This window comes from Lycorma delicatula, chromosome 7, assembly GCF_047948215.1.
Source record: "Lycorma delicatula isolate Av1 chromosome 7, ASM4794821v1, whole genome shotgun sequence".
NCBI classification, from domain to species: domain Eukaryota; kingdom Metazoa; phylum Arthropoda; class Insecta; order Hemiptera; family Fulgoridae; genus Lycorma; species Lycorma delicatula.
In genome coordinates, this window is record NC_134461.1 from 15,291,899 (window position 1) to 15,423,914 (window position 132,016).

General features: G+C 31.9%; 2 protein-coding genes across 2 annotated transcripts; both read left to right on the forward strand.

Moving 5' to 3' along the window:
- Positions 1 to 4,518: 4,518 nt before the first annotated feature.
- car (vacuolar protein sorting-associated protein 33A) lies at positions 4,519 to 54,124 on the forward strand. The gene is made up of 12 exons (XM_075371020.1): positions 4,519 to 4,771; positions 13,325 to 13,518; positions 21,252 to 21,333; positions 27,254 to 27,358; positions 32,057 to 32,354; positions 36,357 to 36,474; positions 36,646 to 36,806; positions 38,813 to 38,967; positions 41,101 to 41,253; positions 44,707 to 44,947; positions 45,832 to 45,954; positions 53,581 to 54,124. The coding sequence occupies exons 1-12, from the start codon at positions 4,670 to 4,672 to the stop codon at positions 53,679 to 53,681; spliced, it is 1,833 nt and encodes a 610-aa protein (XP_075227135.1). The 5' UTR covers positions 4,519 to 4,669; the 3' UTR covers positions 53,682 to 54,124.
- Positions 54,125 to 59,347: 5,223 nt separating this feature from the next.
- Positions 59,348 to 107,805, forward strand: Cog2 (conserved oligomeric Golgi complex subunit 2). Its single transcript, XM_075370875.1, has 13 exons — positions 59,348 to 59,708; positions 62,829 to 63,056; positions 68,120 to 68,371; positions 71,072 to 71,171; positions 75,728 to 75,932; positions 83,557 to 83,677; positions 85,000 to 85,139; positions 88,462 to 88,617; positions 91,221 to 91,287; positions 96,052 to 96,196; positions 102,640 to 102,913; positions 105,122 to 105,305; positions 107,537 to 107,805. The coding sequence occupies exons 1-13, from the start codon at positions 59,634 to 59,636 to the stop codon at positions 107,618 to 107,620; spliced, it is 2,031 nt and encodes a 676-aa protein (XP_075226990.1). The 5' UTR covers positions 59,348 to 59,633; the 3' UTR covers positions 107,621 to 107,805.
- The last annotated feature ends 24,211 nt before the right edge of the window (positions 107,806 to 132,016 follow it).

Genomic DNA, 132,016 nt, shown 5'->3' on the forward strand with positions numbered 1-132,016 from the left:
TATAAGTGGAGGAAATGTATTTTCAAAAACATTACATGCCATAGCTCTGTATGACGTAAGAAGTTGATTAACAATAGTGTGGTAATTGTCGGATTTTTGTTTGCCGAGAAGATTTTTGTAAACGTCTTTTAATTAAGCACAAGCAGCACTTTCTACATTATTTAACATTGAGTTAAATACATCATCTTTGACCAACAAATATTCTTACTCTAATCTTCCCTTTACTTACATTCGGAAGTTTCTGCCTGATGTACAAAAATCCGGGACTATCCTTCTTCATTGCTTTTACAAAATTTTTCATTAGTCCTAGCTTGATTGAGAGGGAGTAAAAATATTTTTTTGGGTTCAACTAAGGAATTCATGAGTCCTTAGTTTAAAAAAATATTCATAATATTTTTTCCATTTGGAGTTAAGTTGTCTCATTTCTTCCACTCTTTCGTAACATAATGTTTATCCTTAGCTTGGCTGTCCCATTCACAAAGAAAACACATTTTTTACTTAGCATAGCCTAACAAAATAGCTATATCTTTCAAATCACCATATATGTTCCAGCTATGTTTTTATAATTTATTTTTTCAAGAACGTCTTTCATCACATTGTATGTCTCTTTCAAATTAATACCATAAGCAATTGGTATCGAAGGATATTTGTTACCGTTGTGTAGTTGAACCACTTATAAACTATAGTTGAATGAATGTATGAAAAGGCGCAAATCCTCAGGTTTATGAACTTGCCCAAAGTGCAACAAAAGCTCATCAATTGTGTAATAAACCAAATTATTTTCATCAATAAAGTACTGAAAAAGTCCTTTTTGTCCTCTTCAAAAGCCTGAAATTTTTGTATTTTTATTAAGTAAATAACAACATTGCAGTCTTGATCCTAACCGTTCAGCTTTATTTTTTGACAAATTTAAATCCCTAACCAGGCCATTTAATTCACCTTGTGATATAAGATGTGGCTTATTGGAAGATAATTCAAAATCAAAATCATTGTTTTCTTCAGTACTGCCTGATTCTTACTCGCTGCTTTCGAACATACATTCACAGGTGGCTCAGGAACAGGAATAATTTCACTGTGAGGTACAGGCCTGATTGCAGATTGCAATGAAGGATATTTTACAGTATGTTAAGATTTTTTAGAAATTCCAAACACATTTGTTAAACAAAAGTAACAATTGGTTACACGATACTTTGGTTCATGTCAAACCATAGGTACACCAAATGGCAAAGCCTTCTGTGTACTTTCAGCCATCCTCTTAAATATACAGAACAATTAATGCATACTATATGAGGAGCACACGTTTTATCCTGATTACCAATTGTACAGTGAAAGTACAAATGATATGCCTTTTTAATTAAAGCTGTAATGTTTTTTCTATTCAATTTCATGGTAAACTCATCACATACATAACATAAGGCATCCACATCATTTACACAATTTTGAGGTATTATGACACTGTACTGTTAACAAACTTATGACAGCAATAAGACTGAACAAAGTTAATTAATTCCTAAATCCAATGCTTAATACAAACAACACAGCTATGTTTTCAGCTACTTGTTTTGATCCGCACAGATGTTATTAATCTCGTCCATGAAGGCTCACTCTTCAGTATTAGATATGATGTCATAATATCTGACTATGATATAATTTAATTTTTTCTATATTATTGTTTATTTATTGCATACAAATTATGTTAACAAAGTTAAACAATAAAAAATGAGCTAATAAAATACAATATAGGAGCTTAAAATGCTAACTATACACTGAAAAAAGAAAAAATCCTTTACTTAAAATTAAAAAATTTTTCAAAATGGTGGGTGATAGAAAGACAGTTTATATTCGTTTTCGGCATGAAAAACATATTAAAAACATGTATCACACGTTAGGAAACAAAAATTATGTTTATCAGTATAATATTTGAGAGAGTATTTAATGCCAAATTTTTTTTTTATTTTAGATAGATTTTTTTTTTAATTTTATTTCAGTCAATCAGTTTCCATAACTTTTTTTGATATACAGTACCAGATCTTTGTCTTTTGTAATGTCTTTGTCAATTTACGGTTTCTATGTGGAAATTATTAGGAGGAAATTCCTAAATGAAATTTGAATGAACTGAAATTAAAAAAAAATCCTTTATAAGCATACAATTAATAAGATATTAAAATTTGTTTGGTTATGCCATAAAAGTTCTAATATGAAACAAATATATATAATATGATACAAAATAATTATCTTAGCCCATACACAATGAATGGTTTATTTGAAACAAATTTACACTTTATAGTACTAATATGATGGATGATCTAGAAAGTAAGGTTAATTTGAATAACAGTATGTTATACTTCCTGGAATTCCCAAAGAAGAATTAAAAAGCAATTCTGAAAATTCTTTTGCTACAAATAATAATATTATTCGGAGATAATGTTGAAGAATTATGTTCTACATAAAAAACTATAAATATGTCATAAAATGGAAAACATACAAGAATTTTTTTTGAACACCTTTTCACAGTCTCTGACCTCATTTATGTAAGTCATAGTACCTTGTAATAAATTTAACTAGACTTGTTCAGAATTACAAGATTTCAGTTCCTTTTTCGAAAACTACACTCATATGAAATTATTTTAAGGAAAACTGTTGTGGAATCTGTTGTAGAAAACTGAGAAAGGTGGGGATAATCTACTGAAATATTATGAACTCCCTACTTTTCTTTTTATAAAATACTTTAATGTGTAGTTAAGGTTTACTCATGTAAGAAATATCATATGTTAAGGTTTACTATATAAAAGAAATAATATGAACAAATTTTGGCTAATAAATTGAATTCTATTTGTTTATTTATCATAGTTAGTATTAACCTAATTTTACACTCTAATGTTATTTATCTAAATCATTTCTCTAAAGAAGACTGAAGATGATATGAAGGCTCAGATATTACAAAAATAGTGCAAAAATTTTCAGAAATATTGTTAAAAAAACAAACTTATTTTCTTATTGGACTAGTAATCTTTTGTTAGTAATAAGGAAATTGATATAAATCAGTTGATCACCATGGCAGATTGGTAGCATCTCAGGCTTTCATCTGGATGTCCTGGGTTCAAATCCCAGTCAGGCTTTTTTATATACACAAATTTCCATTTACATACGCCATACACAAGCTTCAAGCTTATGTAATGATAAAAAAAATAAAAAAACATTGTGGTACAATTATTTGTAGTATGAGACTGTAAAAAACAAACTGTACTGTTCCGATATCAGAAAAACAGTAGAATAAATGCCACATAGTCTAGTCCACACTAATAAATCATGATATTTTAGAGGTAAGAAATAAGATGAAATTACCAGTGTTTTCAGGAAATGAAATGAAAAAAGATCATGAGACTTACTACCAGAAGCTACTACTACTACTACTTTCATAATTACTTTATGAAAGTAATTATAAAATGCTGTTCATGAATGCAAGCAAACTTTTATTCTGAAGAAAATATTAGTAGGTAAGAGTGTGAAATGGAGTTCTAAGGTAAATGTGAAGCATAGGTGAGTACTGAACTTAAAGCATTTCTAGAGAATGGTTGAGGAGAAAAATAAAATGTAAAAACAAACGCAACTAACAGAACTTTTAAACACCTTATATGAAAAAATAAACTTAATTTTTAACAAACATTGATAATCCATAAAAAGTTTTGTTTGTTATAAAAAGACTAAATTTTTAAAGTTATCCTTTATACAGTTCCATTCTGACAATCAAGAAACTAGAAGAATTAGTTAACATTCTAACGCTGGATTCATTAATATTGTCTAAAACATCAACCACTTGAATAGTTTACATTCAAACCGTTAATTCTGTTTATACGTAAAACATAACGTATCGGTTAAAATTACGGAACAATCCAGCTGAGCGCAAGTGTGGCACCCTAGTTCTACCAAACCGGGTTGGTTCAAATCCTGGTAAAGGCAGTTACTTGGGTTTGGATACTAAATCATGGATACCGGTGTTCTTTGGTGGTTGGGTTTCAATTAACCACATATCTCGGGAACGGTCGACCTGAGACTACACCTCATTTACATACATTATCCTCTTAAGTAATACCTTACGGTGGTTCCGGAGACTAAACAGATAAAGGGAGAGGGTTCACCCTAGTTTCCTGAAAAAATTGCTTATTCTAGTTTTAGAAGCGTACAGTACAGAACATAATAGTTTGGTTAATAAAAGTTTGGCTATGGTTGTTTTGAAACACAGGTAACGGCGGTGATACTATTAATTTTTTCTGTGATTGGAGGGTCCTTCACTATATAAAAGAAATAATATGAACAAATTTTGGCTAATAAATTGAATTCTATTTGTTTATTTATCATAGTTAGTATTAACCTAATTTTACACTCGAATGTTATTTATCTAAATCATTTCTCTAAAGAAGACTTAATTTTTGGACCTTTAATTTACATTTAATTGTTTTTCAAATATCTCTCGCTAAAGAATTTGTCTTTGCTACGTTGGCTAAATGGCCGGCTGAAGCCGTCAAAATCAGCTGCTGAGAGGATGTTTCAGTTTACTGATTACGTTGAGGTTAGTGGGAGTGTTGTGATTAGTAGTACGTTAACAATAATGCAAAGTAACTTTTAAAGTTAACTTTTCACTTGTGTATTGTATTTACATATTACAACCATGACCAATCATCTCGCCGGGGGTAAAGTTAATATAAGTCAATTGCAAGAAGTTGCAAGAAATGATTTGTTGAAACTTATTGAACAGTGCGATGGTACAAAGGTGAGTCAAATAAATAAATATGTTGACTGATCATAAAGATGTCAATTTAAAAATTAAAATTATCAGCCTTCATTTGTATTCTTTTACAGCGTAGTAGCGTAACATGATAGAACACCTTCAACTTCATCTATTACAATAAAATAGTATAATTATACTATTAACACAGTATTTACATAAAATAATTAAAGATTTGTAAATTTTTCTTCTTTATTATGTATTTAGTTATACAAATTATATTTGTTGATATATATGTATGTGTATTATAATACATGTTTTAATTTCTGTGCTGATTTTTAATTCCTGATAATAACAAAGGTTGTTTCTTATTTTAACATTGTTTAAACATTGCTGTGAGGATCATAAAGACGAAGTAGTAGTATAATTAAATTTTTCGTTTGTTTCCTTATTGCAGGGATTTCATTACATCTTATGTTTCCTTACAGTTGATAAATTAAGATATTTTATTGATTTCTCTTACTTTTATTACCAGTAGAAATGATTGATTATATAACCATGAAATTTATTGAGTCTATTTGTATTACAGTTCTATAGACATTAACTTTTAGATATTGATATGGTTAATATTAAATTGCACACCTTTCCTGACTGTAGACTCCTTTCTGGAGCTTTGGCTCATGCAAGAACCTGGCTTGTAGAACATACAATTGACTGTATGACTCTTATTTATCTGTGTGTGTACACGACTAGTTTCTGGTAACATAGATGGCAGTTAATCCACAGTGATGTGGACTTGAAATTATGTCGGTAGATTGAAGTGTGAACTGGTGCTCAGAAATGACCCTATAGTTTAGGGCTTATTCTTTCATAACTAGGATACATTCTTACTCTGTCCATATTATGTTGTATATCAATTCATCAGACTTGGGCTCCCTACCACATAGAAATGGTCCCAGGCAGGTCAGGTAACAGTTGTTCATTTGTCTTTGAGTAACCTTGTTTGACTTGGCTGGCTCATGATCTCTTGTGGAAGGCAGCTGTCAACAAGGAGGCTGACATAATATTGACATCCGAGCCAAATGGAGGGGTGGTCAGGGGCCGAGGCTGGTTGGTAGATCTCAGAGAGGATGCGAAGCTCAACGACTTGTCGGACAGGTATGCGCTATCTGACCAGCGGATGGGATTTGGCAGGATTTGTTTGCACTAAGGTGGGGAGATCCTCGTGTACTGTTGCTGCTACTTCTACCCCTACTCGTGGGATGACTTCACAGCGTTTCTGGATGCATTGGGAGAGGATGTTTGGTAGATGGGCCTACCTGCCCTGCTGATCGGCGACTTCAACGCCAAGCACGCTGGGGTGGGTGGAGGTGTCACGGATAAGTGAGAGGAGGCTCTTTCAGAGCTCACCTCCTCGCTCAATCTAGTCAGCCTCAATGATGACACCCCCACCTTCTGGAAAGGAGAACGAGGGACGGTCCATGACCACGCATACGCTTTAGAAACAGTGACTCCACTTGTACAGGAGTGCGTAGTGTTGGCAGATGACTTAGGGAGCGACCACAAGGGATTGTGGGTAGAATTGAGTGGCCCACTTCCAGCCAGAAAGCAAGGGACGTGGTGCATTGACAGAGTACATCTTAAGGAGCTGAATGGAAGGCTCACGATAGTCTTCAACGAGGATCGCAGGTGGGAACCTGAGGAGCTAGATGTAGCAGTCCAGGAGGCCTTGAACTTCAAGAAGAAGGTTTATTGGTAGACCGCTGAAGTAAGGGCGGAGTGCAACGGACACGTCGCCGTCTACAGAGGAGTAGGGCGCTGGAGAGAAATGACAGAGGAGCTGACCCAACAGCTCCGAGATTCTAGGAAAAACCTGAGGCGAGAGATTTGGAAGGCAAAGAGTGAGTCGTGGAAGCGTCTCCTTGACCAGCTGTAAGAAGATTCTTGGGGACAAGGTTATGAGCTTGTCACCAAAAAGCTGGGAAGGAGACTGCCAGTCATCCCAGGAGAGCAGATCGACAGAATAGTGGAATCACTCTTTCCCAGACTACCGGCCGTCGAGTGGCAACAACGCCAATTGAAGAGCCAAGGCGAATCTCGCTTCAGGAGCTGGAGGGGGCAGCAGCAGCACTCAATCCCAAGAAAAGTCTGGGACTGGTTAGAATTCCAGGGGAGGTGGCCAAGATGGTGGTGGGGACATTCGCGTGGACAGTGCTGGACTGTTTTAACCAGGCCTTCACGAGGGGTGCTTTCCCATCATGCTGGAAGAAGGCACGCTTGATACTTCTACCCAAGTCGGGGAGGAATCCAGACCAACCAGGATCCTTCCGTCCAGTGTGCTTACTCAGTACACTGGGGAGGATGTATGAGCGTGTCTTGGAAAGGCAGCTCTCGGCAGAGGTATAGGAGCAAGGGGGCCTCTGCCCTCGTCAATTTAGATTCCGGAAGGGCATGTCAGCGGTCCACGCAATTCGTGAGGTGATGTACTCTGTCGACGCCGCAGCAAATGGATCAAGAGCGATTCTGGCCCTGATACTGTTGGATGTCCGGAACGCCGTCAACAGCCTGCCATGGGAAGTCATAAGACGTTGAGGACGAAAGGAGTCAAAACTTCAAGCGATCATTAGTAACTACTTAAGTGACAGGGAAGTCTGCACGTTCACGGATACTGGCGTGCGGGGGTCCCACAAGGCTCTGTGCTGGGCCCTCTCTTGTGGAACATCACATATGATGGAGTTTTTTGCCAGGCTTATCCGGAGGGGGTTGAAGTCTTCGGATTCGCCGACGACCTGCCCCTTCTGATCAAAGGAAGTGATGAGAGGCAGGTGGAGGCCAAGGGAAACATTGCCTTGGCAATGGTGCACCAATGGATGGTGACTCATGGTCTGCAAATAGCATCAGAAAAGTCGGAGGCGCTGGTACTTGGAGGTTGACGCCAACTAAGTGATAATGCACTTCACCATCGATGGCGCAGAGATAAGCCAAGACTCGAGGGCCAAATATCTCGGGGTCTGGATGGACAAGCACCGTTCATTCGGACTTCATGTAGAGGAAGCAACAACAGCTGAGGGCTATCTCGAGGCTGATGGCGAACACGGTAGTGTTCGCCAAAGAGAATGCAAAGGCGCAGATGATGGCCATCTGGCAGCAACTGTGGGAGGCAAGCCAGGTAGGACTGTGGACTGTGGGACTGTGCGTCTGATTCTAGACGTGAGTGCTTGGGTGGTGCATAAGCATGGGATGTAAACATGGTGAAGTTGGATACTGCCTCACTCAACTACTTTCGGGCCATGGGGACTTTGATAGTTATCTTTATTGCTTCAAGAGGAGGAGAATGGCAGGTTGCAGGTACTGTGCGACAGCTGACACAGCTGAACACACCTGGTTCGACTGTGTCAGGTGGGAGAATGAGAGACATCAGATTCTGGTGGCTGTAACACCAGATAACGTTGTCAAACATATGCTCCAGAGTGAGAATGGATGGATGGAGGGAGTAGAATGAGTGGCTCGTGTTGTATTAACAGCGAAGAGAGAGAAGGAACTCCCTTGATGTGCACACGGCCCTCGGTGTCATCAGAGGCATCGAAATGTGTTTTAATGTACTTTGTTAGGTTAGGAATTTATGATTGTATTATGTGTCTTTGCTCATGTTGTTGGAATATGCTATGCTGGATATACCGATGGACACAGAGTGGGGGGATATTGTGTGCGGTGCTCTACCACTGACGCCGAGGGAGACATGGCGCAACAAGTAATGAGGGGTCATGGGAATTTGTGGGGGATCGAGGACAGGTATAAGTCCATCTTGATGCATGTAGGGGCCAGGGAGGCAGCTTCTATGCCTAGGGTGCTCAGTCCTACTCGCGCGCAAGAGTGGGTGGGTCGGAGCTACCCGATGCTGACATGGGGGACCCTCAAGGTGTGCATGGGGGTATGGGTAACTGTGAAGGGCGTGTGAAATGCGTGTCTGGATCAGGTATAATAGGGACAGGAAGGGTAGCTGTCCTGTGGAGAAACATTCTGATTACCGGAAGAGGTGATCAGAATGTGAATGAAGAGGCACGGGAGATCCCAATGGAATGTCCGAGTTCGGATGAGCTAGGGAGGGCAGACTGCGCTGCCATGAAACCCTGAGACGACTATGTTAAGCTTTTTAGCGTGGGCTGGTCGTCTTGGGGGAGTTTTTTTAAAAAAGAATCTTGTTTGACTTGCTAACCACCTCGAGCTGGATGACCACACAATAATATGTAGGGTTGGGCGTGTTCTCAAAACTTGTGTTAAGTCCCAGACCAGGTCTATTCCCCCCACACAAAAGCTGTTTATGTTGGAGAAACCTCAGTGAATGCAGATATTCTGATTCATTCATCTCTGAAGTGGACATGATGAAGTTGGATTTGCAGTTGCAACAATTTGAATGAAGTGTACTGAGCCTTTTTGCATATTGGTGTGTCCCATCAGATTGGTCTAGTGGTACACTTGTCATTGCAAATCAGCTGATTTTGAAGTTGAGAGTTCTAAGGTTCAAATTGTAGTAAAGGCTTTTATATGGATTTGAATACCAGATCGTGGATATTGGTGTTCTTTGGTGATTGGGTTTCAATTAAACTTACATCTCAGGAAGAATGGTTGACCTGAGACTGTACAAGATTCTACTTCATTTACATTTATACATGTCATCTCCATTCATCCTTGAAGTAATACCTTACGGGTTCCAGAGGTTAAAACAGAAAAAGAAGAAGGGCCTTCAGTAGCATTAGGTAACCTACGACTGTAGTACATGTTATATATAACTAGTTTAGTATTTCCATGACTATAAGTTATCTTCTAAATGCCATCAGAGATAGGTGTGGTGTATGTCTCATTCCAGATATTGTTCTGCTGCAGTCCTATGGCACTTCTAAAGGTATTAACCTATATTTTTCTTAGGAAAGAAAGTCATTACAAAACTTTTTGATTTTAATTATCAAAGTTTAATCTCAGTATTATGTAAATTGGCATCTAAATGAAAAAAAAAATTATAAAACAAGATGTTTATAAAAACTATTTCAAGAATTCAGGGTTCAGTCCCCCTCACTGAAATAAAGAAAAAAATTTTGTATCAACATTTTTTCAGAAACGCTTAATTTATTGATTATCTCCCATTTTGTTTTTTAACATAAAAAGTGATTTCACAGGAATGGTTAATCGTATTTAGCTGAAATTTCATACATTGCTTATGTACCTAGAGGTTTACTTGTTATACGAGTAAGTGTGATCCTGATCTCTCAATCTATTTCAAAATTGTGGCCATGTAAACATTTTAATTATTATCTTTGTATCCACTGGTTTATTTAAATGTTATGTTATTACAAAAAATGTTTAGTGTTTTATGAAAAGAAAATGACACCTTATTTATTCAAATCTTTTCATTAGTAACAAAATGAGGCAAAAGTTCTTAAAGTGATTAAAAAATCAGTTTTCATATCTTCCTGAATAAAATTGAATAGCTTGTCACGATCTCAACTGGAATAGTTTTATTAATGTTATTATGTAATAAATTGAATAATTTAATAATATTGAAAATATTGCAATAAAATAAAATATTATTGAAATCATTAAAATATTATAATAAATAATATTAACGGTGAAAAATAATTTACAATAAAATTGTTGTAATTAACAAGTCATTTTTGTAAATGTTAATAAAAATTAATAACTAGTTTTTTCTTTTTCTACTGACCAAGTGAATACATTGATCTGTGCTGTAGGAATTAATTAATTACTTTTTTTATCATTATCTTACACTAACTTAGAAATGGCTGATATGTATTTACAGTAATGTATGGTCTCATATGTTGCAACACTCTTGAGGCAAGGCGGCTGTATTAGAACCACTCTCCCAATTGAATGTTACTTACAACCCAATTTCTTCATCCATTCACAGATGGCTCAGACACAGGAAGCTTAAAACCTGAAAAAACGTGGTAAATCAGGATGACTGTGTTCAATATGTACGTCTAAATTTAAGGAGGGTGTGTTAGATGAAATATCTAACCATTATGAAAAAATACTAGAAAGCTGACCTTGGAGTTCAATGTTAATAATGTAATGTTTCAATTCCTGTTTAGACGATGGAGATCCTGTCAATCCGGAAAGCAGGTGAGGCGATGGAAATAAAGGTCAAAGAGGAGAAATGTAAGGCAGGAGAATTCAAAAATGTCCTGGCATGTAGAATAAAGGAGGGAACTGTCCAGACTAGGACAAGGATGGTGACCCTCTGTGTTAGAGATCTGGAAGGGGGACATAGAGAAGCAGGAAGTAATTGGCGGACTTGGTGAAGCAGTGAAACTGGCCTTGCACAAAACACAACAGTAATTGTCAAAACACAATTGACAGTAAGGTCAATACTGAGAAGCCAGAATGGCGACATGTAGACTCTCAGCTTCTATGGCCACAGTGATAGCCCAAAGAGGAAGGGTTAAAATTGGTGTGTCTTGTAGGGCTGATTTAGTGGATGACCTTCTGAAATGTCTTAGGTGTTTTGAGGTGGGGTACACAGCTAGAAACTGTGATTGTAATGCTTGGTCGATGTCCTGGGGGTCTGCCAGGACAGACAATAGAGGTAGACTCCTGATAGAAATCAATGCTCAACTTAACATGGCGGCTAGAATACAGGACTGGCGGGTTTGGGGTGGGTATACCGCTAGCGACCACTGGGCCATAACCATGACGGTAGCCGAAAGGGGATATGGTGGAGATGATACATCTGCTTTGTTAGGCTGGAGTGTTAAAGACAGGGACTTGATTGCCTTTGTCGAGAGCCTGAATTTTAAGATGGTACTTGAGGCACGTAACACTGAGAACAAAGCCGATTGTTTAGCTGACTTGTTGGTGAGTGCGTGTGAGAGGCAGCTCCCTAGAAATGTATCAGGAGAGGCCGGCTGCCAGTATACTGGTGGACGGTCGAAATCGGGATAGTACTTATCGGCTAGGCAGGCGTCTATGAGGAAGCACTTCAGTTCAGCTAGGTTAATATACATGGCTGTACACAAGGCAAAGAAGAAAGAACTATCTAGTATGATTAAAGCTAGGAAGAGAAATGTTGGAAGTGCTTACGCCAAACAATAGAGGAGGACCCCTGAGGGAAACCATACAGTTTGTTAGTCAAGAAGTGCTGAAAGCAAGGTCCCCAGTTACCTGCGATGCCTCAGAGGTTGCAAGAATAATCGAGGAGCTTTTTCCTATTGGAGATGTTGCACTGAAGCATGATGAGATGGATGTGGGGACAATACCAATGTTCGCAGTGGAGGAAATTAAGGCAGCTGCGCAGCGAGTTCCCTTGGAGAAGGCACCTGGTCGTGACTGCCCTCCAAATGCAGTTGTTAAAGTGACAATTGTAGCTGACTATATTTTTATATACTATATTTTTATATATATATATTTTTAGGTATATACAATGCATGTTTGAGCGAGGGCATTTTTCCTGTGAGGTGTAGGCACAAAATGCCTTCCTTTCAATCTGTTCTTCACCCAAGGGAATAGTGTGGTCACATTGAGGGCAGTCAGGACTGTAGGGTGCTTTAATAATTTTGTTCCATTATTGGACAATTACTTCAAGCAAATTTTGGAATGGTATGCCTGGACCATTATTCTGGTGAAGAAACCATGTGTCCATCCTTGGGTTTGGACGCAGCTTCTTGAGTGCTTTGACAACTTTTGGCAGGCATTTCGTGTTATATTCTTCCCTGTTACTACTTTTGAGTTTCCAACACAACTCATTCCAAAACATCTCTCACACTAAAAAAAAATGGCCACTATTCTCTTCTTAAGTGAAATGGTTTTTTAAACAGCCATGGGAGGTCTCTCATCTTCGAATACCTATACTTTGTTCAGAGCCTTAGTCGAGACATCACAATAGCATAGCCAGGTTTTTCATCACTTGTCGCATATGTCTCAAGCATTTTTCATACTGCAGCTATGTTTCCTTTAGACACAGACAAAGACGGTCGACCTGACCTTGTAGTGCTCTTAAGTCCAAAATTTTCTCTTTCAAACTTTCGCTACCACCTAAATATTGATGACGATCCTCTCTAAGCAAAGGAATCATTTCCTCTGAACACTGATCAACACACCCACATGCAAAATTGCCCAGTGGCAAATTTTCTGGCCTTTTCAACTGATTACATTCTTTTTAGTTTGACTTGAACTTTTTCATTCATATTTGTTATGCATTAAGTTATTTTCTTGTATGGGTATATAAACTATATTTATTACATTCTACTAGTGTAAGAATTTCTGCACATTTTTCACATTAGTGAATCAGTAAATCAGTTGAACTTCGGCTATTAAGTTCAATTGCATTTGTTTGAAAATAATGAAAGAGCTGAATTGATTGTCCTTTAAGGGAAATTTAACACAGTTTTGTTTTTTGTTTAAAATCAGATTATATTTAGAAGCAAAATGCTAAATTGTAAAAATTGCTGTTGAATTAGTAGTTTCTTAGCTACATAGCTCTGATGAAGTTGTGTTCACAGTTAATTATTATATAAAGTTGTAATCGGAAATTATTATGTTTATGTGATTTTAATTAGATTAATTTTTTGTTTAAAAAAATTCTAGGCAATTGTTTGGGATGAATCATTAGCAGGTCCTGTTGGTTTAGTGGCAAAATACAGTGTTCTCAAGGATCATGATGTTATTAAAATGTTTCCTTTACGAAATGGAAGACTTCCAAGTATAACTGTTAAAAATATTATATTTATAACAAGGCCTCATTTAAATTTGATGGATATGATTGCTGATAATGTCCATGGGTCAGTATTTATATTCTTGTATATTTGAAATTTGAAGCATAATATTTGTTATTATTATTATTATCTTTTAGTTATTAATTGTTAGGGAAGAAGGTATTGTATTAATAATCATCAGTATTGTAGTAATAATTTTTTACATTGACTTTTAGATATTTTTTTTTTTTTTTTATTTAGTTTTGTTAAACTAATTTATAACAATTCTGATAAATTCCGTAGGTATATGATAAATTCAATAAATTTGTCAGCAGTTTGGAACTAATAGTTCACTTTGTAATGCTCTAAACAAAATTTAGGATTTAACATGTATTCAATTTCATATTAAATTTTGAGTAGATATTGTGTGAATCCATTTTATGTGGAAATAATGCCAAATTTAGAAAATTAATTCCATTTTATAAAAAGAATTTATTTATATTTGTGTCAAATAATGAGTAATATAGCTTCACAATGAATTTTGAAGCTTGGACTATGGTGGCTAGTATGGTGCCTGTTATCCAAACTGAAAACATTCAGTTTAGTTTTCACTTGCAGAAGCCAATTGCTTTGTTGTGAATACAACTTATTATTTTATGTTGCTGGATGGTATTGTGGATTACTTTTAAATATTATCTAATTCTATTGTTTATGATTTATAAATGATTAAGTATTTTGCCATAAAAAGAAATGTTATGGTGCATTTATAAATGTTATAAAAATGAAAGCTTATTCTCAACAAGTATTACAGTTATGTCATCAAAAAATGCTAAATAATAAATTTACTAACATTATAATTGTCTCACATATATAAATGTAGTTTATAATCAATCTATCATGATTTTATTTATTGTAGAAATAAACATAGACAAGCCAAGTATTATAACTAAAAAAAAAATGAGTTCCACCTTTCTTAGACTCATATCAAGAAACAACACAGTATTGTTTGCTGTGCACTCATAGTTTTCAAATACAGTCAGATCAATGTATAAATAATTAATTACCTACAAGCCTACGTTATTGAATCCAATTAACTAGGTGTCTAGTATTTATTGGTCCTGTAAGAGCAAATTCTGTTAATTTTTATTTGAATTTTGTTTTAGAAAAGTAATCACATTTTATTATAGATTGTGTATATATCATTTTTTATAATTATGAGTAAATTTAAATCCACTGTAAAAAACAAAAAAAACTAAAATAGCAGGCCCAAGAAATAATAAATAGTGTACATGAGTTTATGAAATAAGAAGGTGATCGATTTTCAAAGTCAAAAATAGAAGATAAACACCTGATTCACATTAAAAAAATGTGAAGAAAGAACAGCAGCTGCGTGTTGGATGTCGTGATTCCAAGTCCAAATAGTGAGAAAGAGAAAAAGCAGTCACTAGAAAAATTAGCCAAAAATCTTTTGGAGACTTCTTTCTCTATTCCAATAAAATACTAACCTCTTGAAATACCTATAATGGGGCTAGGTGACTTAGACAAGTGTATGATGAGAGACTCAAAAATTTCATTTTGACAAAAATTAAAAAGTGTTTTGTGATAAAGTTAAGGAAATAGAAGCTGAATTATGTGACAAGAATATATTGTGGACAATACTAGGAAATCATCACTTATTTATTTACAAGAAGATAGTGAAAGTGACAGTGATGATTCTGATGACAGTAACCTCAGAAATTCTAATATTTCTTGTAAGTGGATGGTGTTTACCCTTTTTAATTAAAGTAGTCTTATTTTGTTCTAAGGTGTTCACCCTTTTTAATTAAAATATCATATTTTATTCTAACATTTAAAATTAGTTTTTGCTGTAATTTCCAATTTCATTATTTAGTGTATTTAATCATTATCTTCCATTAACTTTTGAATATCTGTTTGAAAATAAAATGGGACACCAGCACTTAATAAAGGTAATATATTTTGATTTGCTTGTTATGTGTTAGCCTACTATTGTACAATTACCAGCTTTATATAAGCACTTCTGTAACTCTTGTCATGTTTTCCATTTTGAAAAATGCCTAATAACATAATTTTTTCTCAGAGAATGGTAAGATATTGATTCAAGATTTTTCAGTGAGCCAAGTATATTTGACATAACTGATACATTATGTATACTTAAATCAGATTACATTTAAAAATTTAATAATCAGAATATTAGCTGTACATTAAAGTGATTAAAATTTCAAAATATTGTTTTCTGTGGTCCAATGGTAACACCACAATACATCTTACAAAGACTGATTCATTCACTGTTAGGAAACTAAGCAAATATTATGCTAAAAGGATAGTAGAATGATTTGAATTGCCATGGCAGCAAGCATTAAGATTGGTTATGCCGCCGTTAAATTATTTACTATAAATAAAGATTTTTGTAGAAATGGAATATTAAACCATTTTACCCCTTGTTTTAGGAATGGATTCTAAATAAATCTGGTTACATAAGTTGATTACTTGGGAGCAAAATAAGAAGAAAATAAATCTAGTTTGTTTTGACATATTACTACTTTATCAATTTTGTTTCAGAATAAAATCATTTGCTGGCGTAACATTGTTTTTTATTACATCCATTTATATTGGTATGATTTAGCTCATTTATAGATTCTAATTCTTTAATTACTCATATTTGTTACCTCTTATTAATTCTGTGAACTGTGTTAAATTACAGTTTCAGTCTTCAGACAGTTATGTCTATTTTGCTTTTTTTAGTTATCTTATTAAGTTAATATCTCAATATTTTTGAAGCATTAACTTTGGTATAAGCACTGTTTAGTAATGCTTTATTTCATCAGATTTTATCAAATTTATTTTTCTCTGAGATTAGAAGACAGATTATATTTATTCATCATATGTCTCACTAAATTTCTGTCATTGGATTGGAACCTTTTATGAAAATCTGAAGTATAATATTATTACTAAAATTGTATATCTACATATTGTGCTCTTTTGGTGATCAGAAATGCACATTGAATGCCTTTATTATTGTTATTGTTTCCAGCTTCTTGTTTATTGATGTTTCATGTCTTGTCTAACCCTTAAGACCAATGACTCCATGCTCATATGTGTTTAGTAGTTCTTGCTTGTGGTAATTCTAAATATCATCTGTTTATTTACTTAATAAAACATCAACCTCATATTGTATTATAACTTCTTGATCTTGATAAATTTTGCAGTATATGAAACTCCAAAGTCAGATCAGGATTTAAACTCAGAACGCAAAGGTTCTGCTCTGCCATGATTGACAATTATATACATATTTGTATGTACAATGCAATCAGTCATTTATTTATGTTTGTTCTTGAGAAAGGAAATGGTCATCACTATGTAACATGGGACTTAATACACACCTTTTAAGTGCTTCTTAGACAGTATGCAACAGCTGATAGTAACATTGGTGAGTATGTAACCTGCCTTTGAGCTGATACTTTTATATATATGAGGGTGAATCAAATTTAAATGGTATTTTTGTAATTCTCTGCAGAAAGCAGTTCCAAGCTAGATGGTAGAGTGCAGGGGTCAAGGTTCGATGTATTAGAGGGGGGGAACCAGCTTGGTTAGCTCCTCCGCTTGTTTTGTTGTCTGTTGCACAGTGTATAATCCTAAAGTTTTTAACTAATGAACGCATTAAACCCGCGGAAATTTTAACTCGTTTAAAGGTAAGATTTGGGGATGCTACACTACCCAGAAGTGAGTGTATATGTGAGCCAGACAATTTAAGGGCGGGTGAGAAAGTGTAGAAAACAAAAGTCTTGACCAACTCCCAAGGTCAAGTCTCTTAGCTGAAAACATTCGTACTGTTTGAGAACTAATAGAAGGTGATCGCTGGTACGCTGTTGAAGAAATGGGTATTGGTGTCAGAAGTGGGTATCAGCTATAGGAGTGCTCAATACATTATCACTGATCATCTTGGCTTTAGAAAAATTAGTGCTCAATGGGTACCAAGGTTGTTGGCCAAAAATCAAAAACAGATCAGGTTGGAGATCTGAGAGAGACTTCTGAATCGATTTTGCCAAGAAGGGGACAATTTTTTGAGGTGCATCATCACATGTGTTGAGATATGGGTCTATCATTACACTCCAAGGTCAAAAATGGCAAGTAAGGAGTGACAAAAAAGAATCAGGGCTGCCCAGTGAAGGCCAAAACCCATCTGTATGCTGGAAAAGTTCTTGCAACAATTTTTTTTGACTCAAGGGGAGTTACTCATTGATTTTTTCCACAGTCAACGAATGGTGAATGCGGCTTACTATTGCCAGTTGCTACAGTCAACAAAAACTGCCTACCGAAGACGGGGTGTACCCAAGAGATATCCTTCTCCATGACAACATCAGACTGCACACCCCGATTTTGACAAGGGATAAATTAGAAAACATTCACTGGGAAACCCTTGACCACCTCCCTACAGTCCAGATTTGGCCTCATTTAACAGGTTTTTATTTGTGCCCTTGAAAAAATCGCTTGGAACAATACGAAAACAATGAAGATGTTGAGGAGCATATGCTTAATTGGTTAATGACATCCTCAAACCTTTTATGGACAAGGAGTATTCAAGCTTCCAAATCATTGGAAAAGGTGTGTAGATCATGCAGCAGACTATGTAGAGAAATATGAAGGTATGAATTGTGTTATTATTAATCAATAAATTATAAAAAAAATACTGTTATTTGATTCATCCTTGTGCATATATATTATATATACACACACACACACACAAACACACTCACAAGATGTATTATAAAGTTTTCAACTAGCTACTACAGTCAACAAAAGCCGCCTATCAAAACAAAATATGCCTACCGTCATAACCTATTCTATTTCTGAAAGTAATGGAAAAAGTTCATATGCTCTTTTTTTGAGTTATGGCTAGTGAAAGATTTTGCATGGATTTCAGCTACCCTGGTGAAATGAGATTATACTGTAATTTTTAGGATGTTAATTAAGGGGCAGAATTAGCAGTTTCCTATGGTTTTGACCTCAAAATTCTTTAAAACAGATACAAAAAATGTATCTGCTGTAGTTAACAGCAAAATAAAAGAAATATGGGGTGAAAACCAATAAATTTGGGTAAAAAACCCTGTCTTTTATGTTTGATGTACAATAACTTTGATGAATGGATAGTTAACATATATCACCTAAACAAAACTTGTAGAGAATTTGTGATTGGAGATTGGTAAGTTGAATACAACAAAGAACAGTTAGAAAAATTCAGATTTTATTTGGGAACAGTACATTACTACATTTGTCAGAAAAGTGCTTATTTAAAGTAAACAAAAACCAAATTCGCTTTTGGTGATGTGAAAATTTTGTAAAAATAAAATTTACTGTTAAAAAATTGCTATAAAAAAATTAAAAATTACACAACTATTGTAAAATAGAAATAAATAAAAATTACTTTGATAATAATTTTTTTATTAATGAGAGAAATATAATAGATTATATTATTTGAAAAATTATTTCAGAATTTGCAATAAAGTAACAACAGTTGATCAACAATGCACAATACTGCATTAGTGATAAATCATTTTGTAAAATACATTAAGTATATTGGGAATGTGCTGTTTATCAATAGAATTTCAGAAATAAATTTGAATTTAAATGTGAATTTTAGTCTGAACGTGATTTATTTATTATTTATGATTTAAATATAAATTATTATTATTTATTTACGTGATTTATCTATTTTTATTCCACCAATGCAGAACTGCAAGCGAAGCAGACTGTCTCCAGCATGTAGATGAACTGGCTGTTTATGATAAGAATAAAATTTGACAATTCTGTGAGTATTTTTTGTTTTCTGATGACAGCTGCTGCAGTAGAATATGAAATACTTTTATGAATCGCAGGATTCCAGATCTCAAAACAATCAGCACAACTTTTCACAATCTTTGGGAAACTGTTTCAATATATAGTATTCGTACTAGCTATTACAATCTGCCCAACACGATGCTGTTATTGATTGTTATGAACCATCTCACCTGAAGACCGTTAACACGGTAGATTTTAAAGCGAAGTTGGACTGTATGTTCATAGGTAATGAATGAAAACAATGCCTTGTTGCTTGTTGAAAATGGTTTAATGAATTGTCGTCTTGACATTTTGATAACATATGATTGAACTTGAAGCATATAACATAACTCATATAATAAAACTGAATAACGTATGACTTAATAACATATAAGTATAAGACTAATATAAGCATTCATCCGAACATGTCCATCAGGACTGAATGTGCAACACGACCGCTCTGGGTCAGATTCAAGCGCCGAATGAGTAGAAGGTCGCTACATCATAATGACCACTCCTTGCTCCTTAGTATTATGACGTAGGACATCGCGTGATCAGATCGCCTGACCAAGCTTGTCGCCCTAGCCCTCGCTAGGTAGCAGCACCTGATGTCACAAGTGGAATGGAACATTGATGAAATTATTATTGATGTAGTTCAGCGCAGTCTAGGCATCAGTACATGATGTCTTTCTAAGCGAATTGGAGTTTTGTATTCAGTGGTTGGAGAAAAACAAGTTTTATCCTTATAAATGAGTTCAACATCTACACCTAGGAGACATTCTGTTTTGCTTGGAGTTCTGCAAATGGTGGAATACAAATAGATAACTCTACAAGTATATTTTGTTTACTGACAAATTTCACTTGAGATTGCAACAACTTATACAATGAGGATACATGGGCAGAAATAAATCCTCATGAAACTGTGGAAGGCAATTTTCAACATTGATTTAGTGTCATTGTATGGTGCGGTCTTCTTCACAAACAGCTGTTTGGACCATTCATATTACCTGGCCGCTTAAATTTGAGGTCTACTTGTGCTTTTGTCTAGACGAATTGTCGCAGCTGCTTGAAGATGTTCCTCTAGCCCTGAGATGTAAAGTATACTTGCAGCACAGTAGCGTGCCTCCCCACTTCTCTTGTGCCTTTTCCATTCACTTAAATTATCATTTCCCTGAGAAATGGATCACTTATGGAGGTCCACATTCCTAGCCTTCAAGATCACCTGATGTAACCACCTTTAGATTTTTGTGTCTGGAAATGGATGAAAAATATTGTGTAGAAAACAAAAATACATTTTCATGAAGAATTAATTGTTCACATTATTGATGCGGCTGAGCAACTTAAGAACAACTCTGAAGAACTAAAAAGACCAACAAAAGCAGTACCGAAGCATGTCAAGAAATGTGTTGTAAATTACGGGTTCATTTTTGAACATTTATTATAAACTGATAAAATTCAGATTTTTCTAACCTTTCTTTGTTTTATTTAACTTATATTACGCTATTTTTTCAAAATTAAATTCTCCTTGAGTTTCATTTAAAATTTTTATCTGTTTATTACCCATTTAAAAGGTTATTGTATGTCAAACATAAAAATTAGGAATTTTACCCAATTTATTGATTTTAACCTGAGATTTCCCAGAAACTATGGCAGATATGGTTGTGGGACCTATTTTATTTGATTTTCAGGCAAAAAAGCATTAGAACTTGCTAATTCTGTGTCTTAATTATTGTTCTAAAAATTACAGTAAGACCAGGGAAGCTGAAAAATTCACCAGGGTAGCTGAAATCGAAGCGATATATTTTATTAACTATTACTCGCAAACAAAGCATTTTAGGACATATGTTTATATAAACTTTTTCCATTACTTTCATGAATTGAATAGCTTATAAAAGTCCTGGGAGAACTTCATAATACACTCTATTTTAAATTTTTATATATGTGCCTTGCCTTATTTCTTTTATATTATTTATTTTGTATTTCAGTGAAGAAAGAAGTGGTAAGCGAAAAGAGTTTCATCTTTTCTTTATTCCAAGGAAAAGCTTACTATGTGAAAAACGGCTTAAGGTATAGTAGTTTTTCAAAAACTGGAAACTATAGTTTGTCTTTTCTTGTTTAAAAATAAATAAAAGTTTATTTTTTAAATTAAGTTTATGGTTTAGCTAAACTAATAGAGGCAAATTTGGTATTTGGAAGTAGACTGTCATATCTTATTATCACTTTAAAAATGATATCTAAATAGCCTGTTAATCTTAATTTTTTTTAACTCTTAAGCAACAGTAAGTGTATGGCCAGTTGTATAAATGCCAAAGCATTCAAGGAAATTGCATGGAATAGTGTTTTGTATTTTGCATTTTGACACACATTGTATAGTTTTTTAGTTTGCAACAATAAAAATAGTTATTAGGGAAAATTAAAAATAGTAGGTATTTATTGTTAACCTAGCAGTGATTTAATGAATTTTTTGAAGATTTCTTTAAAATATTAGATTTTGTACTCTTTAATCTAAGATCATAATGATTAATGGTTGTGGGAGGGGGGATTTACCATTGGTATCTCGAAACTGAATGAAATAAACTGTAAAATAGACTGACTACCCAACTTGTAGCTTTGGTCTACAGATTCTGTTAGATTTCACCACCAGAATAACTAACTACTCCATAATAGAAATTTATAATGTAATTACCAATACCAATCCCAATCCAGATTATTTGTGGTCTTATTACATGCATATCAAACCATGATGTTCAACTTATCTCCACAAAGAATTGAAGAATGAGCAGCATAACCTATCTGTATAAAAGATATTAAGAAGAATAACTTTAATTTCGGAAAAAGTTAAAAATATAACTTGAATTTTAGCCTACCTAAAATTAATGCTTAGTGTAATAGAAATTATAGAATTAGGAAAAAATTAAACAGTTATACTGAACTGTGTAAAAAAATCAATGAATTAACATTTACAGAATTAAAAGACAGTGTAAATTTGAGAAACAAAAACTACTAATATGAGGTCTATGAGGAATATCAGGTCTGTATATAAATTAATGAGACTGGTTCAGAAAAACTTTTTATTTAGAATCCAGTTATATGTGGACTCTATCACCTTTGAAATAGTTCCCTTTGGAAGCCACACAATGCTTCAAATGGTTTTCTTATTCTTCATAGCAGTGTTGGAATTCAGAAACCAGAATATCCTTCAGATGGTCGGTTACATTTTTTTCTATGTTTTCTACTGTTTCAAAATGGTGTCCTTTGAGGTGTTTTTTTAAAGTCGGTAACAGGAAAAAGTTGCAGGGACTCAAGTCAGGTGAATGAGGTGGTTGAGGAAGTACAGGAATGTTTTTCTTTGCCAAAAACTCATTAATTCAGAGTGCAGTGTGAAAGGTGCATTGTCATGATGCAGCATCCAGTTGTCTTTGATGGCTGATCGCACAGGGGGAACTCTTTTCTGCAGTCTTTCAAGAATTTCTTGGTAAACATATTGATTTACAGTCTGTCCTGTAGGCAAAAACTCCTTATGGACAATGCCATTAATAACGAAGAAACAAATTAGCATGGTTTTAATTTTTGATTTGCTCATTTTCCCTTTTTTGGGAGTTAGTGAGTTTGAAGTATGCTACTCCTTGCTCTGGCATTTTGTTTCTGGGTCGTACTCAAATATCCAAGATTTATCACCAGTAGTAACATTTTTTTAGAAAATCAGGATCAGTTTCAATTCATCCTAGATTGCTGCACACGACCCTGTTGTTTTTTTGTTCAACAATGAGGTTTTTTGGGGCCAATTTTGCACAAACTTTTTCATGTCCAATTTGTTTGTCAAAATTTGATGGATGTGGTACAGTTCAAATTCAGTTGTTCTGCAATCATTCTGACTGTTAATCGCCAGTTGTACTGTATCAAGTCTCTGATTCGCCCAACATTGTCGTCACTTTTTAATGTTAATGATCTTCCAAAGTGTGGATTGTCTGCAACTGATTCCCGGCCATATGAAAATGTTTTAAACCACCTAAAAACTTGGGCTTGTCACACAGTATCATCTCCATATGCCCTTTTCAATTTTGAAAAAGTTTCAGTAGCATTCTCCCAGAGTTTAACACAAAACTTGATTGTACAACATTGCTATTAGTATCTCTGATTTTTGTAACGCACAACAAAAACTTGCTTATTGCTATCTCTCCGGATGCCAAATTTTTAGGTTAATTTTTTATAACCACCTTGGTTGGGTCAAGGACGTAATAGAATTAAAATAAAATGTTTCAAACTTTTAGGTATGATGCTAGTCCTTGGCAACACTGATTGAGGAGCCAATTGGTCATGTTTGATATGTTTTTATTATTCCTTAGTTCGTTCCTGTTTAGATTATGGTTGTGTCACCTACTCTTCAGCTCGTCATGCCGTGCTTAAAATGCTGGATGCTGTACATCGTGGTTTCTTTCGGCTTGCCATAGGTGCATTTAGATCAAACCCTGTTGCAAGCTTGCTTGTTGACTGTGGTGAGCCATCATTTTGGGATAGACAGGACCAGCTTTTAGCTTCTTATTTTGCCCATCTCAAAGGACAGCCAAATCACCTGGCTTTTAACTCAGTTCTTGGGAATCCTAATTTACAAAGATGAGGACCATCTATTTTCTACTGCACCTGTAGGTGTTCATACCCGATGTCTACTGCAGTTTATAAATGTTGACATATATTTTTTCAATATATCTGTGCTCATATCCTCCGTGGGTAATAAACCTTATAAATTTTGTCTGACCTTACGATATACAATAAAGGATCAACACCTCTTACTGTCTTCCAGAAAATGTTTCACTATATTCTCTCCAAAAAAAACCCAGATGCAGTAGTATACACTGATGGATTGAAACAGAACAATACCATTGGTTGCAATTTGTTGTCAATGATAGAACTTATATGTTTGGTCTACCTGGTAATATTAGTGTGTTTACTGCTGAACTATATGCCCTTAGTACCTAAGATCTAGAAACCTAAGTAACCTAGAACCTAAGTACCTAGAACCCTAAGTACTGAAATATATTTGTAGCAACAAGTACAATACACTCCAAGCTTTAGAAGATTTTTACTTTGGACATCCTTTGGTCTCTGAAATCTATAATGCAATTTCTGAGTTGAATGATCGTAACTCACGAGTGAGTTTCTGTTGGATTCCTAGCAAAATGGGAATTCCAGGTAATGAATGTACAGATTCTGCTGCTGATGACATTTAATCAACCTCCTTTCACTACTTGTGTTGCTGCTTCTGAATTTATTAGTTGTACAAAACAGTCTCTTCAAGAAAAGTGGCAAGGTGACTGGATGGCTACCGTTGATAATAAACTCTGGCACATTAAAGATTCTGTGTTGTCATTGGACTCCTGCTCATGCAGAAAAACTCATTGTGAGGAAGTGGTTCTCTATCAGTTGCGGTTAGGACATATCAGAGTCACACACGAGTACCTCATGTCAGCAGGACACGCATCACTATACATATGATGCAACTATCACTTATCTGTGCGCCACATACTTGTGGATTTCATATGTTATGCGGCATTGCATCATAAATTTAAATTACACAGAAACCTTTGTAAAATTCTTTTGTAAAATTCTACAACCAATTGTTGCTATTTTTACAAAGTGTTAATTTTTTACTCAAAATTTAAAATTGTGATTATTTTTATGTTCTCGTGTTGAAGAATTATCTTTGTTTGTTTTGATTTTTATTTTTTTACTCAGTATCGAAAAAGGGACCTTTTTCACTCTTCTCTCACTTTATTGATGTTTCATTTAAAGTTTTTATTTACATTTTATTTATTTATTTTTTTTAAGTTTTAAATTTTATCTTGTTAAGTTTCCACTGTGATATTAGTTATGAATTTTTTTAATGATATTAGTTTTAAATTTTATTTCACTTTTAATATTTTAGTTTTTAACCTAGTTTTACTTTTTATGTTGATTATAGTTTAATTTATTCTTTCTGTTATTCGGGATGGGGCCCTTTACACCTCTCTCAGACTTTGTTAAATTCTATTTATTATTAGTTAAATTTTAGTTTTTAGCTGTGATATTAATTGTAAGTTTTTTGTTTTAATTTTTTAAACTAGTTTTAGTTTTTTATAAAAACACATTTTTTACTGGGTGATGATAACACAAAAGTGTTTTTCGCCCTCCAAAAAAAAACAAAAACTTGTTTCACGAAAAGTTTGTTTACATCTCATATGGCAACAATAGACTAAAAATATTAATACCTAATATAAATCAGCTGTTCATATAACTATATGTTTACTAGTAACTTTACAGTGTTGCCACTTTGGCTGCCAAAAAAAAAACTAGTCACATTTCTTTGTTTACAGACCTCATATGTATAATTTTCTTATTTAAAAATTAATTAAAGAAATAAATAAATCCTTTCTGCAATTAATGCAGGGAAAATTTTGAGATTGTTAAAAAATGATTAAAGTAATGGTTGTTTTTAAGGTAGGTGATAGAAATGATAAAAATAATTATAGACAAACTTATTAATTTACTCTCTAAGATGTTGGTTTATTAATTCATGGACAAATTGTTAAATATTTAACGATTATGTTCTTGGAAAAAATCACTGTGGCTTTAGAAATCCAAATTGGTTTAGAATTACAATAATATAACTGGTAGAAGCAATGTTATAGATCATCTGATAACAGCTTATCATCTGGTCAACACCTAGGAACAGGGTGTTTTCTTGACTTATCCAAGGCCTTTGATTGGTAACTATAGTGCTATTGTGTGAGAAAACCTTTAGTCAGGTTGACTCAGAGAATAGGCTTTAGGGTGAAACTTTTTTTATGACAGGTAGGCAGCAGTATGTTGCAGTTCAACAAGAAGTCAGTAAAATTGTAATTGAGGTGGCGTCATAGGTTAGGATAATCAAATACAGAGTCTCTCAGCCTGTTGTGGGACCATTATTGTTTTTTATACGTACAAAATTTAAGCAAGGAGTGTGTAATTTGTAAAAATATAATTAACTGTGCGTAACTTACTTAATTTTGATGATAATCAAAAAAAAAAATATAAAGAAATTTAATTTAAATTTCAGTTAATAAAAATAACTTATACTATTAATTGCCTAACTATTAACTTGCACTGAAAATTCAAATAATATTTGAAATAAAGTTGCCAGATATCTTAATCAAAATAAATAACTTTTCAATAAAGTGTTAATGAAAGGTTTATTTACAAAATAGAAAAATTATACTTACATATTTATTATTACAAGAAGGTTGCAGTTAAGAGTCCCTGGGAAGACTTACCTTACTCTTTTTATTATAGCCATGTGTCAAACCCTATAATTTTTTTTTGAAGAGGATATAATAATAAGCTGGAATGATTGTTTTATTGCATAAACAGATATTATGTTATATCTTCCACTTATAATTAATTTCAAATTTAAATCAGCGACTAATTAAGATAACAGAATTCATTTTGGTCCATGTCAAGTGCCATAAAATGAGCCCAACTGAATTCTATCACCTAAGTCAGATAAGAGTTTTGAGGGAACATACACATTTCCACACTCTTAAAAATACACTTAAACCACCATATCTCAACAGCTAGTTAAGATACAGAATTTGTTTGGATCTTAAAACACTCATCATATCAAGACCCATCAGCTGACTTTGATCACTCAATTTTTAAAACATTTTGAGGGAACATTAATTAAATTAACCAGGAGTGCATTTTTAAGAGTAAGAAAATGTGGATGTTTCCTCAAAACCTTCAGCAGAATTGGGTGACAGAAGTCTGTGTGAAAGTAAAAAGATTTCTGTTCTCATGTTTTGATAAAAATGTTAAAGTGAATCTGAAATCTAAGTTATTGCACAACTAGTGTTGTCTGGAAGGAAGTCTTATGAGCCACAAAGTAAATTATTTATTATAATTTAAATTAATTTATTTATTGATGCTGCAAAGCAGCGCTGGTCCTGTAGTATTTTATTAATTTATTTGATTCTAGAGTAAAGGAGTTTTTGGAAATTTCACATTTGTAGAGGAACTTCCTTGTGATTTGTTTCCATTTGATAATGATCTAATATCAATGGAATTGGATTCAGCATTTAAGGTATAATTTTTTACTTAATTAAATAACATATCAGTGACATCTTTTATTTGTTTGTAAAACTAATACTAGAATATACTTTCTTCTTTAACTAATGAATATTTTGATTTAATTCTATAAATTTTTTAAAGTTCTAAAAACAAATGTAACTTAAAAAAGAAATCATAATTTCTCGATTGATTTAATGAAATGTAATAGTATTGATACTCCGATTAGTTATTCTTGTATTTTACAGAAATGTAATTATTCTTCCTTAATTTTTTGTAATGAAGAAAATTTAATGTGAGTTTGTGTAGTAGTAAATTTTTATTTTTATTAATTTTTTTAAATAGCATTATTTGTAATGCTCATTAACCAATAATAAATGCAGTTGCCTATTCTATTTATTATTGATTTTACCATCAGACCTATTGAAAAAAGATTTAGGGTAACATCAGTACCTTTATTGTACAATATAAAACTAGAAATAAATATAAGGTAAAAATACAGTACACAACCATAAAAAATAAAACCTTAAGACGTTATAGTACAATATATTGGTTGAGCAACTTAATACCAAACTAAGCTGGCTCGAACTTGCAGTTATTTGAGGTCACCTTTAATACTGCTACTGCAAGGATCGCTATTGGTTGTGTATGTTATTACTTTCATCTATTTGTTATAAACAGTTCGTGCTTCAGTGCAGTATAGTTTCATTCTTTGCAGTTATGTGGTTCTAAAATATTGGAAGGACAGGTAGAAAGAAAAAATTATGCAGTTAGGCAATGTTTGGGATTTATCCCATACATCATATATTGAAACGAAATGACCAGCACTAGATAGGGAATCTTAGAGAGCTGCATCAAACCAGTCAAATGACTGAAGACAAAAAAAAAACAACAAATATTAGCAGAAACGTTTCTGAATGCCAGTATCCCAGCAAAGAGTAGAATTCATGATTTGGTTAAAAAATAGCATATATTGGGTTGGTTTCAAATGCAAACTGAAATAGGCAATCTTCTGTTAGGGCTTCAGAGGCCATAGATGATTTTCAAAGAAGAATTTTGCTGGTCCAAAAAATCTATAAAGTGTTGCAACAAAATGGTGTAAAATACACATGATGCTATAAGAGGGTTCATGTTTTAAATTCGAAACCATGTCATATAACAACTTAAGGGACCAGACAAACCAAGAGCCTTAACTACTACTGGCTTCTCTAAAACATTGTCGATGGACATATAGCTGTATGTTATATCATACATGGCCTGGTTTCATTTATCTGCACATGTTAATTTGCACAACATAAAATATTGGATGATTAGAAATCGTTACTGGATATTTGAGCTTACACTTCACCATGAGAAAGTTGGTAATGGTATGCTGTTTATGATAATTGTACAGTAGGATCGATACTGTACCGTACAATATAATTTTCAATGAATTTTATGCTTAATATTAGATAATTTAAATTTAATATTATCAGACTATTAAGACATAGGAATGTCAAAAATCAATAACAAAAATCAACTGCGTAAAATCACATTAATTTATAATAGAATACATACCTTTGTGTGAAAATAATAGACGAACTGAAGAGTTTTAAACAGGTAATTTAACAAATATATATATATATATATTTTGAAATAATTGATTGGTTGGCATTTATTATTGTATATTTTTCAATAAGTAAATTTTATCTTTTCAAGATCCATTTATCATTAATATAATAATAACAGTCAGACACATTTAATGTTAACCTAATGACCTGGAAACATTTTACAGAGTTTTAAAGTATGTTTATTTTATTATTGTTCAAAAATAAATTTATGTTATGTATTGTCATTTAAGAATCGATAACAAATTTATACCATTAGGTTATTTTAATGTTATTAATGAATTTATATTCCTAATGAAATAAAATATTTTGAAAAGATTATGTTATGAAAAATTATATATTGTAATAGACTGATTGTCAGTTATATGAAGTATACAGAGGAGTCCAAAAGAATATACTCGCTACTTGTAATTAAATAATATCTAAACAAGAAGACTTACTCTCGCTAATCTAATGTGAAGTGTAGTGTAAGGTATTAAATTTGTCATGGTAGGTGGAGCTGACAACCATGCATGTGTTTGTGGTGTAACGAGCCAGTGCAGCAGAAGACAGTTGAGTAGCAACAATGGCTGAGGTTCACTTATCATTTGTTGAACGCAAAGCTCTAATGAAGTGGTACTGGAAGTACGAGAACATTCACAAGGTACTATGGCAGTGGCAGAGAGAGTTTGGAACAAGAAAAGATCAGGCTGACCACGAAGAGCTACAAGTCCGGCGTCCACTGCTGTGTTGTTGCAACATTTCACCTGATCACCCCAAAAATCAGTGAACTAGAGAGCGTGCAAAAGCGGGGTGAGCCTGAAGAATGCAAGTATAAGATGCATTATGAAGAATATAGAGTGGAAAGTTTACATTCCAAGATTGCTACATGCGATGAATGAGGACAACCCAGATCAAAGGATGGAGTACTGTTAATGGTTTCAGCACACGGTTGGTGCAGGATGAGGAATTTGCAGGGACGTTTGTGTGAACTGACGAGGCGTAGTTCAAACTTAATGGTAATGTGAACCGTCACAGTTGTGTTTACTGGGCTCCTGAAAATCCTCACGCTCATGTGGACAGGGCATGAATCTACTGGGGGTTGCTGTATGGTTTGGTCTATCACCGTGTGGTTTGATTGGTCCCTTCTTAACTGGTGAGACGTATCTTGATATGATTTGGAAAAAGATTTTGCCTGCCATCCAAAACGTGTATGGTGATGAACTTTTTGACATGCAACAAGGCCCTGCCTCACTACCATTGAGATGTCAGTTTGTACCTCAACAAAACTCTACCCGAACAGTGGGTGGGTTGAAGAGGTGCTACTTGAGTTTCCACCTTGGTCTCCTGATTTGACTTCTATATCTTGCTTCTAAACCAGCAAAACAAACTACGTGAAAAAATCGTAGAGTCATGTGCTTGCTGCCATTAAACCAGATACACTAACAGCCATAGTTCGGCATCATGGGTGTTGTATAGAAGCTTCTGGTGGTTATTTTGAACACATACCATAACCCTCTCTCATGCCAAAAATTGTCACGTCAAGTGAAATTTGTCACAAGATGTGGAGTAGCAAACAGTGAGTACATTATTTTGGTTTCCTCTGTATTATTTAAATAACATTAGAAAGCATGTCATTCAAATTTAGATGTGGATGAATTTAAATAAAAATTGAATAAAAGTTTATATGTTGAAAATAAATAAAATACAGTGAATGTTTTAATGTGACTGGATGAAATTATGGCTGTTTTATGTACATAGTCAAGCTAGCATAGAAGGTGTACATATCAGACAACAAGATATATCTCTCTGTGATAAGAATCCCAATCTGTACAACTGTGCAAACCTGTACATATGCATAAGCAATTTAAAAATGAAGTTCAAGTTGATAGTCTTTATCAATTTGTACACTAAAAAACTTTTATACTATTGTTTACGATAAAAACAAATGAAGGGAAAGAGTAAAATGAAATTATATGCTTTTATGTGCAGCATTGTTTTTTTTTTTTTAAATTAAGATTTATTATAATCTGATTTCTAGTAGCTGCATTGTCATTATTGGTATTCAACTACTGTAAACCATCCTGCAGCTTCTCATTCAGCACCGTTAAATTTCTATTTTGGTACACTCATCCATTGATTTTTAATTGAGTGGAATCAAATCATCATAGTGGAAAAGACATCATACAACAAAATTTTCCTTTAATAGCAAAAACTGTCATCACTAAAAAGACATAATTTTCGGTCAACATTAAAAACCTTTTTTGTCCCAGCACATCATCACCTTTTTGACACATCATTGTCATGTGTCCCTCATTATCAAATTAACTAAATCTGGATGTCTTATACACAACTAACTGATCCAGTTTGTCTCTATTTGACTTTGCCATAATTATCCTCTTTTATTGTCTTTTAAGACTATTTTGAATTTCTATGACCCATTTAATTTTCAGCTTCCTCCTATGAATCTATCTACATTACTTTTTCATTGAAAAAAAGATCACATTTAGAAAAAATTGTGTATTGTCCTTTATATAATTTTTTTTTTCACACAGTACAACATCCAACACCAAAGAACAACATACAACTTCTTACATCATCCAACAGAAATTTATAAAACATATAATGAATTTTTATTTAAGTGGTTACAATTACCTTGAAAGGAATCTAAAGAGGTAACAACAAAGTTCATATATCTGCATGTGGTATGTTCTGCTTACCTTGCAGATAAAGCTAATTTTTCCATATTCTTAGTAGAAAACTAGTCTTTCAGGCAATTATTGAGACAGTAAAAGGTATTTAACAAAGCTCTATTTATTTGCACATAAATTGTGTTTGGTAGTTGAAAAAAAATTATGACTCATTTTAAGAATGTAGATTTTTTAAGTGGTTAAAACTACTTCAATTTTAAAGGATATTTAACAATGCCCTCATTAATCTACACATAGTATGTTACTTAACTGTGGTCACTAATCTTCTGTACTTAAGCGTCCAGGAATTATACTACTTGAAAAAGAATACCACTATGTAATGCATTCCACTGTAAATGATTTTAAAGTATTTACTATGTTAAACATTTTAAAAATAAAAACTTAAGTGATGTACTGTATTTATTAATTTTTTTTAAGGAATATTATCTTGAAAATGACCCAACTTGTTTATATCAAGTGGCGCAAGCTATCATGCTCCTTCAAGATTTGTATGGCATTATACCTAGAGTATCTGGGAAAGGAACAACTGCTCAGATTGTGTGGGATCTTATGCGTAAATTATCTGCTGAACCTAGACCTCGAGCACCATTAAATAATTCCGTTTCACAAATTGATCATTTGCTGCTTATTGATAGAGCTGTTGATTTACTTTCTCCTCTGGCTACACAGCTTACATATGAAGGATTAATTGATGAAATATTTGAAATAAATAATAGTAAGAAAATTTTTATATCGTAATTATATTAAGTTGATGAAATATTTTCTTGTACTTATATTAATTCATTCGGTTTATGTGTTGTTAATATTTAATTCTATTTAACTTTGTTATACGTATATTGAATGATTTAGTATTTAATAATGAAAGCTATAAGTTTATAAAGAAGTGTTTGTAAAATATTTGTGGTGTATGAATAATATTAAATAAAAATTTCTTCCGTTTCTTTTGTACTCTATGAATAATTTTTGATTAATAACATGAGATTTACTGCTGCACAAAATTGAATAATTTTCAAACCGAATGGAATGCAGATCAAATATATCATTTGACTGCACAGTAATTTGGTTTTATAACTGTTGTAAGATGTTGATCGTTGAAACGAATGGCATTTGCTACACCACTGAGTAAAAAACTGCCTCATAATTTTAATTAGATTTTCATAGACGCTTCTTCTATTTATTTAGAAAGTAAGTCATGTTAAGTATATTATTTTATAATAAAATATTAAAATATCATCATCAGGTTTTAGTTTCGGTTATATGTAACCTTGGGCTTGCTAGTTTTCATACATCAAAATTCTAAAGTAGTTTTTTTGTTGAAAGATGAATTAATGAAGAATTATTAAAGTATTTTGCCTATCATTTACATATAGTGGTCCTTATATTTGTTTTTGTAAGCTGTTCATTACAGCATACTTTTTCCTTCTGTTAATTAATATTTTTATTCTGATTACTGCAATTTAGAACCATATTTTACCTGTGTTATAGCCTTTACTTAATGATACCTTTGAATAATATAATAATTATATGTGTAATGTATTTATGGTAATGAATGTAAACTTATCAGAGATTGAAGTGTTTGTGCAACCAAAATAGTAGCGTTAGGGCATATTTTAAGAGCACGAGGTTGATCTCCTTAATCCTTACGAATAAATTAATGTCAAATGAAAAATCTCAGAATCTCCTGAAGGAAATATACTGTCATTACATTAAGTAATAAAATTCTTGGTAACAACCCATAAAATTCTTGATCAATCTATAGTAATTGTGAAAGGGATTTTACCATTAAAATGATATTAAAATATGTTAATTAAAACTAATATTAAATAAAATAATTTTGAATTTTTGTTTATAATCAGATTACAATAATAAATAATAACATTAACTACCAAAACAGAACAATAAAGTAACTTTTTATTACTTTACACAGGAACACTTTTGAGGAAACCTTCTTCATCAGGAGTGTATTTAACTTAAAATATACATAAAACTATTGTACTCTTTTATGAATAACTAGCTGTACCTACCACGCTTCGCTGTGGCACATTGTGGTTGCATGGATCAGAAATGAGAAACAAAACAAAGCATACGTTTCATAGAAGTTTACTTTTGCAATACTTGTGGATATACAATATTTTTTTATTTTTCCACTGTCTGCGTAGATATAAAGGCTATCTGGTTTGCCGACTCGGGAACACGCACATACAGTTGTCCATGTGAGAAGCAATCCGCATCTAAATCTAAACCACACAATTCTAAAGATTGACCTTGAGCTTTATTGATTGTGATTGCAAATGCCAATCGAATTGGGAATTGCAATCTTTTAAATTGAAATGGTGTATCGGTCGGGATCATGGGTATTCGAGGAATGAGGACATCTTCACCTTTGAAAGGCCCCGTTAAAATCGTTGCTTCCACTACGTCATTCATCAATTTCTTAACTGCAAGTCGTGTGCCATTGCAGAGTTTTGGGTGATTAATATTCTGGAACAGGATAATTGGCACACCTATTTTCAATTTTAATATGTGTGGTGGCATCCCTGGCAGATCAAGTGAGTTTAAAAATTCCGTTGGCTAATTAACTACTTCATCTGCTTCCACAACGGTGTCTATTGACTTATATGTAATTTCCTCACTTTGAATGCTGGATTGAATAACATTATTAAGTTGATAGACATCTTTAATCTTTGCGGCAAGGATAGCTCGTTCACTAAGCCAATCGTAATTTCTATGATTCATTTGAATATCAGAAAATACTTTTTTGATCAGTTCTTTTTTCAATGTTACTAAATTACAAAAATTATTAGGAAATGATATTCGTCTATATGTCTCATCGAGTGGCAGCTGCCCGTTTCCAATGTCCAGTAACTGTCGTGAGAATACCTCAGCTGATGGCTCATTCTGCAACTGGACACGCATATTCGTAGTCAACTGCAATGTACGTACGTGTCGCCACAGTGTTGAATATTTCAGGCAACCATTTATTTCGTCTGGTGGTGTCGATTGAGAAATTACAGGCAATGTTTGCCTAAAATCTCCTGCGAGTAATATCAAAGCATTCCCGAATGGTTGAACGTTGCCACACAAATCTCGTAACGATCGATCAAGTGCGTTAAGCGATTTTTTATGTACCATCGTGCATTCATTCCAAACAATGAGTTTACATTTTTGTAATACTTTTCCCATACAGGATGCTTTGGAAATATTGCACATGGGAGTCTCGATGATTTGCATGTTTAATGGCAACTTCAGAGCTGAATGCGCAGTCCTTCCACCTGGTAACAATGTCGCAGCTATTCCAGACGAAGCAAGAGCTTCGTCTGGCTAATGTCTATGTCATTTTTTGATCGAACCATTGCTAGAATCAATCTAATGAGGAATTTTTTCCCAGTTCCTCCTGGCGCATCCAAGAAGAAGGTCCCCCCAACTCCGTCATTTATCATTTGCATTATGCGATCATAAATGCCTTTCAGTTCACGCGTTAATTTAGGAATGTTTGATTGGACATATGACTGAAGATCACCAATGTTGTAACTCTGTTCACTGCGTAAATCCACATCAAATGAAACAATCGTAGCTCGGGTGGGTGCTGGCATTCCCAATTGACTAAGAACTTTATTTGCATTAGCTAAGCACTTGTCTTCAATATTTATCAATGCTTCGTTACAAATGTCTTCTGTAAATTCAGACAAAAGTGAATATTTAACCTAAAAAAGGATTTTTTGGTCATTATGTAGGGATATTATTTTCTGTGTATTTGGTTATTTTGACTTTTTTTGTTTGCATAGTCTTAATTCTATCTGGGTTATAAGAAAGTTAGGTGTTTTAATTTATTTACTGTAAGTCATCCTTCTTGGTGGCTTTTCTTTTTGTTTTGGTGTTTTTTTTTTTTTTAATAAAATACAGATGTTTTAGCTGTTAAATATAATTCAAAGAAATTTGTTACTTAATCACTTGTGATTTTGTTTACATTGGCAACGGTCATACGGGCTCTTTGTGATTGGTCGTTGTGTTTGACAGCGGCCATCTTGTATTGATCTGATTGGTTTTCCTTTGTTTACATTTCCAAATTAAAAATGTACAAATTAAAAATAGATAGATAGATTTATTAAAAATAGATGAAAACAATCTTTGATGCGGGGTTATATATCGTGCTAAAATTTGAGTTCAATCGGTGCAGAACATTTTGAGTTTTTGAAGCGTACACAAACGAACTTAACATTTTTATATATATAGATGAAATAAAGTGTACTGTCATGTAACTAAGACTGCCAGCTTCGAAGGTGTGAGTGGTAGCATCTCAGCCTTCCACACAGAGGTCCTGGGTTTGAATCCCAGTCAGGCATGGCATTTTTATATGCTATAAATTTCCATTTAGGCTAAATGATTACAGCAGTCGATGTCCGCACATCTCACTAAAAAAAATCTGCTCCAGTCATTTTAAAGAGCAGTGAAGGTTTCATTCAGATATTCCAGTATATAGTTTTTGTTATCAGTGATGCTGACCATCATCATCATTGATTGAAAACATCATTGATGTTTTAATGATCAATGACGTAAATAAATAAATATGTACAATTGCACATACAAGGTCATAAAAGAAAAATGTATAAAACACATTAAACATCAGATACACTCTAAAAGAAATTCTTGTATGTTATATTTGGGAAATACATTTTTATTTATTTATTGTTTATTTTCATGATTGTTTTTTTTTCAGCCACTGTTCATTTACCAGCTGAAAAATTTAGCCATTCAGATGATGAACCTAATGAAATAGTTTCTAATAAGAAAAGAGTTATTCTTAATTCTTCTGATGAACTTTTTGCTGAAATCAGGTAAAATATATTTTTTTTTATTTATAAAATTGTTTTGTGCCTTAAATCCAAACTAGCCGAATCCTCCCTAGATCTGGTTGATTTCCTGAACTAGCATTTACTTAAATAGATTGCTACGGTTAATGCTAAATTATAATGTAACTAAATATTTTTATTTTTTTTTTTTTATAGAGATAAAAATTTCAATGGAGTTGGTCCTGCATTAAGTCGTAAAGCTAAAACTATTTCATCTGAATTTGAAGAAAGACATGGAGATAAAACTGTGCAAGAAATGAAACAGTTTGTTGCTAGACTTCCTTATATGCTTGCTACAAAAAAGTCACTTGCAACCCGTTAGTATGAGTTTTATTTAATCTTTTGTATAAGTAGTTAATCTTTAGTTACTTTTTTTTCTTTTTAATATTTAATATTTTATTTAGTAGTTCATGATTCCATATTTGTTTCATATTTAAAATGTGCCAATCATTTACTTGGCAAAAGAGAGATTTGCTGAAGGGATTTAGAGATCCGCCTGGGTTTTTCCTGTTTTTTTTTGTTTGTTTTTGTTGTGTTGGTTTGTTGATTGTTAAGTTATTGTTATTTTTATGTAGTTATCTTACTGTTTTGATTTATTTTATGTTATTGTTTCATTAATGTTATGTTATTTACTGTTATCTTTTGTCCGTTGTGTGTCAAACTCAATTAACCTATTCCGGATAGGTAGTTTCAGTTCTTTCCCCTGTTAGTTTTTTAGTCTTGTTTAAGACTTGAGATGTGTTTTGTTAGAGTTCTTAGTTAGTAGTACACTGATGTGAATGTTACTTGTGGCATTCACATTGGTGGCATCCTGGCTGAGGTTAAGACTGGAAGATGTCATAACCAAGGTATTGAAAATGACCTCTGGTAAACTCCATAAGGGCTAGGTATGGAGGGGATGGCTTAGTGACCGTAATCATCACATGGGGGTGTCTTCCCCTACGGGATCAGAATGATTAATAAGTATTCATTATTTTCTGTTCTGTGCATCTTTTGGTTTCAATTTATTTTGTAAATCTTAATTATTGCTTTTGTACTCTAATATGTGTTTTTCCTTAGGTTTATCCTCTACTTTTTATACTCTTACTAAATTGACCATTTTCTGAGTAAAAATGAAATATACAAAGTAAAAATATGGATCAGTAAGAAAATTGATTGCATAAGATAACTAAGTATAGGTAAAGTACTAGGTAATATATGGAGATATACTGATTTGTTATAAAGAAAGAAAAATTATAGCTAAAACATTAAGCCAGTGATTCCCAAACTGTGCGCCGTGACATCCCATGCAGCCACAGCCTCTTCACAGGAGCACCGCAAAATAGTGTAAAAGCTTCATAATTAATTGAACCAAGACATTTATAATTATTAATTTAATGTTAATAAAGTAAAAAAAATAATGAAGATACATGAGTTTTATTTATTTTTATCTCTTACTTACGGGTAGTCATACTTTTATTTAGGGTAGGGCGCCATGGAAAAATTTTAATTCAAAAAAGGCACTGCAACTCGGAAAGGGCACTGCGACTCGGAAAAGTTTGGAAACTACTGCTTTAAGCAACTAATGAGTGTATTTCAGAGTAGCATATTGTCAGGCCTGATTTTCTTTGGAACATGAAATGCTATATCAATCAAAATTTTGTCAAGATTTGGTTTTGCCTCCTAACCAGCATTTGTTGTTAGGTTCTTAATGTCTTTATTTCATAGCATGGCAAACTGGGGTTTTACACTGTCTCATATTATTTAATGTGTTGGTCACCTCAAGAAGCTAGGATACAACTGAGATTTCAGTTAAAATTTCTGGATTATGCAACTTTCTCACTGTAATCTGTAATAATAATTTAATTTAATATGTAAGTTTATACCAGATTCTCATATGAATCAAGCAAAGCATTATTTTGAGGTGATTCTTGAAACATTGCATTGACTTCATTGTTGGTAATGAATGTAATGATATTTGATAATTTGTAATTTGCAGTATTGTAAAATTTATCCATATGCATATTTCTAATGAATTTGTATTATATTTGATGCATGTTATTTGTTCTCAGAGATGATGATCATTGCCATAACTTTGCCACATTAATAAAGATATTTATCCACTTTAGGCCATTAGTTTTTAAAACAAGTACCCTGATAGATTTGTGGTACACTGCAGATTATGAAATTATTTATAAAAGTTTTCATGTAATATTGATAAAACAAACATAGTGATATAGTTTTATTTCTACCTGTATCGGTTAATAAGTGATAAATAAATAAATAATGTACTTTTGATTATAGTTCAAGTAATTGTACTGTTGGTTTTTCCAAATGCTTTCAGATACAACAATTGCTGAATTGATAAAAGAAGTTACCGATTCAGAAAAGTTCATGTCTTCCCTTCAAACTGAACAAGATTTAATGCTTGGAATTGATACTGATAAAATTCATCCTTATATTGAAGATTGTATCGCACATCAAGATCCTTTAATTAAGGTACATGTGCATATATATTTTTTTCATCATCCATTTTATGAATCTTGATTTATCTTTTTCACCATAACTATACATCATTATACGAGGGTAAATCAATTATAAATGAGATTTTTGTTCCTGAGCATCTACGATTGGTAGGACTAGGCCCGAATTCTAGAACGCATGGGTGGGGTCATTAGGAATGGTAAGAGCCAACCATTCCACACTCCCAACCAATTTGTTAGTAACGCTCATTATGTCAACAAGTCCATTATAGCAACAGGTGTATCTCTCCACTGCGCAATGCATAATTATAAAATTTCTTGCTCATGAAGGAGTTCGAGCGATGGAAATTTTCCGGAGATTGACTGCACAGTTTGGGGACCAAGCATTGTCAAAGACTCATGTGTTTGCTTGGCTTAAAGAGTTCAAGGAAGGATGAGAACGAGTGAAAAATCAGGAACCCGATCGCCGTCCTCAGACCGATTACAGATAAAAACATTCACACAGTTCGAGACATTCTTGAAGACGATCAGTGGGTAAGAGTATCCAAAATTGCAGAACAGGTTGGAATAGGTTATGGGAGCTGTCAAATGATTATTACAAATGACCTATAGTATTGTAAAGTGTGTGCTAGATGGGTCCTTCACCTTTTGATTGCAGATCAGAAGTTGAGATGTTTGGAGATCTGTCAGAGGGTTACAGTAAGGTTTGTGAAAGAAGGAAGCATTTTTGAGTCAGATCGTCACCTGCGACGAAATGTGGGTCCATCACTAAGCTCCCCAGTTGAAACAAACCAGTATAGAGTGGTGGAGGAAAGGGGAGACAGCCCTAGTGAAAGCTAAGACTCGACTGTCAGCTGGCAAGGTTCTTTCAACCTTTTTTTTTGACCGGTGAGGCATTTTGCCCATGCAAAATGCTCAGTACTGCTTACTACTGCAAACTGTTGAATGAGGTGAGGTGACAAAAAACGAGACCAATCGATTCGAGAGGCCATCCTCTTTCACAACAATACCAGGTCCCATACTGCAGCTCTAACAGTCTCAAAACTAGAAGAAATGCACTGGACTAACTTGATCATCCTCCTTACAGCGCAGACCTATCACCCTGTGATTTTCATTTGTTTGGGTCGTTTAAAGAAGCTCAGGAGGGCAACAATTTGAAGATGACAAGAGCATGGAGGGATTCATGTGCAATTGGCTTCTGACCCAACTAGCTTCATTCTACAATGCTGTGATAAAAACCTTCCTTCTAGCTAGGTAAAATGTATTTCTAAAGCAGGAAACGTTATAGCAAAATAAATTATATTTGCCTTTTATTTTTCAATAAATACATATTTTTAAAAATAAAATCCTGTTTATATTTGATTTAGCCATGTACATACTATTTACACATTTCATTATTTCATTTGTTATATGAGGTGTGGTTCAAAAGTAAGGAGCAATGAGTTATAAAGAAAGATTGGCAGCACGGTTTGGTTAATGCATGTGCAGTAGCTTTAAGTGGTCTTTGGATGTGCAACCATCACGTTGCCATCAGTTCATTGTTGTTTGTCTTTGTGAAACATTGTTTAAAATGAGTGCAGTAATTACAATCGGTTAATGTTTCTGTCACCTCAAGAAGCTGGGACACAACTACCCGTGAATTTCAATTAAGATTCCTGGATTAAGTAACTTTCTAACTGTAAAAGATAATAAAAATTTAGTTTATAAGATTGTACAACATTTTTATACGAGTCATGCAAAGCATTATTTTATTCTACTGAGGCAGCACTTGAAGTTGTGAAGTTCGATCAGTAATTAAATTTCTAAATGCAAGAGGATATAACGCTGGATGAAGATTCACTTTAAACGCTGAGGTCAAAGCTAAGACAACAATTTATATTATAGAGTCTGACAAATCATATACTGAAGTTATTAAAAAGTTGAAAAGTCATTAGTCTAAATGTATCAATTTCCAAGGTGACTACATTAAAGAATGAAAATAATCTCTGAAAGAAGTTATGTGTTTTTTGTCAGGCTGAGAACTTTCTGAACAGTTTTCGTAATTGGATTTTATAGTTATATGATTCATATGAGATTTGTAAGGTATAAAATGTCAATTTATTAATTTTCTTCTTATAATCATCATCATTATTATTATTATTTATTACAGGTTTTAAGATTGATTTGCTTACAATCTGTTACGAATAGTGGATTAAAACCAAAAATAATTGAATATTATAAAAGAGAAATTGTCCAGACATATGGTTTTCAGCATATATTAACATTAAATAATCTTGAAAAAGCTGGACTTCTTAAATTGCAGGTAAAATTTTACTATTTATTTCACTATGATTGTTTTTGTTTTATTCTCTTGTAATGATTATGGATACAAATGGTTTATGGATTATTGGAGAAGGTTCTTGTAAATTAAAGTATTCATACTGATTTTTAGTTAACTTAGTAGTAATTTTTTTAGTTGGAAGTGTAGTACACTTTCCTTTATTATTTTAATTATACACATTTATTCAATTATTTAATAATTTTTTATAAATGAATATGTATTTAATATTCATTTTATCTGTTTAAAAATTTGTTAAACTTATCTGCAAACTTGATTACATGTTATTGTTTTGATTTTGCTGCATTTTATTTTTTCTTATCGTCATTAACTACTTCATTACAGATTAACATTTCATTGGAAATTGACAGGTCAAACAACTTTTACAGTAATTTTTATTCAATAATAGTAAATATAACTAATTCTGTATGTCTAAGGTGATAAATCTAAGTTTGTATAAGGCAGTGGTTAAATGACAGTTTCTGTATGATATAGTTGTTTAGTGGCAAAAAACTTAGGAAGTTGTTGCTAAAGATAAATTAACATTCTTACAAGGATTTGCTTGACGTATTATCCACCTTGAAAACCAAGTCAATATTAACCTTAGAAAGACTTGGGGTTCATTTTATTTGATCTCTGTATTTTAACTGGACAAAAACCAAGAACAAAACTGTATGGGCAGTTGAAGAAATGATTATTTGTTAATGGTTGTTCCTCAGTAAAAAATAATCCCTTGCTATTTTTAGGAAGGGGATTCCAATAATTAATTGCAAGGTAGTAAAACTTACCCACCGGGTTGGTCTAGTGGTAAACGCGTCTTCCCAAATCAGCTGATTTGGAAGTCGAGAGTTCCAGCGTTCAAATCCTAGTAAAGTCAGTTATTTTTACACGGATTTGAATACTAGATCGTGGATACCGGTGTTCTTTGGCAGTTGGGTTTCAATTAACCACACATCTCAGGAATGGTCGAACTGAGAATGTACAAGACTACACTTCATTTACACTCATACATATCATCCTCTGAAGAATTGTCTAAACGGTAGTTACCGGAGGCTAAACAGGAAAATGAAAGAAGGGTAGTAAAACTTAGCAAGCATAGATCTTTTGTAATTCATACCAGAAAGACAATCATTAGAATGAACACTTAAAAATTACATTCAGTACTGAATCTTAAAAAAAGGAGTTTTTTTATTTATTACTTTAAATGAAAATCACTTTGCAAAATCAACTTGTGCAATTGTATATTAATTACAGTGTGGTTGTTTAGTGATGGAAGAGAGTCCAGAGAAATTGTTTTAAATGTAAGTTTATTGGTAGATATTCTTTTAGTATAAAATATTTGGAAAAAAGGAATACCTAATGTACTGGATTTCTGTGGTTATAGTCATATTACGAGGGATATCTCTAAAGTAAAGACCACTGGGAAATTTTTCTCCTTAAGGTTGGCGAACCTGTGTCGTTCATGGCCAAGTTAGTAATGAACATACTGCGTTGTTGTCTGTAAGTTGTCATATTGTAGTACCTTTGATTATATGTGAGTTATTACGTTATAAAATGAATAGGAAAATGGATGTTGCCACCAACTATGAAATACGTAGTCATATGTTTTTTAAACCATCAAAACGTTTCATGCAAAATCAATTTGTCTTGTCAGGCCAACCACTGCTGGAGTGTGCCATTATATTCAGTTAATGGTCAGAGAACTTTATTGAAATGGGTAATCATATTCAAATAAAAGTATTTGTTATTTTATTTGGATTTGGATGTAGTTTTTCTGCAGTATCAAGATTGTTTCTCATAAAATCCTATGTAATGTGTCATTTACATCAGTCAGTTTGAAGAAACCTTGGGATATTTTTAAAGAGAACCTGAGAATCTACTGTTAATGTAAAAGCTAGAAGGTGAAACCAGTTTTTGAAGCTATTTACCATATCAGTTAGAAATAACAGAAATGATATTCATGGCTCATTGTTCTTCGTTAATTAATGTACAACAAGCATCCTAAGTAAAAGTGATAGGCCACTTTCCAGCTGTTAATAAAGAAAAAAGTACATGATTTTTGGAACATTTTTCATGCAGGTTGACTTGGGAATATGTAGCTCATGACATCTAAATAAACAAAATTTTCTTTGGGAACTAATATACATGAGTATTTTTTTTTTTTAGTATGTTAGCAAAGTTTCAGTCTTGTATAAGGATTTAGGAGTTAAGATGGTTTTTTAAATACATTTTATTTCCATTCCTGAGGAACTTAGTTAAATGGCTCAAATACTTACATTCTTGTATTATTGCAGCAGTAAAGAAAAGTTGAACAAAAATTTGGTACATTTGGGTTTTTTCTGTTAATTAGTGAAAGAAGTTAAAATTCAAAAATAATGTTTTGTTTCTTAGAAGTGTAAAATATAACTAAACAGTCAGTTAACTGGGGCCTGTATGTGCTTCTTGATATTATTTGTACTGCCACAGATTACTGAATTCTGTAATTTTTTTTAATGTGTTAAAACAAAATATTTAACAGTTATTGATGACAGTTTTTTGTATAATTTTCAATAATATGTTGTTATATACTAAAACATATAATATACCTTATAATATTCTTGAGTAATGACTGATTATTTTTCTCTTAATTAATGTACTAAATTGTTTCAGTTAATACTATTGCACACTCATAACTACTCCGAATTACTTCCAAATGTGAACCGAGTGGGTTGACTTAAGGTACAGTTGAGTAACTGTCATCTTATTATATAGGTTAAATATATGAAGAATACAATTTTAAAAAATTGCAATTAAGCAACTTAAGATAAGCAATGTTTGAACCATTTTGCTAAATCCCATTTGATGAGAAATAAAAACATTTTTAAAAACTTCTCTAGTTCGTGGACTCTACACAACAAAGCTGAAACGTAGTAACAAGTAACAAACTAAAAATATGTCTGAGAATATCTGTTGCAAATTCATATTTTGTTTTATTGTAAAGGATATGTATTGACTAAAAGATTTATCTTTTAAACTAGTATCTCAAGATAAACATCGTGAGGAGGAATTATAAAAATGGTAATTGAAAATAAAATTTATTTTCACATGAACTTATTTTGTTAAAATGTAGATTTGCATGAATATATCGTTATGAAAATTGAAGCTCCTTTAGGGATCAACAAGTCTTCAGGCATTAGTAAAGAATGTAGGTATGTAGAGTGTACTGACATTGCCTCTTACTCTTTCTCAAACACACACACACACACACACACACACACACACACACACACACACACACACACACACACACACACACACACACACACACACACACTCACTCACTCACTCACTCACTCACTCATGCACACATTAAATGTGTAACTTCTTTGTTATATGAACAGCTTTATAAAAGTATTTTCATCGACTTGTTTAATGATTTTTTATTTTTATTTTTTTCAGCAAGGAACCAGAAATTATACACTTTTAAGGAAATTTCTACAGTTAACTGTTGAAGATGGTAGTGAAATAGCACCACGTGATATAAGCTATGTACATAGTGTTTATGCACCATTAAGTGTCAGGCTAGCTCAGCATCTTGGTAAGCCTGGTGGATGGCGTGGACTTGCTGATGTTTTATCTGTTATACCAGGTCCAACTATTGAAGAAAATCAACAGTTACCTCTTGGACAGCAAGCTCGGCGTAAGATAATAAATTATAAGTAACCATACTTATAAAAGGATATACTAGAATAATCTTTTTCAGTATTGCGTTATAGAATGAAATGCATTCACACTGTTCCCTTTTTTAATAACCTGCTTTAGAAACTCTTTTACAATGCCAAAATTATAAAATAATTGTAGTACTTCACTAGGTCAAGAAAGTTTGGAAAAGTTGAGAACAAGTTAATGTGGCAGCTACCGCATATATATATGTATATATGTTTATATTATATACTAAAAAATTAATGATTCATTTTAAAAATCACGTACATTGTAGCAATATTCTTATTCCTCTTTATGTTCTTAAGGTAAACATTTATGTACCCATATTACTTGAAAATTACTAAGAGTTACGTTTGCCTGTATTATAAAGTATGCTTGTTTTTCAGTACATTTGTGGTGAAAAAAAATTGTGCATGATTAAATTGGCCAGTGGTTATCAAATTTTTTTGTTTTTAAAATAGATGTGCTGATAATAAGAAATCTGTTAGTTCTTACAAACAAATTAATTGTAGTTGGCCCACTGGCCAATAAGTAAGATGGGCTAAACTTTCTGGTTGGTCTGATATAATGAATGACTCAAAGAAAATAAAGTTTGATTTGTTAATTTTATGTTATTTGTATTCATGGGCTTAAAAGAAAGTTAGGAATATTTTTTCAACTTCTCTCTTTACTTGAAAGAATTTCTAATGATGAAAGCTGTCAAGTTTTATGAATATTCATTTGTCAGTACACTTTTCCCACTTTATCATGTTTAATTTTTTAATGATCATAGTATTGTTTAAAGGAAACTTTTTATTATATTAAACAAAAATTAATCATATAATTAATAACTTAGTTTGAATATATTTCTTTTGTCTTCAGGAGGATCTTTAGGCAGTGTATCTTCACAAAGTGATACGGCTAAAACTATCTTAGTTTTCTTTTTGGGTGGTTGTACTTTTGCTGAAATATCTGCTTTAAGATTTCTTTCGCAACAGGAAGATTGTGAGTAGTTTATAATTGCTATTGTTTCTATTTTAATTTCTTAGATTTTATTGTAAATTATTAAGTTTTGTTAATATTGATTTAATCTGGAATGTTCATTATCATTAAGTATTCTTATTTACATCTATTTTTCATGTAGGAAAATAACAAAGAAAACTGTTTAGCTTATGTAGCTATAAAAAGTATTGAAAGATAAAGTTGGTTAAAAATTGTAGTGAAGTATCAACATCTAGACCCCGTTGAGCATAATTTTGCTACATCTAGACTGAATCTGTAAACAAATTTTTTTCTACATATATGTAATTTTAGTATTGTTTGGTTGAGTTTTCCTGTTACTTTTAATAGATATTTTGGATACAAAATTTTATAAAAGCAAATTTGTTAATAAAAATGAAATTATACAATATAAGAAGAAAGTCTAGGAAACAAGAGAGGATACTACAGAATGGAAAACTGTGTTAATACATCCTTTGCACAAAAAGGGTCATTAGCAGGATATTAATAGATAATTACAGGTTATTAGAGAATCACTACTGCCAGTAGCTTATAAAATATTTTTTTAAATACTATTGAACAAACTTGAAGATACCTTGGATAAACAGTTTTGTAAGTATCAGGGTCGATTTAGAATAAGAAGGCCCTGTTCAGAACAAATCTCCAATTTAAAGTCCATAAAACATAACTCTAAACTGTAGCACAGCAAAACTGTTAAAGCACTAAACTGCAGGGCAGCAAAACATATAGTAGTATATTTATTGCTTTTAAGAAAGCATTTGGTTCTACTGACAGAAAAACTCCAAAAATAAATGTGTTGGAAGAATTGGAATGCATACAAAACTGAAAAATTTAATAAAACAAACAAACAGTCATAGATACATTTTCAAAAGCTCAGTTTATGGGTGTAGTATCAAAACTTTTTTAAATCAAAATTAGACTCTTCAGGGGATTGAATTTTATCAATACTCTTTGATTAAGTCTTGGAAAAAATAATTAGAAAAACAGTATGGAAAATAAAACTAGAAATCAGAATATCAATATCATACCAATAATCTTGGGATGGAAAAATGGAATTAAAAAAAATATCAATTGTTTAACTTTTACAGATAACCTTGTCTCTCAGATTTTGAAATTTTAAGAAAGAATAGTAAAGAGCACAAATAATCATTTTAGATAAGATGGCTGGTGAAACAGGACTAAAAATAAAAAAATATATAATAAGTGTAGTGAAGAATACAAAAATAATGATAAACTTTAAAAACTCAATGAAATAACACAAACTTGAATAGGAAATGTAGAAATAGTTGTAGAATTTAGATATCTAGGCTAACTTATATAGAAAAATCAGTTATGTAGGATAGTTTCAAAAATAGAAAAATCTGCGACTTAAACATTATAATACAATAATAAAACCAGAGTTTATTTGCTTAAACCAGAGATTTTGTATGTGAGTGCTTAAACATGAACACATATACGGAAAATATAGAAATGAAGGAAAGGAGAATAATATGAAAAGTATTAGATCCTATAAAGTATAGAAGCATATTGACAAAGTTGCTATTCACCTTGTCAGAATGAGTAAAACCACATTAACTAAAAATTCTTTGATTTTTACTTACCTGTACGAAGTAAAAGAAATATTGTAATAGCGAAAAATTTCGGTTTTCAGATTTCAATGGAAATATCATTTTGACCATCCCTGAATCCATTTTTACTAGTTTTGGCGTGACGTCTGTACGGTTCGTTTGTATCTCACTAAACTCAAAAATTATTGGCCTTAGGTTGTTGAAAGTTTGGATTTAGGACTATTATAACATCTAGTTGTGCACCTCTACTTTTGATTGCAATCGACTGAACCAAAAGTGCCCAAAAAAGCCCAAAATCTGAAAAAAATTTGGACTTTTTATTAACTGCAGTAATAAATCCTCATTGAGAGCTTTTCAACGATATATCATAAGTGGTACTTATTTTCATTGTTTCCAGAGTTATAGCCAAATAAAATTTTAATTAATGAAGTATTGGATCTTGTATGGGAAGAATCTTGTATGGGAAAGATCTTGCTGCCGCCTAATGAAGTATGGGAAAGGAACATCACTTTAATCAGACTTCATTTCTTTTTTTCTTAAGTTTTTTTCATAATTTAAATATATTGGTAATTATTAACCTCTCATGTAAAATAAATTTTATGATGAATAATAATTCAATAAAAAAATATGAAAAAATATCAGAAGTTTTCAATGAAATAAAATTTTATATACTTTTCATTTAAAAAAAACGTGTAAATGTAATTTAATAGGCATACAAGGAAGTGAAGTGTTGTCCACATCAGATTTTTTTTTATAGTTTTTCTATAATAGGAAAACTTAAATAATAGGGAAACGGAAATAGAAATAACCTGTTTCTACGAGGGATATCTGTAAAGTAAAGACCACTGGGAAGTTTCTCTCCTTAAAGTTGGTGAACCTGCGTCATTCATGGCCATGCTAGTCATGTACCTACTACATTGTTGTCTGTAAGTTGTTGTGTTGTAGTACCTTTGATTTTGATTATGTGTGAGTTATTATGAATAGGAAAATGGATGTTGCCGCCAACTATGAAATACGTAGTCATATGGTTTTTAAACTATCAAAACGTTAAGCCAGCTGAAATTCATTGGCAGTTGGTTCCTGTGTATGGTGATAATATAATGAACGAAAGAAATGTTTGAAAATGGTGTGAAAGGTTTAGAAATAACAGAATTAATATGCATGATGAAGAACATTTGGGGAGGCTTTAGATAATCATCAAGGACTTGTTGAAATGCATTGATGATGAAATCAGAAAAGATCATTGCTAAATGATTTCCAATTTGGCCCTTCTTTTTTCTGATGTCAAGAGCTGTTATCGGTCGCATTGTTCATGACCATTTAAGCTTCAGCAAGGTTTGTGCACGTTGGGTGCCGTATGTCATAACGGAGCATCATAAAAAAATCCAAACAAGATCTGCTTTGGAATTTTTGATATGCTACACAGAAAAAGGTGATGAGTTCCTTAATTTGATTGTTACCTGGGATGAAACATAGATTTTGTATTACACGCCAGAGAAAAAACGGCAGTCAAGTGAATGGCATCATCCTCAATCACCAACCAGACCGACAAAGGTCAAGTCACAGCCATTTGGACGCAAACTGATGTCCATAGTCTTTGGGATCAGTTTGGCATACTGCTGATTGATTTCATGCCACGTGGAATGACTATAAATGCGAAGCCTACTGCGAAACTCTTCATAAGTTATGGCGTGCTATTCAAAATCGACGACGTGGGTGGCTGACCGATGTCATTGTCTTGCTGCACGATAATGCACATCTGCATTTTGCGGGTCCGACATGTGATTTACTGAGAACATTTGGATGGGAGATTTACGATCACCCACCATATAGTCCAGAATACCATATAGTCCTTGTGATTACCATTTGTATTGGAAATTGAAAGAATTTGTGAGCGGTAAGCAATTCGCTGCTGATGATGAAAAATACTGTTAATCAGCGGCTAATGGTCTGGTGGCAGAAGAATATGACGAGGGTATATTGAAGCTGATGTATCACTACGATAAATGTCTTAATTCATGAGGCGATTATATAGAGAAGCAGTATAAGGTATGTAGTTTAAGAGAAATACAAAATATTTGTAAAATTTTGAGAATAGATTTTTTTCATTAGAACTGTTTGTACTTTAGAGATATCCTCTCATATAATAAAACAGATTAAAAATTCTTAAATTTAAAAATATAATAGAAAATAATAAAGAAAATACAAAAAATAGACACTTTTAAAACAATTACTTTAGAAGGTTTTCTAAGAACAAAAAATCAGTAAAGATAGTCTGAATGATTGAAAGAATGCAAAGAATAACATGTGATGAGAATGAAAAGGATGAATGTGATCCTAAAGTGGCTATAATTGAAAGGATAAAAAGAAAATAAAGCTTTGCTTTTTAAGACAGTGCAATTCAAATTAAATCGGACTATTTTGCAGAGCTCTGGCTATCCACCATCAAAAATTGGGAAACATTTTAATAGCTAAAAAATTAGTGTGAAGTAATTCTATATCTAGAAGTTTGACTAAAACAAGGTTTACATCATCCTTCACTCATCACTTTAACTTTTTACTATATATGTTAGCAAGCCACAGATTTTTTGTTTTATTAACAAAAATTTGGATTACTAAAATACTTTTGTGATATTACATTAAAATTAAAGAAAAATTATTACTTTAACTGTTTCTATTTCTAATTTTTAGAAATTCAATAAGCAGTTTTTAATAATTTCATTAATCTTTTATTGTTATACTCATATTTTTTCAAGAAAAAACTTCATTATTGTCATTATAACTTATGAATATATACCTTTTAATATAAGGCATGTTTTTATTGATGGTTAATTTTTTCTTTAGACAACCTTTGCCTACATCTGTATGAGTCTTGATGGTTTAGAACTTGTAATAAATTATTATCAGAAATTTTTAAGTTATGTATAAATATTTTTTTACCTTTTTCTTATGTTTTATTTTCTGTGACTGCAGATTTGGTTATGTGCCTTGAAAATGTGTAGCAGTTGTACATTGCTGTTTGTCTAGTTAAACTTACAGCCCTATGCTTCCCAGTATAATTCAGTATTTGTTGTTCTTGAAGAGGAAATTGACTTTCCTTAAGAATATTGCAAATAGTAATTGATCTTTGTTTAATTTTGTTACTTTTTGCATTTTTTGTTCTAAGTTCTAAATATGTAATAAAGTTAAAAGTAAAATGACTGAAAGTGTATATCTTAAATGACGAATAAGAAACCACTGTATGTACCATTGCAGTCATATTATAGAAAACAGCAAATGTCTCCCCTGAGAAAGGATTGTAATCTCTTGGGGTCAATTAACTCCTTCTTTTTACCCTTTTCTTTTCATTGTCCATGTCTTCTTTTATCATGGAAGTATGATCAGCTACAACACTGGTTCTGGCACTAATCTGATGTTGCTAAGCTAGTTAAATGGGAATCAAGAATTTATTTCTCATTGTTCAACTTAATTAACACAGTAGTATTATATAGAGCCAAAAATTGAAGACTGCTTACTGCTGCTGTTTTTACTGTTGTTACTGGGCATTTCAGCATTATATTAACCGAATAAAATGTAAAATAAAATTTCCCACTTGTACTATTTTGAATGTTTTTTCATAACTTGTAGATATTTTGTAATTTTTACTAACTTCTATAAGATTCAGTGATTTGAAAAAAATAAATTTACTATGTAAACATTTTTCAGCACAATCACAAAATCTAAGAACACAGTTTGAAATGTGTTTTGATGTAATTTAAGAAATGTATTAATTTCAGTTTACAAACTCATTGTAGACGGTATGTTCTAATATCCTAATCATGTAGAAATTCAATTTTATTGAATTACAGTGTAACGATTTTCTGGATCAGTTACCTCATCTGCAGGTAGTAAAAATTAAAGACTACCCAACTGTCATCTTAAATCATTATTTTAAATTCAATTGAAGGTTTCTTTGAAAAAAATTGTATCTCTTGCTCAAGAATTAGATGAAAACATTATTTATATCTAAATGTAGGGGTGTATGCATTGGGTGTCTGTTCTAGCATTCTTTTTTTCTGTGTGCCAGCTTTCTAGTCAAGTAACAGGATAATTTGATTTCAGTAGTGCACGTCTGTAATTAAATATTGAGTCATATCAAAGTTTTTAAGTTTCACTTAAAAACTTGAAAAATATATCTTTATCTAAAAAATTTTCAAATAAGTTGGGTACAAACTATGTACCCTTAACTATGGACAACTTTTACCCATAAATATAATAAATACTACGGAATGCTGAATATTGAATCTATGTTGCTGTGGAGGGCTTTCAAGTGCTCATTGTGTCTGAACTTGTATCCTGTTTGACCAGTACAGAAAATTTAGCCATCAAAGCAGTTATGTTTTTTATTCCTCTTCACAAATTTTACATTACATTACTGTTAACTTATTAGCTATCTGCATTTAAATACTAGTAGAAAGTAGAAAACTGCATCCATGCTTAATTTTATTAATTTGTGCAAATCAAACAATAAAATGTGACTTTAGCTGTTAATGTTTTTATCCTTTCCTTATATGCTTGTTTTCCAAGATGCCTATTCCTATACACAAACCAAATATTGTGGAAACTTCTTGTAGATCAGGTTTGAATTACCATCTAACCATGGAAACCTTTTGGTTTATTCAAATTTCAAAAACAGATTTCATAGTTGATTTTTATCCTGTTTTCTATTTTTACAACTGACAAAAATGTATAATGTATTTATATTCTCCACAAAATATATAAGAAGATTTCTGTTTATTAAATTACTCATTAAAAGAAAAGTAGTTCTTTAGTTTTTTCTCTAATTAACTAACACACTCTGATTTCTCCAGAACAAAGTGGCTTCCACTAAGGATGATCTTCCATTGATCATCTGGTATCACTGGAAACAGCTATCCAAAATGCTCTTTTCTGTTTTCTGCCAGCATCTCGTCGCTATTTTCTTTGACATCAGGAGGGTGTACAACATAACTTGGCAATGAGGTGTCATGGGCAATATGCTTGCCTTTATTAGTAGTTTCCTAAATGACCGTACATTCCGTGTTCGTGTTGGAGATTCTGTGTCAAGTAGTATCACCTTGGAGAATGGAGTACCTCAAGGAAGTGTATTAATTGTCACCTTGTTTACTTTAGCCATCAACAATATATATTAACCACCTGTTTCATGTTCTCTGTTTGTTGATGATTTTGCTATACATATATATATACATGTTACCTGTTCAACAGCCACAGCTGAGAGACTACTACAGAATATTATATTTCATATTCAAAATTGGTCTAGGGTCATTTCCAGCTTCAGGTTCTCGCCTGATAAAACAAAATGTGTAGTCTTTTCTTGTCTATGAGACCCTTTCACTCCAAAATAATTGTTGTTACTCTATCCGTCTTAAAGGACAACCAAATCACAGAGTTCTTAAAGCAGTCCATACCTGCTGTTTAATGAACCTTTTAAATTTTGACATGCCTTCTGTTTTCCTAACCTATCTCCGTTCATATCCTCTTTGGAGACTTGACCCCATAATTTTTAATTATGACCTTATTGAATATCATAAAAAATTAACAACTCCTCTCATCTTTCAGCAAACATTTTCAATCCAAGACAAATCAAAATTACCAAATTTAAATTACCAAGGGACATTCATAGCATCCTAGGAAATGATAACAATGTACTAGACCGGGTAGTGTTACTTCTAAGAAGAATCTATATACTTATAAGATTTAATGATAACCAACCATAAATTTTGATTTTATTTTGTTATTTGTGTTACATATTCTATTTTAATGGTTACATTTCTTTTATTATTTTAGTTTTAATCTTATTATTATCCATATTTTATTAATATTTTTAAATCCAAGGAGGGGCCCTTTTGTTAATTTTTGATCCAGGTGATGATAATGTGAAAGTGTTTTTCACCCTAAAAACTAGTTATTACTCATACCACATAAACTTTTGTCAATATAAATTATGTATGTTTATTTTTTTAAATCCTTTTAATATTTATCTAATTTGTGAATTATTTTTCAGCTAATGTGGAGTTTGTTATTGCTACAACAAGATTAATTAATGGAAATTCATTTATCAAATCACTAATGGAGAAAATGCCAACTACTACCATCGGCAGATAAATTCTAAAACTGCAGATTAGTTGTAACATCATCTGTTTTATATTATTTTATAAAAAATAAATAAACAAACTTTTATGCTATTTTGTAAAAATTTATTGTTGGTAAAATTACAAGTAAATAGATTAAATTTAAGTTGATATTATTACTTTCTAGTGTTTCAGTAGAATTAAATATTCATATTGCTGAAACAGTGTTATCGTCAAGCATTTTGTGTGTATGTATAATTTTTTTTATATATAATCAGTATTTAAGTAATATATTTCTTTTTTTGTGAATAATTGTGGTAGTCTCTAATATAAATTACACTTTATTACTTTAAATTTGTGTATATAATTATAATTGTTACTAAGTTTACAAATTTAATCCTATACATTATAAATTTAACTCTAAAAGAATAAAGCTGTTGTATTATGGGATTCAGCAATATAGATTATTTGAATTCAGTGCCAAGTTTAATTTTACTTACTGTTAATTCATTTATTATTACCTCTTGAATTGTTCCAAAGCGTTGTATATCATATGTATCTCTTCTGTTCTAGGATAAAATATGAAATGTAAATAAAAGATTATATTACTGTATCATTTAATAATTTTTAAGCAAAACCTAATAAAATTGTTCTTAAGAGATGGTAGGGTGTCTTAACATTGATTATTAATGATTAACTGATGAGCATCGAAAAAGTAAATGCAAAGTTAAATGTTCCGACACTATTGACCTTACTTCAGAAGATAGCATGGCATCGCTCTGAAGTTTTGAAAAGACGCGTGTAACACCGAATATATAGCCACGTCATCGAAATCGGTGGTCATTAACAACGTGAACACCGTAGGTGTAGAATTCAATCTTATACGAGGCTCCTCAATCAGGATCAGGCAAATGTTATATGAATTTAAGCTAAGCATTCCACCCGTTTTCAAAATTATCGAGTCTTCCATGACGGATGGCCAACAACTACTGATTTGTATGCACGCAGTCGGATTAACCCTTTTTATACTTTCAAAGTAGAAGTGGTGGGGGTAACCCCTTCCACAGTTTCTTCTTCTTCTTCTTCTTTTAAAAATCATCATAGTCATCATCATCATCATTATGTACATGTAACGTTATGCTAGGTAATGAGATATTGGTATTAGTAGCGTTTACTATTGGTAACACTGTTGCCTTCGCTGAAGGTAATGATGACGTAACATTCACTTTGGTTTACTTCAATGCGTGTAACGTTACGTTAGGTAATGAGAATCTCGTATTAGCAACATGAACCGTTGGTAACACCCTTGCTTTCTCTGAAGGTAGTGATGCAGTGATGTTGCTAACAGTATCAGCAGACTTGTTTTTTGAAGATGATGGTACGGTAGTGTTGTAATAAATGGACCACGCTTCCACGGACGATGAATTACACCATATTAACGGTACCGACGGCTGTGATGAAGAAAAAATAATTTTACATCTTATCGGTTTCATATTCGGACATGGTACCGGATAGATGTTAAATAATACTGACACAAGTAATCCAATCAATAAGCCTGTTTTAAATACTCCCAATGTTACCAACCACCACTTAAACGACCACCACCACCATCGTGATGCTGAACGTTCATCGTACCCGCCTGCCTTTTTTTCATCATCAAATGTAAACGTTTCCGTCATTACATAACCTTTTTCACTATTCCCGTAAGCGGAATGTACGTGACGATGCTATCATGTATAATGAGACAGTAGGCGGTCGTGTGGGGTGGGGGGGGGGGGGTATATTGTTTTTGGTCTCGAAATCGATACGCACATCTACTGTTCCTGTTTTAAGTAATTTGTTCTGACGGGAACAGTCGATAACTATTAATCGTACATTGGCTTGAAATCTGCCAAACTGTAAGCGGGACACTCGTTCTCCGGTTTGTTGTAATAACCGGACCGAAAGCTGGCAAACATTTCATACATCATATTCACATCACCCTGCAGACTGTCGTACGGATAGTATTGCGAATTCAAATACAGACGAACGTTTACCAATTCGCACATATCAAAGAGCGTCAGTGATTTTGTAGCTTTATATTTTCTGTCCGTCTGTAAACCGAATATCACGTATCTCGGTTTCTCCGTTTGCACACATGTCTTTACCGTCCATGAATGTATGTTTGTTTGCGGTAATGCCGGATATTCGTGGATTTGCCATATACGAAAAGCTATCGCTAACGGTCTATCTCGTTCTACTACTTTCAACAACTCCAGTCGCATCGTATCGGCAACATGAACATATGGAATTTTCCACGCTACCTTAGCCACTTTCAACTTGGAATCGGGTGCTTCTTTGGAAGATATTAGTGCGTTCACGTCGTTGGGAGATCTAAGCAAAACCAATTCTTGTTTGACTTCAATATTATGTGTTTGTAGTCTTCGGTGAAACCCATCAGCATACGCAGCGATACGTAGAAGCAAAATCTTCCCGTGTATTCTTCCAAATCGAATTTATCCGACGCTTTGAACTTCCACCCGAAGTTTTCCAAAATATTTTCTTCGCTTTTACGCAACGATAAGATGTTTTTTTTATCGTTGTCATTATTCCTAACTTTTGTACGCGACACATCTCCGTTCCGGTTATCTCGTATCGTACCTCCTCGAAGAGAAACGGTATCGCGTTGCTTGTTAACCACGATTCTGTTGCCTTGTTATCGCCTGCCTTAGTAGTTAGCTTCCCTTCGACCATCAAATAGCTTTTATGCGGTAACGTGTACACATCCTGTTGGTGTATCGGTATCCGGATTTCATCGTTGTTGTTGTAAGTCGACGAAGCGTACGGTAGATGAGTGTGATATTCGTACTGGCTGATTGTGTTGTCGAAAGAAACACTTTCACAGTCGTTTAACATATTCACTTCTGCCATTACGGTTCACCAAAACTGTAAAACTAAGTTTTTGAAGAAACAACACGTTACGCGATGTTAACGCTTTGGTGTTTGCACGTCGACTGATCGGTGTGCGTGTTGTTTCGCTACTACTACTACTACTACTACTACTACTACTACTACTACTACTACTACTACTACCACCGCTATTGTATATTAACCCCATCGGTTGGTTTCCTTTGTAAATGCAATCTCACCGTTACGGTTTCACCGCGGAAATTTATCAGTTTTCCATCCTGATCGGTAAACTTTATAGTGATCTCGTCTAAGTTCTTTGTATTCACCGATAGATATATTATATTCTTCGGCGAATCGATTATTTTGAAACCAGGCGGAACGCTTAGCGTAAATTGGTGCAACACGTGTCCTTCTGATCCATTCGTGGAGGAGCCTCGTATAAGGTTGCATTCGACCCGTCCGGTGTTCGTTTGTTAATGGCAACCGGCTTCGATGACCCTTCGACCCTTTTTTCGATTGATACATTTTGGTTACTCAATGGTGAATAAGGAAGGCGCTCTTCTAAAAGAAATGTTAGAGTATCAGGGTAGAAGGAGTGGAGGTAACAGTGTGGTGTACCTGAAAGGAGTGAAAGTGGATAGAGCTGCGAGGAAATGGGCTCAGCAGCCAACGCAGTCCACCAGCACAATAGTGATTAAGTTGGAGGAGACTACATACGCAAACCTCCTCAAAAAAGTCAAGAATGGTGTGAACAAGAAGGAGATGTGGGACATACTGTCAGGAGAGGTGGTGGCGAGTTCCTGCAGTGAGGGCTAACGAAGAAGCTGTAGAATTTCAGAAGAAAATGTCAAGCAAACTATAAGGTGTGACGATAATTAGGAATGGTGAATGGGCCATTCTACTATTTGACAACTGGTTGGCGAGCCATGGCCTTAACCTCGCTGCAGAGAATATGAAGTCAAATGTGTTTTTGGTCAACTGTAAATAAACGTGGCACACATTGAATGGAAAGTTTTTCATACCCAAAATGTGTAAAAAGTAGTGGACATGGTCCATCAAGATGTTTACAATGTCACTAGCTTACATATTTTCAGCCAGCAATCATTTAATACAGCATCATGGATTTTTGTGATGATTTCATCGGTGGTAGCAGTTTTTATGCATTCCAAGCATTCATCATTTTGGGTGGATATGCAACCATAAATAAATTATGCAACCCGCATTTTTACTATCAAAGATGAAGAGGAAAATTACTTTAAAGTGGAATAACTCTTTCTGTATGTCTGTCAGGGTTAAATCTTTTAAAACAAAGTATTATAGGTCAAACTTAAATTTTATCCACATTTCAGAAAATGTCAAAACTTGTTTGCCTTACTTGATTGCCTCAAACAAGCAACTAAACACATTTGTCATGTAAAGGGTCATACTTTACAAATATCAGTGAAAGTTATTTGGCCAGAGATTGCATACGTGTCATACATATGACATCTCTGTGTCAGGCCAATAACTTTCTGAAATCACCCTGTAGTACAATCAGGTAGTAACTACTTCATTAAACCATTAGGTATGTGACCTTGAATCTTTATTTGTGAGGCATATTTGGTCTTGTAAAAACTTTACAGGAAATAACAATATAGAATGGTTTAAGTGAAAAAAAAAAACTTATATTGCAGACTGATTCTTCAGTATTGCAGAGCATCTGACAATTTTCAATAAACTGGTTAACATTTTCAGATATTAGGATAAATGGATACTCATTGGCTAACTTCATGATTTTTTTGTTATCAAATTTTGAACAAGATAACACCATATCTGTTTTTCTACATTACAAAGCAGAAAGATATCAGACCACAACCATTAGTTTTGAGATACAGACCTATAATCTTCACCTTTGGATTTTAAAGTAGCTATGTACTAGCTATTATTACTGCTATGTAATGCAGTCCAAAGAAAGCTTTAAGTTCATTTGTATATATATCATGTTTATTGTATGTATATTCCGTTTAACTTTATTTACCTCAATATATTATTTAGTGTTTTATTTTTTTTTGTAAGTAAATATGATAGAGATGATATAACTGGATTGTCACATATTTGAACAGGAGCTTATAACGCAGTTACATGAATAAATTAAATAATATTAGGTTGTAGTCATGATAGAGACAAGAGTTGATAAAGTTGGTGAAACTTATTACATCAAACAAAACTGAGGGGATTTCATTTTCATTAACTTCTACCTCACCGTCTAAAATATTTTCAGGTTTAATTTAGACTTAACTATAACTTACAGAATTAATGAAATCTTATTCATTACTTTCACAACTAGATCATAACACTTTAACTTGGCAGATTGAAAATTATAATTAAAAATACAAAGTTTCATTAATGAATCATTTTTACATTTAAAACCACATTGTGTTTGTGATTTAGCTTGAGAACAACCCTGGACTGTTACAACCATTCATATACAACTATCTAAGCACTAGCGATAAGCTGCTTAATAGAAGGTTTATTGGAACTGACAAAATCTTAAAAATGGCGGGAGTAATCTTTTGATGATTTAAAAAAAGTCCAAAATAACACATTCAGTCTATTGGTAAAAATAAATTAGGATTTTGGATAAATTACCAAGTTTTTAACGGTTAAAATTAACGTTAAAAAATTTCTGAACAAAAAGTATAATTTTTTATATAACGTTGTAAATCGAGTTAAGAAGTTACGCATTTCTTATGCACATAATTTTTATCAATAAACCTCTCGATATACAACTTTCGATTGCTATAATATATGACGAATGTTGTGTATGATCACTCGATAGTCTGTATATTAACGCTATTAGTACTTGCTTACGCGTCGGTAGACAATTAATGCTTTAGAAGTAATTTTTTGTTTTATGGTAATTTTTCAGTAGTATGTTGAGGTAATTTCAATTTCTGGACCCATCTGTAATTATAATGGGTTAAGTGGAATTTTACTGAAATTGTATCACTTAAAGTGCGGGTTTACTCCATTTAAGGTTATAAAAATGACAGGATAACCTTATCAGTTGGGTAAAAATAAAACTTGTTTATAGTGATTTAATTTTTGGCCGAAAGCAATGCCCGATCTTAATGAAAATCCTGTTCCAAGAGGTCCAAGCGATCTTTGTTTTAACAGCAATGAATTCACTCGAGTAAGTATACTTGTCTAGTAGTTACATCGACTTTGATGTTGACCAGTTTACTTAAAACCATTTTCTTAATCGTTTATGAATTTTTTATTATTGTTAGGTTTTGGTTTTTAACAGTAATTCTATTTTACGATAAGTACAGAGAGTTAGGCGCAATTATACAGTTTATATCTCAAGTCAAGACTTTTTAGTTATGGACATCGTGTAATTAAAAATTAAAAAAGACTATCTAATTAAAAATCTGATAAGTATCTTTCAAATATTATTTTGGCATATCTTTCATTTCTTTTTATCATGAATTTTGTATTTGAGTATTTTATCATGAATTAAAATGATTGTGATTGATTCCTGATATTTGAAAATGCTGAAAGTGTTGCTTTTGGTATGGTAAGTTATATTATGATGACGTCTGTTTATGATTGACTCTTTAAATGATTGAAGTAGCTATAAAATTTATTCACATTTTAATATGTATAGATTATTTTTAGTATTGCATTTATGGAACAAATAATCCTTAATCAATGTTAATAATCCTTTGTAACATGTTGATGTACTTATTATATAATTATTGATGTAATAAGAAGATAAATTTGTTTGGTTGATTGTTTTTTGATGTGATTTGTTTGACATACTGAAAATTGCAATTTTGGTGAACTTTAGATGTAGATCATTTGCAGAACAGCCTTGTCCAAATTGAGCATGTGCTGTGGGAAATGTGTTTCCCACTTCTAATTCCAGTTTAACATGTGTTTTATGTTGCTTGCTAATTGTCCCAGGTGAGGATTGGTTTGTATTTTATTCTATCACTGTTTAGATGGGTAGGCCAGCAGTGATGAATTGAAACAAGATTCATTCGTTTGCAGGCCAGTGAAAAAAAAATAAACTGATCACCTTTTGCTGTAGCTTTAATTTATTACTTTTTAATGACTACAAGTTTTCCTTGGACTTGCATTGAAAGTGCTTGACATATTGGAATGAAGGGCTTTCATTGCAAGTCAATGAAAAAAAAATCATTGTTTGATTAAATAAATATTTTTGAAACAAAATATAATAGACATTAATAAATTAAAATCAATTGAATTTTAACTTAAAGAATTACATGATGAAGACTTTTCTCAACAATTACCTATGTAGTGTATGCATTAGTCCAAAGGAATGATTGCTTAAAAAAAGGAAAATTAAGTCATATTTATTTCTCAATAATAATACCGACATTATTATAATACCACGTTTATAATACTGATATTTATTTACTAATTTTCATTGGATATATGCTTATTATTTCATTTTTCATTGTACCTGTTAAAATTCTTAATTCTGTTTTTGTTCTTTGACAAAAGAACTGAAAGCTTTTATTCTGTTATTCGTGAAAATGGATAAGATGGCACTTGCCATTTATTTTGATTTAATGTTTTTTTTTTGTATTTGCAAGAAAGTTGTTATTTAGAAAGATGTATTTGAAAGATGTTTATTTGTATTTGCGTAAATCTTGTCACTTATTAATGTTCTTAAATACTGATTTGTAGTTTTGCTTACTTAAATTACCATGTCAGTAAAGCAACCAACCACTGTACTTTTATTTCTGTTAATAATTATTATGTTTTAAAATTATTATATTAGAATTGATTGTTTCTCTTAATAATCATTATTTGGTATAATGCTGTGATACAATTGTTTATTGAAAATGAATGAGTTATATCATTATAAAAATAGTTTTATATTTAGTTAATTCAAGATATGATGCCATGCCTGATATAAAAGTACTAGACAAGTTCACTTTTCATTATTTGTATCATACCCATGTTACATTGTTTGTGATCTTGTTGCAAGTTGTGAAATGGTCTAAAGTTGCAAGTTGTAATCTAAAGTGTGTTTCTTTAAATTACATATGCACAATTCATATAATGATATACAGGTTTGAACATTGAGGCGCTGGCCTCTGTGGCACAAGTGGTAGCATTTCGGCTTTTCATCCGAAGGTCCCAGGTTCGAGTCCCAGTCAGGCATGGCATTTTCACACATGCTACAAATTGTTCATATCCTCTGAAGCTACACATAATGGTGATCCTGGAGTTAAAAAAAAATAACGGTTTGAACATTGAAATAATAATGGCTTCTACTGAAGTTTTTAGTCAAATGTAAACCAGGCTTTTTTAACCTGGTCTTTTCTAAGGGCTTCCCAGTTGACGGAGGTGTTTTTGCCTTTACAGCACAACACTTTTCACTTCTACCCATTTCATATTTGCCGATTTCGACTCAGATGTGTAGTGGTGGACTCATGCCTCATACGTGTGACTATTCAAAGCAAAATATATTTCCTTTCATTGAAATTGCTTCAGGAGCCATTGGATAAGGCTATGAGTAATGCATCTAGTCAAAGTACCATAATCCATTATTTTAAATTCATGTGGATCTACAGTATTGAAAGTAATTATTTACTTTTATTATGGCTTCTTCCGTTAGTGGTGCACCTTTTATTTATAGAGAAGTAAATTAAAAAATATTTTTGTAATTTATAAAAAATGTAAAAGATATCACATCTTCAGATTAATCTGAAATTTATCTTTTATTTCAGCCAGAATGACTAGTCTATCATTAAATTATTGAGGTATAATGTCTCATGTCCATGGTGTTCTTAAGCGCACTTGTTCAGTTAGAAAGGGACAATTTATTTGATTCACAAACTAACATTTGAAACATACTTATGATTTAATAAACATACAGTTAAAATAAATAAAAGACTTTAAAATACGATTGAGATGTAATACTGTTAGTTATGTATTAATATTCTAACAAGGGTATGATTCAAGGATATGAATCATTATTTACACATTAGATCACAGAATGACGGTCTTTTTCAGTGTTGACTTATATTCACTATTAATTTCAGGTTTTGCAGATGCACTGTAATCATGGTTTGCTCATAAATCACTCTAGAAGCTTTTTTGTTGCAACAGATTCAGTAATGGAAATGATACCTTGATTTTTATGAATGTTAAAAAAAAACCAGTTTGTTTCAGTTAATTATAAATTTACTAATTTAATTTTGTGTTATTTATTATATAATAGTGTCAGGTAATTAATGGTGTTATGTTCAACTTTGTTTCTTCATTTCTTTTTCAGGAAACATTCTCAGTCGATCATTTTCTTCAAGATCACCGAAATAAAGCAAATCTTGAAACAATGAGAGATGATTTAGGTGTCTATTTAAAAGTACTTCGTTCTGCAATGATAGAACTAATAAATAAAGATTACACTGATTTTGTTAATCTATCTAGCAATTTAATTGGTTTAGATAAGGCTATTAATAGTATACAGACCCCTTTAGGACAACTAAAAGAAGAATTATTGGTAAGTTAGTCCATTTTATTGTTTTATTTTTAATTTATTTTTTTAACTTTAACCCTTAAAAATAAAATTAAAAAATGTAAAAAACTTTTTAAGCTTGAATATGCTGTTAATTAAGAAATGACACACCACACCTCTATTGGTGGTTTGGCTGAGTGGTTGCCAGACTTTTATTACTGTCATTGCAGTTTTGTTAGCGTTGGTAATAAAGTGGTTAAAGGAAAGATGAAAAAATTATAACATATTAGCCAGTTCTTTATTACATATACAAATATATATCATAGCTTGGTATGGTTAGTATGGGGTCCAAAGGTATTTGTCAAATCTCAGATTTCGTAGTGATCATTGTACAATGACCCCAGCCATTGTACAGAATGGATATTGTATAATAGAGTATAATACGTCACCCACCAGTTTGGTCTAGTGGTGAACGCATCTTCCCAAATCAGCTGATTTGGTAGTTGAGAATTCCAGCATTCAAGTCCTAGTAAAGTCAGTTATTTTTAAATGGATTTGAATATTGGATCGTGGATACCGGTGTTCTTTGGTAGTTGGGTTTCAATTAATCACAAACCTCAGGAATGGTTGAACTGAGACTACACTTCATTTACATTCATACATATCATCCTCTGAAGTATTATCTGTTTACTTGGTGTTGTTTGTTTCTTAGGTAATAGAATTAATGACTGATGTAATGGAATGGCATTAATGACTTTGGATGACAATAATCAATATTTCTCTCTATTTGAGTGAATTTGAGTTTTTAAGTTAATGTATTACATTTTTTCAGAGCTGCAGAACTATTTTTTTTTGTAGAAACTTGTTTTTTAATTGTTAATTTTTATTTAAGTAAGTCAGTGTAACTAGTTGGGTGAAATGGACGTTTCAGAGGTGCTAAAAATCGTTTTTTTTTAACAGTGCAAGATAAAATGTTTCTTTTGTTAAACTTCTACCGCAAGTAAAAGAATTTCAAATCTAAATGGATGTAGACGAATCTAAAGCAAAAATTGAATGTGTGTGAGAAATATAGGCCTACGTATACAAAAGAGCGGTTGTGTTTTATTTACTTGGTTGTGTTACTACTAACACATCAAATTCATATTTTGTACCGTTTAAATAAGATTTCTCTATAGTGCGTGGTTGCAATGTTTGCAGGTGACATTTTGTTTTTAATGCACAGAGAAATTTTTAGAATGCAAAATAGTTTTAAATTGGCTATATTTTTTCTGGGAACAAGTTACAAAAGTGAAAACAATATTATTAATGAAAAAATGTTTTTGTGTTTTGTAATTGAACATATCCTCAGAAAGTCGCTGTGCAGTATACTTTAGAATTATATGGTGCATTCTGTTCTTTTGGTGTTAGGTTGATTGCCCTGTTGATTCATTGGGCGTTTCTCAGTAATAAACCAAGATGCCAGTTTTTGAGTTGTGATTGAATGTGCTTTGTTTTGTTTCATATTGTTCCGTTTATTGGAATTAGTAGTTGCAAGAAACATAATGGTTCTTCTGGTAGATGAATTCATTCTTGTTGACCATCTCTTGTAAATGTGGGAAAAGCTTGTGAATAGGGGAGGACAATACTTTGAAAGGGACATGGATCAATAATGTGTAAAATGAATAATAAAGATTAAAAGAATAAAGTTCAGTTATTTTCTGAACAGACCTTGTATATATATGAGACATTCCAGTACATCAGCTGGTTAAAGTGTTTGGAAACAAATTTAACACGTTGCAATGTTGTGTTGATGTTGGAGGAGGTCATTTTCAACACCTTTTATAAACTGTTCCACTTATTGTAATATCTGTTTCTATAAAAAAATTAAAAAAGTACAAAGTAATAATGAAGAAATTTTTGTCATTACACTTCCATAATTCCAGTACACAGCAACTTTCCAAATTCGCTGTAATAGTGTACTACGTCCGTAAGTTTTTGCATCTCTGTAATTTAATCAATTGCTTACATATGTCATATGTAGTTCTGGGGATGAATAAAATTGTTCCTTTAGAAATCATATTTTTGAACTGGTGTATTATTTTCTCAAGAAAAAATTAAGATATACCTTTGTTTTCCTCAGCCATACAATGGCTGAAGTTGCTAATCTGGCCAGATTACGTGCTTCAAATTTTAAGTATTTCTGAAAATAATCATCTTGTACCATCCCATTAGCCAGCTGGAACCAGGAGCCTGGTCGAGGGCAACTCGTGTGCCGAGATCGAGCTCAAGGCGACACAAGCATGTAGGGTATTGCGGTTGTGGAGTCTTCAACATAAGATGGTCTTCAGCACTGAGAAGACCACTATGATGTTCTTGAAGGGCCGACTCGCTGCAACCCGTCATCCGCGGGTTGTGATGGGCGGCCTTCCAATTAGGTATGTGACAATTCAAAAATATCTGGGTGTTATCTTTGATGAGAGACTTCTCTTCAAGGAGCACCTCCAGTTTGTGGCGAAGAGGGCTATAGATGCCTTCTTCGGCGTCCGTAGGGTGATCCATCCCGATTGGGGGTTGAATTACCGTACCATGCGTATTCTTTATAAAGGCGTTTGTGAGGCCATATTGTTGTACGCTGCGCCCGTCTGGGCTCATCGTTTGCGTTTTCAGTGCTGTAGGGACATCCTGTTACGAGCCCAGCGTCTTCTATTATTAGCGGTTGTCGGCGGTTACAGGACTGTCTCGCGAGAGGCAGTAATTGTGATCGCGGGCATCAAACCAGTGGATATTTCGGCTACAGAGCGTAGCCAGCGGTACATTTCAAAGAAGGCAGGTCTTCTTACTATCGGGCGTATGCGGGAAATTGAAGACCAAGGTTTTGACGCTTGGCAAGTTAGGTGGGCCGACTCTTTCACGGGTCGATATACGCATGGTATTTTTCCAGATGTTAGGGATTTGCGTGCTATTAGTTGGGTTTCCCCCAATCGGTACATAACTCAATTTCTTTCGGGACATGGTGCCTTTAGGAATAGTTTGGCTAGGTTCAGGTCGGTTGATTCCGGGTTATGCCCGGAATGCGGAGTCGAGGAAACAGTGGACCATGTCCTATATACATGTCCCCGGTACGAAGCTGAACGTACCAGAGTTGGTAGGGAACTTGAGAGAGTGCACTCCTTTTTGGATCTACGAGTCAACTGGAGCACTCGCAGTGAATGGACAATAGTGGCTAGCTTCCTGAAATCCCTTGCCCAGGGCAGGGCGGCAGAAGGGATTTAGGTTAGAAGCCCGGGTGGATAGGTTCCGTCTGGACAGTTTGATGACCGAAGATAGGCGCTTAGGCAGTGTGCCTCGGTTAGATGTATTGGTGGTATGCAATTAAATACGCTGTCGGCGGAGTTGCGGTCGTTGTCGGCGGGTGGGATTATTCTCGCCCGGTGGGTGCGGTCGCGCTCCGACGGGGGCACAAATGAGCTAACGACACTGTCGGCAGGGCCTCTCTGGGTACTGCTTCGGTGGTATGCGGGGGAGTCTTGGCGGCGGTCTGCGAAAGATGGTGAATGTCACGCGGGACTCCGTGATGGCGCTGTGCGGGGGTAGGCGTTAATTCTCCTCTCCCGGGCAGACCGAAGCGGAGTCAGATAGAAACTCAGTTAGAGTATTAAGCGGGGTTCTTAAGGGAACTAGGTCTAAATTTCGATGTACAAACTTTAGTGGGAAGTTTATTGTTGAGGTTGTTAGTGCGGATCTGAGACATTCAGAAAGTGGCTCTTTATAGTAGGATCTAGGCGCGGGGTCTTCTTTCCGCGGTTAGGTTTCCTAGCTTAGTTCTTGAGGGCGACGTGGTAGCTGCAGTTGTCCGTTGTCTTCATTCTGAAGGCATAAACACGTAAATCTATCTCGGGGTGAATTTTTACCGATGTAGATGTCCCCCGGGGCATCTCTGCGGGGCCTAGACTGAAAGCTGTGTGGCACAATCAGTTTGAGGGCGAGAAGATGTCCTCCATTAAAGCCACTACTGGCTAGGAACGGAGGGGGTGGTGTAGCGACCGGACACGCTACGAGGTGGGATCTTCTCCCCTCGGGGGGGGGGGGGGGAATCGAGATGGAACCAGGAGCTTGAATATTGATTTAGCTTCCTTGCACTAAGCATAGTTTTCCTTCCTCCCCTTGTATTGGTGTCTAGTTCTGTTGATGGTGCTCTTGCCTAGTGCAGGGATGCTCATTCATAACTACCAGACTGCTTTGATGAAAGACTCCTCGTAATTGGCTTAATTGGCACACACTGTTGGTCAAAATAATGATTTCTCCGATGATTGCCACGGATGGCTCAGTTCACTGCAAACAGTTGGTCAATGGCTTAATGACTTAAAGAATGGCTTAAAAAATTCAAATCATGATCAGTAATGTACTGTTCCTACCCTGGGATGAAATGTATTAATTTTTCAGGGGTTTGTTTATAAGAGTATAAGATGGATTCCTGATGCTTAGAGAACACCCTAAGTATAAACTGAATCTGATCTGAACACAGTAGGAAAGAAATGCTGTGTATACACCAGAAAAAAATCTAAATGCAGAACACTTTAGTCATAGGTTCTAAAGCCAAAACATTTCATGGAATAAATATTAAACCATTGAATCATCTATTTCCAAATACTGTAATTTACATAATACATTTTTTTGTGGTTGTATGATTGCAGTTATGCTGAAGGCATAACTGCAATCAGGCATTTTATTCAGTTAGCTGAATAAAATCTTTGTTTGGGGGTTCTCTTGTGCAGCCTTTTTTGTCACCATCTTTTTCACCATCACCATATTTTTCCTTATTTTTGAACCCATATTTCATGATATAGATTCTCTGGTTCTGGGTTAGATTCAGATCTGGATTAAAACCTGATCTGATAGTGTTTGTTCTACATATGAACCTATTTTGATTTTCAAACAGGTTGTTTGTTACTATGTATAGTAAGCCTAATTAAAGTGCTTATCAAGATTTCTAATCCCCATATCTCAATATAATGCAAAAATAAAAAAAAATTATAAAATAATTTTTACTGATAATAATTATTTACTCTATAATTACTTATACTCCTAATTGCAAAGTAAATCTCTTATTCTTTTTTCTTTCTTTTTAGCAAGTTCAACAGAATTTAGATGAAGCTATGTCAGAAATATCAGTATTATTAGAAAAACGTAAAAAAGTTAGAGAAAAAAAGCAGATTTTGAAAAGTCTTAGCAGAATTAATATATCACTGAAAAAATTGAAAGATATATTACACGAAGAAGATCTTAATTCAATGTTATTAGAAAGAGCTGCTGCTGAATATAATCAGTTACAGTTTCATGTGTCAAAATGTAACGGTTGCCTTTTACCATCTGATAAAAAGGTATAACTATTTTCATATTTAATTCATTGCTAAAGTAGTGATTTATCTTAAGTAGTAAAAAAAAAGTTATCATGTTAAAATAATTACTGTCTTATTAGATTCTTCTTAATTTCTGTACATTTTAAAATAAAATGTTATTTTTTGATAATTATTTGGGTTTTAAAAGAACCACAAGTACATAATATTATATGTATCTGGACCTATAAAGCAAATTGTCCTTACTGACCGATTCATCAATGCCTAGCAAAAACTACTGAAGATAAATTGATGAAAAAGTTTTATAGATATTCTTTTTACAGTTTAAGTGCACACTAAGAAAGGATTTTTTGAAATTCTGAATTTAAAGCGTTAAAACGGAATAACAATGAAATTCATTATTTTCTGAATCTCTCAGAATCAAATGAAGATATCAACTTGTTTTTTGGTGTGTCTGATCTTTATGTGAATATCTAAAAATAATTTCTAGATTTTTGAAATTCAACCTTGAAAGGGGTGAAGAAAGGTAAAAAAATTTAAACAGTGCTTGTAAATTTTCCCCATTTCTGACTGTTCTAAATGAGATATTCACTAGATTGAGGCTTGAAAATAATCTACAGATAAATATCTAAAAATAATTTTGGGGGTTTTTGAAATTCAATTTTTAAGGGTGCAATGGTGAACAGCAGGGACTCAACCAACACAGCCACTGTTACTATATGTATAGTGAGACTGGCTGCATCTGTCTCCAGTTACTTGACTAAAAAAACAAAATAAAAGTAATTAAAAATTTAATAAAAGAAGATAAATGAACAAAGGACACTTTCTAGTGGTGTTTGTCAGTTAGCAATAAAAACTGGGCAAAATACATTTTTTCCCGTATGAAAGTACAGGTAACCAGTTATAAAGTTATTTTTAAGATGGAGGTTGACTGTTTGGAAACCCACATTCTTAGATCACTCAAAGTTAAAGCCTGTTCTGATCAAATGATTGCTGAGAAGAAATTGCAATACACTGATAGTTTTTATAAATTGAACATGCTTTAATTTTTATTTATCTTTATTACAAAGCAAATGCTCTTTTTAATTTTTTTTGAAAAACTTATCATAAGCATGAGTTTAATAAACAAGTTTCTGATAATGATACATTTTGAATAATTAAGTTATGAGAAGAGATTTTGGAAAATGGTTTGCAGAATTGTTTCCAGCATGAAATTGCAATGTTACATGAAGTCTAATTATCCCCCTTTCTACTGAAAATATTTATCTTGAGTTGAGGTTGGGGATGACCGTTTTACCCTGTTCTGGACATTTTAATGGATAGTATCTAAAACATGGGTGAAACTATGGATGCAGGGATTTCACTAAGGTTTTTCATGTTCAAATCTACATTGAAATCATGTGTAGTATGACTATCATGCCATTTAAAAAAATAAAATTGAATTCAATATGACGGATCCAAGGTAGCCAACAATAATTTCAAATACAACTCAGAGTAGTTTCTTTGATACAGTAATCAATTATATTTATTCTGGTAATGTAGTCACAGTCAGTTTTCTATAATTAAACTGTTTCCAGACTTTTTAGACACTGTATATAATAACTATAATTCATAATTCATAAATTGTTTAGAATTGCCAAAATGTTTAATTATTGTTTAAAATTGTTTGGTGTTTGCTCTACAATTTTTCTGTCTTTTCAATATTCCAGGTAGGGTTCATATTAAAATAATCATTTTATTCTTGTTTGAATTAATGTGATAACTTAATTAAAGTGATATTTTATCAGTGTTTTTCCTTATAAAGATGATTAAATTGATAACTTAAGTAAACTAGAACTCAACTTGGATGTATTTGCTATTTTAAGTGAGTAACTTAAAATAGCTTTTAAGGGGTCTTTTACGGGGTTTGTCTTCCGTAAAAGGGCTAGTATCTCTGATTTTTAACTCTATAGAAGTATGTCCTAAATCAAATAATTATTATATTATGTAAATGGGATTACTGTGTTATATGTCTTTCTCTTTTTTTTTGTAAATGTGAAAGAGTGTCACAAAAGGTCCGAGAGGTTTTGAAATAGTCCCAATACTTTTAAGACCAGAATTAAAATTATTTTAAACTTTATTTAGCAATAGCTGATATGACTATTCAGTCATATCAGCTATTGCTAAAATCCTCTTCTGAAATTTTGGTAAAAATTTTGAAATATCTTAATGTTTTTCAATCTTTCAAATTGCTAGTTGCTTTCCTAAACAATAATTCTTACTTTCCTAAAATATTAATTATTTAATCTCATTCTGAACAAAGTTTATCTTTTACTTTCGTGATAGTGAAGGATAATTTATTTTTTCAGTATTGAAGTATGAGTGGATTCTTAAAAAAAAAATCATTTAATTTGCTGTTGTATTAAAAATGATGTAGCTATTATCAGTAACTTCATGTTGAGTTTTAACAAGGAAGTAGCTCTATTAATAAACAAAGGAGCTGGGATGTTGGCAAGATGAGAGAATTATTAGAAATTTGTAAATTTAATTGTTTTTAGAGAGTAGGTGTTAATTTGCCATAAATTAAATGCAATAATAAAATTATTTACTGTAGTTTAATTTTTTATACAATAAGGAGTCTGCTTACTTGATATCAAGTATTTGCATGCTGCACATGTGTGTGTATAATTAACTATTCATATTTAATATAAGTTAAGACTAAAACGGTTTATTGTTTTTTTTTAGATTTGCAATCAGTTGGGCAGTTCTCTTATGAGAAAAATTGATAATAGATTTCTTTCATGTTTTATTGGATCGGATGATGAAAATTTGCCATCTTTGCTTGGTAATTGCTTTGTTTTTACGTGTATATTTATTATTTAGTGATATATTAGAATTTTTATTTTTTAGCTATATCAGAATTTTTATTATTTAGCTATTTATTATTTCTTTGTTTTACGTATAAATGTATTATTTTTCTATCGATCTTTTAAAGTTATATATTTCATGTTCTGAGAACATCATTTCAGCCTCTTAATAAAGAATTTAATTTTATGATTGATAAAATTTGTTTTAAGAAAATTCTTCTTAATTATAGGTAAGAATAATTATTTATAATCTGTACAACAATTGAGTTAATGAGAAGAAGGTGAAAAAAGACAATTTCTGATTCAGAAAGGAGTGAGGAGGGTATAGTCTGTTCCCACTGGGTTTTAACTTACCCATAGAAAAAGCAAAACACAAATGCAAATGGACTAACTATCCAAAAGGAAAAGTGAAGATGTTAAGATTTACCGATGACATTGTTATTTTGTTAGAAGCCGTGTATGTGTTAGAATAAAGTTAAATGGAATTTATTTGTTGTTAGGAGAAAATTGCCAGCCCCTGTGGCTTGAGTGACAGCAATTTGACTATTCATGACTTAGTCCTGGGTTTGAATCCTGGTGGGCATGGTATTTTCACTTTCTACAAAATTGCATCTTCATCTCATCCTCTGAAGCAATACTTAAAGGTGGTCCCAGAGGTTGAAAAAAGAAAGAAAATCAATAATAAAAAAAAAAATTAATAAAATAAAGGCAATGTAGTGTGACATTAAGAAGGATGGTGAGGAATTAAACATTAAGACAGTTAACATAATATACTAGAAGTGAGAGCTTTGTCATGTAGACAATAAACTTGATTAATGCAGACATCAAAAGCTGATTGTTATGAGCAAGGAAAAGCTTCGTTCAGACGTCTGCTTGAATCATATATAGACCTACAAATTAGAAAGAAATTTTTGTAAATATTTATGTAAAGTGTGTAATACATTAAAGTGTGGAGAATGGGAAAAACAGAAATAACTTTGAAGTGTGTTATTGCAAGAAGATTTTAAAATTAATTCAGTTTGAAATGAAGAGGTCTATATTATAGTATAGGAGATCTAAGGTCATAACATCTTAGGAGAGGAGAAAAATCTAGCGGAATCTTTTAAAGAGATGAACTCCCTTGTTCATCTCGTACATATTAATTCATGTATGTATATAGTTAATCTTTTCATATATTAAGTTTAGTTAATTTGGTGATAGAGGGGCAGGTAGATGGTAAAAACTACATAGGAAGACAAAATTTGGAATAAATAAAGTAGATAATTGGTGATTTAACATGTAGTAAATAGGTTGAGATTAAAAGATTAATACAGTAGACAGTAATGGAAAAATGTATTAGTTAAAAAAAGTTTTAGTTAAGTTCATTTTTTTAAATTTAAATTTTCAAGCAATTGTTATTACACTATAAGTTAATTAAACTACTCTCATGAATATAATGACAAAAGATTTCTTGAGAAGTAGCCACAGAGTGACATTAAATACAAATAACTTAAACAAGTTGCAATACAGTTTTTAGTTTTTAATGCTGTGCAAAATTTATGTAATTCGAAGAATAAATATTTTAATCTGACATTTTGATCAATTATAAAAATTTTGTGGTAGCTGTACTAAGTATAGTAAACAACATCTGTAAACAATCAAAATATCTACTAGATGTCTTAGAAAAACTTCAAAATTTTGTTGATTCACAACAGTGGTTTGTTATTTCACTATCAGATGTGCAGTAGTGTTGTTCAATCACATTTTTACTGGTAACACAATTCATGGGAAATGGGTGGATATTTTTATCTGATTCCATGGCTCATGCCTGGTTGTAATGTTTATCTTTGTGGTGATTTTAAGGCTGCAAATAGATTAAATATTTTTGTCAAGTTAGCTTAGCAAGTAGTAAGAAAATATTTACTTGTGTTGTTCAATTTTGAATTTGTTTTAACCTTTTTTTGTAATTTTAAAAAAAATACGTTTGAAAGATAGATTCATTATAAAGAATGCTTATATTGTTAAAAAAAATCAATTTTGAATTTTTATTAATATCAAAATGTTATTTTCTGTTTGACAATCATTTTTTCAAGATTTAAAATTATTTTTATTTATTTATTGCTGTAATATGTAATATATGCAATCCTTTATGTGGTTTTTATTATTATTATTAATTTCTATTCATAACTGAATGATTTTCATGTCTTTTCAATTTCATTCATGAATGTAATTATACATTTTTGAATTTTCTCCTTTTAACTGTTGTAATGATAAATAAATACATTTATTTATATATTGTGTCTTATGTTATTGTTGTAATTATTTAAAGTGGTATCATAATATAATATGTATTTTCCCCCTTTTCTTTATGTGATTGAAATGTTATAATAATAAAATAAATAATGCAAACAACAGAAACATTGTTAACAACTTGGATTTCGTTAACTATTATAATGCATTAAAATTTGATGTAGGATTTTAAAATTAGGTCTGGTTGACTGAAAGTGAAAGTACTTTGGTGCATTAATTAGCTTATATGCTATTTATTAGCTTATATTTATTTTAAAAGCAGTTTTGTTGTTTTGTAGTTTTATTTGTTTACTTTATTAGAATTAGTGAGTTTTTCAGTATAAATTTTTTCTGAATGTTATACCAAAGAAATTATGATTTTGCTTATTTTTTGGTATTAAAAAAGAGAATGTTTCTGAACTATTTGATCAGAAAATATTTACAATACCATTTTTTTATTTTTATTGGTTGGGCTGCATCTATTTAAGATCTTGTCTTTACTTTACCCATTTGTTGACCTTTCTGGTGTCAATTGACCTATTACATTTAGAAAATAGAAATTATCTCATATTCTATAAATTAGCTAATAAATAATGTATGATTAAATGAAAATTATTATTTGTTAACCTTTCTGGTGTCAATTGACCTATTACATTTAGGAAATAGAAATTATCTCATATTCTATAAATTAGCTAATAAATAATGTATGATTAAATGAAAATTATTATTTTATGTTTGTTTTGTGGAGTAAAGGATTTTTATTGAAAGAGTAATAATGTTTTTGTAAATAACTAGCTGGTCGCTTTCTTTGCTGTCCTTGTTAGGGAAGTTTGTGTATTAAAAAAAAAAAAATATATTTTTTTTCACTTGTGAATAAAACCCCAAAGGAAAAAATCACATGAGTAAATTAAGGTGACCTTAGAGGCCACAGAAACAAGCTCTGTCATCTGTTCCATGCTGAGCGATCCATCGGTTGGGGTAAATGTCATTCAGCTGATCCCGTATAGAGTTATGTCGATGAGAAGGCTTACCATCTTGTTGCCAAATAAAATTCTCTGGTCGATCTTGCAGTTGAGATAAAAGCTGTATAAGCAGCTTATCCAAATAAGGAACTCTTGTTATGCTTGCTTCAGTGATAAAAATATGGTCTGTTAAGTTAACATTAGGATTATAGTTACCTCTCGAAAATGAACACTTGGGTGACCTTATGAGAATTGAATTATGTTTAGCCAATGGTCAAGAAGTAAATACAAATGAAGTTTACAAAGAATGGATTTCTATGAAAGACAGAAACAAAAATTTAAGACAATCAAGAAAAATATTAATCTAAAATAAATCAAGTTACTCAGTTGTTTTATCTAAGTATGTATATGTATATGAATACATTGCATAATTGATACATATATTTATAATTACAATAAAAAATTTAGCCCAAATTGATTTTTGAGTAATTTTTTTTGGCTACAACTGATTTTTTTACATGCAGTTCTGAAAAAAAATTAATGAGAACTTTGGTCAGGATATTGCAAAGAAAACATTTAATTTTGGGAAGTCCCGTTCTCATTGTAATGGTTCATGGGGATTTTCTGACACCTAGGTATGGACATTATGTGTGCTAACTTTTCAACTAAGATGAAATGTTGACCCATCAGTAAACACAAGAAAGTCATCATCATCTTCATGCTGCAACATTTTGATTGTAAAATTGGCATGTATAGCATAGTCAATAGGATTCAAAGCCTGTCACAGTTATAAACAGCACAGACATGTATGTAGTTGTTTCCTTAAAACATTACACACTGTCACCACTGGCATTGCTAGTTTGTAGTCACCCTTCCTAACAAATTGTTTAGAACCAAGCAGGAAAGAATTTCTTTCCACAGAGTGCATTTTGAATTGTAACTACAGATTCACATTTAGCAAACTGCAAAGCACATAAGGCTTTCTTCTTAGGAGTTGCCATCTATGCTAGGGGCATGTTCCAAGGGAAAAAAAGAGAATCAATCTATGGCCTTGTGCGTGACTAAAACTGTCCTTTTTGCTCTTTGATTTTAGCCTTAAATCAACACTGTTCATCTCTTCCAAGAGATATAACAATTTAAAGCACTAATATTCTTTTGTTTATATACTGTGTGTACTTTCAAGTGTACATATTGAATATTATTTCTGAATGAACTGGCATACTTGGTCCATAGACTACAGGATGTGTGTCTATTTAATTTATAGTTTTTTCCTTTAGCCTGTTTCATTCTGTTTTAATTTTCAGGTGTTTATCTTACTTTGGGTCGAGCATCTGATGCAGAAAAATTATACAGAAAAGAAATTGTTGCTCCTGCAATGAAAAAACTTATAAGTGAAGAAGCATTAGCAGGTCATCCTAGAGGTTTACAAGGAGTTTTTAATTCTATTATTGCATTTATAAATGACGATATGAAACCACTTCTTCAATTATCTGCATACATCAATGAGAGGTGAATATATAATTATTTTTTGTGGTATCATGATTATTTTTTTCAGTATCATAAAATTAGCCTGTTGAATTATTTACATTTTCTCTAAAACATTTTTATTTATTTCCCTATTAAAAAAATTACATAGTAAACAGCAGATAGAAGCTATGTATTTGCATGTAGTTAGTTTTTATTAATATTTTATCATTGGTTTAAGGTATTTGTTTTAGTTTATTGGCAGTAGTTACTTTTTATTTAGCCATAAAACAAGTGTATTTTACTTCTTACTTTCCACTCTTTAATGAGTCATTAAAAGCCTTTATTTTACTGTCTTAATACACATGTATAACACATTCAGTGGAAAGTGTATATATGCAAATGAGATCATCTAAAATTGAATTTTGTGTCATATGTTATTAGTGTTTGAAGTTCATTATATAAAATTCAAGTAACCATTTTTATTCTTTGTTATCTAACTTAATAGTATGTAAGATGATCATGAATACTCATTTTCTGTGTTATGTTTTTGTAACTTGAAAACCTTGAATTAATAGAAACTTTTGATCGCAGCCTTTTTTTTTTTTTGTTAACGATGAGTTGGAGAAATACCATTTACATACTCCCCACACAAGTGGGGGAGTGTTCCATGGGTTCAGCTAGTTGTTGTTAGGAGCCTATGTGTCTGCACTCTACCGACTAAAGTTCTTTTCTCACCCCTAGCTCCCCACCCTTCCTGGAACAGCTTAAGCAAGCATTTCATCTGGAAGAGGCCTAATATGCCCATACACACTTTCATACACCATACATACACAATAATGCATAATAACTCACGAAATGAGCAAAATAATATACTACATCAAACAATCAAGACAAAGAAATGTGCACCAAAACTAACCTTCTTTCTTTTTCCTGTTTAGCCTCCAGTAATTACGTTTCAGATAATAATTCAGAGGATGAATGAGGATGATATGTACGAGTGTAAATGAAGTATAGTCTTGTACAGTCTCAGTTCGACTATTCCTGAGATGTGTAATTAATTGAAACCCAACCACCAAAGAACACTGGTATCCATGATCTAATATTCAAATACATGTAAAAATAACTGACTTTACTAGGACTTGAACGCTGGAATTCTTAACTTCCAAATCAGCTGATTTGGGAAGATGCTTTCATCACTAGACCAACCCGGTGGGTTACACCAAAACTAACCTAATCAGTACAAAACATACTCAATAAACATCATAAAACTCAGCTAATAGTCACACCAGTATACATACTCAAAATGTAAAATAATTCATGATAAATAAATAAATATGCAAATAAAATAAAACATTTGATCACAGCTCAGCCTTTAAACGTAGAATTTTGTCCTTAGTTTTGTGGTTCATTTCAATTGAGATTTTTTGTTAGTTGTGTTTGTTTGAATGCTGTGGGTTTATATATTTAGTAAATAAAGTTATTATTTACTTTTGGATAAGCTATATTTGAACACCCATATCTTTTGTATTTGGGTGAGTTTAAAATCTTTACATTAAACTTTTCTGTACTTTTAGGAATGTATGGAATGTTCCTGTATTGCATAATAATATAAAACTCAGTAGTTTTGTTTGTATCTAATTTGTTGTATTACTTGGATTATTGTCATACCCATAAATATCTTGACAAGATTTTGAATATATAATTTTTTTATTTATGTATTCTTGAATTAAAAATTTTCCCTTTTAATTTATTGTGGTTTTCTTAATGTACATATAGGAAATAATTGATGGAGTCTAGTATTATTTTTTAATTGATGTAGGAAATTAAATTTCAAGTTTCATATTTGTAGAACATTTCATTTGGTAAGTTATATTACAAGTAGGGAGGAAAAAATAAAAATAGTGAAATTTTGTTTGAAGATAAACAGTCAAATGGTGTAGTTATTCCTAGAAGGTTATGGTAAAAATTTAAAGGTTATTGGTAAAAATATTATGTTATGGCCAAAAAATTTCACACTACAGTTGAACTGTGGATTGGAAGTTTTATGTTAACTTTTGGAAAAATTTATCAGGATGTACAACATAACCCAGATTTTGTGAATACAGCATACAGAAAACTTCCATTGGAAGTTTTCGACCATACAGAAGAATGAATTTAACCAAGACAAGTGTAAATATCCTAAATACAATTCATGTAATTATTATCATCACCACTTCTCATTTGTTAATCAGTTTCTCACTTATTCGTTCATTCATATAAGTAACCATAGTTTTACAAATAGTACTATGGCAGTATAGTAACTAATATCTTGAAGATTTAAAAGCTTTCAGTGTTATAAAAGGAGAATAATAAAATACATTTTTGAAACATAAAATAAAGTTAAAAATTGATGGCAAATTCAGAAGTAAAAATTTGAGAATTGAAAAGTTATTTTTTTTTAATTTTAGGCTAGTTACTTTTTAAGTCTGTTTATTAGTTTTGTAAAGAAAATTATTTTATTAGAAGTTTTTTAATGTTATTTTTATTTAAAATTTGCATTTGGATAAAACATGTTTCCTGTAACAAAAAAAGCTGATAACAAAGTTGTAATACTTTCTTGGCATTGGTTATTCTTATATAGTAGAAAAATAATGGATACATTAAAAAAAATTATCTGAGACTTTTCTTTTGGGATGGGTGTAATTTATGATAAAGTTTTATTGTAAAATTTTTATGTTTCAGTAAACCAAAAAAAAATTTTAAAATACAAAAAATTAAAAAAAAAATTTAAAAGTTTAAAGTATTAAAAGTTTAAATAAATAAAAAAAATTATTAAAAAATTCAAAAAATTAATATTTTTTGATCGGCTCCCCCACCTACAGTAAGCCTCAGAAGTATATTTTTGGGGTTACTTGCACTACTACTTTGCTTATGAAGAGGTTAAAAAATATGCAAAAAATAAAAAGATACCATTTTTTGATTTTTGCAGAAGGGGAAATTTTATTAAAAATGGTAAGATATGCGTGAACGGATCTTAATATTGTCGCCGAATGGCTTTGATGGCACTTTGTACTTACTAACTTTATTGTAGCCCTGAAAAGGGCCCTTTTTATTGTTGATTGGCTTTGACAGCTCGTTGTAATTGCTAACCTTATGCTAGCCCTGAGAAGAGCTGTTGTCATCGAATGGCTTTGTTGGTTTGTAATTCATAACCTTGTGGTGGCTCTGAAAAGGGCTGTTTTTTGTATTAGTTCTGAGAAGAGCTGTTGGGTTTGAAAACTGGTCTCCGGTGAAGTCGGGGAGTTGTGGCTCGTCCACTGAAGTCCGACCAGGCTTTCCCTCAGTGGCAGTTGGGTCCGCACTACTGCATGGCAGTGGTGGCCCCCAGAGCCCTGCAGTATTGGGTCAGCGTCAGTTGTCCTTCACCGGCTGGCCAAGGCGGTTCTCCCTGAGCGATCCCATATTGGCTCCTGCTGCTGAGTCTGCCGACCAGGGTGATTGAAGCCTGGTGAGCTGTAGCTGGAGCGGGAAGGTAGCGTTCGTGTGTCCGATGACTCCCTCGGCAGGCCGATCAGGCCTGCTACTCCGGCGGGGATGTTGGCATCCGCCGGGAGGTCCCATGTTGAGCTGGCCAGGGAACTTCTTCCATCTTCCATCTTCTTCTTCTTGGTCTTCTCCAGGTGGTGGTTGACGATGATTGAAAATTCACTCTCGTGCACGCTCTTCTATTGGAACCTGAGAGTGGTGGGGCTGCAGCACTGCTATGGTGGGAGAACTGTGCACGGTGGTGCTTATCTGCACGGTGGGAGTGATGCTTGTATCAGCAGGTCCATATACTGTGCACCAGCTCACATTGTTGCTACCGTATCGCCCGCTGATGTTAAATTAGGCATATATGTGGTAACAGTATAAAGTGGGGTAATGTTTGCAAAATTTTAAGAAAATTGAGCCCAAATTTTATCAACAAATTGCCCCAAATACACGAGTCTCTGTACAAAATTTCATTAAAATTAGTTTATCCAGTCAAAAAGTTATTAAGCTTCAAACATGCAAGCACATGTACATACATATGTATGTTTGTATGAATGAAGATTACACCACAATTATTTGTTAGCTCAAGAGACAAATATGATGCCAAGAAAGAAAAAAGCTGCTTTCAAAAACCTGCCTTGATAAAAAAATAAATATGGAGAAATGTGAATTGTTTTACTTCTGAAATTTTTCAGTTAATTTCCTTCAATATTTTTATGAAATTAATTGGCTCTTTCAAAATTTTTTTCAAAATTTTGAAAGGGCTATTATAGAAACTACCTCTACAAAATTAAAACAATCATCAAAACTGTTCGTTATAATTCAGAGAGTGGCTTGAACATGCATACAAAACGTAAATATTGAATACAACCTGGTTCAGTGTAGAACGTACTTTTTTCTGAAAACTGAAATAAAAATATTAAAATCATACATTTTTACTGGTTTTTGATTTATGCTGTAAGCTTTTTTTTTATTATAAAAATACAAAATAATTTTATAAACTTTACATTAAATAATAATTCAAATGTTAATTGATAATTAAAATTTGTTAAATAATTGACAGTACTAAACAGCGAAACAGTTACATAGTCAACTACAAAACCAGGGAAGCAGGTTATGTCCAAATGCATGAATGTGGTTCAGGGGAAATTTCACGAAAATTTTCCAGCCCAACACTCCAGTTGAGATAAATGAAAAATTTGAAGCAAAACTCAAATTAATTAGGATAAGCAAATCGCTTCCAGATATTTGTCAGCTAATGCTGTGCTTAGCAGAACATATGGGCACAGTACATTGCTCCTCACGTGTAGACCATTATAAAACCATTCCCAAGGAGGTAGTGGTTCTTATATTTTCTTTCTACCAAGTGAACACTAGTTAATTCAACCAGTTCAGAGTGTACAGTTTCAAAATCTCAAAACCCATTTAATTGGCCACTGACAATCACCTGCTCATAAATGGTGTATTGACTTTTATGAAGCATCTGAGAAAAGAAATGTAATTTTGTAAAACAAACACAAAAAGGTTAGTCTGAGGGTTACTAGAGCATTGAATAGTGCCATTAAAGAACGCAAGGGTGGAAATTATTTTGAAAGATTAAGTCTAAATGTATTAAATGATACTGATATTGGTGAGCTTAATCACTCCATGGAATTTTACAGAAAATTCAGAAAAAACATATTTTTACCATGAAAGCAAAAATTTTGAATTTTTTTGGTATTAAAAATCCTGTAACAAACCGTTTACCTTTGGTATCTGTCACTGCTGATAAAATAACCAAACTTCACCGTACATATCAGATTACATGTCTGACCACACTAGTAGGTAGTGTTCAGACTGTATTATTGATATGTCACCATGTGGCATTCACACAAGGGTGATGTTCTTGTTCAGAAACTCGAATGTGTTTTCAAGAATTTTAATATTAAAATAAAAAAACAGTTAATCGGCATGGCTTTTGATGGCCATGTTTTTGGCCTTGGTGTAGATAAAAAACTGGCCCTGTTTTGTGAAGGGGTGTACCATGACTTTTTACTCCCTGTGTGGGACTGAGCACTTAGATTAGAATGTGTTTTAAATGACGTTCTCAAAGACAAAACTTTTTCTTGGTTTAACAGTCAAGCTCAAACAGTAGGAAATGTAATGAAAAATTACAACTGGGAAATTGGCTATGAGGAATTAATTACATCAGCAAATGAACTACAAGTGAGTTTTTTAAACCCTAAATCTTTCCAACAAACTCGTTTTGTTCAGAGTGAATTTACGGAACATTTCAGAGATTTCAAATTATTTTTCATTGCTTTTAAAAAAGAGCAAATTAAATGCATTCACAAAGGCAAAAACACTGAAGCTAAAAAGTATTCAGTAGAGCTAATAAAATTTTCTAAACCAGAATTCATTTACCAGCTACTTGGGACAATTGGTATTTTAGAATTAGTGACAAAATTTAGTTGCACCACAGAAAATGGAAACATATGTATCTGGGCAATTTTTGATTATTACACTTCAATTAAAAACACACTGAAGAAAATGGAAATTGAAATGAAAGTGCAAAATTAAGAAAGAATTTTCCATCTCTTTTTAAGGAGCTTAAAAGCTTAAATAACAATGTTTACCAGGAATGTTTACTACCAATGAAGATCTAGACAGATCAAGCCGTTCAGAAACTCAGAAACAATTTCAAGATGAAAAAGAAATTTATTCAAATGAAAAAAACCTTCATCAGTTCTAGAAAAAGTCCAGAAAACCGTTGTGTAGCATTGTCAAATCGGCTTGAAATGAAAATTAATGAGCCTCCTATTATAGAAACAATGTTTTGGTAGCAAGTTCCTAAGAATAGCAGAAAAAAACAGATGCAGGTACACTTGAATCTTTAGCACTTCTAACAAATTGGATCAATAGAAATCTAAGGTGCAACTTTGATGTTAAAGTCCTTTTTTACAGCTAAAAATGATGAAGAGCAATCTTGCAAACTTAATCAAGTTTGAATTGTTTGTATTTTTTCAAAAAAATACTTGATTCTTCAAATGAGGCCAAAAAACCTTCTTTAATTGAGCAAAACAACAGAGTGATCAAAGAACTATTTTTCAACACTGAAGTTAATGCTGTAATCTTAGAAACAATTTTTTTCCTTGAAAACTGCTTAATAATCTGTAGTGAGACTGTATGTTAATCTGTTGGATTAGTCATTGGTAACCATCTACACAACTGAAATGTAAAATTTGATACTCTATTTCAAGACGTATTCATTTCATGGAATGATCCCCCCATTCATCATGCATCACACCTTTTAAAGAAATCTTTGGACAGACACTTTAATGATGGAAAATACCATTTTACAAGATTTTCTTAAACCAATCGTATAAAAATATTCAAAACATAAAAAGTCATTGAGTCTCCACAAAGATAAAGGAAGGGTGCCTTTTCTTAATAATGAACTGATAATCATCACTGCACTCATTGCTGACATCAAATCAGCAGATTTTTATTAGCTCTGGAATATTTATGTATGTTCTAAAAATAAAACAGGATAAATTTCAGCACCTGAGAGTTAAATGATGGTAACTCCAACAGATTTTTATTGGATTTATGACTGTTTACCTCTCAGGTGCTGATTTGTATTTTAATAATTAGGTTACTAAGTAAGTAATTTTTTTTAACATGTCTCTTAGATTAGCCTAACACATTTATTTTATTTCAGTGGTCATCTTCCTTTGAAGCCATCACAGTACAGTCAATATTAGACTATTGTGTTTGTTTAGTTGTGATTATTAATGTATTTCTTATTCATAAGATGATTTTTTGAATTAATTAAGTGTCTGCAACCCTTGTATTTTTATTACTTCTCTTTTTATAATTCAGCAAGTTTATCATTTTATTCCCTTATCAACAATTACACTTGTTCTGCATGGAGAATAAAAAAAAAAACATAATTAATAGTTTATGTCGTGCTATAATTACTTTATTACCTTTGTTATGTTGTCAAAAAAAGTATTTGATATTTAATGTATTTTGTTTTCTTTATATTGAATTAAGATACTATTAGAATACATGTTACAGGAAACTGATTGTTATATATTTAATGTATATTTCTCTGAATTTACTTTTTGATTATTATTATTTTTTTTTGTTATAATATTTGGTCTTTGGTTGCCAGGCCACCTAAAATAAAAGGTTTTGAGTTTTTGGTGAACAGTTTTTGGCCTGAAGTTGAAGAACGTTTAGAAATGAATTTAACATCAATCTATGCTCCAGGAAACCCTGAACTGTTTTACCAGGTATGTTATATTTATTTTATATTGTTATCAAAGATAAAAAAAAATGGGTTCTAAAGTTCATTATTTAATTTAAAATTTTAATTTATAAGGTAATGTTTATTTTCTATATCACATTGTTTTTTTATTTATTATAATGCAGTATGTTAACATTTTAATAGGGTTTTCTAATTTGTTTTAACTTATTTTCTGAAAATGTATTTTTTAATTTATTTTTTAAAAAATTTCAGAAAAATATTTGAAAAAATTGATAATGAAATTCCCTCTCACTTGAAAAAAGGTGAAGAACTTTTTTGTTTTAGTACAGAAATTTGTTGTTTTGTATTCATTCTAAGAAATATTTCAAGTTTATTTTGTAGCATTGATTTTGAAAGCAGAGTGTATAAATCATAATGATGATGAGGAGAGGAGGAGGAGAAATGATGTGTACTATTAGTATTGGTTTCTTCTTTTTATACTGAATTTCCTGATTTGGTTTTCATCTGTGTTCAGGAACAGTCATTACAGCAATGATTTTTGTGCATTGGTTTTTTTACTTTTTTAAATTCTCCTTCCTTGATAGATATTGACTTAAGATTACAGTCTTTATTGATACCATTAAAAAAAAGTTATAAAACCAGCTTTTTAAGATCTTTCTAAGATTTGTCCCTTTTTAAGGTTTCGTAGGGGCAGGATTACCTTCTAGTATAAATTATTTTTAATAAATAAATAAAGGAGTTCTCTTGCATTTTTGTTTGGTATCTGGGACATGACCCCCAGCTGCCCTGTAGAATGAATTCTGTTAAATGATGAATTGCAAATTTCTGTATTTTTTTTTAAATGTGGAAGGTTTGCCGAAATCAATCTAGTTTCAGTGGGATAGTGAGTGGGGCTCAATTCTGCATATCATATCTGTTATCTAATCACTCTATTATAAGCTGTCTTTTTTAATAAAAATATTTACTGAAAAAGAATATAGCAATAATAATATTTATTTATACGGCAAGTAATAAATATTTACTGATAAAAACAATATATGCAACAAAAAACAAAGGTATGTGTGGTAGCTCATAATGTTATATGTGAACTGATGTATTAACCCAAATCCATTGTAAAGCATAATTTTTGTTCTATTGTGTGCTTTGTTTTTGAAATTGATGGGTATATGTTTTATTCAGTAATAAATAAATTGTGTGGTTTTTCCTAATTCAGAGTTTTTATTTTTTACGAGTATTTCAATTTCAGTATGGAAGTTGTTTCTTGAATTTAATTCTTAAATAGTTTATAAATAGTTTTAATAGTTAATTTTAGTTACATTATTAATATTGAAACAATATTTTTTTTAGAGGTATACAGAATCATTAGAATTTCTTGGAAACCTAGAAAATAAATGTGGCAATCAGGATACTATTAAGTTATTGTGGAATCATCCTAATTACTCAAATTTCCTCCAACGATGGAATTTACCAGTTTATTTTCAAATAAGGTATTTAAAAAAATTTATGTAATTTCATATAGATGTATTTAATCATATTTATATTTGCTTGGTTGTACTTATTTTTTATTTATAGTTGGAACCTTAGTGTTATTAGTATTAGTGATCAAGTACTTCAAAGTTGAGTTTCTGGAGCGTTTGAGCAGTGTGGGCAGCAGTATGTGGACAGGCATTGTCGTGCAACAACACAACACCTTTCGATAGCAGTCCTTGATGTTTGCTTCAAATTGCAGGCTTCAGCTTGGCAGTAAGCATCTCACTGTAACACGCACTGTTTATTGTCGTGCCCCTTTCCTCATAATGTTCCAGTACTGGGCCTTGTGAGTCCCAAAAAACCGTAAGCATCAGTTTTCCTGCGGATGGTTGGGTCTTGAACTTTTTCTTGCAGGGTGAATTTGGATGTTTCCTTTCCATACTCTGCCATTTACTCTCAATCTCATAATGATGGATCCATGTTTCGTTACCAGTGATGATTCTGCCTAAGAAGATGTCCCATTTGTTACCATAGTGATCCAAATGTTTTTGGCAGATGTCCAAGCGGGTTTGTTTATGCAACTGTGTGAGTTGTTTTGGGACCCATCTTGCACAGACTTTATGAAACTCAAGTCTGTTGTGGATGATTTCGTAGGCAGAACCGTGACTAATTTGCAGACGATGTGCCACTTCATCAATAGTTACTCATCTGTGTAAAAAAACCATGTCACGTGCACGCTCAGTGTTTTCCTCATTTGTGGCGGTAAACAATCGTCCGGCTCCTTCGTCATGCATAGCTCTTGTGCAACCATTTTTGAATTTTTTAATACATTCGTAGACACTCTGTTGCGGCAACACACTATTCCCATACTGTATCTAAAGTCTTTGATTAATTTTGGTTTCTGATACATCTTCCGACCACAAAAAATGGATTACTGAACGTTGCTCTTCTTTGACGCAAACAGAAAGCCGAGCAGCCATGGTTAACGGCAGGGCAGTGATAATGGAACTAACCTAGCAGCATCAAACCTGCATAGGCATAACAACAATTAAACCACACATGCTTCATTTACACAACACGACAGTACTACCAACATAAACAAAAATATAACTAAATTGCGGATAATAATTGACTTACCCTCATACATTAGTGTAGGTACTAGAATTACTGATGACCCTTGAATGAACACGCCAGTACGATGCAACAACAGGTGGGATCATCAGTTGAGCAATGACTATCATGCAGGAGAAAAAGCAATGAGCATGCTATGATTTCATGAAAGCAGATCTGTTATTACTGTTTGTAGATGATTTCATTTAGAGTATGGCTGTGATCCTCCTAATTTTTTTTGTCTTCAGTCATTTGACTGGTTTGATGCAGCTCTCCAAGATTCCCTATCAAGTGCTTGTCGTTTCATTTTGGTATATCCGCTAAATCCTACATCCCTAACAATTTATTTTAATACTCCAAACGTTGTCTGCCTGCAAAATTTTTTCCTTCTACCTCTCCCTCCAATATTAAAGCGACTATTCCAGGATGCCTTAATATGTGGCCTATAAGTCTGTCTCTTCTTTTAACTATATTTTTCCAAATGCTTCTTTCTTCATCTATTTGCCGCAACACCTCTTCATTTGTCACTTTATCCACCCACCTGATTTTTAACATTCTCCTATAGCACTACATTTCAAAAGCTTTTAATCTTTTCTTTTCAGATACTCTTGATCGTCCAAGTTTCACTTCCATATAAAGCTACATATACTTTCAAACATGTTTTCCTGACGTTTAAATTAGTTTTTGATGTAAACAAATTACTGTTTTTACTGTACTAACACATTCAGTGTTTATGTACAGGGGCGTTGTAAAAGATATCCCGGACTTAATAATTAAATAATTACATATATCAATAAAAATAATAATTTGTATGAAAATATTAATAGAGTAGTAAAAGATAGTTTCTTACCTACAAATTATAAAAAATATATTTGCTTTTATTTGGCCCAGAAAACTTTTACTTTGATCACTTAATTGAGATAATATGAAAAAAAATTTTGAATGGTCATTTTAGGAACACTAAACTGCCAAGCTATAGCTTGGAGTAGATTTTTTTTTGCTGTGCTTCCATGATTGTCCCAGATATTCCACATTTCTTTTGCTGAAATCAGCCCTAGTATTTTTTGTTTATTCAGTTACAACAATGTAATTGTTAAAACTTTGCATATCTTATATACCTTATCTCCTCTGTTATAACATCCCTGTTGGTTAACCTATTATATGTTATTAGCTATTGTAAATGCTTATATGGCATTGAAGGTTACTGCAGTGGTAAAAAAAACCTGTAAATGTTTCTGTAAATTGTTTGATATTGAAATAAAAAAAAATTTGATGTGGACAACACATGACTTCCTTGTACGCCTATAAAATTACATTTACACATTTTTTTAAAATGAAAATATAAATGAAATATAAATAAAATATAAATAAAATATAAATATAAATATAAATGAAAATATAATACAGTTTTATTTCATTAAAAACTTCTGATATTTTTTTTTTTTAATTATTGATAAAAAAACCTTTTACTTATTGTAAAACCTTTTTTTTACAATTAGAGGTTAATAATTATTAATAAATCAATATATTTAAAATAAAAAAAAGTTAAAAAAAAGAGGAGATGAAGTCTAATTTGAACCGATGTGCCCTCCCCTAAGATCTAAATATTTCATTAATTAAAATTTTATTTGGCTGTAACTCTGGGACCAATGAAAATAAGTACCACTTATGATATATCTTTGAAAATTTCTCAATTAGGGCTTATTACTCCAGTTAAGAAAAAGTCCAAAATCCAAAAAAAATTTGGATTTTGGATACTTTTGGTTCAGTTGATTGCAATCAAAAAGGGAGGTGCACAACTAGTTACAACACTCCTAAATCCAAAATTTCAACATCCTAAAGCTAATCGTTTTTGAGTTATGCGAGATACATTCGCATGTGCAGATGTCATGCTAAAACTAGTCAAAAGGATTCAGGGAAGGTCAAAATGGATATAATATTTCTGTTGAAATCTTCAAACCGAAATTTTTTGAGATCACAATACTTCTTTACTTCGTAAAAGGAAGTAAAAATGGAAATCATTGTACATTGTAATTGTTGACATTTTCTCTTGTCACAGTATAAGTTAATAGCCTGCTCTGAATTCACTATTGCTAATATCAGCTTCTGTACAAAACATTTCCATCTCATACAATCCTTTTACTAAAGGAGAAAAGTATTAACATCTTTTAATCAGCAAAAAGCACAAAATTTATGTTTTTAATTTATTTTTATATTTTTTATTTTTAGATTTCAAGAAATTGCTGGAGAATTAGAAATGGCTATGAATGAACCAAAAATTGAGCCAGCAGCAGACAGTTGGCAGCTAAATGTAACAAACACAGCATGGAAATGTCTTCTTCGATGTTGGGCTGATAAATTCTATTTACAACAGTTAGCTCATAGGTAAGATTGATTATTAATAGAATTTGGTGGTTGTATTAGGGAAGTATTTCTGTTGATCAATGATAGTTTCCAACCTGCGTTGTAGTCACTGTCTCAGTGTTATTGACTGTTTAGCTGTGTTAGTGAAAAGAGCTAGTGATGTCTTGGTCGAAAACTGAATGCTAGGGAATTTTGTGCTACGATTTTACACACGGTTTAAGTGCTGATTGGTGTTTAAGAGGAAATGACTCCTGTGCTTGGAGAGGATTGCCCTCATTGTACAACAATACTGAGAGGTTGAAAGAGAAAATTTTGGTTTTAAGAACACTCCAAGATCAGGTCAACTGTCTTCATCTGTAACTGAGGGAAACATTACTACAGTATGAAAAATGCTTGAGACAGACAGACGTGTGATCTACCACCAAATATAGGTTCATTGGGCATTAATTCAGCAGCAGTTCATGCTACTCTGTGAGATCACCTTCAAGTCAGAAAGCTTTATACCTTTTGCATGCTGTGTAACTTGACCGACAATCACATGGCATGAAGGGTCTATGGTGCCGTGAAATGTTGAAAATTGGAAATTTCCCAATGTGAACAGTATTGTGACAGGTGATGAAACTTGGCTGTACTATTATGATGTCCCGACCAAGGCTCAGAGCAAAGTGTGGGCGTTTGAAGATGAGGATATCACCATGGCTGTTCGAAAATGCAGATCAGTGAAGAAGTGAATGGTGACCTTTTTTTTAGTGTGAGAGCAGTTTTAGAGTGAATTGTGTTGGAAATTCAGAAGATATATACAGGAAACTGGCAGGGAATGCCGATCCAAAGTTATTGAAGTTCTCAAGAAGTTGCGCCTAAACTCATGAACAGGTGTTTTCTTCACCATGACAGTGCATTACTCCAAAGTTTTCTCCGAGTATTTGGCCAGCATTGGAATAAAATTGTTGAGCACTCTCCCTACAGTCCTAACCTCGTTCAAGAGTTTTTGTGTTGTGCCCCCAGGTGAAAAACAGATTGAAGGGAGAGGTATTTTATGAGTGATGATGACCTCGTACAGGTTTGGGACAGTAATTGTGTTCATATCTCCGATGAAACATGACAGGGTTTCTTTGAAGACTGGTTTTGAAGGATAGAAATGTGTCATGGAAATTATTTTGAAAAATTATAAAAAAATATACTTATTTTACCTAGCACCCTTTGTATAATTTATTAATAATTTTTTAAATAAATGAAATATTAACTGCTATTATAAATTAACATCCTAATTACAAAATAACAGTATAGCTGGTGAAAATATTTAGTCTTTTAAAACTTTATCTGGCATCTTTGACATTTATAAACATATTTTAAATTTTGTTTGTTATATCTTATATTCTACTGTTGTTGTGGGATTAAATTCCCATACAACACCTGCAAAAAAAGCTGTAAACCTTACAAAATAAAAAAAATAATTTATTAAATATTTTTATTATAAAATTACTAAAAAAAAATTTATAATAAAAAATTGGATAAAATTATTTCTTTAAAGAAATATTTAAAACTGCTATAGCATCGCCAGAAAATAACTCTAAATATGATCTCTTTATTACAAAACCCTATCCATCTTTAAAATTTGTTACATGACTGTAACATTTTTCAGAATAATTAAAATTCATTTAAAATTGAAAAGACTACCTGATGCTTTAATTTGTACTAAGCTCAATAATGTGGATGCAGTGGCTCTTATAAAATGAACAAAATAAGCAGCATAGAGTGAAAAATTGTGTAATAACTGCATCTGCTATAGATGTTGCATACCATCAATCTCTTTTACATTAATATTATTATATAAAATTCTTTTATCTCTGACAACTATTCCTTTATCTCTCTTTCTCTTGCTTTTTCTCTGTCTTAAAATATTTTATTGTCTATATTCTTGTGATTAATTCTGGTTTTACTTATTCAATGTAACATATTTTAGAATCATCACAGTAATTACAAATCTGTACTGAATATCATTCTGCTGATCTCTCTGGTATGAGCGGTTTTGTCTTTCATTATTTCAAGAAAAAAGACCTTATTTATGCTTTAAAAAACTAGGTAAATAAAACCCTATACATTTTTCACATATCTTGAAATACAACAAAGTTCATTTCCCCCACGGGTTCAGCATGATGCAGATCTATAGGGAGGACAGAGCTATTAGCCGGCTTTTGTGAGAATCAGGTCATGCAAATCTGTGGGTGGGGGGTTCAGATCATTGAAACTGAAACATTTATTCTATTTATTACAAACCCTATCATTCAGATTCTTGAAAAACGTATGTGGGTGGTGGATTAAATAAATTGAAAAACCACCATTGCAAATGTGTTAGAAATGACTGGATTTTACAACTTGGTAAATATTGAACTCTGCCATAAACATGCATTAGTTTTTTAAAGTTTCAGACTTTTTTAAATTCATCTGAAAGATGTATTAAAATATATTAATGTATTCTCAACAAATAAATACATATTAAATATGCTGTTTGATATAAAAAAAGGTATTGGGAAAAATTAAAAATTTTAATTTATTTTTTATAAATGTCAATTAAAAAAATTGAATTTTTTTAATATTTTTGAAATGTAATTTTATTTTTACAGGTTTTATAAACTAAATCTTCAGATTCTGGCTAGGTATTATACTTGGAGTGGAGAAATTTTAGAAAAGGTATTAATAATTTTTTTTTATAATGTTTATTATACAAATAAAATTTGCTGAACATGCTTAATCATTAAGCAAGCATCTCTTAAGCATTTTTTTTATTGCCTGTAACATTGTATTATTAGTAATAACTGATAAAGAATTCTTTCATTTCATCTACGTTAATTGTTATTATTAAACATAACTTGATGCATTTTAAGTATATTAAATTTCTCACATGACATTAATTGTTTACCTTTGTATGTCTATTTTTCCTCATTTAATACATGTTTTATCATCACAGCTGAATTCTGCAAGACGCATATTTTCATTACACAAAGGTTACAGTGGTTTTAAGTATGAATAATAACGGTATAACTTGCTGCTTACTATGATTTGTATGAAAATATAATTGTTTGATTTACAATACAATCCATTTTTCACATGCAGTTGTATGTTATCTGTTCATTATACGTGAGTATTGAAGGAAGAAACATTAGAAACTTATGGGCATTATTTGAATAAAAGTGCACAGCTGTAGGAAATTAATATGTGCATTGGGTTGATTACACATATATCTTTTTGTGTGTATATAATATATATATATATATATACTTCTTTTTGTATGTATATTAGGATATTTTTTAAAGTACTGTTTTGATGAACATTTTTTTTTTGTTGAAAAAATTATACATCTTATAAAATTATAAATCTTATTATAACAAACCATTGGGAGAAAATTTAATTGGCATAAGTGACTTTATAAAATTTGCACCTTTATTTGTATTTGACTGCAGAATGATATGTAAAAGAGTACCATAGTCATGTGACTCAAATTCGAGTCTTTATTGAGTATCCCCAACAAAACTGCATTAAAAGAAAAGAATAAACAATGTTTGTATTCTCCAACATTTAGTAAAAATTAATCACTTTTAAGTATTATATGGAAAAAACTTGGAATATGGTTGTCATTTTGAAAAATGTCTCGAATATGACTTACATTTTGCCAATCATGTCGATCCCTTGCGATTGGTTTCGTTTCATTTTGTAATTGAGCAGTTACATAGAGAGTTATCAAAATGAAATCATTTTATAAGAATATGGAATTTTTCATTACCATTGATGTGTAAGCCAACAGTTGCATACTAAAATTACAGTAAATATAGTTTTATATCACTGTGAGTATATTCCCTTAACTGACAATCCCCATATTTATTTTTTTTTATCAATGGTTTCATATAAAGATATATCTTTTGATATGGGAAACTAGGTCTTTGTTGTCAACATTACCACTGTTCAGTCTCAGAATTGATGGAGAAAGAGTTGACGTTTTAAACAGACTGCTTTGCTCATGTGAATAAGTTCTTTAAAATAGAATAAAATAAAAAAGTAATAAAAGGTCAGTTGTTTTAAAGTAGGCCTCCTGGGGAGAGATTTCATTCATTAATAAAAAAATATCTCAATTTACCATAGTTACTACAAAATGAAATTTTATTTCTGTTGTGGTGAGAAAGGTAACTGAATAATAATGGTAGAGAAACTAAATAAATAAAACTGCATTTTTAGAATTTTTTTCAAGTGTAGTTATTTTAAAAGTTCTTTTTGGTGCTAAATGTAAAATGCTCGGCTAATAGTTTACATTAGTCAATGCCTAACTGCAAGAAAGGTCCCAAGGTCTGTGCTACATTTTGATAGGGAATGCATCCTACGACAAATTATAGTGTGAATTGTTGATGGGAATGTTTTTGTGCCCCCCCCACACACACACACACACAAACTTGCAGCAACACTGTCGCATTTGATCATGAGCACAAACGTGCCCCGATCCAAAAACCACTTACCTCTCTCCTAAAAAGGATAGATTCATCATTCTGCTGACAATGCACTTTGTCTCATCATGCTATGCCAACCGTCGCTGAGGTATGGTGATGAAAAATTTTGACCTTAGATAAGTCATGACCTCAAAAACATTTTGTTTGACCTCTGTGATGTCACAGGGGTCAAAGGTCAAGATTGTGTTTGAATTCTCATTTCTATACTATACATACATAACCACAGGATGTATCACAAAGTTTTCTTGAGACATTCATAACCTATTTTACTAGTGAAAATAATGGAAAAATTTCATATAAACATATGTACAATGTTCATATTTTGATGTGCAATAACTTTGTTAAATGGGTAATGAACACATAAGATTTTTAAATAAAACTTGTAGGGAATTTAATTCTGAACAAAATGGTTTAAGATAAGTTGAATGAAACAGAAAAGTTAGAAAAATTTGAATTTTATTTAGAAACAGTACATTACTACTACATTTGCCAGAAAAGTTCTTATTTAATGTAAATAAAAATCAAATTTTTTTTGGAGATGTGAAAAATTTGTAAAAACAAAATCTACTGTTAAAAGTTGCTGTTGAAAGATTAAAAAACTGGAAATTACACAATTATAAAATAAAAATAAATAAATAAAAATTACTTTGATAAATTTTTTCTTAATGATTAAAATGCAATAAATTATTTGAAAAATTTTTATTTCAAAGTAGGGAATAAAATAAAAACAGCTGATCAACAATGTACAATACTGCATTAATGTTTCATTATCATCATTTTTTTAGGTACATTAAGTATATTGGATACTGTGAGCTGTGCTGTCGTTAGCAAAGGTTTTTCTGTGAATTTTAATTGGAACATGATTGTTTTACTATTTAAATAATGCCATAGTTATTTACAGCAGAGGAATACATTGATATGGTATTCATTTTGGGTGTATGTAATGGAAATGCTATAGCTGCTGCAGTAGAATGTGAAACATGTTTGTTGAATGCAGGAGTCCAGATCCCAAAACAATTGCACTACTTTTTGAAATCTTTGGGAAACAGGATCACTGCCTAGTATTCGTATCAGCTACAAACGAACTGTCCAATATGAATTGATAAAATTATTGTTGATGCAGTTCAGTGCAGTCCAGGTGTCATTACATGATGTCTCTCTAAGCGGATTGGAGTTTCGCATTCAATGGTTTAGTGGACACTTAAACAACACAATTTTTTATCCTTATCGTAAACAGCAAATTCAACATCTACACTCAGTAGAGGTGTGTGTTGCTTGGAGTTCTGCAACTGGTGAAACAAGACAACTTTACAAGTATGTTTTGTTTACCAATGAGACAAATTTTACTCAAGATTTTATTAACAACTTACACAGCATACATGGGCAAAAATAAATTCTTATGAAACGGTGGAAGACAATTTTCAATATTAATTTAGCATCAATGTATGGTGCAGTCTTCTTCACAATGAGCTGTTTGGATATTCATATTACCTGGCCACTTAAATTCTGAGGTCTACTTGCACTTTCTTTAAGAAGAATTACCGTAACTGCTTGAAAATGTTTCTCTAGCACTTAGACACAAAGTAAATTTCCAGCACGATGGTGGATCTCACCGCTTCTCTTGTGTCATTTCCACTCACTTAAATCATCTTTTCCCTGAAAAAAGTTTTGGTCATGGAGGTTCTCATTCCTGGCCACCAAGTTCACCTGATCTTAACACCTTCAGATTTTTCCATTTGGGGATGGGGATGAAAAATATTATATACAAAACAAAAATACACTCATGAGGAATTAATTTTCCATATTATGGATGCGGTTGAGCAACTTAAGGACAGCCCTGAAGAATTGAAAAGAGCAACAAAAGCAGTACAGAAGTGTGCCAATAAATTTGTTGAAAATGGCACGCTCATCTTTGAACATTATTATAAACCGGTATGAATAAAAGCACTTTGATATAGTGTACTGTTTCTAAGTAAAATTAACATTTTTCTAACTTTCCTTTGTTTTATTCAACTTATCTTACATAATTTTGTTCAGAATTAGATTTTCTGTAAGTTTGTTTAAAAGTTTAATATGTTGTTTATTGTTCATTAAATATAGGAAACGGGGATTTTTACCCCAATTTATTGGTTTTCACCCCAGATTTCATAAAAACTATTGCAGATAGGTTCTGGGATCTATTTTGTTGATCCATTATCTGGAATCCATTATCAGACATTTCCTATACTATTCAGATTATGAACTTGTGCTTTGTGAGCAACATAACTTTATTATCATAAAATGCGTAATAAACAATGTATTCTTTGTTCAGTTTATATGAAGATAACTGTGAATCATGTAGCAATTATGCTAGGAAATTATGTTTCTGATCCATAGGCAATTAAATATTTAATACATATCACAAAAAAGGATTTATTATGAAATAAAATGAGTCATGTGATAGGGAATATATAAAATATTTGTTATGTAATATAAGCTAGATTTTATTTCTCTTTATATGAAATGAAATCAACAATTTTTACAGCCTGCTATCTTCTCAAGAATCAATAAGTTTTCCTTCAAACATATTTAAAAATAGCATACCTTTTAAATAAAAAATGTATTACTTTGAACTGTTGAATTAAAAATACAAATGATATGAAGGGCCTAAGAGATACAACTACTCTCTTTGTCATGGAACTGGTTATGCCAATACTGTTCCACTGCAGTTAATCTTTGATTTATTTGTATGATGAAAAATAGAGGGGATAGAAAATGTTAAATTCAAATCTCCTGAAGTATAGGTTGCAGTCAGCCAGTTGCTGGGTATTGCAGGGTCAGTGAACATATTAACAGATTTAAATCTCTGATTTGTGTCTATTATATATCTTGAGTTTTGTTTTTTTAAAGTAGTTTATTAGTATTTTTGTAGCACTTGAATGGTAACATTACTTTATGTAAAATTTATACTTTTTTTCAGAAAATTAATATTGATAACGTACAGTTTCTGGTTGCATTGTACACGGATATTGAATCTTTATCGGCCAAATTACCTGAAATTTACAATTTAGTTCATGATCGATTTAATAATCATCTGTCGCCTAAAATGATTGATTTACTTAAACGTGAGTAATAAATCCTGTAGTATTTGCAATAAGGTTTATCAAACTTTCTATAAAACTTAAATATAATAAACAATTTACAAGAGATATCATAAGTTAAGTTATTATTAATCTATGCAAGTGATCTGTTTAAAAGTTTAAGTAATAATATGGTACAATTTGCTGATTATACCAGTGTTAACCCCAGAAAGCTAACGTATTGTAAATCTTACTAACGGCAAACACATTTTAATGCTTCATACTGTTTTAATATATTCCATTCCTCCATACATTAGACACAACAGTCAGTAGCTGTTTAGCTTTCTTGAATGCTGTTCTTGTACTATTTTTCAACTGTGCTCGTAAATTTTATGATACATTAGCTGTAGTGTTTGGATTTTTTAAAATTTTAATCTTAGCTTTGTGTTTGTTGTTTTCTTTGAAGAGTTTATTTTTTTTATTAGTGTTTTAAAGTTTTCAAGCCATAAAAATGGCTCATTTGAACAGAGATGAATTAATACTGAGATATTTACTTGAAGATGACGATGATTATAGTTCTGAAGACGATAAAGGTTCAGAGAATGAAATTGATGCTTTAAAACGCAATTTTGTTATCAACAGTGACGATATATAAGCGGACCCTAGTTTTGTAGCCACTGAAAGAGATTTGGCAAGAGAGACATCTGACAAAGAGTGGCCTCACAATCTGTGAAGCAGAGAAGGTATCCTAATTTCCTCCTTCCTCCTTGTAAACCTGGTATGAGCAATGATGTTCCTCGCTTTTTTATATGGACAAATAAGCCTGTTCAGGACAAAATATGTCCTCAGCAGCGAGAGATGTGATTCATATCTATCCAGGTCCTGTTGGTGAAGCTAAAAGCAAAATTCTTCTGCATGCTAATCCTAAAATTGCTGTGAAAGCTGAAAACTATCATGTGCAAAACGCAATAGTTTCTGAATTGTCTCCCTTGGAATTAGACAGGTTTTTGGGTCTCTCTCTGCGGCTTGAAAAGATATGCCTTCAAATGAACTTTTCAGCCCTGAATTTTGTGGTGGAAGGAATGCAACAATGAGCTGTGACTGCTTTGACTTTTTATAAGTTTAAGATTTTATCGTGCTGAAACTCAAAAAGAACATAGAAAGCTAGATAGTTTTGCACCAGTAAGAGAAGTGTGGAATTGTTTTGTTGCAACCTTTCTAAGTTCTTATAAGCCTGGGTCATTAGTAACAATCAATGAACAGTTAATCTTGCATATTGAGGTTGTTGTAGCTCGAATCCCTAATAAATCCGGGATTAAGATTGTCATAGTGTGTGACAGTTCAGCTAAATTCATTGATGAAATTCCTTATACTGGGAAAACAATGCAGACTGGAAATTTGCCACATGCTGAATTTTTTGTCAAAAAAGTATCAGAAATTATTTTTTCATGATTCCAATCGGAATATCACAATTGATAATGGGTTTAACTCAGTGTCTCTAGCCACCTCATTACTTGATCATCCTTACAAACTAACTATTGTAGGGACTTTGCATAAGGACAAATGCAGGATACCCCCTGAAATTGTCAATCCAAAAGACAGAAAAATTGGATCAAGCATGACTTGCTGTGATGGATTCAAAACTATGTTATCCTATAAGGTAAAAAATGATAAAAGTAGTCTTGATGCTATCAACATACCTGAAAATCCAACAGTCAGTCCAAGAAGCCACACATCATTGAAACATACAGTGCTGCTAAAGGTGGAGTAGACTCATGGATTAAATGTGTAATCAAATATCTTGTAAGACAAAAAAGGGGCTCATTGTGTGCTATGTCATGTATGTATCCCACCTAGTAAAAGCGGGCCTAAAACCAGTATCAAAATGAGAATTAGCCCACAAAATATACTGTGATTGGCTAAACCATGGTTTGAGTGTTGCTTGGTAGTACCAAACTTCCTACGTCAACTCTGTATTGCAGACATTTTGAAAGTATCTCTTCTAGTACGTCAAGCTGTTCAACCACAACACCTGTCTCATATTATTTGTGGAATTTTCCCATATGTGAAGAGAAAAATGACATCACTTTATTGGTGGCGCTGCAACAAGCTGATCTAAGGAGAGCACCAAGGAAAATGCTGTGTAAACTATGCACAAGATAAGAAAAACAAAGCCTTTTTAAAATAGTCCTTTGTAAAACACTATATTTTATGTATTTTTTCCAATACAATATTTTTTTGAAAATTTAAAAAAGTTTTTGTGTGTTTTAAAATCCTCGTAAATTTTATATGTTAGCTTTAATGAAACGATTTACACAAGTTAGCTCTCTAGGGTCAATGTAGAAATTTAACCCTTATTAGTATGTTTGTAGTTAAATTTATTCAGAGTGTGACTGATTGGTTTGAGAGAAATGGTTTCGGCCTTTACTATAATAAAAAAAGCTAATCCTATACCATGTATGTCCTAAACATGAAGTATTTTAAAGATTAACTCAATGAGTCTTTTGAGATATCTTCTTTTGCTTCCTTTTTAGCTTGCACATACAAGGTTTTATAAAAAAAATATGTGGAATTTTTAAATTTCCCAGGCTGTATAAGTTCAATTGCCACAATTTTTTTTTTCTTATGTTTTCATTAGTAGCCATATTGAATGCTTAGTTTATTGTTGGCTGTCGAAAAGATTTCATGTGTTTTGTTATGGTTGGCAATTTTTAACTTCTTGAAAAATGGAACAAAGAATTTACATTAAATTTTACTTTAAGAGTGGGATGAAGTGCAGTACTACTGCATTGGAAATGTTGAATGTTGCTTTTGGTGATTCTTCTATGAATAAAATGAGCATTTACAAGTGGTACAAACATTCCAAGAGGGTCATGCAGACATTGATGATGACCCCTCTGGAAGTCCCAGCACATCAACATCCAATGACAATGTTGAAAAAAGAGAAGAAAATGATTAAGGACAATCGCCGAATCACTATCAAAGAGTCAATAAGGATTACTACCTGGAAGTTTTATGCGAAGCAACAGGATTTGTGGCGAAACAATTCATGACAATTGCACCATGATAATGCACCTACTGACCCTTCACTTCTTGTTTGTGAATTTTTGGCCAAAAACAACACTGTTACGATGCCTCAGTCTCCATATTTGCTGTGACTTCTTCCTATTCCCCAAACTGAAAAGAATCATGAAAGATGATGTTTTGCCAACATTTAAGAGAAAAGACAGAATCACTGAAGAAGCTAAACACCATACCGTTAATTGTGTTCCAGAGGTGCTTTGAAGATTAGAAAAGCACTTCCTTTCCTTTTTCCTGTTTAGCCTCTGGGAATCACCATCAGGCATTACTTCAGAGGATGATATATATGAGTGTAAGTGAAGTGTAGTCTTGTGCAATCTCAGGTCGACATTTTCTAAAATGTGTGGTTAATTGAAACCAAACCACCAAAGAACATTGGTATCCACGATCTAGTATTCAAATCCATATAAAAGTAACTGCCTTTATTAGGACTTGAACGCTGGAACTCTCAACTTCTTTATCAGCTGATTTGGGAAGACGCATTCACCACTAGATCAACCCAGTGGGTTGAAAAAAGCACTGGCCAAATGTATTATATCTGCAAAAGGAGTAACTTGAAGATGACAAAATTAATTGATGAATGAATAAAAAATTTTGAGAAAAACCAAAATTCCGCATGTCTAACCTTGTAGACATTAAAATAATATGGAAAATTAAGATTAATAACTAACACAAATGACTTTGCAATGGCTTTTTTCCCAAAAGAGTGGTGGTCAGTGAATTTTTTATTGTAATTCATCATTGAAAGTTTGTCAAGGTTATTTCCTATCTTTGGTCAAGTATGGAATCATTTTTGGGATTAGTAACTTGAACATTAATTCCATCTTTAATCTGCAGAAGAGAGCAGATCGATTGTATTTAACATACAATCCTTTTAACATAACATCTTGTTTAGATTACCTTGTTGTGTATTATCTTGTTTACATTAGTGTATAGAAAAAAATTCTTTCACTTGTTATGCATTATTTTTTATAAAAAAAAATAAAATCTTTGTTGTTCAGAAAGCTTTACATCAGTCCAGGGCAATTCTAAATGGTGGACTCGATTTAGTAACTCAATATTTCCTGAACTATACATTGTATCTGACTGATCTATGTAGTATATGAGAGAATAGTTCTGAAAGTTTTGAATTACATCATTAGAGTGCATATAGTTGCATAAATGACCACTAGAATATTTGTACTGCCATTATTTGTTTGTTGTAAGATGGCTATAATGCAACACAAGGTTTTCTGGTGTTCTTGAGTATGGCAAATCTAAATAGGCTACTACAGCGCAACATGCATTTCATCTCCGATTTAACATTGATCCTCCAACAAGGAAGAGCATGTGTCATTGATTTCACCAGTTTGAACAAACAAGGTGTCTGTAAAGGCATGAGCACAGGTTGGCAGCGTGAGACAGAGAAGAACGTGAGACGAATTGAAGAAAGTTTTGTATGAAGTTCAAGAAAGTCAACCCATTGAGTGAGCAGAGAATTTGGAAACCTCAACCAACTGTCTTTCATGTTTTGAGGTGTCGTTTACTTTTCAAGCCATACTGTCTACAACTTTTAACGCTCTTTGTGGAGGTGAAAAACCAAAGCATGTAGAATTTTCTGATCAAATCCTTGAAAACATGGAGGATGATACTTTTCTTCTGTGGTAATTTTTAGTGAGGAAGCGAAGTTCCATCTCAGTGGAAAAGTGAATAGACACAATGTTCACATATGGGGTCTACAAAATCCCAGTAACAACTGCAGCATGAGAGAAACTTCCTGATGTGTTTTGTGCCTTTTTGTAAACAATCAAAATCTACGAAAAATTTTAATTAAATTAAGGTCCATTTTTAGCCCTATTTTTTTGGCATTTCCTATGTGTTTTATGTCACAGATATAGTCAAAAGTATTTTCTGATTTTTATGAAATTTCTATAGTAATGTTTCTTACTAAATTGTGATACAATTATCCTTTAACATTTCCATTCAAAATGCCAGCTTCTGCTTTTCCCTTAGACAGGGTGAATGTAGGAATGGAGCGGAGAGAAGGTTTCTACTGTCAAGCCACCAATATGTGGTCACTCCTTTCTATTTCTGTATGACTTAATCCTAATATTTGCATCATTTCCATTTGTCTCTTAATGGATATAAGTTGTGGATACTTCATTTTTTATGTTCTGCTCCATATAAATCTTAGATTCATTTCAGAGACTGTTCTCAAATTACTTTGCAGAACTATGCTATTTATTGTTTAAATCTTATATTGGTATATTGTTTTGTTTTATAAACTTGGGGTTTTTAAAATAATTTTTCTCATTTTTTATAAAAAAGGAGGGTTATTAATATAATAGAAATAATGTAGTTGAATTATCCCCTTGACCTTTGCCTCCAAAGAAAATTTTTATGATATTTTTAATACAGTATTTTTGGCACTAGCTAACAACTATTCATAATCGATTACATTTAACAGTTGTTTTTTGTACATTTTTCACTTTCTTAAAGAAACTTCATCATTATGCATAACTTGTTAAATTCAGTACAAAATTAGTGATGTTTGCTGTTACAAAAATTTTAATATATTTAAGGTCATTAGAGTAAAAATATTTTCAGCTTTTAACCCTGGGAGAAAATTTTTAACTGGTCTGTAAGAACTTTGTATTAGGTAGATAGCAATAATATTGTTAGTTTTTTGTTTATTTTTAAATTAAGGATGATGTTTTTAAAAGACATTATTTGTTGTTGAAGCATGTTACTGCCAGATGTAAAACTCATGCAGATTTCTTTCTAAGTGTTAAACATCATAATATTACCCTACATTACAGAAACTAATAAAATTTCTACAGGCTATGTTCTGTTTAGTCAGATCGATCATTCAGAACTATCTGTAATTAATTTTCTACTCAAATTGATGGAATGTGGTTAATGGCATTTTTCTGGTAATTGGCAGGGCTGTTAAGTATGTAACCAGAGGGATTGGTAATATAATATGTATTTGATTACTTTTCTGTAGAAGTTTTTTTACAGATTTCTTATTGTATTATGTTGAATTAGTAATATTTTTATTGCATTATGTATCTTAGAATCTGTGATTGAATGTATTTTTATCCGTTGTAATTACATCTTCATAACCGAATTTTAGAAATGAAACTGATTTTAAAACAGTGCAGTAATTCATCCTGTTCAACATTGTTCACATTCTTTTGAATGTTGGTTGGGAGTAAAAACATGAATTGTTATTATAATTCTCAACTGTTATCCAGTTATATCTTACTTTTGTTATTTTACAGTTATAATAACATCATACTGTTTGAAATTAATAATTAGAATATGTTCTCTACACTTCAGTGTGATTCAATAAATACACACACACACACACAATGTTTATTTGTTAAACTAGTAATGTACTATATTATAATTGTATTAAATTGCAGAAAGTTTAGATGAATCAAAGGAACAGTTGTTGTCTCAGTTGAGTGGTGTAAGTTCTAAATTAGTACGAACTGTTTCAATAGAAAGTGTTTCTGCATTACGTCAAGTGAGTGAAGTACCTCGATTATTTCGTCGTACTAATAGAGAAACTCCTGCAAAAGCTCTTCCATATGTTAATGCAGTTTTAGTGCCTCCTACAACATTCCATTGTAATCATAGATCACATCCACATTCTTCAGTATGGCTTCGTTTAATTTTTTCTGAAATTACTAAACAGTAAGTTACTATAGTCTTTTTTTTTACTTAAATATTTTAAAAAATTTATCTTTCTCATCTAATTCCTTAATTATGTCAATCAGCTAATGGATCAGCATTTAAGAAACATTTGTCACTTCCAATTATCCTTTTATTTTTTCTTCACCTATGTGACCCAATCTCATTGAATCTCAACATAAAGTCCTACCAAAAGGTTTTCCACTCCAGTATCCTACTATCATCTTTTTATATAACTACATAAATCTTCTACCAGTGAACCGTTGAGGTCAAGTTCCATTCTTGTGTTACTGCTTCTTTCTCTATACTGCGTAATCCTGTTATTTTTCTTAATACATCGTATTATTCTGTACTTTGTTAATCAGCTCTTAGTGTTTGGTATAAAATAAATAATAACTTTCTTAAAAAAATAATAAATATATAATTTAATCTTATTTTGCTCATAATAACAAGTTGTGCTATTATTTTTTTCCACAATGTTTTGTCCAAATTTTCTTTGTTAATTCTACTAATATTTGTGGATCTTACATCTGTAAAAATTAAATTATTGTGTTTTTAAAATTTGGATATCATTTACATTAAAAAGTGTTTTTAACATATTATTATCTTTTAAAGTGTAAAAGATTGGTACTCAATCATATGCTTGTATAACAGATGCAGTTTTAGAATCAGAGGAGCACTAAAATGTTGAAAAATTACATTTTAATAGCGACATTTTATTAAGTTTTGATTATACAACAGTTATTTTGTAACATTTCAACATTTTACTTGCAATTTTTTCAAATCTAAAATATAATAAATTAAATATGTTGATAACTTTAACTAAAAAAGGTGACCAGTACATAACTTTGGAAGCAGATTAGGTAAGGATCCTCAGCATTCGGCCAGAAAACATGCTGTCACCTTTAGCTTATCTTGTAGCATTGTAAGAAGAATCTGAACTCAGATAAAATGGTAGTGGTGAAATAGTTAAATGCCAGTGAAAAACAAATCTTATATGGTATTCTCTGAAGCTTTTTAAGTCTTGCCTTTTAATAATGAATCTTCTTTTCATTTACCTGCTATAATGAAAAAAAAAACCAAAAAAAGTTTTTTTTTTATCCATCTGATTGAAATCCCAGCAGCTTCATACACAGCTGGTCCATATTAACCATCTGATGAATAAAAAATTCTGTAATCAAAAAAGTATTATTTGTTTAAAGTGATTGGGCATATGATCACAGTAACTTCTGTTCTCTACGAATATAAGGAATCTTCTCATCCAGAAGTGCTGTGTCATGAAATAAATTTCAGAAGGGGTTTCAGTGATTTGAGTTAACTGCCTTCTGTGATGTGCAGTAATACTGCAGAGCATATTGGTAGTTTAGAAATGCTGCCAGGCTGTGTCAAGAAGTGAAAACATTAAATGACTGGCACATTCCTCTGAACCCATCAGTTTGTGACTGCTACCTGCGGGTTACTTTAAGATTAAAGTTTACAGAGCTTCTCACTATAATCACTACTGAGTACATAGATGTAACATATGTTATACTAGTGATTAAGTGTAGTGTTTTGCAACTAATTTTTAAATGTGCTGTCTTTTTACAATATTTAAAAAAATTTTTTTCTTGAAATTATAATTTACAAAAAATGCTTGAATAGATCAAATGAAATAATAGATTTATTTATTTTGTAGAAAAACAGTGGATGTTTTGTTTTGCAAAGAGTATAAATATATATATATATATATATATATATATATATATATATGTTATTAAGAAACATAAGAAGAAGAAAAACTTCCACATTTATCTTGGATATACATTATTGGATAAACATTAATCGTAGTATGTTGCTGAATGAAGTAAGTTAAAAAAAAAACACAAAAAAAACAGTAAATTACTGTTAAGAAGAATGTGTATTAAAATTAGAGCACATCTACCAAAAAGGACATTTTATTTAAGGAGTTGTTACAAGAAATGCAGCCTTATTATTGGCAGGTTGAGAAGGTTATGAGGTTATGTATGAATGTAGTGGTTGATAATGAATTAAAAATCTAAATTGATAAAAATTGAATGACTTGTAACAAAATTTTGCAGGTTTAAAACATAAGATTACTTACTATATTATGAAAATTATTAAAAAATTACTTAGTATATAATGAAAATTATTAAAAATATTTTTTTTAATTATCTTTCATGTTTTGTATTTTCAAATGTTATTAATGTTCAGATATTACACAAGCGTTTGTGATGTATTAACATCAGTTCAAAAAACAGAGGAAAGTTTAAGAAGATTAAAAAAGATAAGAGATCGTGGTGGTGGTACAAATGCTTCTGGTTCTAGTGAGAGAGGTGGTGATGATGATAAAATTAGGCTCCAACTTTATATAGATGTAAATAGCTTCTGTGATGGGGTAAGTTTTATTTATATAAGGTTTTTTTTTTAACTACATTTAATACACTACACTTCTGTATTAAGCAGTTATAACGTGCTGTTAAAAATTTTTTTATTGTTTTTAAAAATTTGTATAGTATAGCAGTATTAAAATAATAAAGTAATCTTACATAACCAGCGATTAGCTTGAATACTTTATGGTTCAGTTGAATAATTCCACATGCCATACTCGATTTTGTAATTAGCAAGGGTACAGGAAGCATAGGTCTATTGTAGGGTGGCCCTTGAATGTTTGGACGTTAACCAACCCTTGGTTGTGAACATGAACTTGTAATTTAATAGTAACTTTTCATCTAGAGGTGTAAATTAATTTTTTATCATTGAAGAATATTATAGAAAAGGTCCTTATTCTTTTGTTTCAAGGTCCCTTGAAGATTAGAGTTTGTTAGAAATTGTACACAGCACAATTTAGTGATAAGTTTGGAAAATGTGTAGATTTGTAAAACTCTTGCAGTTTTTCACTTCCTGACGTTTTCAAAACATGTCTTATATATACTTTTATACTCAGAGGTTTGTTTCATTATATAATAAAATTTGTATTATATTGTGTTGTATTATTAAAGGTAATTTTTTCTGTAACTGCACTCCCTTTCAGCAGAGTTAAATTTCAACTTCTTTCTTTTATTTCCTGCCATTTCCAACAAAAAAAAGGTGTCATCGGCTTTTGAGATACGTCTTGCAGAAAAAATTCCTGAAGAAATTTGGGATCTGTGCCGTGTGGTGAAGTCATCTCAAATTTACTTACTTAAGTTATGTGAATTATTGTATAATTTCCATCTCATGAACTCTAATTACTGGCTTCTTTTGTCAGAGGTTATATAAACTTCTACTTTTGAAATCTTTGTTACATACCATTATTTCTACTAAGCAATTTTAGTTGAGTTGTGTTATTGTTCAGTGAGATTGTTGTATTGTGTGCATTTACATTTAAATTACCATTTTTAAACCTGTATTACATTAATTAGAAATAAAAAAATTAGAATTTAAATAATTTCTTGAATTATTACTGTAATTACTTTTTATTGTTTTAATTTGCTAATATGTATAATATATATATTATATTAATACACACAAACATGTTTTGAATGTATTAAAAATACACTCAATTTCACATACATTGATAACAATTTGACAAGTGATAACTCTTTTTCTTGAACAAATTATATTTATATTGAGATCAGTTTTATTCTTCTTTCTTATTCTTTATGTGAAATCTTTTTGACGCACCATTATGTCTGACCCATATGATTTGGGATTTTTTCCTGGAATGTTTGTATGTATGGAAAATTGTTGTATTAGTTGCGTATTTTTGTTCTTTAATTTGATTATTGTAATTTTTCCAAAAGTCTACCTTTTTAAACAAATGCTTTATTAATTGTAATGCCTGTAATTTAATGTTTGCTATTGCATGTGTTTTGATTTGTGTATGGATTCTTCTGTGATTTTTGAAAACGGGTAATTTTTGTTGAATTCATGGAATGTGATGCTGCAAGACTAAAAAAGCTATGGAGAACAATCCAAAACAAGTGATGCAACAAGTTAACTTGTGGGATTCATTCATGACAATGCCCATCTCCACACAGCTTGCCATGATGCAGCAACTTAACTTTTGGGATTCATTCATGACAACGCCCATCTGCAAATGGCTTGCCCATTACTCAGGAACTTTTGTGAAAGTTTGAATGGGAAATTTTTTTATCATCTTGCACACAGCACAGATATGGCACCGAGTGATTACTATTTGTTTCCTCACATGAAAAACTGGCTTGCATTTAAGCACTTAAATGCAAGCCAAGGGGCTTCAGGAAGGAGTCACTGAGTGGCTAAAAAACCATACGGCAGAATTTTTTCCTTAAGGGATACAAAACTCAACCACAGATATGACAAGTAACTCAGTTTATTTGAGGATAAAAAAGTAGTTAGATATATTTTCAAATTCTATATAATAAATCTTTTTCCTACAGGTGTTTTTTTATGCCAAAACATAAGTTACTTTCTGGACTGCTCTTGTATTATCATGGTTTGTTTGTTTCATAAGCACACTATAATACTCATTGAGATTTAGTTTCAAGACTTCCTAATTATTTTTTTCATAATAGGGTATAGTTAATAGTTCAAGAAAGTTACATTTTAAATTTAGTTTAGTAATAAAGTATTATTATATTACTGCTTTTTGTTTAATTATTGCAGATTGAACAACTGAAAATTCAGCGTCAGGAAGTAGAACAATTGATTAGTCTGTTGAACCTTGTAGAAATGAGTCGGACGAGCTAAACCAGAAATTAGATATTATTCATTCACCAAAATTCTTATCTGCAGCAGTTATTAATTTTGAGCTCAAATTATTTTTCTTGATTTTAATAATAATAAGAGAAGTCTGTATTTTTGTGTTTTATTCTTATATGTATCGATTTGTTGCATCCTTTATAAAACCATAAACTATTACACATTGTTCTGAATTTATTTTTTCCATTCACAATTTGACAACACCAAAGCTTACCAGACACATTTATAATAAGTCTTAATGATGACAAAAATAAAATGAATCTACGTAGCAAGAAGAGACTAGCAGGTGAGTATGTTATCTGGGATAGTATTGATGATCTTCTGATTTTCCATAAAAGCATGGCAAGTAACAGTTGCATGCTGGTCAAAAATATTAGAAACTTGTAAATACCATATCCATTAATAATCTTTCACTGGTTATGTCCAATATATATATAGTATATCTGTAGATAGTAGTATGATCAGTAAAAATTTCCTTCCGTTATCAGTTTACAACCAAAAAAAGACAACCTTCTTCTCTTTAAATTTATTTTAATTTTAATATCTGAGAAATGGTGTGCACTGTGAAAGCACTAAGGTTAAATATTATAAAAATAAGCAGCAAGTGAATATTTTCATTTTATTATTTTATATACTGCTAAGATGCTTAATTACAAATTCATTAACATTGCATTCATGTATATATATAAATCCAATATATATATACATTATGCACACATATACACCTTGTGTCTCACAAAGAGGTATATGCTTTTGAATAAGTAAAAAAAATGATGTTAAACAGCTTTGTTCAAATTGAATAAACAAAGTTAATAATTAGTGATCACCTTGCTTCACTTTCCTATATAAACATTTAATTTGTTAAAATGGGATTTACAATAGAAAAAAAAGTTAAATGTTGTGTTGGCCATTGCATTTGACAGTCTAGCAGAGTACATTAGAATTTCCTAATGTTGATCCACTAATCAAAATGCCAATTTGTAAGTGTTACCATTTTGGTAGTTTTTGGAAACTGGAGCCAAATCTACTGATGAAGGAAAAGAGGAAATGCTGTGTACTTCATTACTGTGATCTCATCTACATGTAAATCTAATTCGGTGAGAAAAATTTTTTTTTTAGATTTTGATATGCCAGAATTAACTGTCCAAACAGTAAAAAGGGATAAAGTAAAATTTTTTAAAAGCCACTGGTTCATAATCTTCTGAAAGTGACTCTGATAGGAAAGTTCAGTTTTGTTTCAGACTGGCAGGAATGTGTTGTATTCTCAGATGAAATCTACTTTCTACCTTAATGGTATTATAAGCAGACATAACTGTAATTAATGAGCGATTGTTAAGTTGTGCAACCCAAATAACAACAAATTGTTTTCTTGAAAGCCTTTTTATTAATTTACAAAATTATACTTACAAGTTTACAATAAATGCTGAAAATGTCCACCATGATTTTCAATGCATGTATCAACGCATTTTCTTACATGTATGAATGCATTTTTGTTGCACATTTTCTTTGTGCAATCTTTTTCAGTGTAGCAGCAGTGATGTGATTTTTTATATACAGTGTACATTATCTTTCAAAAAGCCTCACAAAAAAAAAATCAGAAGAACTCAGGTCTGGTGAATGAGGAGACCACAGACCACGAGAAATTATCTGGTCATTGAAGAAATTGCAAACCACTGTTCACCATGTATGCAGTTGCTCCATCTTGTTATAGCCAGCAATCACATTCATCAAAATGCATGAATATTTCTTGATACCAATCAGCTGTGACAGTCTCCAAAAAAAAAGATAGACCTGACAATTTTCTGACAATGTACACCACACCACACCCCAATTTTTTGTGAATTTAATGGTTGTTCATTGAAACACAAGTAGGTTCTCTGAAGACCATTCTGCAATTTTGACTGTTAACATATCCGCTAAGATGAAACCAAGCTTCATCGCTGAAAAAAATCTTGTCATCTGACATATGTAATTTCGAATTAAGCTTCTAAACCACTGATAATACTGCATTCGTTTCTCCTTATTGCTGATGACTTATGTTAATCTGGTCCAATGTAATTTTAGAACTTTAGTAGCCTTATGAACACTTACAATACTTATGTACAGTAGCCCAATCTGGTTAGAAAGTTTACGAACAGACTTTTTTGGAGAATGAAGAAGTGTTTCATTTATTGTGTGCAGACTGTGTCGTCAATTAAAACACTTGGATGGTGCTGGTAACGCTTACGGTCATGCACACTACCTGCATCCCAAAAATGATTAAATAAACAACACATTGTGGATTTGTTTGGCATATTAGCATTTGGAAAAGCATTTAAAAAATCTTCTTGACAATTCACATATGATTTTGATTCATGGTAACTCACTATAATAAAGATGGGTTTTTCTTGTGTAATAGACATTGTTGCTCAGACCAAACAAACTGCTTGATGCCCACATTCACTGTTGCCCGAAGGCGTGATCTAGCAGTGCTAATATACACTATTCTGTCACATAAAAAATTACCCTAATTAAAACATCTTTTACAAATTTAACTAGAATTCCTACAAAGCAGAAATATTTGGGTTGCGTGACTTTACAATCACTTTGTACTAAAACACCAAAATTACTCATATTCTTGAGCAAAAGCAACTTAAATCAAAATGCATTATTGTCTCTTCTTTTTCTGTTTAGTCTCTGGAAACAATGTAAGGCATTACTTCAGATGATATGTATGAATGCAAATGAACTCTTTGACTTTGAAATCAGCTGTTTTGCAATGATGAATTTACCATTAAACCAATATGTGGGTTAGGCATTATTATCTGGGTGGCTGTTACTTTCAATGGTGTATTATCCTACAACATATCACATAACACAGTGACTGCAAACAGATACCTAAACGTGTTAAATCAACAAATAATACATCATTTTATTGTTCCCAAACTGAGATATGGTACTTTATAGCAAGATTGAGCGGCCTCATTTTGCAAACCCAGTTAAACTGCTAAAATATACTACTACCTTCAGGGTCATTGGATTGGTTGTCGAAGTGAATTTCTGGACTGGCCACTGGGGTCGCCAGACCTTACTGTCTGATTTTTTCTTTTGGGGTTAATTAAAGGAACGTATGTACTTCCATAGCCTTAATGCTAATGAAGAGTTGATGAGGGTCATTGAGGAAGAAATTATACAATTTCAAAGACATTTCTTTACAAAAGCAAACACAGGATTTATTAAACAATGTTAGTGTGTTGCTGTTGATTGGTTTCAATTTGAGTATTTTCTTTTTTAATTCAACAAAAATTTCTCATAATTTTAGGAATGCATTTTGTAAAGAGTTGTTTTCATTTTGTTATTCATCTGTTTTTTAATGATTTTTACGAGCTATTTTGTATTTAATAAAAAATGTGGTTTATCAGAAATTTATATTTTTTACTTTGACAGCTGCCGTTTTGTTTCAATACATCCTAGATGGCTGAACATTTCTAGAACTGTTTGTTTAAAGGTCTGTAAAGTTTCAATAAAGTCTGTGGATGAATAATACTAAATCAAAAAATATAAAATGATGAACCACCAGGTCACATCTGAGGATGATTTAATTAAAAATATAATAAAACTACAATCTAACAGTGCAACAACAACAATAGAATTAAAATTAAAAAATAAATAGTAAAGATTAGAGTATTCAGAATTAATTTGAGAAATTTCAGGTTCAAGGCTTTGATAATATTCAATTTTTCAAAAGATAAGGGAAAATCTGAAACCACGACATTGAATGTACATTTTGAAGAAGAATCTATTAAGATAGTGATTCACACATGCATCAGAAACAACATTTTGAGTTGCTTAAATTATTAAAGATCAACTGTAAAGAGGAAATGTGGACAATCAGTTTGTTACTTACACAGTGGTTTACAGTTGAGAAATAAGTTATAAACTTTAAGCCTTTAATAATGGTTGAAACATTTTTTATCTTCACTTTAACCTTGAAAGAGTGCTTATACTGTATATAATTTGAAAGAATTTTATTAGTAGTCTGTAAATGATAGAAATCAATTTTAGAAAAGACTGGATGGAATTGAAGAATTTGAGATCATTAACATTAAAGGTAGAAAAACTTTTGATAGAAGTTAGTTTTTCTACTAAAATAACAGTTCAGTAAGGGAATAATGATAGTAAGAAAAATTTATGGTATATCTAACCCAAAGAATTCCTAAACAGATATTTATACCTTTAAAAAGGGAGCAAGAATGATAAGCATGATGGGTTAATTCCACTAAAGTGAGTTGATATTTGGCATAGGTATTATACTAAGAAAGTTGCTTGCTTGTTTAATCTGCACTAAATTATTAGTAAATGAAGTATTAGTTGTTTTGATTTGGCACTGACTAAAAAAAGTAATTTGCTGTCAATTCTTTTTCTTTTTTTAAGTTTGTAAAAACATACATGACATTAAAGCAACTTTGCATACGCAATAATGATAGGAGATATCCTTTCTTTTTGCTTTCCCACTTTTGTTCAATCCCCTTTAAGTATTCTTTTTTTTTGCTTTCCCACTTTCATTCAATCCCCTTTCAGAAGATATCTTGCACATCCTTTGACACCTTTCTTATCAGGATGTACAGGTATTTTTTCTAGAAACTGTTTGCCAGTAGCAAGTTGACAGAAGGTTGTCTTCTGAAAACAAATTAAGCACAATTTTTTTAAAAAATTGGCTGGTACAAACCTTTTTCTTCATAACTTTAAAAGTATGCAGGAGTTTACTACACACATAAGGAACATGTAAAAGGCCAGTTTCCTCTATCACTTGACAGACCTGTGATTATAAGACATTTTCTGGTCTGATAAATCCACTCCAAATTTATTTTTATTATAGCTAACAACACAAGTAGATTTTTTCAGCTCTCTTCAAACCCTATCACTGTACATTATGATTTCAGTATGATGCATAGTGGAAATCATAAAAACATCACGGTCTTTCCATCATGTCACACTGCAGTCTTTATTTTGTTTTACAGCTAATGGGAATTCCTTTCTGTTTTTTTTAATAGTATCCACTAAACCTCCCTTCATATGAAGAGTTTCCCCAACTCTTAAGCCAATGTAGGGCGCTAAGTATAAAACCTATCTGTGTATAAAGTACTTCCATTATTAGCCAAAGAAGCTAAAAATTTTTTTTATCAAATTTATCACTGTCCAGTATACATACGAAAATTCCATATATAATCACAGTTTCAATGCCATATTTACTGCATTTTTTAGGCAGATACTGTTTGAAATACAACCTCCCATGAAATTTACACATGCCTTCTTCTATAGTTATATTTCTACAAGAATGTAAGCTCTTTGAAAGCGTGCTTGAAGACTATCGAGTAATGGATGTACTTCTTGAAGAGGGTCATGTCCTTCTAGACCCTTTTGTATAAAAGTAGTGTTGTTATTAATGTGAAAATTAGCCATAACTAATAGAAATTTGTTTCTATTCAAGATTTGAAAATATTTTTCAGATATCAAGACGAGAAAATATTTTTTGACCAGTGGTCCAACATCTATGGCTTTTTATCTTTTTATCAAGTTTTTGTTTGGCAAACAAGTTTGTTTGTTGCTTGAGAGATGCAGCAAATCATTGTCAATATAATAACTAAAAAAAAATCCTCAACAGAACTATCTAACCGAGGCACATCTTTTAAACCACTCTCACCACAAAAAACATTTATGTTTGGTAGTACTTTATCTGTAGTTGTCTATACATTATCTGTTTTTATTCTGTACCCCTGAGTTTCATTGTCGTTTTCCTCAGAACCTGTTTTAAAATATATTTGAATTACAGTTCAAGTAGGCCCAAGATAACAGAATAAAAATTAATAAAAAATAATTAAATTATTAATAAATAAGATTTTAAGAAAAGTTGTAACATAATCTGAAAAAATTGTGTGTTTATTAAATATTATCTTAAATGAAGTTTCATCAGAATTTCCATTCACATAATTCCCATCATTGTCCGAATAATCATCAAACATCATATCTTCTTCACTGTCACTTTGTAACTCTAAAAAAACATCCAAAGTATCAATAAACAAACTTGTTGAATCGATCGTGATTGTGAACAATCAACACTAACCTCGAAAAACATGCTTCGGTATGTACAGTTCTTTTACAGTGAAATCCACTCACTAATTTTTAAATTGCTCCCACCAAGCTGATACATATCCAACAATTGACAACATTTAAATAAGATTTTATACACCCTTTATATCATGTTTAAGTTCTTGGGCAGTACATTTCATCCTTCTTGCATGATTAGCATATGAAGAGAAAATTTAATGCAGTCCTTACAAAATGTACTTCCTTTGTATATGATAGTTTTTTGAAGTTGAGGGTTACTTAATTTTTTATTGGTCATTTCACACAATTCAGTTAGGGTCATATAAAACCTTGTAAATTTAATGATATACAGTAGCATGTTTTTAATACCACATTTTAAAATGGCTCTACTCATTTCATGAGTAATGCATCAAACAAAAAAAAAAAAGTAATACAATAAATTAACAGGCATGGTGAAAATTGGTAAAAAAATGATCAATTTTTAAAGAAAACTTAAATGATTTTTCAAGTAGAGTTATGCTTTCAGATCTTCACAGCTGTTTTGTTGCTCCTTTATCAGTAATTTTTAGGTGGTATTTTTAATTGTACTAGTTTTAAAATTGTTAAGAAGCCCTTGAAGAGTTGTATGACCAAATAGCATGTTTATGTTTGTCCAGTAACTACTTTTGCTTTGTGTTTCATAACCAAAGCATTTACTGCAAGTTTTATCATGCAGTAAAGTGATTTGTTGTATTTATATTTTAAATGAATAATTGTGTACACATAATAAAGATACAGAATTTTTTGAGAATAATAAGAGAAAGCAGAGATTTATTCTGTGAATTGTCTAAGGTAAAGTATCATAGGGGGGAAAATGGATAGAGGAAGAATTTGGTTGGATTAGGAGGGGAAAATTATTGGAACAATAAAATAGAGGACATCCGACAGATTAACCAAAGAAGAAGTCATACTGGTGACCAGTATGGGATCTATGATGCTTTCTAATGTTATTTTTGTACTGGACTGTGATATCATTAGCAAAGCAATGCTGGTGTTATTCTTTATAAAATTAGAACTTAAGTAGACAATTTTTTGTATCCTAATTATTGCAAAACCATGAGGTTACAAATTTTAAATTTTATTTTAAACACTCAGATATCTTGTTTTTTCTGATTATCTGCTTTTTAATGTGTTGGATTTTTTCCAAATCTTTTTATTTTATTAACTTATTTTTGGTAGTTTTTTCTCTTCAGTTTGGTGCTTTTTTGGGTTTTAATATCACCACAAAGTGAAGCTTTTGCATGGGAATGGAGAATGAAATTTTGTAGTGTGTGAAAAATGTCGTGCCTGACCAGGATTTGAACGTGGGCCCTCTGGATGAAAGGCCAAGGAGTTTAAAAACACTTCTGGATGGATGAAAGGATTGGGCTTCCGGAGGCACAGGTATACATCCTATAATGTGTGCCTGGGACTCCTGCACAGAGGTCGGTTATCAGCTTATTATTTGATTTTTAGGTTGACTTTAATTTTAATTTTCTTGAATTAATTATTTCTATTGTTGGTTTTCTCTATCTGATAGATAAAATAGCTATCTGGTATAGGTTTGTACACTAACTGTACTCTTGCTGGTCAACTCTCATAAAACTGGCTTTTTGTAAACAACTTTACATTCTGGTTTCCTAATTCCTAAATTATAATGCAATTTCTTTTTATTTTCTAGTTAAACTCCACTTTATCACTATAAGAAACTGCCATTTCAATTACAAGGCAAAATCTAAGTTAACTTATATTATACAAATATATATTAATGCACACATTAAACAGACAGCACAATTCTTTGTTTAATAATGAATAAGTAGACATGGACTGTTATGCAATTTAAAACTAGATATTTTAGTTATTCAAAGCTGTTAAAAATAATACTGTTAATAATATAATATGTATTAGATTATGGATTTTGACACAAACATGCTACTAGTTCACCTAGTTCTTGGTACAGGTGAACAAGGCTTACATATAACACAAGGCATAAACACAAAAACACCATCAAATGATTATTTAATATTAGTATTAAAATGTAACATAAAATTAAACCTTAAAAATAAAATTTATTTCATAATGTACATAGAATTATAATCATTTTTACATTTCCTTTCATTTGAAAGAATATCCTTCTATAAAAACAACCATTCAGTATGTGATATTTCCCTAAAATCCATTTTAATTAATGACACCATGTGAATTTGAATTAAGTACCATGTGAAGTACATTGCACAACTAAAATGTGAAGTAAATATATCAGAATCGAGGAGTGAATGAAGGCAGATTTCTTAAATATACTGTTGAGTGATTAAGTCAAAACACAAAGTATACTAACAGATTTCATTTTATAAATTAATCTTATTTCTGTTTAATTTTATATAATTTACAAAATGTATTTAAATGATGCTGAATATCACAAAAAAAGTTAAAAAGTTGTAGGGGTGGTTGAATTCCAGAAAAAGGCCAAAAAAGTTATCAACACTAACACAATTCTGCTATAAGATGTAATCTTATTTGGTTTTTGTACATACAAAACAGAAATCCATGTTAAAAAATAGACTAGTAACCAAATATGTAACAAAAATTTTGATAATTTTACCAATTAAGTCTACTTTAAAAATATGTTATTAATGTATTTTAAACAAGCTTCAAATAACATTTTTCAAGCATGCATTTATGTTAATCATGCCAATCAAAAACATGTAAAATTTTCATTACGATTTTTATTATACTTTTCAAACTTACTATATTCACTATCTTTAAATACATAACCCAACCTTGTTATTTTTTTTATGAGGTTTTGGCACAAATGATACAAATATTTTTTAGATTTCTGTTTAATTTCTAAAGGCTTAATCCAGCTGAGGGAGTCTAGTATTAACTGTTGGAAATGGGGTTACTGTATGTTTTCTATCTTTTTTTTCAAAATGAATTGCCATTTTTTTATCGAGCCAATTTTTAATAAAATTAGAATTTATGTAAACACAATTAAGTACTATTTCATTTTGCTACCATTTTTAAATTATAATTAAAGAATATGTCTGCAAAAAAGTGTACAACATAAAAACAATGATTTACACCTTCTAACATACATGAAAGAAGAGAATCTTACATTTTATTTTTATTAACTTATTCTTTAACACACCTTATAATACTTCTAGAAGAAAATATTCATTAGTAAATTTTTCCTTTTTAATTAGATTTTCAACAACTCTCAAACCTGCAGTGGCAGATTAAGTGATTGCAGGATGGATCTTTGGAAGTTTTTAAACATATAGGTACTAATTGGACAGTGCTTGCAATTACATTTTATTAAAATTCATTCAGTTACATAGGTAATTCTCAAAACGGTTGAAAGTAACAATATCACTGATGTAGCTAGACTCTTATTTAAACTCCCCTTGAGTACTTATTTTAGTCTTGTAGATAATAAAGGTTTAGTTTCAAGAACGAAATAACTATTTTTTTTTTTCAATTTATTTTGTTTACAGTTTTATATATGTATATAATGGAGTCTGGGAAATAATTCTCCCTGTAGATGGCTTTATTAGGATCGTATAACATTGGTAATATTAATGAAATCTGACACTTTAGTGCTTTTGAAAAGTGAGATATCATTGATTATTTTTATACCTATATTAGTTTATTTAAAAGGTACTGTATCTTGAAAATGATTAGATAAAAATGAAATTTGAAGTATTTAATTCAGGCTGCTAAAAAAGTTTTTGATTTTTATAGTCATGATGCAGGGTATCAGAATGTATAGCAAAGAGCTGGTTCAAATGGTTTCAATCTGGAAATTTGTTAATAACGCACCCTCGCTCTAGTCGGGCGATGACTGAAAAAGTAGATGAAATCGTGAAAAAAATTGGGCAAGACCAGCACATTAGCAGCGTAATATTAGCAATAACATACTACAAAAAAACTGAATAAGGCTCGATACAAAATACTTATGTATTTTTTTATCCGCATGATTTAACAATAAAAATCAAATTTCCATCTGCGAATCTTTTCTAAACCGCAGCGAAATCGAACCATTTTTGAAACTGTTCATTACGGGGGATGAAAAATTGAGCTAGTTTGACAATGGCGTATTTAAAAAATCGTGGTCGACGCATGAAGCTCCGCAAACTACGGCAAAGCCAGGAAAAGTGTGCGTTTGGGGGGGATTGGAAAGGAATTGTTCAATATGAGCTGATACTCTGTCAGATACCTTGTTTTATTTTTGCATTAAAATACGAGTAACGTTTTCTCCAAACCTTTGTTTTTTTTATATACACACCAACATTCTGACAATCTTACTCAGTGAAAGATGCAAGGTATTCCATTCAAAGAAGTATTATAGGATTTATGGTTTATTGGGAGGTGGTTTATCTAATTTTAGTAAAACAAATCACAACTGCCAAGTATATGTACAATATTGTAAATTCCTATTGTCAAATACAGTAATTGTGAATACTTAAATTGTTAACACTCTTGTGCCACTAATAAAAAAAAAATTAAGAATGTGTAATCTATGAAAATTCGCTTTTAAGAGTTGAATCGTGTTTTCGATGTAATTTATGGACATACAGGTCTAGTTAATGCAATATATTATGTCGTAATTGCAAATTTGAATATGATGAATCGCTTCCAGATAGATATTTTGGCCAAAACATAAGAATCGTATAAAACTCATCTAAATGTTATTCAGCTGAAAATAACAAGCATTGTTTATTAATTCAATTCAAATAATGGTTCAAAAACCAGCATTAAGAAAAAGAAAAATAATTTTCTCAACAGAACAAAAAATAAAACCTATAAATTCATTATTGCCAAACGACATCTTTGAAATTTAAATTTTGTTTAACTAGCACTCAACACTGCAACATTACTTAATTAGCAGATAAACACAACCAACTAATTAACATAAGAAACCAACAAATAAGAAGTTTGGGTGAACACGAGAACCAGAAATTTTCATATGCACTAAAAGAAGAGTCTAATTACTGCGATTGTCATGGAAATAAATATATATATCAGCATTAGCTCTATCTTGTGGTATTAAGAGCAAACAATGTTCTCAGTTCAGTTCAGCCAATTCTTATCACCATATTAATTAAAATTCAGTGTTAAGATCATTTACATAAAAAGAAAAAACTAAATTTTTACAGAAAAATCTTTCTTTCTCTCTTCATTATTTGAAATAATAAATATTAAACAATTACCTGTAAGCACTCGTTGGTATGGTGATTTGATTTATTCTATATTGTTTCGTAAAGTCAATTTTCACCATTAAATTTTGTTTATTTATTTTTTTTATCGGAGAAAAATGTTAAAAATGTTAAACCTACTGTAATTAACTTAATTATCTACTGCCACTAATTTAAGTGGATGCTGTTGGTAACATGCTAACAAATTTTCAAACAAGTATGATAATGCTTATCTATTTAAAATTATTTTAAGTTTTTTCTCTTTTAATTTTAAAACGATAATTAACAGCAAGGTTCCTTTTAATTACTGATTTTTTAATGCAGCATAGCAAAGTTCCATTCATGAAACCACAAACTTTTGAAATATTTTTATTTTTATTCACAAAAGTATTCAAAATATATTCAGCAGAATTACATTAGGTTAAGTTTGATAATAATACATAAGTTGATAAAACAAATAGCTTAATTTAGAAACCACAAAGAATCTCTGTAAAATAAACAACTCATTCTCTCACTTGATGTTTTGAAAAAAAAGATTACTATTACTCAGTAATTATAAACAGCTTTAAAATAATAGTTTTAACTACATACCAATGAAGATATAACAGTTCTGCTAACCAGAACACTTTTAATAATAAAATTCAGACAGTGTCATTTGAAAATCCTTTATTTACATTTTAATTAATAATTTTGTAAATTAAACTGTTAATATTCATAAACTTCAAATTTTAGTACAATTTTATAAAACATAATTTAAAACAATTGATAATTTTACCAATTGCTCTAAAGTAGTGATATTATTTATCTAATCAAATATTTCTTGAAAAGGTATTTTAGATAGTTATTAGCAATGGTACCTACACTTTCAGTGTTACATTCAGAGAAATATTCAAATTGAAAAGGCTTTAAAAATATCTCCAGTAAATATTACTAGACTGAAAGTTCTAAAAACTGACTTATTCCTCAGGTACGTGACTGAATAAATAGATATTTTATTCTGAATTAAGCTTCTGAGAGACTGCTGCTGCAAGTAGTACAGTATATGGGCTGGCATTTAAAAAATCATTTTTATTTTTTGATGTGATTAAAGTGTATGTACAATTTTAATTGTATTTCCTCATTTAGATTTACTTTTTTTTCATATTAAAATTGCTCAAGTCTATATATTTTGTGCTGTGGTCCTTGTGTAAGTTTTTTGTTTACATCTAACTTTTTTCGTTTGTGTAACTGTTATTTGCCAAAAATGAAATTGTTTATGGAAATGATTGTGTTGCATTCTCTTGGAATGGTGGAAAAGTTGCATTCTCTTTTGAAATATGTAAAACTTATTGCACTCTGAATAGCAAAGTTTATAAAGGCCTACTCCTGGTAAATCAAATTTGTTGGATTTTTGGATGAGTTTTTGCTAGATATCTACTTTGTTTTATTTATGGCTTTGTATGCAATGTTTAGGCTTGCTTTTTTAAATTTGAAGGCAATATTTTCCATAAGGTTATTAAATTGATTGTAACAAATCTGTTTTTGTTTTTAATTTTTGAAATTTAATTAGAAGAGTATCTGTCTGTTTATTTTTATAAACTTTTGTTTTAATTAATTATTATATTTGCATAATTCATCCTGGTAGTCTTTTTGTGAAAGTAGATTGTTTATATAGCATTGTTATAAAAGTTGGAAGTTAATGTTATATTGAAGGATTAGAAGAGTTAACATGTGTTGTAGGTTTTAAATGTGCATGTCTATGCACAGTATATAATTGTGTAGTTAGTGAAGCTTGTACTTGTTTTTTTATTTGATATAGAAAGTTAGGTTTTTGTGAATTTTGTCAGTCTAGGTAAGGAGTTATTTGAATTATATTATCTTTCCGTTGTATAGAAGGATTATGACACCTATTTTCTAGCCAATAGATTATATTCTATGGATGATAATTTGAGAATTTTGTTCTTTCAGTGAGTTATGTAAATGTTGTAGGTAATAAATCTGAGGTGGGAACAGGGTGTAGAAAATTATAAATGTGTAGATTTATTTGCAGTAATTTTATTTTGTGATTATGTTAAATAAATCTTGTTATTTAGTGACAGTTTGTTATCATTTTTAGTCTTTAACTGTGTTCTATTTGAATTGGTTTCATAAAATTGAGAATATTTCTAGAATGGATATGCTTGTACAAAGGATTCTTTGTTCAAAAGATATATATATATATATATATGTTATTATCTGATTCCATGTTGTGTGTTGTGGAGCGTTATTGTAGTTTATTATTGGATTAATTGGAATATCTTCATTAATCTAGTAATGTTTGATGGGTACAAGGTAAATGTTTTGTTTATTTTAGATGTGATTTACTATATGTCAACAAAATAGTATTTAATTGAATAAAATTAAAATATTTAAATTAAATTTTGACTTTAAAATCCCAGATATGCTGAGTAATATTATTAAATTAAATTTATAAATGACTTATCAATCTCTATTATGATAAAATTATGGTTAAAAAATGTAACAGGAAGTAAATATCTACTTTGATGGTCTACATGTTTGTTGGTTTTAATATTTTTTCAAAAGAAATATTTAAAAAATATATTTTATAATTGGTGCTAATTCTCACCAGTTGAGACAATTATTACTGAAAACTAGGTGGTAGACTATAGGTGTTATGGTACATGTTATTCATATAATTTAAAACTACTTTTATTCAAACATTCACATCTAAATTTTATTTCTGTCCATACACTACAAAAAGTGAGAAGATTTATAATGACTGACCAGGAAAATTTACACATTTTGAATGATGATTTTACACATTTTTGTTTTGATGTTTTACACAAATTGTTTCCAGTCTGTAATTAATTTAATAGCAATGTATAAGAAAACAATTACACTCAGTCAAAAATCACCTGTTGAATGAGTTAGTACCTCTATTATTTTATACTAAGTATGCAAAATAATTAGTTATTTATTAAATTGAAATTGCATGAATATGTATTTTACTGAATATGTATTACCTATTATAATAACCACACAGTGTAATATATACTCATTTTAACTGCTTACTGCTTTACTACAAATATTCAATTTGAATTCAACCTTGGTTTGAAAAGAAAAATTATTTTTTTCATCCAGCCAAAATTGATGTTATGAAATGGGGATTGGGTTCAATATTTAATCAAACGTTATTTAATGTCAATGATCATATAAATATAGGAAGGTATAAATGATTGCTTAACTGCAAGTGTGTACATTTTGTAATTATATTTACACTTCTAAATTATAATTACTTTCTGTTACTATCAAATAAAATAACAAATATAATAAATAATAATTTCTTATTCATTTCATTGATTTTAGGACAATAGAACAATAACATTACAATATATTATCCCAATATAGAAAAGCAACATCAATTTTTAATATAGTGTAATAATTCTTTGTTTAGGTATATTGATTTATATAAAACATAAAATTATTTTACATCACTCCAATCGCAAGAGTCTAGTTACAAATTGTTGTTAGGACTGGAGAAATTATAAAGGAAGTAGCTTTTATGATAAAGATAGGAACTCCAAATAGGATTAGTTGTGCTTTTTGGATTTAGTTGCTTGATTAAAGTAGCAATATCTTCAATATTGACAGATGGTGTCAATACACCATCTATCAATATCATCTGTCAATATCATATAACATCACATAACATCTTGATTATGAGGCAGCTCTTTATTATCCTCTGAAAATTACTGATTCACTGACTGAAACTAGTTATCAAACATTGAACATAGCAACTTGAGATCTGTAATATTTTCTCAGTTGACTAATGGTGCAAAATAAATTCTTTTGACGTACATTTGGAGACATACGAGGCTCGACTGATAAATTTTGCACATATAAGCGTAGTATGGGAATAAAAATAGATATTAGAATGAAATAAAAATTCAATACCTTAGCTGCAAAATGCAGTATTTATTTTTCAATGTAATCTTTACACTGATACACTTTTCCCAACATGTGACAAGTTTTTACATTCTGTCACTGAAAAATTCTGGTGGCCTTTCACAGATCCTAGTGGTCACAGATTTCTTCACCTCAAATTCTTTCAGTTTTCCTTATGTTGATGGTGTAATGATTACCTTTGAGATCCCTCTTGAGATGAGGGAATAAGTGGAAGTTGCACGGAGCCAAATTTGGTGAATATGGTAGATGTGGAATAGGCTCAAACTTCAAGCTTGTGGAGAGCCATCAGAGAGTTTGCCCGGTACCTACTGTGCACAGATTTTATGGTAATCCAATTTCTTGATAATTTGGCCTACTTGTTCTTTAGATATGTCTAACTGAATAGCGATCCATTGCTGGGTGATTTGCTGGTCACTTTGAAGAAAATTGTCTACTTCCTTTCTATGTTTCTTTTCAGTCACAGAAACTGGTCGTCTGCTGTGAGGTGCATCCTCAAGTTTCACTTTACCAGCTTCATATTTCCGAAATTTCAATGCCCACCTATTCACAGTACTCCTGTCAACAGATTCAGTACCATAAACCGCTTTTAAATTATGAAAAATATTTATAGGATTCACATTTTCTGCTGTTAAAAATTTGATCAATGCGTGCTGTTTTAACCGTGTTGACATATTGGCTGTACTTGACTTCATTTCAAGTGCTACTGAAAACAAACCGGTAAATGGATTTCAATAAATTATCGCAGATTTGTAGAGAGGGATTTTACCTATCATGTGCAGCCACACCCATCTTGATAGTACTTTTTGCATACTAGCATGTAGCACACTAGTGGGCAAAATTTATCAGCCAAGTCTCGTATTACCAGAAGTTGGTTGAGTTTGTTACATAAATCCACATCATGTCTTTTGATGTCCAGCAATCTATCTCTATGGACCAAATAATTTACATCTCTACGAAGGTCTGAAACATTATTAATAATATCCTTTCTATTTTATCAGGACCCCTACTCACCCCTACACGCTACTGTTTCCACCCACAATTGTGCCCAAACAACCAGGTTAGAACATATAATGGGAGAAAACTCTGCAAGCAGAATAGTCGTTCTGCTTTGCATGCTGCATGAATTCAATTTATCAAAAAGTAGACTATATAGCAAGTAAACATGGAAGATCTAACATAGAACATATACGGAAGAAACATAAAACTTATAAATAAAACACAAAACATAGAACAAGACACAAATTATTTCATTTCACTCATTGACAACAACCTTATTGAAAGCTTAGTAATTGCAATTTTAAAATTTCTACTAAAAAAGTCAATGCATTCTTACCTCATTCAAAATTATAACACATCTTGCTACAGAAGGTATCACAGAATTCTGTGTAGTAAAACTGCCTGTAGTTTCAAACATCTACATAACAAAATGTATTTTCAACCCATTCAGGGAGATGAGTCCTTCATCAACAAGTAAGTCCATATCTTGGTACACAGCACAGTTCAATATAAGAAGCAGGAGCAATAAAACCTCTATTGACTAGAATATGATAAAGCTTCTTTTGGACTACTTCAATCTTATTAATAGTACATGCCTGGTCGTAGCTCCTTTTAATTGAGCAATATACCAAAACAGCTTGAACTATAGCCAGAAATAGTCTGGCCAGAGTATTGGTCTCAACAAAACTGTTCAATTCATTAAATCAGATCATTAAATTCCTCCTCTCCTATGATACAATGTCTGTGTGTGTGTGTATATATATATATATATTGAGAAAACAGAAGTTTAGAGTCTGTAGTAATTATATTAAATCCATGATGCAATAGATATTGATATTTAACTACAAGAATCTTTCAGCTGTATGAAATTAGTGCAGCCTTCCTATAGTTAAGTTGCTTGATATAATTTCAGACCATTTTTCAGTAAGGTCGATATGTTGAAGCTTATTATGGTCATGAACATTATTAACTTTTCCACAGATCTTCAAAAATCATCAGCATAAATGAAAGTAGGCGTCAAAAATGCAGTGGATATGTCATTGATGAATATATTATAAAGTAATGGGTCAAGAATAGAGTCCTGCAGAACTCCATAGGATATATTGTATTTAGTCAACAGTTGTTATTGTATTTAGTCAGCAGCTGCCTCTATGAATCATGAGACCTTGCCATTGGTGGGAGCTTGAGTGCTTAGTGATACAGAGTAGCTGGACCAAACAGCCATATCAACATCACTCACTCCTCTGAGTACTGCACAGCTGAAAGCAATGGAAAACTACAGCTGCTTTTTTTCCAAGCTCTCTGCATTTTCATATAGCAATGATGGAGGCATCTTCCTTGGTAAAATATTCCGGAGGTAAACTAGTCCCCTGTTCGAATCTCTGGGTGGGGACTACTAAGGAAGGGATTACCAGAAAATTAAAAAATAACATTCTACGAGTTGGGGCGTGGAATGTTATTTTTAAAAAAAGGTTGGTAGATTAGTAAATTTAAAGAGGGAAATGGATAGGATAAATGTAGATGTAGTAGAAAATAGCAAGGTTTGGTGGGAAGAGGAAAACAACTTTTGGTCAGGTGATTTTAGAATAATTAACTCAGCTTCAAATAATGGGCTGGCAGGAGTAGGTTTCGTAATGAACAAGAAGATAGGGAAGAGAGTAAAGTATTTCAAATTGCACAGTGATAGAATCATTGTAATAAGGATAAAATCGAAACCTAAACCGACAATGATTGTTGTAAATCTATATGTCTACAAGCGCCCATGATGACGATGAGGTAGAGTGTGTATATGAAGAAATTGATGAAGTAATTAAACACATGAAAATTTAATAATAATTGGAGATTGGAATACAAGCATTGGAAAAGACAAAAAAGGAAATATAGTGGGTGAATACGGGCTGGGCAAAAGGAATGAAAGAGGGAACCGACTTATAGAGTTCTGCTCAAAGTACAATTTAGTAATTGCCAACACCCAGTTTAAGAATCATAATAGAAGAATATACACATGGAAAAAGCCAGGGGATACTGCAAGGTATCAGATAGATTATATCATGGTTACGCAAAGATTTAGAAATCAACTTGTTGACTGCAAAACTTACCCTGGAGCAAATATTGATAGCGACCATAATTTAGTGTTAATGAAATGTAGATTGGGGTTTAAAAACCTGAAGAAAAGATGTCAGATAAATCGGTGGAATTTAGAGAAGCTTGATGAAGAAGAGGTAAAGAAGATTTTTGAGGAGGACATTGCAAGAGGTCTCAGTAAAAAAGATAAAGTAGAAAATGTACGAGAAGTATGGGAGAATGTTAAAAAGGAAATTCTTAAATCAGCAGAAGCGAACTTAGGCGGAACAAAGAGAACTGGTAGAAAATCTTGGATTTCAGACGGTATATTGCAGATAATGGATGAACGTAGAAAATATAAGAATGCTAGTGATGAAGAAAGTAAAAGGAACTATCGACAATTAAGAAATACTATAAACAGGAAGTGCAAACTAGCAAAAGAAGAGTGGATTAAAGAAAAGTGTTCAGAAATGGAAAGAGAAATGAACATTGGTAAAATAGACGGAGCGTACAGGAAAGTTAAGGAAAATTTTGGGGTACATTAATTAAAATCTAATAATGTGTTAAACAAAGATGGTAACACCGATTTATAATATGAAAGGCAAAGTCGATAGGTGGGTGGAATATATTGAAGAGTTATACAGAGGAAATAAATTAGAAAATGGTGTTTTAGAGGAAGAAGAGGAAGTCGAAGAGGATGAAAGAGGAGAAACAATACTGAGATGTGAATTTAAGAGAGCATTAAAAGATTTGAGTGACAGGAAGGCTCCTGGAATAGATGGAATACCTGTCAAATTATTGCGCAGTGCAGGTGAGGAAGCGATTTATAGATTATACAAACTGGTGTGTAATATTTATGAAAAAGGGGAAGTTCCATCAGACTTCAAAAAGAGTGTTATAGTCATGATACCAAAGAAAGCAGGAGCAGATGTGAAGAATACAGAACAATTAGCTTAACTAGGCATGTATAAAAAATCTTAACTAGAATTCTGTACAGAAGAATTCAGAGGAGAGTGGAAGAAGTGTTAGGATAAGACCAATTTGGTTTCATAAAAATTATAGGGATAAGGGAAGCAATTTTAGGCCTCAGATTAATATTAGAAGGAAGATTGAAGAAAAACAAACCAACATACTTGGAATTTATAGACCTAGAAAAGGCATTCGATAACGTAGACTGGAATAAAATGTTAAGCATTTAAAAAAAATTAGGGTTCAAATACAGAGATAGAAGAAAGATTGCTAACATGTACAGGAACCAAACAGCAACAGTAATAATGGAAGAAGATAAGAAAGAAGCCGTAATAAGAAAGGGAGTCTGACAAGGATGTTCCCTATCCCTGTTACTTTTTAATCTTTACATAGATCTAGCAATTAATGATGTTAAAGAACAATTTAGATTTGAAGTAATAGTACAAGGTGAAAAGATAAAGATGCTACAATTTGCTTATTATGTAGTAATTCTAGCTGAGAGTAAAAAGGATTTAGAAGAAACAATGAACGGCATGGTTGAAGTCCTACGCAAGAAATACCGCATGAAAATAAACAAGAACAAAACGAAAGTAATGAAACATAGTAGAAATAATGAAGATGGACCACTGAATGTGAAAATAGAAGAGAAAAGATTATGGAGGTAGAAGAATTTTGTTATTTGGGAAGTAGAATTACTAAAGATGGACGAAGCAGGAGTGACATAAAATGCCGAATAGCACAGGTGAAACGAGCTTTCAGTCAGAAATATAATTTGTTTACATCAAAAGTTAATTTAAATGTCAGGAAAAGATTTTTGAAAGTATATGTTTGGAGCGTCGCTTTATATGGAAGTGAAACTTGGACGATCGGAGTACCTGAGAAGAAAAGATTAGAAGCTTTTTAAATGTGGTGCTATAGGAGAATGCTAAAAATCAGGTGGGTGGATAAAGTGACAAATGAAGAGGTATTGCGGCAAATAGATGAAGAAATAAGCGTTTGGAAAAATATAGTTAAAAGAAGAGACAGATTTATAGGCCACATATTAAGGCATCCTGGAATAGTCGCTTTAATATTAGAGGGTCAGGTAGAAGGAAAAAATTGTGTAGGCAGGCAACGTTTGGAATATGTACAAATTGTTAGGGGTGTGGGATGTAGGGGGTATACTGAAATGAAACTACTAGCACTAGATAGGGAATCTTGGAGAGCTGCATCAAACCAGTCAAATGACTGAAGACAAAAAAAGTTTCCCTGCCACCTGGACTTTAAACCTGCATTTTGTCAGATATGACTGAAGACATTGAAGCACAGTATCCTAATTCCTAATAATCTTCTGTAATTTGTAAATGAGGATGTTACTCGGTACTGTATCAAAAGAATTGCCAAAGTCAAAGTAGACAGTATCAACCTGCCTTTTTTCTCAACTTTTGGAGCATTAGAGCTAAGCAACCAAACAGGTTGCCATGGATTTCATCTTCATGAAACTGTGCTGCTGTGGAATAATTGCTGTGGATTCTTAACTGAAGTATAAAGATAACTGTGAATTATCCTTTCAAATGTTTTGGAATCCTCTACCAGAACAGATATTGGACTATAATTGGTAAGGTCATGCCAGTTGCCCGTCTTTGGTACAGGAGAGGCAACCACAGTTTTCGGTACATCAGGAAAGCTACCAGCTTCTATTGAAAATAAGTTTTAAAACAGGTGAAACAACAGAACCACGTCTGTTAAAACAATGGGCGAAATTTCAACAAAGCCAACTGCAAAATTATATTTAAATTAGACCTGAGTAAATCATTAGGCTCAACATTTTTTTCTTTCAATATCCCGAGCATGCCTAATCCTATCTCTAGAGAATAAAAGTTTTTCCTTCTTTCAAAATTCAGAGAAGTTTATTTAATGTCTGTAAGCTGATTCTCTTAAATTTACAGGGAAATCTCTTCTTGGATTTAAGGGCCGAGATCATACACCTAATGCTTGTGTTGATAAATTTTCTGGGCCTCAGCTCGCACTCAGGAACAAATCTATCCATAAGTTGGATGATTATGTTACTGAAAACCTCCACAGCATCACCAGGATCAGAGGCATTGTACCCCGGATTCCAATCAGTGGCTACCACAACTCTGTATAAATCAAGAAACTCAGCATGGTAATAATCGCATACTAAATGACAATGGAAATTCTTAACCACGCCATAAGCTTCAACTGCAATAATCAGCAGGTTGCGAGGGTCATCCGACAAAACCAAACAACTAGATTTCAGAGACACAACAGCTGTATTTGAAAGGACAAGATTGATTTTCCCCTAGGTGATAGATGTAGATTAAATTGAGTTAATCATCGATGAAATCAAACAAGCTTTATCCTTCCTTTTAGCATAGAAATTAATACTGCGCTCCAATGTAAAGGTTATTCAATCGAGATTAGGAATATTAAAATCACCAAGAATAATGACATGGTGACTAGTAAATATTTAAGACTTCATGAAGCTCTCTAAGTAGGACCTGAGAGCAAGCGGTGAATAATAGAATTGAAGTAATGAAACCTGGTTGAGGGTGAGCTGATTTGAGCTTGCTCTGCCAAAGTCTTGCACCCTGTCTGAGTCACTCACTTTGGTCTTTGGCAGGGTTTGTCCTATAGGTAAGGGTATTGGAGCATTTTCTGTTACCTGATTGCATGTAACAGTTGCATCGGTATAGTGGGTCAGACAGTACCTGACTTCCTGGCCCGGGTTAAATCTGTGGCAGGCTGCATGGGGAACCTAGGCAGGATCAGTGATTCGGGAATGCCAAACTGCCTCTCTGCCTGCACCATGCGACTTATTGATTAGCAAAATTTTTTTTATGGAAACATCCATTTCCACAATTTCTATGGTAGTCTACATAAGAATTGTTGTGTTGTAGAGCCTTTGTATTCGCAAGCGAAGAGAAGGAAGAGTGTTGATGAGTCTACGAATATAGTGAAACAGATCGAATAAATTTTGACCGAACAGCAGTGGATTGAAACCACAGTATTTGGTGATTAAGAAAAAAAGAAGAGGATTTCTAGAAAATTAGTCCTTTTGTGATAGTCGAAGCATTACAGAAGCTGTAGGAGGTACTGCAAATGAGACAAGAAAGACTGCTACTGGACTGTTCATTGAAACTGTCAGTGACTTATAATCATCATAGTTATTTAAAGTCAAGAAGATTGAGGTCTTGGACATTGAATTTGCACCCCATGGTATTAAATAACTGAAAGCAAGTAGTCGTGTGCAGGGATTTATTGAACTGCACAAAAGAGGAGATTATAGAGGGATTTCATGAACAAATAGTTGTTGTGTCAACGTTTAAACACAATGGAAAAATTTTTCCTCATTGTTGTATGTCCTCACTTTTAACAAACACAAGTATCCAAGGAAGATTAAAACTAGCTTTCATAGACTTGATGTTTTTCTTTCATCCTGATTCCAATGAGGTATTTTGGATGTCAGAAAATCAGACACACAGCAGCACGATGCACAAGAAAGCAAATCTGCGTTTGTGGTGAAGTATTACATCCTGATCTGTGCAGGGATTCACCTGTCTGTGGCAGTTGTCATGTGCACCATTCTGAGAGATTGTGAAACTGTCTAGTTTATAAAAAAGAGGTAGCAAATCAGGAGATGAATATCATGCAAAAGGTTAGCTGCTTTGATGCTAGGAAGATTGTGCTTTGCAGATTGTTGAAGGTTGCATCTTAGGTGTTTTCAGGTTGCTGCAACTTCTGTAGCCTCCTTTAAAAAAAAGGATGTAAATCTAAACTAGCACCAGCTGCAGCTAATGTGGTTAAAGGCATCATTAATGAGAAACTGAAAAGTTAACCAAATAGAAAAACCAGTCAAAAACCGATACAGAAGGTAGATGTTATTAAGACAAAGATTTTTTCTCCATCAAGGAATGAGCTTTCATCCAGTTCTAAGGTGAAGGAAAATGAAATGAAAGCTCAGAGGAAGCCTTGAACTAAATGCATAACAAGTCAAAGTACAAATTGAGAAAATCACCATTCAGAGAGATCAAGGAATCAAAGATGATGTAATGATGATTGAAAAAGAGAGCGCTGAACAAGCGACAATGAAGCCCCTGAATGTACAGGGGCTTCTAAAAGGGAGGGCAAACACTATAGCCACCCAACACATTTTACCAGGGAATGCATCAAGTCTAGATTCTGATGCAATGCTCACGCTCCATGAATTCTACCAAGAGAACTCCATTCCGGTCCCAGAACACAGTGGCCATACACTTTCTGTTGGAGAAGGTTCGCTTGAACTTCTTTGGTTTACTGGGAGAATGAGAATGCATCCACTGTTTGGATTGTTCTTTTGTTTCTTCAGTTTCGAAATGGATACATGTCTCGTCCCCTTTGACAATTTTGTTCAAAAAATCTCCTTCATTGGGGTAGCGCTGGAGAAACATTAGGGAGGCGTCCATTCTCATTGTTTTGTGATGGTCGCTCATTGAAGTTTCATCGTACACATTACTTATTCGTCAATGAATTTCAGCTGCATTACTCCCCTCAGCCCGAAGAAATCGAATTACCGCACGCACTTCACATTTGGCGGGAGATGCTATTGTTGTAGACATGTTTACGTGCTAGCTGCGTGTTCAGAACTAAACGAAGTGACTCGGCGTGATTGAAGGCCGTTCTAGATGCTGCGCAACACATATGCGCAAAGGTTCTTCCGATTTTTGCGCGGGTTTTTATTTCGCGACCGATCAGACCTTGAAAAAAAACAACCCTCGTATTTTATTGTGAAAGTGATTCAAATATTAAAAGGGGTTTTCATACAAGTGCAAGGTAGACATATTGAGTCGCTGGTCTGAGTTTGTTAGCAATGATAACATCTCTTTTTTTACCTTCTCTTCCAGTTTTAATCAACATGTTTGAGCAGAAGATACATAATAGTGTTGTGCAGTGAATTATTAAACAATTTTTTATGATAAATGAAGAGATCAAAATCACAATTTTTGTGACTTAAAAGTTAAAGACGATTGCCTTGTTCAGTCCTGAGAGTATATTGTGGAAGTCATTCATAGAGTGCCGGGAGAGATTTAAAAAAGAATCACATGCTCATCAGGCAAGAATGTCATTTGAG

Excerpts from the sequence above, each read along its gene's own strand:
- car (XM_075371020.1), top strand. The coding sequence starts at position 4,670 with ATGACCAATCATCTCGCCGGGGGTAAAGTTAATATAAGTCAATTGCAA. Across the intron at positions 27,359-32,056 it reads AATTGGATTCAGCATTTAAG|GAATATTATCTTGAAAATGA; the intron begins GTATAATTTTTT and ends ATTTTTTTTAAG. Across the intron at positions 44,948-45,831 it reads TCTTGGACAGCAAGCTCGGC|GAGGATCTTTAGGCAGTGTA; the intron begins GTAAGATAATAA and ends TTTTGTCTTCAG.
- Cog2 (XM_075370875.1), top strand. The coding sequence starts at position 59,634 with ATGCCCGATCTTAATGAAAATCCTGTTCCAAGAGGTCCAAGCGATCTT. Across the intron at positions 88,618-91,220 it reads TTACAACAGTTAGCTCATAG|GTTTTATAAACTAAATCTTC; the intron begins GTAAGATTGATT and ends TTATTTTTACAG. Across the intron at positions 105,306-107,536 it reads TAAATAGCTTCTGTGATGGG|ATTGAACAACTGAAAATTCA; the intron begins GTAAGTTTTATT and ends TAATTATTGCAG.